The 144,179-nt window shown below is 45.2% G+C and overlaps 2 protein-coding genes and 1 pseudogene across 3 annotated transcripts; all 3 read right to left on the reverse strand.

Moving 5' to 3' along the window:
* Positions 1–384: 384 nt before the first annotated feature.
* On the reverse strand, positions 385–97,331 carry IRF2 (interferon regulatory factor 2). 2 transcript variants are annotated; one of them, XM_053584711.1, is made up of 9 exons: positions 97,131–97,331; positions 48,111–48,203; positions 36,905–37,004; positions 35,183–35,359; positions 34,787–34,833; positions 23,769–23,886; positions 11,943–12,107; positions 2,886–2,932; positions 385–1,708 (listed from the first exon to the last, which is right to left on the reverse strand). In XM_053584711.1, the coding sequence occupies exons 2-9, from the start codon at positions 48,195–48,197 to the stop codon at positions 1,400–1,402; spliced, it is 1,050 nt and encodes a 349-aa protein (XP_053440686.1). In that variant the 5' UTR covers positions 48,198–48,203; positions 97,131–97,331; the 3' UTR covers positions 385–1,399. The 2 variants fall into 2 exon arrangements, with proteins under 2 accessions (XP_053440686.1, XP_053440692.1); XM_053584717.1 differs by lacking the exon at positions 97,131–97,331 and adding an exon at positions 88,462–88,705.
* On the reverse strand, positions 31,205–34,773 carry LOC128581673 (high mobility group protein B1-like). The gene has a single exon (XM_053584803.1). It carries the CDS (start codon positions 32,769–32,771, stop codon positions 32,271–32,273), a length of 501 nt encoding a protein of 166 aa, XP_053440778.1. The 5' UTR covers positions 32,772–34,773; the 3' UTR covers positions 31,205–32,270.
* Positions 97,332–116,888: 19,557 nt separating the features above from the next.
* LOC128581661 (DCN1-like protein 5) lies at positions 116,889–117,659 on the reverse strand (annotated as a pseudogene).
* Between the last annotated feature and the right edge of the window lie 26,520 nt (positions 117,660–144,179).

Below are 144,179 nucleotides of genomic sequence, written 5' to 3' on the forward strand. Positions count from 1 at the left end.
GAACATACTAAAAAAGAAAAACAACAAAACCCCATCGTCACGCCAGACTTGAGTTCTCTGATCCTGAGTGAAGGTGACTTTACCCTAAGTCTTCATTTTCTCCACACAAAACAGAGACAGATACCCACTCTGGAGCACATGCTGCTGAGTGCCGAAGAAAACTCGTGTAAAACACTTAGCACTGGGCCTGGCCTGGGGTCAACACCAGGAGAGGCCGCCAGGAGAGACCGTCGCGTTTGCAGCCTCACACTAGGAACCTCCAAGGTGTCTTATGGTCAGCAAGAGAAAAATTGGGGCTCCAGGAAGAAAGAATACATTGCCAGTCCTGTCCCACAATCATGCTCTTTCAAAGTAGACAACAGACAAAGCCAGGAGTGATGCCCATTAAAAATTTAACTATATATCATATTCATTTATTATCAATCCACAGGATAATCTGATTGCTACATGAGCTCGTAAAAGCTTTTCTTCACCTTTACAAAATTAAAAAAAAAAAAAAACTTGTGCCACAAAGATGTAATAACAACTGCTGATAAACAAGAAAAGGAATCTTAAAATTATAAATTTGCTGTAGAAAAGATAAAAAACAATTATATCTTATTTAGAATTTTACCTTGAATAAAATATTCCCCACCCCCCTCCCAGTATAAAAAATAAAAAAGCTTGCTCTGGTTAGGATTAGGAGTACTTTTGTCTTCCAATCTGGGAATTTGCATAATATTTCCATGATCGTTTTCCTTTGTACCGCGTGGCATTCAAGCATGGCAGATTAGAAAGATTCTCTCTCTCTCTCTTTTTAAAGCAGTCTTAAAATGGGACATCTGTGGAGAAGTTCATTTTCTTCTTCTCCCTCTGGACGTAGAGCGGAGCCTCCGAGGGGAGGAAGCGGAGGAAGGGACAGGATGGGGTGGGTGGCAGGGCTGGGGGACAGGGCAGAGGGGGAGGCTGGCTGCACTGTGACAAAGAGCAAGATCAAGAGAAGGCTATCTGTAAGTGCTTAGAGATAAGGTGCGAAGCAGACTGCAGGCCACTAGGACCGCCCTATGTACATATTCACAAGAATAAAAAATTCCAGCTCGTTCACATTTTCTCATCCGCTCTGAGGCATCCACTCCATCATGCCGGCCTTGCCCGCAGGCAAATGCAGTGCCTCCACTGCCCATTTGGGTGTTGGTCCTTGAACTTGAGGGAGTAGCCCTGGAGGTCCAGCAGGCTCTAGGAACACACGTCCATCAGTGGCTGGAGTCCTGAGTTAAATGAGTGTTCTATTGTCAAGGCTTTTTTTCCCTTAGATTTATCTAAAATAGGTGTCGGAGAGAAACAAAATAAAAATAAAATACAAACAAACCACCAAACAAAGCCAAGAAACCCCCAACAACCACAGGGGAAGGTCAGAGGCTTAACAGCTCTTGACTCGGGCCTGGGTGATGTCCGATGTCTTCTTGATGACGCTGGCTCGGGTCTCCCGGTCTGGCCGACTGCTGCTGGGTGCTGGCGTCACGGGCGGAGGGATGGAGAGATCGGGGAAGGGGGGCCAGGAGCTGTTGTAAGGCAGTGGATAGCTCTCCTTTTTGATGGTGACCTGGAGGTCGGGCTTGTTGGACGTGACGAAGGTCACCATGCCTGGCAGTGGACAGGAGCTCTGCGTGCCAGTGTTGCTGAGGTACTGTTTGCCTTCGATGTTCCTCTTCCACCAGTGTGGCCGACCCTTTCAAAGAAAATAAGTAAGATATCAATGTCCCTTTCCCTCTACAGGATGGGCTTTGTGAAAACACACGCAATTTCTGTGTGCTGGTGTTTTCACAGAATTCTTTAAGAACTGTGGGATAAACAAAACTTGTAACTCTATCTTCCTCTGCTGGAAGCTTTGCCCAGATATTCACACCCTAAGTAACTGTTTCTCTTCCCTCTTTTAAAAAAAATCAATTCCCATTTGCTACTTCTAAGAAAACCGGCCCAGACTATTCCATGAAGGCAGCAGCTTGATTCTGCCCCACCATGGCAGGGCCATGGTGGCCCATCTGTCAGGGGGACTTGGTTCCTCACTGCTGGTCCACTCAGGTCTTGTGTCAACTTGTTGAAGAGGAAAGGAAGGGAGGAGCTTAGTGACAAACAGCGAGTGCCCCTTGACTGCATTCAAACAGAGGTGACTTAGGGCTTCAGGGTGCCCAGCAAGCGGCTGGCCTTGGGGCTGGCTTCATTCAAAGAAGGGGCTGGAGTCGTGACCTTGGAGACACAGGGTCTGGACACATGTGAGCACGTGGACCTATTGCCTTTCCTACACTTTCCTGGAAAGGGTTTAGGACACCGGGAAGCCACCGTTTCAAACCACATGAGCCTCTCTCCCTCTCTGCCTCTTCCTCCCTTTATCACACATCAAGAAGAGCCAGAGCAGGCAGTGACACTTCTCGCCAGCATCACAGCCTCTTCCTGCCACTGTGTGGGCCCCGCCAACAGAGGGAATGGGAAACAGGCCCATTCGGGATCAGGGCTGGACCTGACACCAGCCTCGGGGCCCAGACTTGAGGGCCAGGGGCTCCACGGGCAGGCGGGGAGACTTCCTGGTCACTGCTTCTGGCCGTGAGGGATGAACTACGCCTACTTGTAAATGAGGATGTTTATGGTGATAAAAACATAACATTTCCTGGCCTCAACTTCAATTCCCTTTTCCTGCCGTCTCAGCCGCTCTCCTGGTGGTGACATTTACCTCTCTTCCCATTCAGTTCCCAGCCCTGGATTTTATAACCCAAATATCCAAAGCATGGTAAATTGTAAGTGACATGTATTTTACAACACAACAAAACTCCAAAAGTGAAACTCAAAGGAAGCCAAGGCGCGTGACCCGCAGCAGCGAGCAGCATGGGTGAGGGTGGCAGCCAGCTTACCTCGGTGTTCTCCTCATCACTGGGCACACTGTCAGTTGTTTCACTTTCTGTTCAGAAAGAGAGAAACACAAGGCCATCAGTCCTGCCACTCGGGCGGTCCCGAGGCTGGGAGTGTGTTTACAAAAGGAGAAATAGGTAACTCAACGAACTCATCATGTTGCTTCCCGTGTAGGAGGGAGCGGCTCGAGCAGATGTTAACTCTAATCTCGGAGCTCCAGAGAAAGCCAGTCTGAGAGGTGATGGGAGGCTCACTCTGCAAGGGCCAGGCTGTGTCTACACCACCTGGCAGGAGGGGTGCTGGTCTCCGAGTGCCCCCGGCACCGCAGCTCTGTCCGCCATGCCCATTCTGGTCCCCTCCTCCAGGCCACACTGACCATTTCACTTACAGCACAAGGCAGACTGGACGTTCTCCAAGTTTTCCAGGATCATCCCAATTCTGCTCTGATCCCTCCTCCACCTCAGACCCCTTCAGTACTGACATCTTGGGTTTCTAGAGCTGCATCTTCCCCTGCGGTTACAGTGGGTGTGCTGATCTGGGCTACCCTATTTTCTTCACTCCATGGGGTTCACTCTGGGATCCACTGTTGAATGTGGGTGGGATCAGTGACTGCTTCTCACCCACAGGATATCACTGAAGTGATGGGCAATCTGCAGGACGTGTCCACAGTCACATTCCATGACACTGAAATTTGTCTTGTGAAATACTCTTTTGCTGGCCTTGCAGAAGGAAGCAGCTGTATGGGGAAGGCTCACGTGACAATGTACTAAGAGCTGGTTCCAGCCAACAGCCAGCAGGAAACTGAGGCTCTTGGTTCCACAACCTTCAAGGAGGTAGATTTTGCCCATGACCACGTGAGCTTGGAAATGGACCCTTCCTCACCTGAACCTCAGATGAGACAGCAGCCCTAGGCAGTTTCGGGTTCGTGAAACCCTGAGGCAGACAGAGGACAGAGCCATGCCTGGATTCCTGACCACACTAACTGTGAGATGTGTGTTTGGTGCCACTAAGATTGTGGTTACCCTGTTACACAGCAAGAAACAGATAACTCATCATCCTGATTTGGACTGTCAGCTATGAGACAAAGCAAGTTTCTCAACTGTACTGAGATATAGTTTTCTCATTTGTAAAATGAAAGAATTACCACCTTCCCAGGATGATCACGTGATAAGCAAGTGAGAGGGGGTGTACGGGAAAAGGCAGGGGGCAGGGCACACAGCACAATCAGCACATCACTGTCGTTTAATACTCTTATCTGCATGACAGGCCACATTAACAGAGCTGGAGTCAGTAGCTAGCAGTTACATACCACCAATACACATTTTAAAAAGATTTTTTTTTTTTTGCAGTTTTTGGCTGGGGCTGGGTTTGAATCCGCCACCTCCAGCATATGGGGCCGGTGTCCTACTCCTTTGAGCCACAGGCACTGCCCCCTAAAAAGATTTTTTTTAATATAAAAAGATAATAATTTCTTTTTTGAGATAGAGTCTTAATCTGTCACCCTGGGTAGAGTGCTGTGACATCATAGTTCACAGCAACCTCAAACTCCTGGGCTCAAGTGATCCTCCTGCCTCAGCCTCTTTAGTAGCTGGGACTACAGGCGCCTGACAAAATGCCCAGCTAGTTTTTCTGTTCTTAGTAGAGATGGGATCTTGCTCTTTCTCAGGCTGGTCTTGAACTCCTGAGTTCAAGCAATCCACCCATCTCAGCCTCCCAGAATGCTGGAATTATAGGCGTGAGTCACTGTGCCTGGCAAGAGATTATAATTTTATAACTCCTTCTGATCCTATGTTGGACAAAAACATTTCAATTATTTCATGTAAACTAAAATATATAATAAAATTATCAAGTAAATTCATATTTATGTTTTTTCTTTTAAAACTGCAGGATAGGGGCTCGGCGCCCACAGCACAGTGGTTATGGTGCCAGCCACATATACCGAGGCTGGCGGGTTTAAGCCCAGCCCAGGCCAGCTAAGCAACAATGACAACTGCAACAAAAAATAGCCAGGCATTGTGGCAGGTGCCCATAGTCCCAGCTACTTGGGAGGCTGAGGCAAGAGAATCGCTTAAGCCCAAGAGTTGGAGGTTGCTGAGAGCTGTGATGCCACAGCACTCTACCGAGGGCAACATAGTGAGACACTGTGTCAAAACAAACAAACAACAACAACAAACAAAGCTGTAGGATAGGCAGCCAACTGGGTTGCATAGTGGTTAGAGTATCTGCCCTGCACATCATGCGCAGCAAGTTAGAACCTCTCCTGGGCCTGGTTAACCAAAAAATCCCCAAACAACAACAACAACAAAAAAAAAACCTGTAGGATAATTACAAGGAATCCACCAACTTCTTTCCTCCCCAAAGGAGAAGTATTCGGGTGGCAGAAAAGCTGGATTAGAAAGGATTAAAATGAGAAAAAACTCACGGTGTGGTTTTTCAGTGTTCATAGCCATTGAGAAATGAAATCACAGAGGGGGACATTCTGAAACCTACAGAGCTCTAGAGGTCACTTAGTGGGCTCACTCATTTTACATTTACCTAAAGAGAAATGTACAGGGCGTCTTTTTAAAATTCTTTTTTTTTTTTTGAGACAGATTCTCCCTGGATAGAGTACTATGGTGTCATAGCTCACGCCAACCTCAAACTCTTGTGATCCTCCTGCTTCAGCCTCCTGAGTAGCTAGGACTACAAGCTCCCACCACAACACCCTGCTATTTTTAGAGACAGGCTCTTGCTCTTTCTCAGGCTGGTCTAGAACTCCTGAGCTCAGGCAATACAACCATCCTGGCCTCCCAGAGTGCTGGGATTACAGACGTGAACCACCGTGCCTGACTCTTTATAACTTGTAGGGGACATTCAGAGAGTGCCATGGCTGGTGCCGCCCCAGAGCCTTGTGTCCAGGTCGAGTTCAGCCCTGGCATGGGTCCTGACTCAGGAAGCCACTGCTGTGGTTTGCCCATCATGCAGAAGAGCTATTATGCTCTGGTGCCTTCCACGTACCTCACCCCTGCTAAGGGACTGGCCGCCAGCTTAAGATCCTAACCCTTTCCACCACCCAGAGGATTAGCACAGCCCAGGCTCCCTGTAAATTAAAAGCTGAAGAACTAATGAGCTGTCTGTGCCAGAGCTTCGTCCCTTCAACAGGAAAGCAAGGATGCTGGCTGCACTGGGCCCAGCTGGCGCCTTCCTGCATGCTCTCAGCCGCTATTCTCCATCAATGTCACACCGGCCTGGTGATGGCTGAAGGCTGACTCTGAGCAGCTAGAGGACAGCCATTCCTGGGCCTGTTTTCCACAGCGTCCCCGGGGTGGGAACAGCACATGCCCAGAGAAGGTCTCGGCCTCAGCAGGTGATGAGCTATGAAGACAAACTGGCAACACCAGGCATAAGAAATGTTTCCACACAGAACACACACGAGAAGCAACAGGAGCAAAACTCCCCCACCCTGTGCATGTGACCCTCATGCTGGCTCAGATCCTTAGGAGGCAGGAATCGGGACTGCCACTCCCAAGAAGAAAAATGAGGAACAGAGATGATGTTGAGAAACTTGCCAGAGTTGCCAATTGAGTCAGCACCGAGGAGAGAAAACAAAACTGCATTTCTGATGCCAGGGGCCTGTGCACTCAACACGGCACCTCGGCGGCTCTGCTGCTGCTCCGCTGCTGCCCTGGCCCCTGACAAAATTTCAAGATCCGCTTTCCACTTTTACGCTTGGCTTTCTGAGGCCAAGGTTTCTCTTCCTTCTCCATACACGTTCAGACTCCCTTCACTCCTAATTATCTTCCATAAATATCATTGCCTTCTGTTCCTTTCTCCTTCAAATAAAAACAAAGAAACCTGTCTTGGTGGTACAGTGGTTAGCATAAGCTGCCTTCTAAAGAAAAGCCATCCAGCTGGGTGTGGTGGCTCACACCTGTAATTCTAGCACTGTGGGAGGCCGAGGCGGGCAGATCACGTGAGTTCTGGAGTTCAAGAATGGCCTGAGCAAAAGTGAGACCCTGTCTCTAGTAAATGTACCAAAACAAAACAAAACAAAAACTAGCTGCGTGTGGTGGCAGGCACCTGTAGTCCCAGCTACTTTGGAGGCTGAAACAGAAGGATTGCTCAAACCCAGGAGTTTGAGGTTGCTGTGAACTGTGATGCCAAGGCACTCTACCCAGGGCCACAGAGTGAGACTCAGTTTTCAAAAAGAAAAGAAAGAAAGGAAAAAAGATCAACCAAGGATTTCTTCCTACCAAACATATCCTCCATGAGTTTTACTAGAAGACTTAGTGAAATCATCCAAACCAGAGTCCTCTTAATCTCAAAGCCCTTGTATCTTTGCTCCCTCAAATAAAACGTAAGCCTGATGTGGTTTCCATAAAAACCGGAAGTCTTCCCTGACAAGTGCTGGTCAGTAGGTGGTCCCCACTTTTTCCATTATGACCACCTTTTCCTTCCTGTTGTGCTCTCTTCTCAAATCTGTTCTCTATCCCCTCTCCCCCAGCCTCTCCCAAAATACTACAGTGGCTTTCTTGTACTAAATCATCAACCACCTAATAAAATCCTAGTGCCACACATCACACAAGAGGCCATTTCTGGGTAGACATGTAAAGATGAAATGGCTATTTGCTACAGCAGGGGTGTCCAACCCACTGCCTGAGGGCCACGAGCAGCCCAGTAGGCTGTGAATGTGGTCCAACATAAAATCATAAACTTACTGAAAACATTGAGTTTTTTAGTGATTTTTTGGGGTAGAATTTGATTGCACAGTTCTCCAGTGTCTATTTTACAGATTACAACGTTGTTTCAATGCCTTATAAAAGAAACACACATATGCCCTGGTAATGCACCTGCACATATGGCTTCAGTTTTACAAAGTGTGCGGTTCCTAGTGAGTTATCTTCCAAGCAGACAGTTGAATTGACATGACACCATCAGTTGCTCTGTGAGCTTGTGGTGACTTGGTGAGGCAGCAGCCTCCATCTCACCCTGCACTGGCAGCCGAGACATGGAAGGGCCCACACTTTGTTTTCTATTTCCCTATCAATTAATTTCCATAATAAAAGTAAAGATAGTCCCTTATCTAGTATTATTTTTTTTTTTTACCCCAGCATGGCTTCTATAACATCTCATGGAGACGTGGACAGAGGACTACTTTTTTTGTTGAGGCAAATAGTAAGGCTTAATTTATAGGGAATTTCTGCAGGTCTTCAAAGACTATAATTTGAAAAGGCAGGCATCAGATACAAAAACACGCTGCCAAAATTCAATGCACATGAAGGATTGTGTCATAAAGTCAAATAACAAAACTGAAAAAAAGTCTTCGCAACAAGAATTTTTTTTAAAAGTTTTCTAAACAGGTGAATGAAGATCTTGGAGGAGGCTGTGAATAGCTGGAGCAAAAGAATGTTGTAGAAACTGGGCAAACAGCTTTATGAGGAACATAAAGTGAAAAAGGTGAAAATGAAGCCTGACAATTAAGTTCAAGAACTAATCCTAGAAAAAGTGGTACAGACCTCATTGCTGAATATCACGAGAGTCACCCACACCAGCACCTAGTCCACCCTTCAAAGTATTCTGGAACTCTTTTTCTGCAATGGCCATCAAAGCTGTTGTTAGACAAAAGTCTGATAATTAAGTTAAAAAACTTGCAAGCAGTTATGTTGGCAGCACTATGCAAACAACTTGGTAAGGTTTCATAACTTTGGAATATCAGTGTCCCACAGCTGTGTGCGTGGTGACATGTGCAATCTTACTGAGTGGCGTTCATTATTGTTGCTTGTTTTTGCGTGCCATCCGAGGATAGCTCTGATGGCCATTCCAGAAAAAGAGTTCCAAAATTGCTTTGAAGGGTGGACTAGGCATTGGCATTGGTGTATAGCTTCCTAAGGGGAGAACTTTGAAGGTGACTGTAGTGATTTTCAGCAATGAGATATGTATCACTTTTTCCAAAAAATTAAGCTCGGTCTCTGTACAACCAAGAAAGCTGCCTTTCCCGGCAGAATGTTATAAAATTCCTGACTGAAAGACTTGCTTTAGTCACACCAGTCATAGACAAACTCCTTACATGTCTGCAAGCTCTAGGAAAGTAGCAGGGATGGCATACTTTGGCTCCATGCACTAGGCCTGCTCCCAAAACGTTCTGGAGAATTGAGACAACAAAAACAGTGGGAAGAAGTAAAGGCCAGGCTGAGAAGCCAGGCTCTACAGCAAAACTGCCTGCTGCTTGCCAACCTGACACTAAAATCTTTTTCAAGTCTATGCAAAAAATGTCTTGAAGAGGGTACTGAAACTTTCATTTCTCTCTGCACGAATGGCCATTCTCAAGATTCTTCTGCTAAAGTGAATGTCACTGCTGGAAGAATGGCAAGGAGAGGTCTTCCTAGAATCCCCAAGATTTCAGAAAAGTCTTATTCAATAGATGAACATGAGCGTCTATTCTAAAGCTCCAGCCCCTAAAAAAAAAGCACATGAAGTGACACACAGTCAGCCAGAATCACATAGGTATAAGCTAAGTGGCTTAGTGTTTCATGCTTCGGTTAACTCCACTGCAAACATAAAGCATAAACATTTTGCTCTGCCTCCTCCGGTGGGTCCTTGTGAAAACCAAATGAGTTCACTGGACATGGATGTGCCCTTCAGGGCAGAGCCTCACATAGCTGGCAGGGGGCAATCAGCCACAGGTGGGCTTTAGCTGTGCTACAAGTCCTCTGTCCCTGGACACCCTGATTCACCCCATCAGCCTTAAATTCTCCATCTTTAAAGAGGGGATAATGGCCAGGCATGGTGGCTCACACCTGTAGTCCCAGATACTCGGGAGGCTGAGGCAGGAGGATTGCTTGAGCCCACGTGTTTAAGGTTGCTGTGAGTTTTGACACCAAGGCACCCGACAGAGGGCAACAAAGTGAGACTCTGTCTCAAAATATATAAATAAATTAATTAATTAAAGAGGGGGGTACTGATGGTGCCCAGGCTGACAGAGTTACTCTCGTGATGACCCCCAGGGCACAAAAACCATGCAATAGATGGGACTTTCTGTTACTGGGGACTGGCAAAGATCAGAAAGTGATCAGCACATAGAAGAGTTCAAAGTGTGCTTGATGAGCAACCGAGAAGCTCCTCCTATTTGACGATCACAAACTTCCCGTGGCCGAGCTTGGCTCTCACCCTTCTTGCACTGCCAGGAGAAAAGCAAGTGAGGAACTTGTGTAAGTGCAATAAGCCAGTCACAAAAGGACAAATCCTGTGTGATCCCACTCACAGGAGAATAGCCAAATTCACAGAAACAGAAAGTAAGTAAGTAGTTGTCAGGAGCTGGGTGGAGGAGAAAAATGGAAAGTCAGTATGTAGGCTGGGTGCTGTGGTTCATACCTATGTGATCCCAGCACTCTGAGAGCCCGAGGCTCTCAGGAGTTCCAGACCAGCCTGAGCCAGAGTGAGACCCCGTATCTACTAAAAATAGAAAAATTAGGTAGGCCTGGTGCTGGGCGCCTATAGTCCCAGCACTCGGGAGGCTGAGGCAGGAGGGCCACTTGAGCCCAGGAGTTTGAGGTTGCTGTGAGCTATGGTGCTAGGGCACTCTATTCAGGGTGACAGAGTGAGACTCTGTCTCAAAAAATTAAAAAAAAAAAGAAAGTTAGCATTTATAAGTACAGAGTTTCAGTTTTGTGAGATGAAAAAGAACCTCTGGAGATCGATGCCGGTGATGGCTGCTCAAAGTGAATACACTTTAATGCCACCATCTGTAGCTTTAAAAATGGCGGCGCCTGTGGCTCAGTGAGTACGGCGCCAACCCCATATATCAAGGGTGGTGGGTTCAAACCCGGCCCCGGCCAAACTGCAATAAAAAAATAGCCGGGCGTCGTGGCGGGTGCCTGTAGTCCCAGCTACTCGGGAGGCTGAGGCAGGAGGGTCGCCTAAGCCCAGGAGCTGGAGGTTGCTGTGAGCTGTGATGCCACGTCATTCTACCGGGGGCGACAAAGTGAGACTCTGTCTCAAAAAAAAAAAAAAGCTCAAATGATAAATTTCAGGTTACACATATTTTACCATGATTTTTAAAAATTAATAAAAAAAAAAAGTTGGCATTTGGGAAACATGAGGTTAGGTAGACTGGCTGATACAAACAAGCAGTCATTCGAGCCAACCCTAATTCTCACGCTGGTTCTGGGCTAGTCGCGGGATGGCACTGTGTTTGGCAGTGTGTAAAGAACAACTGGGAAGAATCCCCAAAGCACTTGCCAGCGCTGTGGTTTCCTATGATAGCACCTCTGCTTCTTATTTTTAATATCTGCAAGAAATAACCCTGACTCAGAATTTATACTTCCTAGTTACGACTGAGTTCCCCAAAATTAAATGAGGATGATGAGCAAGACCATATAAAGCAAAGGTCAATGAAGAAATCAGCCATCGTTTCCCCCTGTGAGAGAGGACAGAACAACCACCTGAATCTACTTCTACTTCCTGCAACTCTGTCTGGCCCAATCCTTGCAGCACTCATGTTGCCAGTCCCCTGGGGAATTCGAAATAGGCTCAGTCCCCAGGCCCAATGTCATGCTGTGCTAAATAGAGAAAAGAAGGGGAAATGTGCAGTAGTGACCAGTGAAATTAGCAGAATGGCCGAACTGAGCAAAAAGCTCAGGGTTTAAAGGTTAAGTTCAAATCCTCATCAGCCACACTTACTGGCTGTGTGACTCTGAGAAAGCTCTTCCTTTCCAAACGTGAAGGTCCCTTAAGAGGTGACATCTAAGGTCCTAGCTGGCCTGGTCCAACTGAGATTCCATTCACACACCCTGCCACTTTTCTGATGACTTGTGCAAATAAACTAGATTCTGACGAGCCACTTCCCCAAAGAAAATCTTTTTATCTGTTAGCCACGCACACAAACGTGATGGGCGACTGGGTGAACACACGCTTGTGACTACATCATACAAGAAGATGTCAGTCAGGAAAGTTAAATGGAGAATAATTCCATCAGGAATAATCCCTAGGACAGAGGAGAGATTGTTGTGGGGTGATATGGGTGACCCCAGACCCCTGGACTATTCTCTGGTCAGACCTGAGCTTCCCTCCACCCCACTCACCTGCGTAGGAAGACACAGGGGAAATCTGCAAAGGGTAGAGCTCACTCATGCTGACCGGCTGCTCATCACTCTCAGTGGTCACCTCTACAACTTGGCAAATGTCCGGTGGGTTAGCGACAATCTCTGGATCTTCAATGTTGCTGTCAAGATGGGACGGTCCTACAACTTCAAAGAAAACAGAACCATCATGCAGCAAGGTCTTCACAAGGACGTCACAATTCTAGCACACACTTTCAAGAAAGCAAGCCTTCCCCAAACGAGCCAAGTCACCAAGACAGACTCCTGGCCACCACCTGTCCCCTGCCATCGGGACTGAAGAACAAGCCTGGCCTAATGTCTCCAGCCTGCCTGCCAATGGCACACACAGGTGGCTGCATCCCACCCAGCTGAGCAGAGCTCCTCACTTGCCCCGGCCACAACTGAGGCTGTCGGACCAGAGGCTGCACCCAGCCCCACCCTGGGACCACAGGTGGCAGTGCTGTGCCCCACCACCAATTTCTGCTCTCTGCTCCTGGTCTGAAGGAAGGCACTGTGCTTGTTTTCTGAATTCCATGGTCCAAAGAGACATTGTCAAACTTTAACAAGGAGAAAGACCACGAGCATCCTCCGTCCTGTCCCTTCTAGCTATGGGCTGCTCTGCTCACACTCCCAGCCTTCCTCCTGGAGTGGAGTCAGCTCCCAAGTTTCAGCAAACATTGGTCGCATCAACTCCCCGGAACACTGATGAGATGAATTCTGACCATTCTGGCTCTGAAAACTGTCTCAATTTTTTTATTCAACTTTTTACTTTGAGACAATTCATATACAGAGAGAAGAAGTAATACAGAGATTCCTTGTTCCCTTCTCCTCACCTTCTTCCAAAGGTGACACCTTGCAGAACTAGAATACAGTGTCACAATCGGGATCCTGACATGAATAACTGTCTGCCCATCTTGTTCAGACTGCTTCAGTTTTACTTAAACTCCATGGTGTATGCGTGTGTATGCGTGTGTGCGTGCACACGAGTGCCTGCAATTAGATCCACGAAATGTTATCACAGACGTAGTTCCATGTACCTAAGGAAACTACAAAATACTGAACAGTTTCCATCTCCACCAATCTCTCTTGTTACTCTTCCCTAACAATATCTACCTTCCTTCAATACCTCCCCCTTCCACTTCCTCATCCCTCACCCCTGGCAACCACGAGTATGGTCCCCATTTCTATAATTTTTGTCATTTCAAGGATGCTACAAAAGTGAACTCATACAGGAAACTTTCAGGATTGGCTTTTTCTTCCTTGGCATAACTCTTGGCAAAGTCACCCAAATAGTTGTGTGTATCTATAATTGGTTCCCTTTGATAACTGCTAAGGAGTAATCCATTATATAGATTTAATGTATGACTGTTTCAGCCACTGAAGGGCTCCTGGTTCCCTTTGATAACTGCTGAGGAGTATTCCATTATATAGATTTAATGTGTGACTGTTTCAGCCACTGAAGGGCTTCTGGCTGAGCCTAGTCTTTGGCTATTAGAAATAAGACTTCTGGCTTGGCACCCATAGCACAGTGGTTATAGGGCCAGCCACATGCACTGAGGCTAGCGGGTTCGAGCCTGGCCCAGGCCAGCTAAACAACAATGACAATTGCAACAGGAAGATGGCTGGGTGTTGTGGCGGGTGCCTGAAGTCCCAGTTACTTGGGAGGCTGAGGCAAGAGAATCGCTTGAGTACAAGAATTTGAGGTTGCTGTGAGCTGTGACGTCACGGCACTCTACCCAAGGCAACATACTAAGACTCTGTCTTCAAAAAAAAAAAAAGAAAGAAGACTTCTAGGAATGTTTGTGTTTCGACTTTGTTTAAATGTAAGTTTCTATTTCTCTGGGATGAAGTCCCAAGAGTGCAGTTGTAGAGTCATATAGTAATTTCATGTTTACTTTTACAAGAAATTGCCCAACTGCCTCTCGGAGTCACTGTACCATTTCACATCCCCACTAGCAACGTTTGAGGGCAATAATTTTTCTACATCTTTGTCAGCATTTGATGTTGCCACTGTTTTTTATTTTAGCCATTCTGATAGGTAAGTAATGACGTTTCATTATGGTTTCAATTTGAATGTCCCTAACGCCCTACCTCCATTTTAAACAGAACTGACTTTAAACAGCTGTAGGCAGCTGACTGAATATTAGCTCTGACAGATAAAGGGGAAGAAAATAGCATGGTAATGACAATGTTTTCCCAAGGTCCTCAAAGCACTCTGACACCATAACCAATGTTTTACTCACACTTGTATAAGTTAACATTTCAACCCATGAAAATGACAGGGAAAGGATCCTCATCCCATTACACACGAAGAAAGCCAGGCACAGAGAGGGAGGCTGACTTGTCCAAACTCACAGAACTTGGATTGAGCCCAGTGCTGATCCCTCATTCTCTCATCTACCTGCAAAATGCTCAGGTGAGGCAGGGACGGGGGACACGGTCCAGGGGCCTTGAGGAATCAGCCATCACCAACAGGTTCTTTGCTTTTTGTTGTTGTTTTCCTTTCCCTTCCCTTCTTTCCTGAGACAGGGTCTCACTCTGTCACCCTGAGTAGAGTATCCTGGCATCATCACAGCTCACAGCAACCTCAAACTCTTGGGATCAAGTGATCCTCCTGCCTCAGCCTCCCCAGTAGCTGGGATTACAGGTGCCAGTCACCAAGCCCAGCTAGTTTTTCTATTTGTAGTAGAGATGGGGTCTCGCTCTTGCTCAGGCTGGTCTCAAACTCCTGAGCAAAAGTGATCCTCCTGTCTCAGCCACCGAGAGTGCTGGGATTATAACTGTAAGCCACCATGCCTGGCCAAAGTATTTTTTGTTTATAAGTCAAGTTCCTGTTTTAATTAAGCTTTCTGTGGTGTGATGAGTGTACTACTCAGGAAAGATTTTAGAGGATAATGGGATTTTTTTTTTTTTGAGACCGAGTCTCACTTTGTTACCCTCATTAGAGTGCCGTGTTGTCATACCTCACAGCAACCTGAAACTCTTGGGTTTAAGCAATTCTCCTGCCTCAGCCTCCTGAGTAGTTGGGACTACAGGTGCCCGCCACAATGCCCAGCTGTTTTTAGAGATGAAGTCTCACTCTGGCTCAGGCTGGTCTCGAACCAGTGAGCTCAGGCAATCCACCCTCCTTGGTCCCGAGTGCTAGGATTACAGGTGTGAGCCATCAAGCCTGGCCCATGGATAATGGGAATTTAATAACGAAAAGGAGGGCCACAGAAGAAGCAGGGAAAGGAGATATAGGGACATGATAAAAAGACCAAAAGCCATAGTGTAAAGAATGGAAGGGAAATTGGATGCTGTTTAAGTTTTCCTGGCAGGGATAAAATTAAAGAAAAGACAGGCAGGCTACACATGGCAGGCAGACTCCCAAAGCCTCATTTCATCCTCAGGATCATCCTATTTGAGTATGAGGGCATCAATTATGCAGCTCGCTACACACACTGGCAATAACCTCTCTTGAGTCTCTTCTGCCTCTTCCCCTCCATAACATAAAGTGGCAAGAAAACACAATAATGTCCTGTCCTAGCCCAAGTCTTAAGAAGCAGTGGGTGGAAATCAAAACCACATGGGGGTGGGGGGTTTGAGGAGGGAGGGGCACCCAATCTTACAGGCCATGACAATAAAGGTCATTATACATTTCATTTAAATCAAGGCCACTGACAGGGCACAGTGGCTCATGCCTGTAATCCCAGCACCCTGGGAGGCTGAGGCAGGTGGATCCCTTGAGCTCAGGAATTGGAGACCAGCCTGAGCAAGAGCAAGGCCTCGTCTTTACTAAAAATAGAAAATCTATCTGCGCGTGGTGGCAGATGCCTGAAGTCCCAGCTACTTGGGAGGCTGAAGCAGGAGTATCGCTTGAGCTCAGGAGTTTGTGAGCTATGATGACACCACAGCACTCTACCAAGGGTGACTGAGACTCTGCCTCGAAAACAAAACAAAACAGATCAAGGCCACTTTCACTACTGATCTTTCAAAACTCATTTCTTTTTTGCAGTTTCTCCTAGCAGGGAGGCAGCGAGCTGTCCGGGGGCTGGGCCACATACAACAGCAGAGGTTCCGGCATCCTCCTCCAGGATCCATCCCTTTGTTCTGACCAGGAATTCTTTTCCTCCCTGCTTTTCCTCAGGGAGGCTCAGCTCGGTTGTCAGCTAACAAAGATGGCCTGCCCTGTTCCAGACATTGTCACCACACAGCAGATGCAGAGAAGAACACGGTGGTCTGAGCAAGGTCTGTGAGCACAGCAGTGGCCAGCACCCAACAGTCCAGACAGCCAGCTGAAGGCAGCAAAGAAGCAAAAAAGGGAAGAAAGAAAACAAACGGAACCATGTGATAAAAGCTGAGGAACAGTAGGCATCCAAGGGAGAGTAACACAAGGGAGGAGGGTGGAGGGTGGACAGGTATTCAGGGTGCCCTTTTCCCACCAGCCCAACACAGGCCAACTGCTCTGCTCCGAGCGCCTCTCATGCACTGTCCCTGCAAGGTCCCCTCTGCTCAGCCACAACTACAATGTGACTGGACCTTGCAACACTTCCTGGCCTTCTGCCTGGCGTAGCTGGGTAATTCTACAGACAGACCCTTACTGCAGTTTTTATTTGTGTGTGTCTCGTCTCCTCAAAGCAAAGTGCAATAGCCAAGTACCTGCCTTAGAACCTTCCAGGCCCACTCACCACACAGGCTCACGTTTGCACCCGAGAGGCATCTGCGGACTTCTGCTGAGTAAATGGACACAGGAAGGCACTCGGGCTCGAGGACTAGAGCCGGAGCCCTGCAGCAGTTTGTGACAATTTGCAAATACGGAATATGACAATTCGTGTGCTCTGGACAACCCAAGCCTTCTAGTCAGTGGACGCTTTTGGAGCCAGGCGGCGTGATAAAGACACTACAGGTTGAGGGTGTCAGGCACCGTGGGGTGGTGGTTGGGAAGGACAGCATTTGAGGGGTGATGGAAATGTTCTATCCTGAATATGGCAGCAGCTACACAGCTTATAGAACTGGGTACTACATGTACTATACTGGGGGCTTCTTCCACCACAGTTCACTTACTACATGTGACTGAGAAAAATTAATTAGCACCCTACTGAAATTCTTCCTTTTTGGGGAGGTTGAGACAGAGTCTCACTATGTCGCCCTTGGTAGAGTGCAGTGGCGTCACAAGTTCACGGCAACCTCAGACTCTTGGGCTTAAGCAATTCTTTCACCTCAGCCTCCCAAGTAGCTGGGACTACAGGCGCCAGCCATAATGCCCAGCTATTTTTTGGTTGTGGTTGTCATTGTTTGGCAGGCCCAGCCGGGTTTGAACCCGCAAGCTCTGGGGTATGTGGCCAGTGCCCTAGCTGCTGAGCTACAGGCACTGAGCCCTTACTGAAATTCTTAAGTATGTCCTGAATGCTGGTGACCAGGTTGGAAAACTCAGTTTTTGTTTCTGGGCTACAATCTGGGTACTTGGTAAATATGATGACATCATCTCCAAGACCAAATTTCTCCCTGAGGAGTATGCGGCGTTAAGCTTCGGTGAGGGAGGAGCTCTTTGCTCCATCCCAACGGCATTCAGGGCACTTTAGAAACTTCCTAAGACACCAGTCAAAGCACCCATGAGAGAAGCAGGGGAATCCCAGCCCCTGTCACTGGTCAGCTTCAATCCCTCTCTTTCCCTCTCTCCCCTCCCTCTCCTTTCTCCTTCTCTCTCTCCCTCCCCCTGTTCCCCCTGTGAACTGATTTCTGTAAACCACCAAGTGGCAGCAACACTGACCTCTGACAACTGAAAAGTCGCATGAATACCAAACTCACCTGCTCCAGCAGTAAGGACAGGAGCGGCACTAGTGACCAAACCTGACTAGCGCCCTGACCACTGGCCTTTGGCTCTCCCTAGCCCCTGGAAGATCTCACAAATCTATGAGGAACACAAGATCATGATGCCTGTTTTGTTTTCTATAGAGACGGAGTATAACTCTGTCACCCTGGTAGACTGCAGTGGCATCATAGCTCACAGCAACCTCAAACTCCTAGGCTCAAGCAATCCTCCTGCCTCAGCCTCTGAGTAGCTGGGACTACAGGTGTCACCATCATGCACGGCTAGTATTTCTATTTTTAGTGGAGATAGGGTCTTGTTCTTGTTCAGGCTGGTCTCAAATTCCTGAGCTCAAGCAATCTCCCGCCTCAGCCTCCCAGAGTGCTGGGACTACAGGCACCCTGCCTATGATCCCTGTTTTGGTCATGATGACCCAACAGCACTGAGAGAACTCACTAAGGAACTCAAGGTCTGGCAGCCACTAAGTGGCAGAATCAGGATTCAACGTCAGCCTTACCTGCCTGCAAAGTCCACCCTTTGTAATACGGTGTCCCTGACAGGAGGGATTAAGGAAGTCCCAGCCCAGCTCCTCCTGGCTCTCCAAGCCCCTCTCAGGATAAGAACTTTTGAATCTAACCTTACTGCATCTCTGGGCTCATAACCAACAACGACATTTCTTTTCAACAGTTCTTTACTGGGTGCCAAGGAAATTCTCCAATGGTTGGAAGCACTAGAGACCCACTAAGCTCCTCCAAGCTTATTAAAGTCAGCCCATCTGAAAAGAGTCCTCCACAGGAATGTAATTTCATCTGGACCTAGCTGCTGAGAATTACAACAATATTATTCATGGCTCGTTACTGATGAACCAGTTTGAGTCCTTAAAAGGTCATTCTTACTTTATTAACAATTTTTGACTAAATGTGGGCCCCCCTGAGAGCAGCCTCCTCCCTGGGCTCGGAGAAAGTGGTAAAAAGAGACTCTTACAAAGACCTTTGGTGAAGGGGTGGCTTGGTCCTGCAATTTTACAGGGGAAAACAGCTACAACCTAGAGGCCAGAGATATTGCTAAGGTCACCTGGGAAGCTGCAGAGTCAAGAATGAAACTTATTACCGGCGTATGTTAATAAAATCAGCCTGTTAGCAGGGGTCATAAAGAAAAAAATTTCCCCCGACTCCATCTGAACGAGTTTGAGTAAAACTGCTAATACCAGCCCCATGACATAGCACAGTGGGAGGCTATTTTTCTTACTTAAAAATATTTTGATACAACGTTGATAACATCATAACCATATTGTATCATTTTACCGCCTTCTGGCCCCAGAGTGATTTATTTGTAAAGCTGCTTTGATTTTCACAACTGTAAGGTGGGTAGGGTCAGCATTATCACTTCCATTTTACATGTAAATATATATATATTTGCATTTTATAAGTTATATATGTTTTTCCAGTTTCTGTACAAATCAAATCCCAGATCTAGGTCTAGAACGCAAGACTTTTAACTTCTCATCTTGTGATCATTCTTAGTAAAATGTGGTGTGGTTTGACTGAGGTGCTCCTGGCAGGCTGTAGGAGAGACAGGTACCTCCGGGGGTGGGGTGGAGGACCTGTCTTTGTGTGGGCCAGACAGCCCCAGCGGCAGGCTCTGCCCCCTTTCCAGGGCAACAGAAGGGCGGGAAGAACCAAGAGCATAGCTGGGGCAGCAGAGTCTCTTTACCCCCAGGAGAAAACGGCATATCAAAGGATGAGTCCCAGTAAAAACTCAGGAGAGAGTTAACCCGTTGTCTTGAGGGCCAACGATCCAGAGCAGAAACCCCAGTAGAGTTGGGCTGTCAGATCCCACCCACCACTGGAACCACCCACTGGCCCTTCCTTCCTGCGCTGCATCCTGTGGATGCAGCGAACTAATCCCACTACCAACCTCACTGTCCACCAATGGCCACGGGACGTTCCACTGTTCAGAATCCTTCAAATTCAACAGTGGGTATAAAAGCAGTGCGCAGGGCCCAGATCACCCCAGACCCCGGAGAAGATTACAGGGCTGGGGTCTTTCTCTTGGGGCCAAGGGTCACCCTGGCAGTAAAAAAAAAAACAAAACAAAACGAAACAAAACTCACTCAGTGTGGAGGATGAATGGGGAAGGGCAAGGCAAAAACCAAGCCCAGATGAGAGGGAAGGGAGCCCCTGAAGCAGAAGCCAGAAGTGGGAGGGGATGGACTTGAGAAATATGGCCAGGAACTGAGAGTCATCAGTCAGGTGAGGGCGGGAAAGGAGGGGAGGCGGAAAGTATACAGTCTCTCAAAAAGATGCCACCTTCCTTTCTCTCTATTTTTTATTTTTTGATACAGAGTCTCACTGTCATTGTAGGTAGAGTGCCACGGTGTCATCATAGCTCACAGCCACCTCAAACTCTTGGGCTTGACTGATCCCCTTGCCTCAGCCTCCCAAGTAGCTGGGACTATAGCCCAGTCTCCCAAGTAGCTGGGACCACGACACCCGGCTAGTTTTTCTATTGTTAGTAGCGATGGGGGTCTCATGCTTGCTCAAGCTGGACTCGAACTCCTGAGCTCAAGCAATCTGCCCACCTAGGCCTCCCAGAGTGCCAGGATCCATAGGTGTGAGCCACCACTCCTGGCCTCCAGCTTTAATAACTAAAAATTTCTTAGGGTTGAATAAACAACAGCGAAACTCCACTGCCTAGGTCTCCGGTTTGACTCCTGTGGCTGAGAAGTCGCCCACAGCCTCACCTTGGTAACCAGGTCCAATCTGCACGAGAAAAATAAAGTATGTTATGGGTTCTGGGTCTGGGTGCATTGTGACACCTTGGTTGGCACCTGGCATGGAGGTGCTGAGTTTTCTAGGGGTCCTGTAAAACCAGAGGCCTTATCTCTGGCCCCTGCTCCTAATAGGTACAGCCTTCCCAGGAGAAGGGACGGGTCACAGCTGACAAGACTGGAAGATCTCTTAAGATGGGGTGTCTACTCAATGAAGACCTGCCCACCCCAGAGTTACCTTTTTTTTTGAGACAGAATCTCACTATGTTGCCCTCACTATATGCCGTGGTGTCACAGCTCACAGCAACCTCAAACTCTTGGGCTTAAGCAATTCTCTTGCCTCAGCCTCCCTCCTCAGCTGGGACTACAGGTGCCCGCCACAACGCCCGGCTATTTTTGTTGTTGTTGTTGTTGTACTTGTCATTGTTGTTTGGTAGGCCTGGGCCGGGTTTGAACCCACCATCCCTGGTGCATGTGACCGGTGCCCTAGCTGCTGAGCTCCCAGAACTACTTTTTATCTTATAGGTAAAATTTCTCATCTTAAGCACTAGGAAAAGTGGCAGAAAAGAACATGAAACAAAGGAGATGGGAAATGGCAAAGACACAGTTCCAAAGTCCTGTGTCACCTTTGCCACACACAACAACCACCTGAAACCTCCATGGATTCTGGCACCAACCTTGAGTTAAAACTTTAAGGTACTCCTGGCCACCCTGAAGTCTGTCCCAGTGAGGTCAATCTGCGCTCATGAGCCTTCAGGACACACCCCATTGCTGCTCCAGTTTCTAGGTTTGGCTAAAAGAGCCGCTTAAGCTTGGCTTTAGATGAAGTCAGTCAAATTTGGAAGCAATTACCAAAATCAGAAAAGCTCAATAATATGCACTTTGGGCAGCCCAAATGAAGAAAAAAATCCCCAATATGTGAATTCCTAACTGCTGTGTGTCTGGTTGCTTGGAAGTAATGAACAGTGACCCTTGTCTCACCACGACCTTTGCTTCATTGAAGGGTGGGGTTGCCGTTGATGAAGAAACACAATGGGCTTATAAAGCATTGCCCAGGAAGTTGCACAGAACGTGGGCACCTGCAAACACTCTCCACTGGCCTGCAGAGAGTTTCAAGGCAGCCCAGCAAAAGCCCTGCTAACCTGGGCAAGAGGCCAGCTGAGCACTGTCAGGACAAGTCAACACATTGCTGGCTCTTTCCATTTCCTAAAGACAGAAGTTGCCACACACAACAAAAATTCAGCACTAAAGGAAAGTAAAAATAAAAATAGGCAGTTTTTCCCCCTCCCTCCCCTTAAAGTGGAAAGCAGGGATAGGTCTTTGAGGCACTAAGCCCATGTATCTGATTATACAGAAGAGATGGGACATGTCCTCGCTCAGCGACACTGCACTCCTGGGTATGCACAGCTCATTCACTTTTTTGTGAGTCTTACTCTATTGCCCAAGAGTGCCATAGCCTCAGCCTAGCTCACAGCAACCTAACTCCTGGGCTGAACCCATCCTCCTGCCTGAATCTCCCAAGTAGCTGGGACTACAGGTGCCCGCCACCACACCTGGCTAGTTTTTCTATTTTTAGTAGAGATGGGGGTCTTTTTTTTTTTTTGAGACAGAGTCTCACTTTGTTGCCCTTAGTAGAGTGCCATGGCTGTCACAGCTCACAGCAACCTCAAACTCTTGGGCTTAAGCAATTCTCTTGCCTCAGCCTCCTAAGTAGCTGGGACTACAGGTGCCCACCACATCACCCGGCTATTTTGTTGTTGTTGTTGCTGCAGTTTTTTAGCTGTCCTGGGCTGGGTTCGAACCCATCAGCCTCGGTGTATGTGGTTGGCATCCTACTCACTGAGCTACAGGCACCGCCGGGGTCTCACTCTTTCTCAGGCTGGTCTCGAACTCCTGAGCTCAAGCAATCCACCCATCTCGACCTCCCAGAGAGCTGGGATTACAGGCATGAGGCACCTTGTTCGATGGTCAGTTCAGTCTGGAAGTACATTCAGCTACCACGGAGAAGAGGAAATGTCGCACCTCTGAGACTCTCCCCCAGAGTCTAAATTTGGTTCCTTGCTTATTCTCTGCCATTTCTCCTCTTCTGTCCCCACAAATGGTAACGCTGCAGTCATCTGGGGGTTTCTTTGGTTGCCATGTGTCTCCTTCCATGAAAACAGGAATTGGGCCCCCTGACCTATTTCCTGCCTACAGTACTGAGTTTGGTATTTGGGAGGCCCTGTGGAATCAGAGGCAGTGTGTCTCTGTGCCTCAGATTCTTTGTCTGTAAAATGAGCACCACCACTGCGACAAGCCTGCCAGGGAGAAGCTGCCGGGAGGACTTGTGAGAACACTCTTCCCTCTCCTTGCTTCCCAAGTTTTTATTAAAAGAAAACAGACATTTTTTATTACAAACACTTTTGTCATGTCCATCACCCCAGGAAAGGATTAACAAACTGTGGCATATATATATACCATGGAGTATACACGAAGATACCATCCAGTCATAAGAAAAGATAGAGACTTGACATCTTTTATGTTTACCTGGATGGAAACGGACAACCCTCTTCTCAGTAAAGTATCACAAGAATGGAAAAGCAAGTATCCAATGTCCTCAATACTGATATGAAGCCAGTAGATGAACGAATACACGCCCACACAAGAGAAAAACACGATTCAATTCAAGCTGGGGGGAGAGAGGGCAGAGGAGAGGAGGTAGGGGGATGGGGGAGCTCCCACCTAATGGGCACAATGTAAGGGCACACGGCACACCTCCTGGCGCAGGACACAACTACAACAGGGACCTGCCCTAACAAATGCAAACACTGTAACCTAATCGTCTGTACCCTCTTATTTATTTGAAATTAAAAACACACACAAAAGAACACTTTTGTCCACCTGACCAAATAGTCAAAGTCTAAAAACGCTAACCATTAGCCATTAGGAAACAAATATTTTTTATTCAAAGGAATTTGTTCTGTAACGTTTACATTCAGTCAGAAGGCTACACCCAAGGATCTAGAAAGCCACGTGTGGCCCCAAGACTGCGGGTCCCCCACCCCTCGCTGACCCATCTAAGTTCCTTTTTTTGATCCATGAACGCTTTTATTTTTCAGCCCTGAAATCCAAGGGCCAAAACTTGCATCTGGAGATGGTTCCAAGACCTTCTCCCACTGCCCAGATTACTTGAAGATCCCATTTTACAAATCTTTAGACCCCCAGAGGGCTGCTCATATGTCTAAAAATAGGAGATGTCAAAATAGTTTACCTATGATGTTCACCGTACTATCCACTTCATTTTTTATGGCTGAATGCAGGACCGCAAACTCAGGAGAAAGATCACTTACTCCATTACCAAGCCCCAGAGAGGACTCAACTGGTTCTTGCTAGGAAGAAAAGAAAAAATAATTCAGAACACTTCCTTTTCCCTCTCTTAGTTGAAACCGTACCCTCTGTCCACTTTGTTTAATGCTAAGGTCATTCATGCTCAGGGGCCAAACACGTTGCCGACTTCTTTACATCGGCCTGCTGTTAAGAAGCAGGATTCTGTGGGCAGTGTGCACTGGTTATTCTGTTTCCCGCCAGGAGACAGTGCCAGTGTGTCTGGCTGGCCTCAGGAAATGCCCCCACTTGTAGACCATGGCTTTGGGGCCCAGCAGGGCTGCATGACCTTCTGTGTGACCGTCTGTGTTAACTATGGCACTGCACAGGGAGTGCCCCAAGGAATCAACACCTGGCCTTCTCACTAAGGCACACTCCTCTTTCACAATTACATCTTAGGAAAAGTTCAGCCTCCATGACTGGCCTGAGAACAGGAACCCAGTGGAGCCGTAGGTGAATTCTCCTCAGATCCAGTCCACCATGGACTTTGGCCTCTCCAGAGTCCTGCGCCCGGTGGCTGCCCAGTCACAGGGCTACCCTCGCAGCTGACGCCTGCCTCTCCCTGGCCCCAGTCCATTCGGGCCAGGCCACACTCACAGCTTCACGAGAACGCCCTGCAGGAGCCCACAAGTCTACGCGTTTGTACTAACAAGTAACGAGAACAGATCCCTTTTGTGGACTGACGCTCTGAATTCCTGCTTCATTCAGAGGCCCCCATGCCCTCTGACAGTGCCAGCCACCTCTGGGAAGGCCAGTCCTGAGGGACAGTGGCTTTCTGCATTTTGATGGGGAGCTTTTCCTCAGGGGGGCTTGCATCTGCTTCTAGGACAGCAAACACGTCAGGGCAGAGCCACTCCGGTCGCTTCCTAGGGAGCCTGCTGTGGAAGAAGCAGGCAGAGGGGCAGGGGGAACCGGCGCTGGGAACATGCCCAGTGTGGTGACTGTGACTGTGCTTTGCAGAGTCGGGAGCCGAGGCACTGCTCTAGGGCATGGTGAGCGTTCTCAACTACACATTTAGGCACTACCTAGAATAATTGATGACCTGATGACCCCCACCCCCAAATATCCTGGAGGAGTCACACAGGGAAAGAGGGAAATAACCCCCTCCCTTCAGAATCCTACCTGGGAAACTCCCATGGTAAAAACTACGGCTTCAGAAGCATCACTTCACGGCACAGCTCTTTTTCTTAAACACACACACACACACACACACACACACACACACACACACACACACACACACACACACAATGTAACCTACTCATCTGTACCCTCATATTAATCTGAAAAACAAACAAACAAAAAAAACAACCCAGTGCATGGCTTATCAGATGCACCCAAGGCCATACCTAAGGAGGCTCAGAACAGACCCACTGGGCAGGACTATGGCTCCTTTCTCCTTGAGCACCTTGCAAAAAAACTCACTTGCCAGTGACCTGAGAGTCACCAGTTTTTTTTCCTTAGTGATCAAACGTTTTTTTTTTTGAGACACTGTTAGCCTGAGTAGGGTGCCATGGCATCATTATAGCTCATAGCAACCTCAAACTCCTGGGCTCAAGCCATCCTGCCTCAGCTTCAGCTGGGACTACAGGTGCCCACCACCACACCTGGCTAGGTTTTCTGGGGTTTTTTTGTTTGTTTTTTAATGGTTGTAACATTTTTTTAAATTTTGTTGTAGTTTGGCTGGGGCTGGGTTCAAACCTACCACCCTGGTATATGGGGCCGGCCCCCTATTCACTGAGCCACAGGTGAGGTTTTCTGTTTTTAGTAGTGATGGGGTCTCGCTCTTCCTCAGGCTGGTCTCAAACTCCTGAGCTCAAAAGATCCAGCTGCCTTGGCCTCCCAGCGTGCTGGGATCACAGGCATGACCAAACTTCTGAAGCCACCTCTGGTCTTCCTAACTTCACCTGCACCCTGTTGGCACCTGGGGTCTGCCTTCCACTCATGTGGGAAATCTAGTTCCCAAGCAGGGTGGCAGGAGGCCAGCTTTGGGACCAGACAGGCTGGGGGTAAAGGTCGGTGCTCCTACTTCTCACGAGCTGTAGGACCTTCTGTAACCTCCATACACCTATCTGAGGGCAGCTCGAACAGCTATAAGCAGATGGCAATACTGGGACTCACGTCGTGAGGATAATGAGAAGATTAAATGAGATAAGCACTTACTTATTATTAAGTAAGTGCTCACTGTTACCAAAGGTCACTGATAAAAACTCTGCTGTCCCAAATCTGATGACCTTCCTCAAGCCCCTTGCCCTTGACCCCGTGCCTGACTGGCAGAGCCGCACTCTCCCTCTCTGCAGCTGGACCTGCTGATGCCAAGTCAGTCTCCACCTCTCCAATGGCAGCTTCTTCACTTGCCCCTTGTTGGTCCCCTCCCCAAAAGATGCCCCACCATTCATCATTCCATTTCTTCAATTCTCTCAAAAAAAAAAAGAAAGAAAAAAAAAGAAGACACAGGTATCCTAAGGAATTGCGGAAAGAACCACTCATTTTGTACGGGTTTTTTTCTGCTGCCTTGTGTTATTTTTAATCATTCTGCTTCTAGGTTTCTTAAAAAATTAAAGAGGCAGTCAGACTTAAAGATACCTAAACACCTAAATTAATTCTGATTTCTCGGTTGAAGACCTCAATGTGTTTCACATGATCTGCAGTTTAATTAGTGGCAAGTGATACTTTCGTCACTTTATACTTGAGAAAACTGTGACTCAGATACTAAATTAATTTTCCAAGATCACACTGCTTTTTGCCTGAGGGGACACAGCAGCTGAACTCAGTCTTGGATCATGCAACACGGTTCAATTCCAGAGGTCTTCTGCCTTAACAAACCCAGCACTAATGGAGGCTGAGACAGATTCTTCTGAACACTGAGCTCCTCTTGGCGTTTCTGACATGTACACTTCCCTAAAGGAATCTTGTATCCACCAATGGAGACTGAGACGGACTACTCTGAAAACGATTCACACCTCTCACATCTCTGTTTTATAAAACCTGTCATAGGCTGGGTCCTGTGGCTCATGCCAATAATCCTGGCACTGTGGAAGGTGGAGGCAGGTGGATTGCTTAAGCTCAGGAGTTCAAGACCAGCCTGAGCAAGACTGAGAACCCCCATCTCTACTAAAAATAGAAAAACTAGCTGCGTGTGGTGATGCATGCCTATAGTCCCAGCTACTCAGGAGGCTGAGGCAGGAGGATTACTTGAGCCCAGGAGTTTGAGGTTGCTGTGAGCTATGAGGGCCAGGGCACTCTACCCAGGGTGACTGAATGAGGATCTAAAAAATAATAATAATAATAAAATAAATAAAATAACCTTCCATTTCACTGGCACTATCCCTGCTGGAAGGACAGTACATCAGTGGTGTAGCCAAAAGGTAGCCAGTGCCTCCTGAAAGGTCTCCATGCAGGGTGCAGAACTAGCCCAGGGAGAAGGATCCGCCCTAAACCCAGCCTGAATTTTCCCAAATTATTGAACAGAGAGATATCTAAAGCTAACCTATATTAAAAAACTACTGACCCCAAATTAGAAAAGGGATGCACAGTTCTCTGTGCAACATGTACACAGAGACCCCACTAGACCTCACCTGTAGCCTCTCCTGTCCCCTCCGCCCTGTTCCTACCCTTGGCTCAAATGTTCCCCCCTGGCCCTGCCTGGTTCCAGCATGGCCTGCTCTGGCCAATCCTGAACCGGCCTCCTCCTCCAGTTCCCTTTCTCACTTCAGGTTGAGGCTCTTCTGAAAGTCAAGTAGCTCAGAGCTTTCTGGGTTTCTAATCCTCTCGCCTTGCTCCAAGGGTAAACCAAGAAGAGCCCCATTTGGGCCCTGGCTTCTGCATGGTTCATGAACTCTGCCAAATATTTACATTCAAGCACCTTTTCGGTAATTAGAGAACCCAGCGTTTGGTTTACCGTTCAAGGGATTTTAAGCAAAAGCAAACCGACCCGGGGGAGAGAGTTCAGGGGAGCCTTCTTCAGACCAGCAAAACCACACACCATTGCAGGGAACATTCACTGACATAACGACTGGTTGGAATTTGGTCTTTGGGGCTCAGAAATGTCAGCTACCATCCTCTGTTTACATCCGTCTGTCCTTACTGTCCTTTGCCTTGTCTATTCCCAGGGAGTGACCTGTTTCGTAATATTTTTTGAAACACATAAACGAGGTTGGACAATTAAGTTCTGGAACTCATCCTAACAAAAGTGCTATGTATCTCATTGCAAAATGTCACTATGGTCACTTTTTTTTTGAGACAGAGTCTCTGTCACCCTGGTTAGAGTGCTGTGGTGTCATCATAGCTTACAGCAGCCTCAAACTCTTGGGCTCAAGCGATCCTCCTGACCCAGCCTCCCAAATAGCTGGAACTACACGCACCTGCCCCCACACTTTGCTAGTTTTTCTATTTTTAGTAGAAAAAGGGGTAGTAGAGATGGGGTCTTGCTCTTGCTCAGGCTGGTCTCAAACTCCTGAGCTCTGGCAGTCCACCTGCCTCAGCCTCCCAGAATACTGGTATTATAGGCATGAGCCACCATGCCTGACCACTGTGGTCACCTTTGAAGTACTCCATTTTGACATCTGGTGACTGCATTGATACTCAGCAATGAGGTATGCAGCACTTTTTCTAGGATGAGTTGCAGAACCTAACTGTCATCAGACCTCATACAATGACAGCTCTGATAGCCATTCCACAAAGAGCTCCAAAAATACTCTGAAGTGTGCACCAGGCGCTGGCGTCAGCGCACACCTTCTGGTTATCCCTCGTGATGTTCAGCAATGTGGTATGTAGCACTTTTTCTAGGATGAGTTCGTTTACTTAATTGTCCAATGGTGTATTAACTGATGAAGTACAATCTACTACTGATCCCTTTTGTTTTTCTTGTTCTCACTTCCCTAGATAGTGGCTTAGTTCATGTAAAACGTGGCTCAATGATATATAGAATATATTCACAAAATGAATAACAAAGAATGTTGAGGCAGATTTTCTATACCAACTACTCGGCCAGTGGGCCTTGGGTCTTCCAGTCTCAGGGAAACTATCCTATTTGCTGGGGAGGCGGACAGGAACATATAGCATGGAGATAAATGATCTGAGTGACCCAAGAAAAATTCAGGCCCTTGGTCAGCATGTTCTAAACCTTGTTGGCCAATTGAAATTTCAACTCTACTTGAAGACTGGGGAAGGCTTGCTTCAATAACAAGTCTGCCAGTCTAGTTCCCTCACACAAGATAAATTTTCTCAGTAGAAGAAAAACCTACCAAGTCCATCCAGTTACATATTTGCATAGGACATATTAACTCAGAGTGTAGGTGTGTTTTGATATACAATAAAAAGTAATGTATTAACAGCTCAGTAAGGATAAAGGCCTTTGATTGTGTAAGTCCAGATTCCTTGGGAAGTTAGCTTTTTTTTTAAAATTGGAAACAGAGTCTCACTGTCGTCCTGGGTTTGAGTGCCATGGCGATATCATAGCTCACAGCAACCTCCAACTCCTGGGCTCAAGCGACCCTCTTGCCTCAGTTTTTTGTATTTTTAGTAGAGACAGGGTCTCGATCTTCCTCAGGCTGGTCTCAAACTCCTGCTGGGATCACAGGCATGAGCCACCGTGCCTAGGTGGGGAGCTAACTTTTAAAACACTCCATAGAAACATGTTCAATGGCTTGAACATCCATGAGCCATAGACCTTGGCAGGCCCCCTCATCCCTCAGTCATCTCCCATGTTCCCCTTACAGGCATAATGCAAGAAGATTTCAATTCAAAAGTTAGGTTGTGCACGTGTCTGATGAATCTCACCTGCTTCTGCTCAAGGTAATTTACAGGTACTAACCACACCGTCATTGCAGAAAGATTTCATAACAATATACACTTTGCTAAGATGGACCTTGACCCCATGAGGCTGCCTTTAGGGGGAACCTCTCACCTACTTCCCTGGGGCAAATATGAGCAAGCCTAACCACGGCTGTGCCTCCCACAACCCGCTCATGTTGCTAGGCACAGGAAGGCGCTACCAGCGCTGTCGTGACTGCAGAGATCCTGTACTTAAGAGAGCACCACATGTCATCAATTCTAAGATACATGTTTCCTCACACTTCCATATCCCTGAAACAAGATGTACCTCATAATCAATGAGGTGTCAGGTTTTCCTTCTGAGAGATACATAAAATAATGGTACATCTTATAATCACTGGTATCTTGACAGTCAATGGAATATGAGGGATAAATTTGAGCAAAGTGTGTTGAAAACTGAACACGTGGCCAGGCACAATGGCTCACATCTGTAATCCCAGCGCTCTGGGGGGCTGAGGCAGGTAGATTGCCTGAGCTCAGGTGTTCAAGACCAGCCTGAGCAAGAGCAAGACCCCCTCCCTACTAAAAATAGAAAAATTAACTGGGTATGGTGATTGGCAGCTGTAGTCCCAGCTACTCGGGAGGCTGAGGCAGGAGGATCACTTGACCCCAAGAGTTTGAGGTGGCTGTGAGTTGTAATGACACAGCACTCTACCCAGTGTGAAAAACTCTGTCTCAAAAAAGAAAAGAAAAAAAAAATTAAACATGTTACTCCCTTCGTATTTCTTCATTAACTGTGATTATGAAAGTAAGTCTTCATTCTAATGTAAAACCCCTCACTCCCACCCTACATATATTTATTTATACATCTATTTAGTCCACAAATGCATATACATCTATCTACTTACCAAATATATTAATTATCTATTCTGTGCCAGGCACTGAGCTAGATGCTATGAAAATAGTAGTAAATGACACAGTCATTCATCAGATTGTAGCTAATTCTTCAGAATCACATATTGGTGGGGATGCTATACTCTTCTGTCTAAATAGCACTAATCAAAATTTAGGCCTTAATCAGGCTCACACGTGCAATCCCAGCACTTTGGGAGGCCGAACTAGGAGGACTGCTTGATACCAGGAGTTTGAGGCCAGCTTGGGCAACAGAGCAAGACTTCATCTCTACAACAATAAAAGAATTAGCCAGGGCAGCGCCCATAGCTCAGTGGGTAGGGTGTGGGCCACATACACCCAGGCTGGCGGGTTCAAACCTGGCCCAGGCCAGCTAAAATAATAATGACAATTACAACAACAACAACAAAAGTAGCTGGGCATTGTGGTGGGCCCCAGATACTTGAGAGGCTGAGGATACTTGAGAGGCTGAGGATACTTGAGGATCACTCAAGCCCAGGGGTTCGAGGATACAGTGAGCTATAACTACAACACTGTACTCCTGCCTGGGCAATACAGCGAGACCCTGTTTCTTCAAAAAAGACCTAAACTGTGAGAAATGTGATATGGCTAACAATTCAGTTCTTCTTCTTAAAAATTTTAGGAGGAATGTATGGCAAACCTATAAATGAAAAAATATATACTTAAAAGACATATCCGAAAATCGCATATAAATCTTAGAAAGATCTTAATTCAAGTAAACAAACTATACAAAAATTGTAACATTTATCAGATAACTGGAAATCTGAATATTGCCTGGATATTTGATGATATTAAAGGAAGTACTCTTAATTTTGGGGGGCATGATAATACTACTGTGTTGTTTTTTTTTTTTTTGAGACAGAGCCTCAAGCTGTCGCCCTGGGTAGAGTGCTGTGGCATCACAGCTCACAGTAGCCTCCGACTCCTGGGCTCAAGCAATTCTCCTGCCTCCGCCTCCCAAGTAGCTGGGACTACAGGCGCCTGCCACAACCCCTGGCTATTTTCTGGTTGCAGCCGTCATTGTTGTTTGGCGAGCCCCAGCTGGATTCGAACCCACCAGCTCAGGTGTATGTGGCTGGTGCCTTAGCCGCTTGAGCCACAGGTGCCGAGCCAGGTTTTTTTCTTTTTTTTTTTTTAATAAAAAAATTGTATTTACTTAGAAGCATTCAGAATGTCAACGAAACAGCTGCAACTTTTTTTTGCAATTACAGAGTGGTATTCAGTTAACAGAACAATTACTTCGTATAAGCTGCATCAGAGACAACTGAAGATGAAAAAACTACCATCCCTATATAGAACTAATTTGTGCTGTGCACCAACAAGAACCTGCTTTAAATTTCCATGCCAATTTACAACCCCCACACTGTACCAGGTAAGGTTAGTGGCTACTGAAAATACCACCAGGACAGGGCTATCTAAAGACACATTCGGTAGTGAGTTAACTATACAAAAAAAGACACTGTACAGTTTAAAAACAAATCTTATACAGCCTTACATTTCAATTTTTTTCTTTAAAAGGAGTGAATTGTGTACAAGGGGGTTAAATGCTTTATAGACAAGAAAAAAACTGCACTAGAACCAACTTAATTCATCATTACCATCATCTTCTTCATCTTCCTCCTCTGCTTCATCCTATTCATCCTCCTCATCTTCCTCCTCTTCCTTCTTTTTCTTGCTTTTTTCAGCCTTGATGACTCCCTTTTTTCGCTGCATCAGGCTTTCCGATAGCTCGGTATGCAGCAATATCCTTTTCGTATTTTTCCTTCAGCTTTGCGGCCTTCTTTTCACAGGGCTGCTTGTCATCCGCAGCAGTGTTACTCCACATCTCCCCCAGCTTCTTTGCAACATCACCAATGGACAGGCCAGGATATTCTCCTTTGATTCTTGAGCGATACTCAGAACAGAACAAGAAAAAGGCTGAAGGAGGCCTCTTGGGTACATTGGGATCCTTGAACTTCTTTTTGGTTTCCCCTTTAGGAGGGATGTAGGTTTTCATTTCTCTTTCATAACGGGCCTTGTCTGCCTTTGCCGTATCTTCAGATTTTCCTTTCTCTTTAGCAGACATGGTCTTCCACCTCTCTGAGCACTTCTTAGAAAACTCTGAGAAGTTGACTGAAGCATCTGGGTGCTTCTTCATGTGCTCCTCCCGACAAGTTTGCACAAAGAATGCATAGGATGACATTTTGCCTCTCGGCTTCGTAGGATCTCCTTTGCCCACGTTTAGTTATTTTTCCTCAGCGAGGCACAGAGTCGCCCAGTGCCCGTCCGGCTCTCACTTGCCCCAGCGCTGTCTCTATGTACTACTGTGGAATTTTTAAAGAACACTTATCTTTTAAATATGAGTGTTTCCATAATGAATTATTATGGAAGAAATTATATGATGTTTGCGATTTGCTTCATACCACAAATGGTTTCTGTAAGTCAAAACTAGTTGAATATCTGAAATTTCATACCAGAAGTTGTGAAGTAGATAGATACTGAACTTGAGATGATGGTCTATGGGGTAGATTTCACTCATTTGTTTCCTTTCTATGTGCATAAAATTTTTCCACCAAAAAAACTTAAAACGAAATTAGGCCTTTAGTACTATGCCATATTTAAAATAAGTCAGAACCTAAAAATATTGAAAGTGAAACTAGAAGTATCACTGCTAAAATCCTCTGCTTAAAAATATTTATTTTCCACTGTGGAGATAAATATCTGAAACGCTAACAACTTTTTTAAGTTTTCCTTTATAATTTAACAACCTTCTCAAATCTAGTTTTCTATATGAAATCAATTCTTTTGTATTTTTCCCCATTTCAACTTATGGGCTTATTCTTCAATGTTGTGATGAAAAAACAGCATGCTTCTTTTTTTCTCTAACAGTTATTCTAAATCATAAACAAGCATACTTAGCGTCTTCAAAGTCAGTCCTAAATAACCAGGTAATCCTGGATGTATGTCACTCATCTCTCTGGATCCACAGTTTCCTCACTGCACAGAGGCCAGGGAGCTAGTGGTCTTTGGGCCTGGGTCTGTAGTGCTTGCTCTTTGCTCAGCAACTGAAGCTTGCCCTTGGTTTTGCCTGGGATATCTGGCTCTTCTCTTATTATGTAACAAGGGCTACACAGCCTATGCACAAAGATCCACAATCTGCAGGTAGTTCAGACAACACAGCCTACTGAGATGCTCTCTCACTCTCATACACAAACACACACACCCCCATGGAAAACCCCTTGGGAGGCATGTGAGATGGCTCTAGAGTGGAGCAGAAAGAAACTACTGAGGGCTACACTAACAGAGTACTTGAGTTGACCTCAGGGTCCTCCACCTAATGGCCCATAATGGAATAGATAGGAAATACAGTTAACAGATTTTTTTTTTGCAGTTTTTGGCTGGGGCTGGGTTTGAGCCCACCACTTCTGGTATATGGGGCCAGCACCCTACTCCTTTGAGCCACAGGTGCTGCCCTAGTTAACAGATTTTAATAGAAGTATATAATACTGGTCTATATATCAAAATTCATTCATTCATTTATTTATTTACTTACCTTATTTTTTTGAGACCAAGTCTCACTCTGTCATCCTGGGTAGAGTGCCATAACCTCATAGCTCACAGTAACTTCAAACTTTTGAACTCAAGCAATCTTCCTGCCTCAGGTTCCCTAATATAGGCACCTGCCACCACACTCGACTAGTTTTTCTATTTTTAGTAAAGACGGGGTCTCACTCTTGCTCAGGCTGGTCTCAAACTCCTGAGCCAAGGGATCCACCTGCCTTGGCCTCCCAGAGTGCTGGGATTACAGGCGTGAGCCACCTCACCTGGCCTTATTAAAACATATTTAATAGCCTGAAAATATACTTAATGGTATCAGACATAAGCTGGTTGCTAGAGCTTCCTTGGAACTGAGTGACCAGCTGGCAACAGTCGTGGTGACCAGATGGAGACTTCAGACTGCCAAGCTTTGTGTGAATTTATGACTTCATTCATAAATTTCTCAGGGAAACTGGATCAAGCAGGGGTTGTGTGCATCTATCTCTGCGAGCAGGTACATGTTGAAGAGGGGATCTTACGTACCGTACGATGTATGAGATTCAATGGCAATAGAAGAAAGATTTAAACAGTCTGCAGAGGTCACATTACTTGTCATAAAACAGAATTTGAGTCATGATGTGGTCACAACTTCGATATCCTCTCCCAACAACCAAAGATTACCTTGATGTGCTTAACTTTGTCTTCTTTTTCTGTCTTTGGTTTCTTTCCTGTGGCAGCAAAAATGTAGTTTTGGGTTAATTCATCAAGGACCTACGAGAAACACTCCTCCCTAAATTAAATTCTTTCTGAAACTCTCCAAGAAACTTTGGCTTTAATCTGCACATGATCAAAATTCCAAACTATCATTCAAATTATAGTCGAAATTCCAAATTATTATTTATGGTGCTTGGTAACTTGAAAGTCAGGTTTCTAAGCTGGGTCAGGGCAGAATTATTACCCACAATGTGAGCAAGGCATTCTACCTTTGACATGACTACAGATACAGAAATAAAGAAATCACAAAGGTACCGTACATATATTAAGTGACCGATTTCTTAGTCAGTAACTAATTTTTACCTTTCTTAGAAGGTCTCTCAGATAAGGGCAGCATACGGTATACTCTGAAGGCATTGTTTCCTTTCTTTATACTCTTATCCTTAACTTCTTCAATATCAGGCAAGGAGTTCATGGCACATCGGAAATTCGCCTTCCATGTTTTTGGATCAGGTTTATCTACTCCTGGTTGATGCTTTCCTAACAAAATAGCCAGGGGTTAAGAAAAAGAGTGGGGGAAATGAGATATAGATTTAAAAAATTGCTGGATAGTGGTATAGAGAAATCTTTTCATTCCTGGCTACACTTCAAGTAACCATCTGTTCTCGTTTGTTAGGACTGTTAGGAAGATTCTTGGAAGGCGGGAATTTTATTTTAAAAGCCTGAACATGGCCTGGCATGGTGGCTCACACCTGTAATCCCAGGACTCTGGGAGGCTGAGGTGGTGGATCTCTTGAGCTCAGGAGTTCAAGACCAACCTAAGCAAGAGTGAGACCCCCTGTCTCTACTAAAAATAGAAAAAACTAGCCAGGTGTGTGGCAGGCACCTGTAATCTCAGCTACTGGGTAGGCTGAGGCAAGAAGATGACGTGAACCCAAGAGTTTGAGGTTGCTGTGAGCTATGATGCCATGACACTCTAGCCAGGGTACACAGTAAGACTATGTCTCAAAAAAAACAAAACAAAACAAAACAATATATGTATACCATGGAAAATTATTCAGCTATTAAAAAAGATAGAGACTTCACATCTTTTGTATTAAGCTGGATGGAGCTGAAACACATTCTTCTTAGTAAAGTATCACAAGAATGAAAATGCAAGAATCCAAATGTACTCAATTCTAATATGAAACCAGCAGATGATCTAATACATGCCCACACAAGAGAATATCTCTAATCAATTCAAGGCGGGGGGAGGGAGAACAAGGGAGCAAGAAGAAGGGATGTGGGAGGGGGATGGGTGTGCTCCCACTTAATGGCACAATGTTAGGTATATGGCACACCGCTTGGGGCTGAACACAACTATTAGAGGGCCTTTACTTAACAAATGCAAACAATGTAACCTAATTCGCTGTACACTCAATAACCTGAAACAATAAATAAATAAATAAATAAATAAAGACAAAAGCTTGAACATACTTCAAGACAAACTGGGACAAACTGATCACCTGTTTCTATCAAACAGCTGGAGAGAAAATGACAGTGGTAGAAGAATGGGGCAATCTCTGCATAAGCCGAAGCCTGGAAGGCCAGCAAATAGAAGTGACTCTCAACCATTAAGTAAAAAGTTCATTTGAGGGCAGCGCCTATAGCTCAAAGGAGTAGGGCACTGGCCCCATATGCCAGAGATGGCGGGTTCAAACCCAGCTCCAGCCAAAATGAAAATAGCTCCCTGCCTACCTTTTGTATTAAGTAAATATACTCCTGACTACCGTATTGGGGGGAGATTTAGTCAACTTAAATTTACAGCTCAGGCACAAAATGAATTTATGTTCCCTTGGTAGCATCTGGTGAATTTATCAAAATGCCATTATTTATGAGAAATTTAAGGACTAAATTTCTGTGGGATGGGTGGAACACTGCTTGTCACTGGTGTAGTTTGCACTCTATGTGTCCTGGACATGCCTAGGGATAAGTCACAGGTTTTTCAGAGCTGCCTTCATGAGGCCTTGAGCCAGGATATTTTATGTGTGCAATAAAAGAGAATTAATAGTATCTGCCTCTAAAATGATGCAAGGAGTTTAATACCTGTGTGAATGGCCCAGTTTCTAAAGAGTGGTGCATCTTTTTCCACGTCCCATCCATGTCTAGCCGCATGCATCCAGGGGATCTGAAAAATCTTCTTTTCCTAGAAAAAAGAAAAAAGTAAATAAGACCTGCAGACATGGGTTTTGACCCCCCCCGCCCCATGGTGGAAGGTTCTTAAGCTCTAGTGCAGTCATTTTCAACCAGTGTACCACAAAAGTTTTTAAAGATCATTCCTTAAATTATTTTCAAAAGAAGTTCAAAGCACAGTAAATATACTTTTTTTTACTCTTTTTGGATTAACATAATTTAAGTGGGCTGTGGAAGTTTAACTATAGGTTCAAGCACGCCATGAGATTCAAAAGGTTGAAAAACACAGCTCTAGAGTGTAAGATTCCCCACTAAGCATCACTGACTTTTAAAATTAGACAGTGACAGGAAAATCTACTGTACATCAAACTGACTTCCTCACTGGGTCCCAATCTCGACAGTCTACCTCAAATGAGATTCACAGTCTCTCAAGGTCTGCTGGCAGAGAAGGGATGTATTCCAAGGTCAATGGTGACGATACAGGATGTACCAATGTGCTCCATTATCTACGCCTCCTCTCTTTTATAGGACCACAGATAAATGACATGCTAATGCTCATTCTTATCATTTCATCTCATCGTCTGGTAAATAGAAACTCCAGCTGTCGTAGGTAAATTAAACATTAGGCAACTTTTCAAAATAAGACTGCTTTATGCTAAAGTGAAGTCGGGTCTATCAGAGGCTGTCATTACAAGGACCCCAATGCCTACACCTGCTTGGGAATCCAACAGAAATAGAAGGCTTCTGTTTAACATTCTCATCTCTGTGGTCTGTAGTTTGGCAGGAGATGTCAGGATGAATAACAAAAGTGTACAGATCATGACAAGACTCATTTTCTGGAGAAAAGCCCCTGCATAGAACCCTTTTATCAGAATGACTGTCTCTCTAACAAAGAGGAAACTCAAAATTGCTTGCATCGACCTTGGCAAACACACATCAGAAATTAATACTTTAGAAAGAAAGTCAAGGCTAGGTATGGTGGCTCACACCTGTAATCTCAGCACTCTGGGAGGCCAAGGAAGGAGGGATTGCCCGAGCTCAGAAGTTTGAGACCAGCCTGAGCAAGAGGGAGATCCCATCTCTACTAAAAATAGAAAAACTAGCAGGGTGTGGTGGTGGGCTCTGTCGTTGCAGCTATTGGGGAGGCTGAGGCAGGAGGATCACTTGAGCCCAACAGTTTGAGGTTGCTGGGAGCTATGAGGCAATGGCACTCTACCCAGGGTGACAGAGTGAGATTCTGTCTCAAAAAAAATAATAAAAATAACAAAATAAAGGAGAAGAAGAAAAATAAATGAAGTCTCATTCATAGTAAAACTATATGAAACTGGTTCACCTAAGTCTTGTGATGGCTCCCGCAGCTCCCAGGGCCCTGGGCCACTGGATATTTGTGCATAACCATCTGGGGCTCAGCTTTCTTTCTTGCAACAACCTAATGAGCTAAATATATGCCATGATTTCCATTTTATAGCTGAGGAAACTGAGGAAGAGAATTAAACGATTTAGCCAAGGAATGTATGGTAATAAGCGCCTAAGTTCAAAACCGAGGTCACGTGATCCTGTATTTGATGACACCACAACCCAACGCACAGTCTCCCAGCTTTTAAGGTTAGAAGATCCCCTGTCCTATTTCCAAGTCTGTAGAAATTAAAGCTCAGGAAACTGTATTAAAAAAAATCTCCCAAGATAGTTCAGGGAATTGCTAGGTCTGGGGACACCTGAACTCTATGCTGGGAAAGGAAAGGAATTGTCAGCTGAGACCTCCCACCACCTCCATCTCACATAAATGAAAAACAGAAAGGGTCCCAGCTGTGCCTGACGTCACTCTGTGCCTCCCACAGAACCAATTACAAAGCCAGAACTAAGACTATTTCAGAACATTGGAGAGTTTCCCAAAAAACTGTTAAAAAGGGAAATTCCACCGTATTTTGAAAAGTCACTTAATAACAAACTGAAATAAAAGAGACTTTTTCATAAACTCCTGACTGTTCATTCTGTGCCATCTGCAGAGAGCAGGGTTTTACCTTAGCCAGTTTCAAAGGGACAAGGGATCAGAAAAGGTCTGAGTGAAATTTTATTTTTAATGTAGATGAAAATCAGAGAGCAAAATCACTTAGTGTAATGTTTTTGATGTTCACATGAAAATGAATAAAAATGAAAAACTGATTTCGGTGAGAGAACTTTTTCCAAAGTGCACACTCGGAATCTGAAGCTTTATGCTTAAAGGTACAGACCTCAACGAATTTGCTGCTGTACGTTTTTTCTAGGTCAAAGAAGTTCTGAGGTGACACAATCTGAAATCTCTCTCGCAAGACCCAAAATTGGTACAGATAAAGTATAGCTACTTCTAAGCATTTGGACGTGTATCCCCACACAAACCAAGTCTCACAGAAACTATGCAAAAACCATGAAACCACAAAAGCAATGACCAAATTTAGCAATAAGTACTATAGGTCTTCTTGAAATAAGCAAAGGGCCTGAGCAGATCTTTCTGCATAAAATGATACACAAATAGAAATGCTGGTGAGGACGTGGGGACCCTGGGATCCTCACGTATTGCTGGTGGGAAGGCGAAATGGTGCTGCCACTGTGAAAAACAGTTCGGCTGTTCCCCAAATACTGAAATGCAGAATTACCTGACGATCCAGCAATTTCCCTTGGGCATGTATACCCAAAGAATTGCAAACAAATATTCCAACAGAAACTTATATGCAAATGCTCAGAGCAGCCCTACCAAATGTCCAATGGCTGAGGAACAAATAAACAAAATGTGATACACGATTGCAATGGAACAGTTACCCAGACACAGAAAGGCATGAAATGCTGAGACTTGCTACCACACGGACCATGCCACGTGAAAGAAGCCAGACCCCAAAGGATAAATACTCCACAATTACTTTTACATGAAATATCCAGAGAAGGCAAATCCATAGAAAGCAGATGAGTGCTTGCCATGAGCTGGAGGATACAGAAATGGGCACAGTGTGTCCTTTCGGAGGGATAAAAAAGTTCTGGAACTAAGCAGTGGTGATGGCTGCACAACACTGCAATACATATAATGTCACTGCATTGTGCACTTTAAAATGGTTAAAATAGTCAATTTTTATTTTTATTTTTTTTACAGGAAGAATTTCCTGGACTCAAGGGATCCTCCTGCCTCAGCTTCCCCGGCAGCTGGGGCTACAGGTGCCCACCACCACACTCAGCTAGCTTTTCTATGCTAGCTGAGATGGGGTCTCACTCTTGCTTAGGCTGGTCTTAAACTACTGAGCTCACGGGATCCTCCTGCCTCAGCCTCCCAGAGTGCTGGGATTATAGGAGTGAGCCACCGCGCCTGACTTTTTTTCTTTTTTTTTAAGATATTTGTGATATGTTTTTTAGGCCTTTCTTTTTTCCTCCTTGCCATGTGAAAAACTAGTTAAAAGTTACATGTTGTATTTTTAAAATGTAGGAGGCGGAGGTGAGTGGATCACTTGAGCTCAGGAGTTCAGGACCAGCTGAGCAAGAGCGAGACCCCCATCTCTACTAAAACCAGAAAAATTAGCTGGGCCTGGTGATGGCCTGTAGTCCCAGTTACTGGGGAGACTGAGGCAGGAGGTTCACTTGAGCCCAAGAGTTTGAGGTTGCTGTGAGCTATGATGCCATGGCACTCTACCCAGGTGACAGAGTGAGACTCAGTCTAAAAAACAAAACAAAACAAAAAACCCACAACATAATGAAAGGTAAAAGAAGGTAAGAAGGTCAGATTCATTTTAAAACCAGAAGAGGTTCTGATCAGTGAACATTCTGGTCCTAGAACGCTGTGTTCTATGGGACAGAGTTGGCCAAGTGTCCCTGCAGACCCCGTGACATCAGCACATGCCAGGTGGTTTGGAATCTGAGTGACCTGTCCTACACACTCGGTGGCCGCACACTGGAAGACTCCACGTCCCAGGGCCCCCTCATGTACATATGCATAGAATTCTGCCCTTCTGCTCAAGTTCAGAAAAGCACTTAAGGTTATCTTGATGACACAGAGCAAACACTGCTTGGCCTCATGGAAACTAGTTCTGTTATCTCCTTTTGCCTCTGCAGGGAGTTGCTTTAAAATAACACACACACCCAGGGTTTATAAGATGTTCCAATTCATTTTCTATTTTTGTTTGGATTCCTCACGCCGGTCAGAGGTAGCCTGATGTTTACACAGACACAAGCCTGCTTTCAAAGGGGTAAACAAATGGGAAAGGTCTGAACTATCTGACTACCCCTGTGCCACGGTGCCTGGGTAAGACAGACCTACAACAGGAAACAGGGACGCTGACAACCAGAGTGGGAATCTCGAAGAACCACAAAAGAAACCGGGAACCTATGCTGCCTCCTTCCTTCCCTGTTCCCAGGTAACAGCCACAAGCCCCTGCACAAATCCACTGGTCCCTTTGACAAGCCAGTGGCAAAGAAAAGGGTTACCTCACAGCCAGGAGAGACTCAGAGCCACAAACATCCCAAAAACCCGTGGACCTTCTTTGGATTCTGATTTTAACAAATTAACTATAAAAAGATATCTGAGGGGATACTCAAAGGCATTTTGTCTATGAACAGGGCAGGGATGACATTCAAAAATTATTATGGCTGGGTGCAGTGCCTCATTCCTGTAGTGTGAGGGAGAGCCTATAATCCTGGGAGGCTAAGGCCAAGAGTTCAAAACCAGCCTGAGCAACATCTCTACTAAAAATAAAAAAATTAGCTGGGCATGGTGGCAGGCGCCTATAGTCCCAGCTACTCGCGAGGCTGAGGTAGGAGGATCACTTGAGCCCCAGAGTTTGAGGTTGCTGTGAGCTAGGCTTAGGCCACAGCACTCTACCCAGGTGACAGAATGACACTATCTGGAAAAAGAATAAATAAATAGGTAAATAAATAAAATTTTAAAAATAAAATCTATCGCTATAGTATTGTCGATAGGTGAGAAATTATCCTTATGCCTTACAAATGTTCACAGTCAGGGAGCTGCTTTAAAATCCCACACACATACTCAAAGATAAAGTTAAACATATGAGGCATACGGGAATTTTCGAGTCACTAGGCTAATCAAACATGCTATGTACATTTGCAAATATGCACAATAAAGAGTACAGGGCCCTAGCCAAGGCCTGTTCTGCAGCTGGTCATAATGCAGCTTTGCCAAACTTTCTCTCTGTCCCATCAGGGGAATCCAAAGGACTCGCTCCGTTACTGCTGTGGTTGGAATATTGGTCCCCTCCAAAACTCATGTTGAAATTTAAGCACCAGTGTAGCAGTACTAAACACAGTGGCCTTTGAGAGGTGACTGGGTCATAAGGTCAATGGATTCATCCATTCATGAAAAAAATGGGTTAATGAATTAATAGGCTATCATGAGAGTAGGGTGAGTAGCTTTATTTTATTTTATTTTTTTTGAGACAGAGCCTCAAGCTGTCGCCCTGGGTAGAGTGCGATGGCATCACACCCCACAGCAACCTCAAACTCCTGGGCTCAAGTGATTCTCTTGCCTTGGCCTCCCAAGTAGCTGGGACCACAGGCACCTGCCACAGCATCCAGCCATTTTTTGGATGTAGCTGTCATTGTTGTTTGGCAGGCCTGGGCTGGATTCGAACCTGCCAGCTCTCGTGTATGTAGCTGGCGCCTTAGCCGCTTGAGCTACAAGTGCCAAGCCATAGGGTGAGTAGCTTTATAAAAACAAGAGGAGACTTGAGCTGGCACACTCACCCACCTTGCCCTGGGATGCCCTGACCTTGAAGTCTCATAACATTTAGCCTATGTAACTATAAGAAATGAATTCCTTGGGCAGCGCCTGTGGCTCAGTGAGTAGGGCGCCGGCCCCATATGCCGAGGGTGGCGGGTTCAAACCCAGCCCCGGCCAAACTGCAACAAAAAAATAGCCGGGCATTGTGGCGGGCGCCTGTAGTCCCAGCTGCTCGGGAGGCTGAGGCAAGAGAATCATGTAAGCCCAAGAATTAGAGGTTGCTGTGAGCCGTGTGATGCCACAGCACTCTACTCGAGGGCGGTACAGTGAGACTCTGTCTCTACAAAAAAAGAAATGAATTCCTTGACTTTATAAATGACCCAGTTCTAGGTTCTCAGTTATAAGTAACAGGGAAGAGGTTAAGAAAACAGGAGATGGAAACAAACTTAAGATGTTGATTAACCACCTCTTTGCTTCTTATTTATTTTATTTTATTTTTTAAATTTTTTCAGACCGTCTCACTCTGTAGCCTTACGTAAAGTACCATGATGTCACAGCTCACAGCTCTTGGGCTCAAGCAATCCTCCTACCTCAGCCTCCCTAGGAGCTGGGACTACAGGCACCCACCACCTTGCCTGGCTAGTTTTTCTATTTTTATTATTATTGTTTTTTAAATTTTTATTTATTTATTTTTTGAGATAGAGTCTCACTTTGTCACCCTCGGTAGAGTGCCATGACATCACAGCTCACAGCAACCTCAAACTCTTGGGCTTAAGTGATTCTCTTGCCTCAGCTCCAAATAGCTGGGACTATAGGCACCCGCCACAATGCCCGGCTTTTTGTTCTTGTTGTTGTTGCAGTTGTGATTGCTGTTTTAGCTGGCCGGGGACGGGTTCGAACCCGCCACCCTCGGTATATGGGGCTGGTGCTCTACCCACTGGGCCACAGATGCTGCCCAAGTTTTTCCTTTTTTAGTAGAGACAGGGTCTCGCTCTTTCTCAAGCTCTTTCTCCAAAGCTTAAGCAATCTACTCGCCTCGGTTTTCTAGAGTGCTAACATTATAGGCATGAGCCATTGCACCCAGTCATTAAAAAAATTTTTTAAATTTGATCTTCTTCTATTTATTTTATGCTCATCTCTCTCTCTTTTTATTTTTGAGACAGAGTCTCACTCTGTCACCCTGGTTAGAGTGCCATGGTGTCATACCTCACAGCAACCTCAAACTATTGGGCTCAAGTGATCCTCCCTCCTTGGCCTCCCAGAGTGCTGCAATTACAGGCATGAGCCACCATGCCTGGCTCACCTTTTGCTTCTTACTAGGATGTACTGGGTTGGGTGGATTCTCCATCTGAGAGACACATGAAAATTTCCAAGCTGATGTTCATGAGTCTGATTATTTTACTAGTGCAAAACGCAGCCAACCATGTTGGGCTCCTCTGCAAGTGCACAGCGTTTGTCCATCCATATATTTTCAGGACAATCCTTCCAGAGCAGTGCCTCCTACCTACTGGGCACTATCCCTGTCACTGAGTGTCCAGAACGATGCAGACAACCTTGGTGCCAGCCACGGATGCCAACACCTAAGCCATGACTGAGCCACAAAGCCATGGACAGTGTCTTTTCTAAGAGTTACAACAGTCTCCAGTGGGCAAAGACATTTTGGAATGACCTCAAACTACCTGAAATACAGATAGGGAGTCTCCTGGGCAGAATGCTTGTGAATGGAGAGGACGTAGCATTAGCCTCTCCAGCTCGGTATTTATGCAGACAGATGAATGGCAACAAGCCTCAGTTATCGGAAACCTAGAAAAAGTCTGCCCTGGGGGAGTGCAGGTATGAAGAGGCCTGCAGTGACAGTGATAGCACTGTCCATGTGCACAGAAAGGGCCACGTGCCCACTCTGGCTAGGCCCTGGTGGGATGCCTGCTGATAGGGCCCCAAGCATGGTGCAGCCCACGGCTTCTGAGCCAGTGGCATGCAGAGAGGCGCTGTGAGGCAGCCACGGGCACACTTTCCTTCCTCAGCCTGGCTCGTGCCCAGCTCTAGCAGATGATCCCAGGAAGGTGGCAGAAGGGTCTCCCCTCCCCTCTTTCTGCTTTAGGACAACTCTCAAGCCGATGAGTGAAGCTGGGCAGGTCCAGGCCACCGGAATGGGGCACAAAGAGAAACCCATTTGCCTTCTGGTCCTCCACCAGAAAATTATGGGCAAAGTGGATGGAAGACAAGGCATCCCGAGAGAGAGAGTGATAGTCAGGAAACGCCCTTAGAGGTATCTTACTTTCTGAGGGCTGTCGTGATGGATTACATGAACCGGCCAGCTTATATCAACAGAAATTTATTCTATCTCAGTTCCGTAGGCCAGAAATCCGAAATCAAGGTGTCAGCAGAGCCATGCTCCTTCCAAAGGCTCAGAGGGAGAATCCTTTGCTTCTGGTGACTCCTCGCGTCCCCTAGGTTTGTGGCTACATGGCTCCCATCTCTGCTTCTGGCTTCTCCTCAGTGTGTGTCTCCTCTTCTGTCCCTTATAAAGACACTTCGCAACGGATTTAAAGCCCTTACAGATAAGCCAGGATGATCTCATCTTGAGATCCTTAATTGCATCTGCAAAAACCCTTCGTCCAAATAACACTCACAGGTTCTAGGGGGCCGGATGGGGACACACCTCCTTAGGGGCCAGAGTTCCATCTACTACAGAGGACAGCTACCTGCGGCATCCCAAGTGCCTCTGCAATACAGGTGTCACGATGACATCGCACATTCTTCCCTGTGTCAAGCCACCCCAAAGTGGTGGATGTGTTTAGAAAAAAGAAAAAGCAAAAACAGACAACTTATTTCTCTTCAGAATCAGCCAGCATATCCTTTCATCTCCCACTCTAAACCAAAACAGGTAATGTTATCTTGTTCTTCAAAACAGAAGCCCACTTAACCTCTCTGTGCCTCAGTTTCCTGATCTGTAAAAAGGAAAATAATAACCGTACCTACTCCATAGCGGTAATTACGTGAGTAATGCACGTAACCTGTGCAGAGGCCTATCTGGCACAGAGTAAGCTTCTCTTTCTTTGTTTCTTTTTGAGACAGGTCTCAGTTTGTCGCCCTTGGTAGAGTGCCATGGTATCAGCTCACAGCAATCTCAAACTTTCAGGCTTAAGTGATTCTCTTGCCTCAGCCTCCCAAGTGGCTGGTACTACAGGTGCCCGCCGCAACACCTGGCTATTTTTAGAGATGGTGTCTCACTCTGGCTCAGGTTGGTCTCAATCTGTGAGCTCAGGCAATCCACCCACCTCAGCCTCCCAGAGTGCTGGGATTACAGGTGTGAGCCACCGCACCTGGCTACCTTTTATTATCCTAAGTCTCTTCAACGCTTCCCTGACAGCTCCATAGGTGTCCCTACTACCAAGTCAGGCAAAGAAGCAACCCAATTTCCTGTTTGGTTCTTGAGAAGAGGATAATTACATGTCTAAATCCAAAACACTACAGATATAGCAAGCCAAGGAAAATATACTGTTTGCCACAAGACCTTAAGCTGTGTGACAAGTCCCGTGAAATAGGCACATGGATTACTGAAGTTATTTCTATTTGAAATAGCACATACATTCAAATCAGTAACATTAAATGAAAAATAAATAGATGGGAAAAGAAACAACAAGTACTAAGATTTGAGAGACCTCTGAAAAGATAACATAAAGCCCAAGGTGGAAAAGATAACATTAGTAAAAAGAAAATAAAACAATAGACTGAAGTGGCTGGGCACGGTAATCCCAGCACTCTGGGAGGCTGAGGCCAGAGGATCCTTTCAACTCAGGAGTTCGAGACCTTCCTGAGCAGGAACCAGACCCTGTCTCTACTAAAAAAAAAAAAACGAAAAAACTAGCCGGGCATGATGGCGGGGGCCTATAGTCCCAGCTACACGAGAGGCTGGTTCAGGAGAGGTTGCTGTGAGTTACAATGATGCCACAGCACTCTAATGTGGGTGACAGAGTGACACTGTCTCAAAAACAAAAAATGGTGCAACTCCCTATTGTCTTATTAGAAGCAGGCACAGTCCGCAATCTGGCTCTCAGCTCGTGCACCTGGCAAAAAGATAAAGCCTGGCCAGCTGAATTATTCACTGTGTCCTTAAGATTAAAAAAGAAAAGGGGGTGCCCGTAGCAAAGTGGTTACGGCGTTAGCCACATACACCGAGGGCAGCAGGTTCGAACTGGGCCCTGGCCAGCTAAACAACAATGACAACTGCAACAAAAAATGGCCGGGTGTTGTGGCGGGTGCCTGTAGTACCAGCTACTTGGGAGGCCGAGGCAAGCTTACCCCAAGAGTTTGAGCTGTGAGCTGTGACGCCACAGCACCCTACCAAGAGTGACATAGTGAGACTCTGTCTCAAGCAAAAAAAGGGGGGCAAGGGGTGGGGAAGAAGAAAAACACATTTGATCAGAAGAATTACAATTCTTCCTAGAAGGAGGAAAGAAATTTCTCCTTTGGGCCTCCTCAAAGAAGGCATGATGAATTATATTTTGTTGTGTTTCTAGTTTCATATTTCTCGAAGTCTTTTTTTCTTTAAATTTTACAGGTGTTATCTCTGATTCACCACTCACAGCTAGGACCAATTAAATTGAGAGGTTTGAGTTTAACAAAGTTACAAGAGTCTTTATGTACATGTGTGTGGTGGTGTCGGAATAATGATAAACTACTTTTTTAAGGCACTCAAAGGGGAAAATAAAATGTCTTTTAAAAGACAAAAACAATGGCGGGGCGCAGTGGCTCACACCTGTAATCCTTTGGGAGGCTGAGCCAGGAGGATCCCTTGAGCTCAGGAGTTCAAGAGCCTCATCCCGTGTCTATTAAAATAGAAAAACTAGCCAGGTGTGATGGTCAGTGGCTGCAGTCCCAGCTACTCAGGAGGCTGAGGCAGGAGGACTGCTTGAGCCCAGTAGTATGAGGTTGCTGTGAGCTAGGCTAAGGCCGTGGCACTCTATCCAGGGTGACAGAGTGACCCTCTGCCTCAAAATACTAAAAAATAAAATAGAAAGACAAAAACAAGTTTCCTTTAAGTAAGAAACCCTGAAAAGAAAAGCAATGAGCTCCTCTACCCTCCATTCCCAATATAGTAACACCCTGGAGTCTCTACATCCTCTAATTCTAGAAAGCCTGGGGGGTGAGAGGGAGAGAAAGGAATAACCCAGAGAAGGAAGAGGGTAAGAAGCCCTGAAGAAAAACACCAAAGGGAGCTTCCCGTAAAGAGTTACCAAAATACCCAAAAGGAAGCGGGCACTGGTTACCCAAGTCCGAGGCTTCAGTCTAAGAGGATGATAAAAACTCTTTCATATGATCATTTTTGGTTGGCTGGTTTTTCTAAGGAATGACCATCAGATTGCGCGCACAGCAGGATAATTTTACTTTCCGGCAGTCCACAGCAGGGTCAACACTCACCTTGTTAAGCCACCTCAGCCCCGGTATTGTGTTGGAGTTGATCTGCTCCTCTAGCCAAGGCCTCATGCGCATCCTTTCCACCGGCATGGTGCCCTGTGCAGACAGAAATGCAACATTAGGCTGGCTGCCGTGTCTGCCCTGCGGACCTCCCCATCCCTCAGGCTGGGGCTGAGGCCTAGAGCCACCTGCCCCTGCTCACACATCCGGCTTGGCCAAGGAGCTGGGGTGGGGAGGGAGGCAGGTCTGGATGGCCCATCCAGGAGCCAGCTCCTGGCTGGCTGGGTCCTATGGACACAGGAGGCCCACAGCGTACATCCAGCTAGCTGGAGGGCCGAGACACCTCCCAGTGACCTTATCCCTTCTGTCCTGGCTGTGCTCACTACAGACTCCCCCGTAGCAGGCATTCTGAAGACCAGCATGTCACAACATCTTTGGGTATGACCCTTCCAAGAGCCCAGGTGGACAGATCAAAGCAGCCACTGTGGCAGAGTTATGCTCCCTGTTCCTTCTTTGGGTGTCTAGATTACATAAACACTCGGAATCCCCAATACCTTCAAATTTAAAGCACCAAAGCTGGGGATGTCCAACCTGTGGCCCAGTGGCCACCTGTTGATTTTGTGCCGATTTTTTTGGCTTATCTGGGGTGTTGGATATTTTGAAAATTATGCAGACTGTTTTTTACTATCATTGGTGTTTGTACTGTACAGGCCAGGACAACTCTTCTTCTTCCAATGTACAGCAGAAGGGGCAAAAGGTTGGATACCCCTGCTCTAAAGGAGTCAAAGTGGTTCCCCTAAGGTCCTCTACCAAGGAGCCTTTCCTTCTCGACTTACTCTGTCTATGCCGGAGCACACCAGCATCTTGCTTGGGCTTCACTTGTACTTTTCCCCTAATGCCCCTGTCCCCACTGGCCTGACATCATCTCTTTTTTCTCTACTTACTTTCCCTTTGAAAAGCATGTCATGGTCTGACCACCCACCCTCCTCCAGCACCATCAGGCCTCCCCAGCTCCTCCTTCCAGGTTCCTTTCTAAGATGGTCTTTCCTTTGTCCACCAAAACGGATCCAGAGATGACTCAATAACAAAGTATTCTCCTGGCCAGCCGAGGTGGCTCACGCCTGTAATCCCAGCACTCTGGGAGGCTGAGGCAGGTGGAATGCCTGAGCTCAGGAGATCCAGACCACTCTAAGCAAGAGTAGAGACCCTATCTCTACTAAAAATAAAACAACTGTCTGGGTGTGGTGGTGGGAGCCTGTAGTTCCAGCTACTCAGGAGGCTGAGGCAGAAGGATCGCTTGAGCCCCAGAGTTTGAGGTTGCTGAGAGCTGTGACACCAAGGCACTCTATCCAAGACAACAGAGTAAGTGAGACTCTGTCTCAAAAAAATAAATAAAATAAAATAAAATGAAATATTTTGCTGTTTGGCATAGATTTCTCATGACTGTCAAGGGTGAGTATACATCCCCACTTCTTGAAAAAAGGCAAAAGAAGAATTCTGTTACATTGAGCAGAGCACCAGAAACTGATCATTTAGTGGGACACTAAAAACATAGTATTTCTAGAGATTAAAAGACTGGGATGGCAGGCAAAGAGAGTTAGATAACTGAGCATTGAAAAGAAAAGATGCTTACTTAGTATATATTTTCCAGCCTCTGTTACAAGTCAAGGTGACATACTGGTCTACCTTCTGAGAGGCAGGTCTGCCGCGGGCATTAACACCCAGGCCCTGGGAAATCTGAAACAACTGGAGAAGGCAGGTAACCATGTGGAGGAGGCACACAGGTGCCATTTTTGCCTAAGAGAACCAAAATCCACAGAAATCAGGACACGTGTGTCCTAGTCCTGACTGCCATTGCTGATGCATGTCCTTGGGCCAGTCTTTCCATCTTTCTGGCCTGCATTTTGATCATCTCGAAAAATGAGACATTTCAAAAAGATCGTCTCTGAGGTTATCTGTGATTGTCTGAATCCTTTTGTGCCATAAAGGCTCATAATCTGATTTATCTTTTTGTACGCTGCTATTCTTGTACATTGGGTTGTTTTTTAAAAGTAAAATGGTTAAGATGTTATGGTTCTATACACCTAAAATATGAACAACCTCTACTTCAGAGGAAGTTAAAAGAATGGAAGCACTTACCAGAAGCCTGACAAAAGGCACTTTGTATTAATAAAATCACCCATCATCATACCTTTGAGACTTGGGGTTGGGACCAGCTTCAAAATCATGGCATCTGGCTGTAAAACAGCTCAGCACATGGTGGATATTTAGAATATCACTGGTGCAGGGCTGTTACATAAAGGCATGTGAGCTACTGAGCATGAGTCATTTCGGCACATAAAATGAATGGTGCCCCCAAAGTCAACAATGCCATGCCCCGGACCAGTGCTGTTAACAGTGAGGTGGAAAGGCAGGTGGCTCACACCTGTAATCCCCGCACTCTGGGAGGAGGAGGCAGGCGGACTTCCTGAGCTCAGGAGTTGGAGACTAGTCTGAGCAAGAGAGAGACCCCATCTCTACTAAAGGTAGAAAAAATAGCCAGGTGTGGTGGTGAGCACCTGTAATCCCAGCTGCTTGGGAGGCTGAGGCAAGAGGAAGGCTTGAACCCAAGAGACTGAGGTTGCTGTGAGCTGTGATGCCACAGGACTCTGCCCAGGGTGACAGTAAGACTCTCTTTCTCAGGAAAAAAAAAGTGATATTGAATTTTCACCTGAATAACTGAGGTTTGGTTCTTAGGATAGCAATAGCAATGACTAACTATTTACTGAGCATGTACTATATGCCAGGCATTAAAATTAAGATTTCCTTGCCAGGCGCAGTGCCATGCACCTTTAGTCCCACCCACTTAGGAGGCAGAGGCTGGAAGATCGCTCAAGCCCAGGAGTTCAAGGCTGTAGTGTGCTGTGATCAGGTCTGTGCTATGAATAGCAACTACACTTCAGCCTGGGCAACAAACACCCTGTCTTCTTTGTTTTTTGTAGAGACAGAGTCTCACTTTACTGCCTTCAGTAGAGTGCCATGATGTCACAGGACTCACAGCAACCTCTAGCTCTTGGTCTTCTGCGATTCTCCTGCCTCAGCCTCCCGAGCAGCTGGGACTATAGGCGCCCGCCACAACGCCCGGCTATTTTTTGGTTGCAGTTCAGCCGGGGCTGGGTTTGAACCCGCCACCCTCGGTATATGGGGCCGGCTCCCTACTCACTGAGCCACAGGCACTACCCCACCCTGTCTTCTTAAAAATAAACCAACAAACCAATATTTTGTATGAGTTTTGTTACCTAACTCTCACAATCCCAGGGAATAGGGACTTTATCATCCTTTATTACAGATGAGGGGACCAGGTGGGGAACTGCTAAAAGGCAACCTATAGTAAGTGGGGAGTCAAGACTCTCACTCGGGTGAGTCTGACATGGAGAACCCAGTTCCTCACCCTTGCCCTATGCTTTCACCTGACTTCAGAAAGCAGGGTCTAGTAACCGTTTTACTAGCTGATACTTTCTCAGCTCCTCTCTGGCTTGTACACAACTGACATAGTCATCTTCCTAAAATATCACCCTCATCCTGTTAATTCTCTATTCTAGAGGCTTCTAAAGGCCCTGCTGGATTTAACATAATAAAGTCCTTGGCTGAGAGGTGGGTGGTGTTGCTGGTAATGGCATGATAGGTAATTCAGACCTAACTCCTTGGTGAGTAACTAAGAAACATGGACAAAATTTATTTTTGTAAATCCATTTAAAGGCATCCAAGAGGCTGGGCACAGTGGCTCATGCCTTTAATCCCAGCACTCTGAGAAGTCGAAGTGGGTGGATGCCTTGAGCGCAGGAGTTTGAGACCATTTGGGCAAGAATGACATCCTGTCTCTACCAAAAATAGAAAAACTAGCCAGGCATGGTGGCAGGCGCCTATAGTCCCAGCTACTCGGGAGACTGAGGCAGGAGGATGGCTTGAGCTCAGGAGTTGGGGGTTGCTGTGAGCTATGAGGATGCCATGGCACTCTAACCAGCAACAGAAAAGACTGTCTCAAAAACAGAAACAAACACAAAAACAAAAAACTACCAGAGAGCTAACAAGGTAGTAAAACCTTAGGAGGAGACAGCATCTGGGAGACAAAGAAATCCAGGAAGGGGACCCGACGTCTGGCCCCGCAGACGAGGCTGTGGGGTTGAGCAGCTGAGCAGACTTTCAACTTATTCAGGTGACTAGAGAAACAAAAACAGAAGATCAGGGCCCAGATAGGAAGAGGTTCCTGGAAACACCCCTTTCCCCAAGCTTTGTAAGTAACACGTGCATAACTAAATGAAAATAGAGTATTATCAAAAACTCAAACTCAGCTTTGAATCATCTCAATCCCCGATCAAATTAAAATGACCCATTTGGCAGTTTACCTAACAAAGGATGTGAAAGATCTCTATAAAAAGAACTATGAAACTCTGAGAAAAGAAACAGCTGAAGATGTTAACAAATGAAAAAACATACCATGCTCATGGCTGGGAAGAATCAACATTATTAAAATGTCTGTACTACCCAAAGCAATATACAATTTTAATGCAATCCCTATTAAAGCTCTGCTGTCATACTTTAAAGATCTTGAAAAAATAATACTTCATTTTATATGGAACCAGAAAAAACCTCAAATAGCCAAGACATTACTCAGAAATAAAAACAAAGCAGGAGGAATCATGCTACCAGACCTCAGACTATACTATAAGTCGATAGTGATCAAAACAGCATTGTACTGGCACAAAAACAGAGAGGTAGATGTCTGGAACAGAATACAGAACCAAGAGATGAACCCAGCTACTTACCATTATTTGTTCTTTGACAAGCCAATTAAAAACATTCAGTGGGGAAAAGATTCCCTATTTAACAAATGGTGCTGGGTGAACTGGCTGGCAACCTGTAGAAGACTGAAACTGGACCCACACCTTTCACCATTAACTAAGATAAACTCCCACTGGATTAAAGATTTAAACTTAAGACATGAAACTATAAACATACTAGAAGAAAGTGCAGGGAAAACACTTGAAGAAATCAGCCTGGGCAAATATTTTATGAGGAGGACCCCCAGGGCAATTGAAGCAGCATCAAAAATACACTACTGGGACCTGATCAAAGTAAAAAGTTTCTGCACAGCCAAGAACATAGTAAGTAAAGCAAGCAGACAGCCCTCAGAATGGGAGAAGATATTTGCAGGTTATGTCTCCAACAAAGGTTTAATAAATAACCAGAATCCACAGAGAACTCAAATGTTATTAGCAAGAAAAGAACAAGGGATCCCATCGCAGGCCGGGCAAGGGACTTGAAGAGAAACTTCTCTGAAGAAGACAGGCACACAACCTATAGACATATGAAAAAATGCTCATCATCCTTAATCATCAGAGAAATGCAAATCAAAACTACTTTGAGATATCATCTAACTCCAGTAAGATTAGCCCACATCACAAAATCCCAAGACCAGAGATGCTGGCATGAATGTGGAGAAAATGGAACACTTCTACACTGCTGGAGGGAATGCAAACTAATACGTTCCTTTTGGAAAGATGTTTGGAGAACATTTAGGGATCTAAAAATAGACCTACCATCCAATCCTACAATTCCTCTACCAGAAGACCAAAAATCACATTACAACAAAGATGTATGTACCAGAATGTTTATTGCAGCCCAAGTCATAATTGCTAAGTCATGGAAGAAGCCCAAGTGCCCATCAACCTATGAATGGATTAATAAATTGTGGTATATATACACCAAGAAATATTATGCAGCCTTAAAAAATGGAGCTGGAACATATTCTTCTTAGCAAAGTATCTCAAGAATGGAAGAAAAAGTATACAATGTACTCAGCCCTACTATGAAACCAATTTATAGCTTTCCCAATTATAACTGGAGAATATGGGGAAAGGGGAGAGGGTGGGGAGGGGAGAGGATGGATGGAGGGAGGGTAATTGGTGGGACCACACCTACAGTGCATCTTACAAGGGTACATGTGAAATTTACTAAATGTAGAATATAAATGTCTTAACACAATAACTAAGAAAATGCCGTGAAGGCTATGTTAACTAGTTTGATGAAAATATTTCAAATTGTATATAAAACCAGCACACTGTACCCCATGATTGCATTAATGTACACAGCTATGATTTAATAAAAAAAGATAATAATAAAAATAAAAAAAAAAAACAAATTAAAATGATCTGGAACTGCCAGAAGTAAATGTAAATAAATACCTATATCTTGAGAAAAGTAACATTATCCTAGAGTTCATGGTATCTCTGGACCTTTTCATATACAACCACCAGCATTCAATAAATACAGCTAGGAATATGAAGATCACAAGTGACAAAATAGAAAACCAAGAGAAATAATGGGCCATAGAAACAGACCCATAGGGTCTTACACAGATATAATGGATATACAGAAACCAAATGTTTTCAGATGCAGTTTTTTATTTTCCTTTTACAGATGCAGTCTTTAAAAAAATCTATGCCTAATATGTTAAAGAAAATGAAAGACATTATGGAATGTTTTGTCAGGAAACTAAAAATTTGTAAAATAATTTTTTATTTTTTGCAGTTTTTGAGCCGGGGCTGGGTTTGAACCTGCCACCTCTGGCATATGGGGCCGGCGCCCTACTCCTTTGAGCCACAGGTGCCGCCCAAAATAAATTTTATTTATTTTTATTGTATATATGTTAAAAATTTTATTGTTATATGGTTATTTTTATACCTTTGTCTTTTAACTTCTATACCTGCATTTAAAAAGATTTATGCACAACTGTTAAGGCATTATAATATTTTCTACTTGTCCATACAATTACCTCTATCAGCAACCTTTTTATGTTGCTACTTAACAGTATTGCCTTTAGTATTCCTTCTAAGGCAGATTTAGTGATTAAATAAACTCTCTTGGTATTACTCCCCTCCCCACAAGGAAAAATCTTTATCTCTCTTTAATTTCTAAAGAACAGATTTTCTTTCTTTTTTTTTTTTTTTTTTTTGTAGAGACAGAGTCTCACTGTACCGCCCTCGGGTAGAGTGCCGTGGCATCACACGGCTCACAGCAACCTCTAACTCCTGGGCTTACGCCATTCTCTTGCCTCAGCCTCCCGAGAAGCTGGGACTACAGGCACCCGCCACAACGCCCGGCTATAAGAACAGATTTTCTATAAAACAAATTTTAGAAGTGAGGGGCAAATCATTAATATTAAGAATGCAATGAATGGGTTTTACAGTGATTTAGACACCACTGAAAAAAATTAGTAAATGAAGCAGAACAGAAAATAAATTCCCAGAATGAAGCAATGAGAGCCAAAAAAGGTGGAAAAATGAAAAAAAAAAAAAGAACTAAAACACCTGGAAAAAAAAAATCTAAAATATGGGTAATCTGGAGTTCTGCAAAGACAAGAGAAAGAGTGGGATGGGAGAGGCACTGTTTGAAGAGACAATGACCAGTCATCTTTCAACCACAGATTTAAGAATCACCACAAACCCCAAATGGACAAATGCAAATAAAACCCATCTAGGCGCACCGTGGTACAGCAGCTGAGAACAAAAACCCGGAAAAAAAAAAAAATCATAAAACTGGGCAGCGCCTGTGGCTCAAAGGAGTAGGATGCCAGCCCCATATGCCAGAGGTTCAAACCCAGCCACGCCAAAAACTGCAAAAAACAAAAAAATCATAAAACTGCCAGGAGGGGCAAAGGGTGAGTCAGAAAGGAACCAGACTTATTATCTTTGAAAAAAAAAAAAAAAGGGGGCGGCACCTGTGGCTCAGAGGAGTAGGGTGCAGGCCCCATATACCGGAGGTGGTGGGTTCAAACCCAGCCCAGGCCAAAAACTGCAAAAAAAAAACCCACAGAACCCATAAGCCTTAGAAACAATGGAAGGCAGAAGACAACAGAAAGGTATCTTTAATGTACTGAAAAGAAAATAACTGCCATCTTAAAATTTTATATCCAGAGGATATTGACTTTATTATTTACTTATTTATTTATTTAGCAACAGAGTCTCACTCTGTCACCCTGGATAGAGTGCGTGTGTGTGCTCACAGCAACCTCAAACTCCTGGGTTCAAGTGATCCTCCTGCCTCAGCCTCCCGAGTACCTGTAGTACTGAGATGGGGGTCTCATTCTTGCTCAGGCTGGTCTTGAACTCCTGAGCTAAAGCGATCTACCTGCCTCTGCCTCCTAGAGTGCAGGAATTAGAGGCGTGAGCCACAGTGCCCAGCCTTTTTATTTATTTATTTATTTGACACAGAGTGTCACTCTGTCACCCTGGGTAGAGTGCTGTCTCACTGTAGCTCACAGCAACCTCCCACTCCTGGGCTCAAGCGATCCTCCTGCCTTAGCCTCTGAGGGTTCTGGGATCACAGGTATGAGCCACCACACCTGGGCCAGAGGACACTGTCTTTAAAGATATAATAAAGGCATTTTCACTCAGAGACAAATTTAGAGAATTTTTCACCTGTACAGCTACAGTTGAGTAGCTCAGAGCTGCAGGATCCCAGGAGATGGGTCAAGCTTGCCAAGACAGAAGGCCAAGGAGCAGGCTCTCGAGGCTGAGGACACGGCATGTCTGAGTGTCTCTGGAGCTGACCTCAGCAGTGCCCTGCCCTGTTTCTTTTGCAGCTGCATCCTTTTTTTTAGCGCCCAGGAAAGCTCTTGTAACCTAACACCTCCCCCTGCACAGCCACGTGTCCTCCCCTCTTCTCCACCTACAGAAATTCTACCCTCCCAACCAAAAACTCCTCAACTCTACCTTCATCCTTTAAGGGTCACTCTCACAGTGCTAACCACTAGATACTCTTGTCCCTTGGTGTATGCTGTCTCTGGATCAAGTCACCCAGGGTACCAATAAACATTTAATTATTTATTTTTTCGAGACTGAGTCGCTGTGGGTAGAGTGCCATGGCCTCAACCTAGCTCACAGCAACATCAAATTCCTGGGCTCAAGCAATCCTCCTGCCTCAGCCTCCAGAGTCGCTAGGATTACAGGTGTGAGCCCCCATGTCCAGCCAACAAATGTTTATTCATTAAACACATCTAATTTGCCAGGTGCAGTGGCTGGTGCTTATAATCCCTGTACTTTGAGAGGCTAGGGAAGGAGGCTCGCTTGAAGCCAGGAATTTGGGACTAGCCTGACTAACACAAAAGACCTTGTTTCTACAAAAATTTAAATTTAAAAATTAAAACCCTCCACATATTATGACAAGGAACAGAGTCACAGATTTACAAGACATGACTGCTGCCCTCAAGGAACGAGTGAGTGAACTGAGGGCAGGAGACATCAATCACACAAAGCTCACTAATAATACTATAATTACAATAATAAAAGACGAGGCAAGAAAGATCAGAAGGCAGCATATGATGAATTGCCGACAAAATTAAGTAGCTCGTGCAGAATATATAAATCATTATTAAATGGGTCTGTAAAGGAACGGCCTAATGGATGGCAGGCACTGTCCTGGCAGAGGGAAGGAAGCAGGCAGGCCAGAGGAAGATGCGTTTGCGGGTATGGGCAGAGCCACGGGCTCCCAAAGGTGAGGCTCTGTAAGGTGCCACCATCATGTCAGAAGCAAACCCTGGGTGTTTCCCATTCTATCCTCTAATCCTCACGATGGCCCTACTAAGTGAAATACCATTAGTCCCACTTGAGAGATGAAGAAATACACAGCCAGAAAGGTAACCTGCTCCCCAAATAACACTGATAAATAAGAACGAAAAGGAAATGCCCAGTCACCCACTCCTCTAGACAGGAAGCCAGGATTTGAACCCAGGTCTTCCTGGAGAGTCTCAACTGCCCAGCTGGTGTCTGTGCCTCTTTACACAGGGGACTGAAGACTTCTGAGTGGCTAAATGCACAGGGGAAGCAGGACGGACAGTCCCCTCAGAGCAGTGACTTCCAACCCGGGTGCCGTGGGGCACTGGTGTGCCGTGAGAGGGTCTTAGGTGTCCTACAAAAATTTTTAAAGATCATTCTTTAAATTATTTTCGAAAACCGTTCACAGCACATTAAGTATAGTCTTTTTTTCTGTTAACATAATTTAAGTGTGCCACTGAAGCTTAACTATAGGTTCAAGTGTGCTGTGAAATAAAAACTGCTGAAAAACACTGCTTTATAGGAATACAATAGCACCTTTTTTTTTTTTTTGAGACAGAGTCTCACTCACTCTGTCAATCTGGGTAGAGTGCCATGGTGTCGCAGCCCATAGCAACCTCAAACTCTTGGGCTCAAGGGATCCCCCTGCCACAGCCTCTATAGTAGCTGGGACTACAGGCACCCGCCACCACATCTGGCTAGTTTTTTTTTTTTTTTTTTTAATAGAGATGAGGTCTTTTCTCTTGCTCAGGCTAGTCTTGAACTCCAGAGCTCAAGCAATCCACCCGCCTCAGCCTCCTGGAGTGCTGGGATTATAAGTGTGAGCCACTGGGCCCAGTCTATAATAGCACATTTTAGAAGTCATTTTTCCTGGGTGCACAATAGTCCTTCCCCAAGTGCAAGTTCCTGTTACAAGTGCCTCATACTGACTTTTGTGTGCCTTGTCAGCAAAAATAGAGTTTCCATGCAAGATTATGCATGCTGACAGAACACTGGAGTTGGAAATTGAAAGCCATCACCCTCATTCCAGAGCTCACCAGGACCAGATGCTGAGCAAGTGCCTTTCCTGTGTTACTTCATCCAATCTTCCAACAAGCTACAGGAGTGCAGGTCCTTATTTCCATTTTACACTCAGGGCAGTGAAGCTATTCACTAGCCACCGGAACTACCACGTGGCAAAGCTGAAACTCAACCCCATATCTCCATGACGGCAAAGACTATGCCAGTGACCTCCAGAGCAGTGTTTTTCAAGCCTCTGATAACAACCCATCAGAGGGTCATGGAATCAGTTTATTGGATTGAGATCAGCATTACTGGATGAAGATCAGCACTTTTAATTTAATTTTAATGAACTAGGCCAGGCGTGGTGGCTCACACCTGCAATCCCAGCACTCTGGGAGATTGAGGTGGGTGGATTGCTTGAGCTCAGGAGTTTGAGACCAGCCTAAGCAAGAACGAGACCTCATCTCTACTAAAAATAGAAAAACTAGCTGGGCATAGTGGCAGGTGCCTGAGGTCCCAGCTACTCAGGAGGCTGAGGCAGAAGGATCACTTGAGCCCAAGAGTTTAAAGTTTTTGTGAGCTAGGCTGATGCCATGGCACTCTATTCTGGGTAATAGAGTGAGACTCTGTCTCAAAAAAATAAAAATATCTTTTTTGAGAATTAATTATCTTTATCTTCTTTTTTTTTATTTTTGGGGATTCATTGAGGATACAAAGAATTAGGTTACACTGATTACATTTGTTAGTAAGTCCCTCTTACACTTGTGTCCGGCCCCCATGAGGCTGTGACCCCCATCCCCCTCTCTGCTGCCCTCTCCCTCAATTCTCCTACACCACCCCTTGTATTAGCCCATCTACTGCCTTCATATTAGAATTGAGTACCTTGGATTCTTGCCTAACCATTCTTGTGATGCTTTACTAAGAAGAATGTGCTCCACCTCCATCCAGGTTAATACAAAAGATGTAAAGTCTCCTTTTTTTTTTTTTTTTTTTTTGTAGAGATAGAGTCTCACTTTATGGCCCTTGGTAGGGTGCCGTGGCGTCACATGGCTCACAGCAACCTCTAACTCTTGGGCTTACGCGATTCTCTTGCCTCAGCCTCCCGAGCAGCTGGGACTACAGGCGCCCGCCACAACGCCCGGCTATTTTTCAGTTGCAATTTGGCCGGGGCTAGGTCCAAACCCGCCACCCTCGGCATATGGGGCCGGCGCCCTACTCACCGAGCCACAGGCGCCGCCCAAGTCTCCATTTCTTTTAATGGCTGAAAATTATTCTATGGCATACATATAGCACAGTTTGTTAATCTATTCCTGGGTTGGTGGGCATTTAGGCTGTTTCCACACTTTGGCGATTGTAAATTGTGCTGCAGTAAACAGTCTAGTGCACGTGTCCTTATGATAAAATTATTTTTTTCTTCTGGGTAGATGCCTAGTAATGGGATTGCAGGATCAAATGGGAGGTCTTATTTGAATTCTTTGAGAACTCTCCACACTTCCTTCCAAAAAGGTTGTATGAGTTTGCTACAAGGCCATAGTGATCAAAACAGCATGGTATTGGCACAAAAATAGAGACATTGACATTTGGAACCGAATAGAAAACCATGAGATGAAACTAACATCTTACAGCCACCTGATCTTTGATAAACCAAACAAGAACATACACTGGGGAAAAGAATTTCTATTCAATAAATGGTGTTGGGAGAACTAGGTGACCACATATAAAAGACTGAAAATGGACCCACAGCTCTCACCACTTATAAAAATTGATTCAGGATGGATAAAAGATTTAAACCTACGGCACGAAACAATAAAAATCCTTCAAGCAAGTGTGGGGAAAACACGTGAAGGTATCAGCCTGGGGAAAGAGTTTATGAAGAAGACTTCGGTGGCAATTGCAACAACAAAAATAAACAAATGTGACTTAGTTAAAACTGAAAAGCTTCTGTACAGCTAAGGAAACAATAACCAAAACAAATAGACAACCTTCAGAATGGGAAAAGATATTTGTGTATTATGAATCAGACAAAACCTTAATAACTAGGATTTACAGAGAACTCAAATTAATCAACAAAAAAAGACCCAATAATCCCCTACATCACTGGGCAAGAGACAATAGAACCTTCTCTAAAGAAGACAGACAAATAGCTAACAAACATACGAAAAAATGCTCATTGTCCCTAATCATCAGAGAAATGCAAATCAAAATTACCGTGAGATATCACCTAACCCCAGGGAGAATGGCCCACATCACAATGAGCTGCAGATGCTGGCGTGGATGTGGAGAGAAGGGAACACTTTTACACTGCTAGTGAGTGTAAAACAAAAAAAAGACAATTTAAATGAACTACTGTATAGAGTGGAAAATATGAGAGAGTGTCCCAAGTAAAGTGAGCACTGTTTCATGAAATGTGTGTTTCAATTTTATATCATAACAATAACATACCATAAAGGTAATCAAAAGGGTATAAGAAGCCTGGCATTAGGCTGCAGCACTGCCTCCGCGGGTGTGCACGGGCGTGAGGGTGGCGCGCAGAGGAAGAAAGGAAAAGCAGCAGATAAAGGGAGAACAGGAAGAAAACCCTAAGAACTGAACTAACTGCGGGGAAGTACAAATAAAATGTACAAAGGGAGTGTCACAGCATGTGCTCAGCATGAAAATATCCCGTTCATAGCTAAGGTAATATGACCCTGTACATTAGGGACGGGGGCTGAGACCCTTCTCTTGTGGCCAGTTTAACCCTTCCCTGCCTGCAGCACTGGAATCACTCAGGCTGTGGGGACACCCAGGAGGAAGAAGTCAACACTTGCCAGCCAGGAAATCAGAGAGATGTTTAACATTTGGCTGGCGTGCCAGCCACGGAATAAAGCAAGCTGCTGAGTGTACATACTGTGTTTTAAAAAATTTTGTTGAAATTCAGCAAAGTTGATAAGAAATGCAAATCAATTGCACAACCCCCATTATAGAATTGATATAATCCTTATTTCATGCATTTATTGTTTTACCGTATTGAACTTAAAAAAGCTGGGAGTGGCGGCTCATGTTAGAATCATAGCACTTTGGGAGGCCAGGAGTTCAAGATCAGCTTGGGCAACACAGTGAGACCCTGTCTCTACAAAAAATAATAAATATTAGCCAGGCGAGGCTGAGGCAAGAGGATCACTTGAGCCCAGAAATTTGAAGTTTCAATGACTGCACCACTGCACTCCAGCCTGGGAGACAGAGCAAGACCTTCACGCTAAAAAAAAAAAAAAAAAAAACCGAATGGGAGTCTCCAGCCTGCTTTTCCTCACAAGGTTTTAAGCAATTCAACCATGAATTGCTGCTATGTGGATTTTTCGGGACCAGGGATGTGTCAAAATTGCTACCCCAAATACATCATAACCCACAGTTACACTTTTCTGTTTTAGCCATGCCAGTATCCCCAAAATGCCCACACAAAACAAAACAAAAATGCCTTAGCCCCTACCCTGATGAAAATCTTCAGGGCTTAGGAACTAGGAATCTTTTTTTTATTTTCCTAGAGTAATTCTTATGTTCAGCTGAGTGTGGGGGTCACTGCCATTCAGTACCTGCTAGACTAATGGACTTCCAGATCCCAGATGTTTAATTAAGCATCTTCAACTGAGTCACAGGAAGACAGGAGGCCGATGGTGAACAGATTTCATCATTAATGCATATGAGATTAAAAATATAAAGTGCCTTTAATTACCACAAAATAAATTCTCATGCCGTAAATTATTTGGATTGCAGATTTGTATACTTGCCATTCTATCTATGATTTTTTTCATTTTTTTTTTGAGACAAAGCCTCACTCTGTCACCCTAGGTAGAGTGCAGTGGCTCATCATAGCTCACAGCAACCTCAAATTCCTGGGCTCAAGTGATCCTCCTGCCTCAGCCTCCCAAGTAGCTGGGACTACAGGCATCCACCATGATGCCCAGCTAATTTTTCTATTTTTAGTAGCAACAGGGTCTCATTCTTGCTCAGACTGGTCTTAAACTCCTGTCCTGAGCTCAAGAGATCCTCCCACCTCAGTCTACCAGAGTACTGAGATTATAGGCCTGAGTAACCCTGGCCAGGTGGTTTTTTAAATTAGGTGTGTTTTCTCCATCTTTCTGGAAGATATTACCACAGCTCCTTTGCAAAAAATTATCCTATCTCATACCACAAACAAGTCTAGTACCTAAAACAGTGGGATTCAGCCTCTGATGACAGCATGTGCTGCATCATCACACCATAAGTGACTTAGGGCCTCCACCTGTGTGGTCAAAAGATCTATCACTGGTTCTCAGATTTGCAGAGGACCCGGTGGTTACTCTCTAGAAAACAATGCTTCAGGCAGCCCAACCAGAAAAGGAGCTCTTCATCTAGAAAGTCTTAGACACATAAGTACCACATTATGTCTCTCACATAATGAGAGCTCACGTGAGGTGCAAGAACCCCAGTGAGAAAGCAGCGACCTTCAGTCCACTCCCCCGGCCTCGGCTCATTCCCTGCTCTCCCACCTGCTGCCACTTCAGCACGACAGGGTGCAGCCTCCTTCTACAGTCTCCTCCACCCCCCACCCCTTCCTCCCGCTGCAGCCAGGCTCAGGAGCTTCTCCTCTGTCACCTGTGCTGCTGCAGCGTCCTTGTCCTGGCCAATCTCCCTTCAATCCATTTCCATACTTGGCAATCTCAGAAACAAATCTGGGCTGCCAGGTCAGGCCTGGTGGTGGCTCGTGCCTATAATCCTAGCACTCTGGGAGTCTGAGGCGGATGGATTGCCTGAGCTCAGGAGTTTAAGACCAGCCTGAGCAAGAGCAAGACCCTGTCTCTACTAAAAATCGAAAAACAAGTTAGGCATGGTGGCGGGCACCTGTAGCCCCAGCTACTTGAGAAGCTGAGGCAGGAGGATCACTTGAGCCGTTGCTGTGAGCTATGATGAAACCACAGCACTCTGGCCAGCCGGACAGAGTGAGACTCTGTTTTAAAAAAAAAGAAAAAGAAAAAGAAACCCCCGAGAACCAGAGGGCCTTTTTCCTTTGCCTCACTCGAGTGTATTTGCCAGTGGTTTCACTTTAGTTTCTGCTTCCACCATTCGGCAAGGTCACCCAGGTCCCTTGCGGGGGGGGGGGGGGGTCTTCTGAAGGCACAGGAGGAGGAACAGGTGCCCAGCCCGTCCTATTACTGATTAACGTGAAGAGCTATTTCAGGAGCACAAGTAAGTCAGGTGGAAGGCTTAGTTACTTTCCTGTGAGCATTTACTTAAGGTGCTGAAAGCCACTAAAATACTAAGCGTTTTAAATATTTGCCATGTCCACCTTGTGTTCTCCCGGCGTCTGTGAACAGCACACACTAGGCTGGGTACGAGGCCGGTTTTGCTTCCCACCCTAACACTGATCTCACGGTCAGTATCTGCTCCAACCTACTCCAATCTCTCGGCACCCTGTCTGCTCTTGACCAGTCAACACCAAGTCACTTCTCTCCTGGACTTCAGGGGACGCTGTAAATCTACCGTTCCGAGAAAGCCTTCTCCGACCAGTGTAGATTCAACTATGACTGCCACCACCAACAGCAGGAACGTGTGGGTACTGATGCTGACCAATCTTGTCTGACTCTTAGCTCATTAGCTTGACTTCTTAATGAGCGATTAGGACCTCCACAGGGCCCTCATTGGTCACAGGGGAGGATGGCAGCCATGATATAGGACCCAGGGTGGCACTCAAGGTCTGACAGCCATCCTGATTCTATAGAGTGGGGGCTCTGCCCAGGAAGATCTCAATGTTGCCCATGTCATGTCACCCACGTCCATCACAAGTGGGCAGGGAGGGAGCCTGTGGTGAGAACAGCTTCTTTGTCACCATACCTTATATGAGAAAAAGATGGGGGGGACATTAGACCTGAAATGGGAAATCAGACTGCCATTCCCCTAAAAACTCAGAAATCCCCTAGTCTCTACCACCCTCTCCACTCCTGTAGAGGCTGTTCAGGTTTTTATAGCAGAGGAAGGGTCTCCCTTGGGTACCAGTCACCACTTCACAGGGTGTCAGAACCCAAGATCCTATGCCTCCCTTTTCTCCTCTAAAAATCCAGGAACTTCCTCAGGGTTGTGATAAGAACAAAGTTAAGATGTGTGACAGACCTGATTAATAATTGACACTTAATAAGTAATAGTTCCTGCAGACACAAATGTTGTCTGTCACCCAGGCTAGAGTGCAGTGGCATCATAGCTCACAGCAACCTCAAACTCCTGGGCTCAAGTGATTGTCCTGCCTCAGCTTCCTGAGTAGTGGGACCATAGGTGCCCACCACAACATCCAGCTAATTTTTCTATTTTTAGTAGAGAAGGGGTCTAACTCTTGCTCTTGCTCCGGCTGAGCTCGAACTCCTGAGCTTAGGCAATCCACCCACCTCTGCCTCCCAGAGTGCTGGGATTACAGGTGTGAGCCATAGTGCCTGGCCTAGGGAGTGTTATTTATAACAGCAAAATTGACCTGAATATCAGACAATGGGAAGATGCTCAAAGAAAACATGCTAGGATCAAATAATGGTCCCCTCTTATATGGACAAAGAGATGATTCATGTCCCTGGTGGGATAAGGCGAGACATTGTGAGATTTCAACGTGCTGCTCAGAATGGCACACAACTTAAAACTTGTGAGTTGTTTATTTCTGGAATGTTCCTTTTCATATTTTCAGACCACAAGTAACTATAACTGCTACAGCAGAAGCCACAGACAGGAGCTGGGCGCGGTGGCTCACATCTGTAATCCCAGCACTCTGGGGGGCCGAGTCGGGTGGAATGCTTGAGCTCAGGAGTTCGAGACCAGTCTGAGCAAGAGAGAGATCCAAGAATCAGTTGAGCCCAAGAGTTTGAGGTTGCTGCAAGCTATGATGACACCGCAGCACTCTACCCAGGGTGACAGAGTGAGACTGTTTCAAAAAAAAAAAAAAAATGCAAATGAGGGTGCACTACTGCATAAGAAGTTATTAAATTTGTCTGAGAATGTTCAGAACATTAAGTGAAAAAAAGGGGGGGGACTGGGAGGAGACTATTTAACCACCAAGACAATAAAGGGCCGTACACAGACTTCCAGTCTGCTGTGCTGTGGTGGCCTCCCCACCACCAGTGGCCTGGTGCTAACCCACTGCTGTCTAGTCCCACAGCACAGATGACAGCCAGAGCCCCCGGGCCCCATCTACCCATCTGCAGCCAGCTCATGCCCAGGCACTAGTCTGCAAACAACATGCTCCAAGAGATAGTTGCTTGGCCTGGGAGTGAGCCTCTGGGGGCCTCGGGGGACATATCCCTCCACAGGGGCAGTGCTGTACAGAAGGCAAAGATGTTTCCGGAACATTCTGGTGTCATCACAAGAAGTGCTATCCTGTGCTCACTCTAAGTCCTGACTTTTCCAAGACAGTCTTGGGCTCTAATTTTAGATCCTAAAATAAGAACAATATGGCAACAGAGAACATTCTCAAAACAACTGAGAGAGTTTTGCTCTACTCCTCCTCCCTCTTACCCCTCCTTTCTGAATGATTTAGTCCAGTGTTTTTCAACCTCTCTGATCTCATGGTACACATGAACCTATAGTTAAACTTCTATGGCAGCTTAAATTACGTTGATCAAAAAAAATTAAAAAACATATATACTTACAGTGCTTTGGACTTCTTTAGAAAATAAGGATCTTTAAAAATTTTCGCAGTACACCTAAGACTCTCACGGCACACCAGTGGAAATCACTGATTTAGTCCAAAGCCCATCAGGAGGAACTGAGCAAAGTGCACAGATGTTTACTTGGAACCTGTGAATGTGATGTTCTATGGAAATAGGGTCTTCACAGATAGGAACATGTTAACATGAGGTCCTATGGATTAGGTTATGCCCTAAATCCAACATGACTAATGTCCTCTAAGAAGGAAACTGGGACTCAGCCACACACAGAGGGGAGAGACACAGACAAAGGCCAGGCGCGGTGGCTCACACCTGTAATCCCAGCACTCTGGGAGGTCAAGGTAAGTGGATCCCTTGGGCTCAGGAGTTCGAAACCAGCCTGAGCAAAGCGAGACCCTTTCTCCACTAAAAACAGAAAAACTAGCCAGGCGTTGTGGCATGTGCCTGCAGTCCTAGCTACTCAGGAAGCTGAGCTAGGAGGATCCCTTAACCCCAAGAGTTTGAGGTTGCTATCATGCCATGGCACTCTAGCCAGTGTGTCAGAGTGAGTCTCTCTCTCTCTCAAAAAATAATAATAATAATAAAATTAATTAATTAAAAAGTGTGTGCATGTATCAGTACATGCGTAACTGATACATATATTCTACAACTCCATCCTCTCAGAGGCCCTGGGGACAGTGTGCACTGACAGCTGTGAAGGCAGACAGCACCCAGATCTTAGCTTCTGAATGCCATTCTCCATTCTCCACTGGAAGGAATCAGAGCTTCTCGGAGAAATGCCTTATTTTGGAGCTGGGGCAAGGGAAGCAAAAGATACGCCTAAATCAGAAAAATTAGTCATTTACTCTGGGCCAGAAAGTAAGGAGGTGCTCAAAAGATGACAAGGACACACAAAAAGGAGACAGCAGCCAACCTGCAGGGACTCCCACCGGCCACACAGGAGAGAGACAATGGGAAAGTCAGATTCAAGACAGAAATGTGTCTCTATCCTTGGACAAAACATTGGTCCAGGGAGAAGAACACCAACAAGAAAATGCAGAAAGAACAATGGGATTAGAAGACCAATCTTGGTTGTTATCAGAGTATTAATTATTGGTCCAGAAACATCACCCGTGGGTGAGACGCGGATGAGAAATGGGGTACCTACATAGCCTCAAAGTACCTCCCACAGAGTATCTTGTATTGCAAAGGGAAAAAGAGTAGCTTTACAGTGGAAAAGGCTGACAGGTACCTCTTTAATCAAACAGATCAAATGAACATCGTCATTAAAGGGACAAATCAAAGTCATACACCACCTGTGAAGGTGCAAGGAAACGGTGCCCCACACCTGTGATTGTCTTTCAAAAAATGCACAACCTGAATCTAATCATGAGGAAACATCCAACAAACCCAAACAGAAAGATATTTTCTGAGATAAAGGGCTTGTAACTGTCACGAACATCAAATGCATGGCAGCAGGGGACTGCCTGAGGATGCAGGACTCCTAAACACGGTGTCTGGCCCTGCCTCAGAGTGTTCCGCTTCAACGACCCGATTGAGACATTCTTCTAGCAAACCTGAATGATGTCTGTGGATTAGCTGGGTGTCAGTTTCCTGATTCCAATGACCATTCTGTGGTCACATCCAATCCTCTCGTGGGAAAAGACACACTCAAGTATTCTAGAATAATAGCACATTGGTGTTGGCACAGCACTCTCCAAGGGTGCAGGAAAAAATTCTTTGTACTATTCTTTTTTTCTTTTTGAGACAGAGTCTCAATCTGTCACACTGGGTAGAATGCTGTGGTGTCATCATAGCTCACAGCAACCTCCAACTCCTGGGCTCAAGTGATCCTCCTGCCTCAGCCTCCCCAGTAGCAGGGACTACAGGTGCCCATCACCAGGCCCAGCTCATTTTTCTGGTTTTAGTAGAGATGGGATTTCACTCTTGCTCAGGCTGGTCTTGAACTCCTACGCTCAGGTGATTCTCTCTCAGCCTCCCAGAGTGCTAAGATTATAGGAGTGAGCCACCGTGCCTGACCCCATCATTTCTGCGAACACAACAAACTCTAGAAAGCCCCCTGTGTGGTGCTAAGATTAAACAGCTAAGAGTCTACTCTTGATCCATGCACCTGCCGGTCTGAATAAGCACGTGCCTCATTCACTTTATCATCCATGAGGGGTGGCTGAAGGAGGAGCCTCTGAGGGATGACCTACTCACTCAGGTTGTAGAGAAAAGGAAAATAAGATAAATAAAGACCTATCCTGAAAATTTTATTAGAGAAGGCTCTCACATACAGGCACCGAAGATATATTTCCTGTCAAACTTCTATACTAATTCAATAAAGTTGTTTAAATTTTAAAACACAAACTTGAGGCCACGCCTGTAATCCCGGCACTCTGGGAGGCCAAGGTGGGTGGATTGCTTGAGTTTGGGAGTTCGAGACCAGCCTGAGCATCAGCAAGACCCTGTCTCTACTAAAAGCAGAAAAACTGCCCAGGTGTGGTGGCAGTCCCCCGTAGTCTCAGCTACTCGGGAGGCTAAGACAGGAGGATCGCTTTTGAGTCCAGGAGTTTGAGGTTGCTGTGAGGTATAATGATGCCACGGCACTCTAGGCTGAGGGAGAGTGAGACTCTGTCTCAAAAACAAATAATTAAAAAAGAGTTTAAAGGCGGCGCCTGTGGCTCAGTGAGTAGGGCGCCGGCCCCATATGCCGAGGGTGGTGGGTTCAAACCCAGCCCCGGCCAAACTGCAACAAAAAAATAACCGGGCGTTGTGGCGGGCGCCTGTAGTCCCAGCTGCTCGGGAGGCTGAGGCAAGAGAATTGCGTAAGCCCAAGAGTTAGAGGTTGCTGTGAGCAGTGTGACGCCACGGCACTCTAACCGAGGGCGGTACAGTGAGACTCTGTCTCTACAAAAAAAAAAAAAAAAAAAAAAAAAAAAAAAAAAAGAGTTTAAAAAGGGTTTTTTAAATAGAAACTTGGTTTCCAACTCACACTGTCTCCCCTCAGAGGCTAAGGTGGCAACAAAGGAAAAGCCCCAGAGCACCATCCCCAGGCAGCCAGGGATTGCACATTTTGGACATCTGTCCTGCAGAGGACCCCAGGCCACCAGTTCTCTGCAGGACGTTCCAGAGCAGCCACCAGGTCTCCCTGACAACAAGTCCCACTCCCTCCCACAGACTTTCAAGCCCTTGGCTCACTAAAGACCCACCACGAGTAAGGGCTTTGCTTTTGGTTTACAACATTTTCTCCACTCACGGGGGTCAGTTCTGCTTCCCCTGACCTGGCTGAAAAACTGCGGTCACTACTTTGGCCTCAGGGTACTGAGTAAAGGACATATTTACAGCTGTCCCAGAGAAAAGCTACACCATAGTGAGGACAGAAAATGACATGGGTGGGGGAAGAGTCATTCCTTCCTTCAACACGGACTGAATCAAGCAGACATTATGCCTCTTTGCAGAGCAACCCCAGTCCCAGGTCTGCCCCGCAGCCAGAACATGCTTCTAAAAGCACAAACAGGATTTGTCCTATCTGCTTAGAGCTGGCGGAGGTCACAGTGCAGGTTCCAGCTTCCTCTCCCTTTGCTGTCCTTATTCCCCAAGCCTCATGCCCTGGGTCTGCTTCAAGACTCACCACTGACAATCCCTCAGACTCAAGAGCATCCCCTGTGATGGGTTAACCTTACTCATTTTTACATTTTGCTTCAAAATCACTACCTCAGCAAGCCTTCTTTATCTTTCTGGGCCAGGCGAGGCCCCCACATCTGGGGACAAGAATCTCCCTGAGGACCAAAACCAATTCTGCTTTGTTCTTCACTCTGTTCCCAGGGCCCAGGGCAGTGCAAAGCCTGATGCTCAATACGCGTTTGATAAATAAACAATGAACTTAATCAATATGCCAGGCATCAATATGCCAGGGATAAGCGAAGGGGAACAGCAAAGCTTGCAGCCTAGAAAGAGAAGGGCTGCACACAAGCAAGCACAATAAGGAAAATGATGGGCAGACACAGAAAGACATGTATGTAAATGTTGGCTGGACAAGGTGGTTCACGCCTGTAATCTTAACACTCTGGGAGGCCAAGGCAGGTGGATCACCTAAGCTCAGGAGTTTGAGATCAACCTGAGCAAAGTGAGACTCCATTTCTACTAAAAATAGAAAACTAGCCTGGCGTGGTAGTCGCAGCTACTCATGAGGCTGAGGCAGGAAGACTGCTTGAGCCCAGGAGTTTGAGATTGCTGTGAGCTATGTCATCATGGCACTCTACTCTGGGAAACAGAGCAAGACTCTGTCTCAACCCCACCCCCAAACCAAAACATAAAAAAGAAAAGAGAGAAGTGTATATAAATGTTGTGGGGAATCCTCTCTAGGAAGGCAATGGTGTATACATTTTTAACTATTTCTTATAAATGGATACTTTAAATTTTTTAGCTTTAAAAGGTATAATTTAGAATCATGATTATTTCAAAGCTTTATATATGGAATTTACCAAGAACTAACAGGTGCTCAGCATGGTGACCGTATAATTTACTGGCCAATATGGAACATTTTGAATGAAGTCTCATTAATAGTTTAAAAGGGCTTGAATTTTAGAAAGATAATAAGAAAATATGGTGCATGTGTTAGTAATATATATCTAGGGCAAAACCCTTAATCCAGCACAGTAATATTTCTGCAGCAAAACATGAACATTCACAGTGGATAAATAAAAGCTATGAATAGCCTCATGTCAATTCAGGGCAGACTTTACTGCCAAATGAGTCATGGTAATAACTTTCAGTTTCAGAGCTTTTTGAATTGTAAAGTAAGAGATTTTGGACCTATAGTTGATTTCAAGTTATCTCCATCTTTGACATATATTAACATTATCATGCTATACAGGAAAATAAGGGTCATTTTCCTTAAAGTGTCCTTATATTATAAATTAATATGGCACATACTATATTAATTTAGCGAATAACAGCACTTTTTAGTGTTTTTTGTTTTGGGAGGTTTTTCTGGAGAGTATCACTCTATACCCCTCCTCCTCTGCTAAAGTACAGTGCTATCATCACAGCTCACTACAACCTCCAACTCTTGGGCTCTAGCAATCGTCCTGCCTCAGCCTCCCAAACAGCTGAGACTACAGGTGCCTACCACCAAGCCTGGCTAGTTCTTCTATTTTTAATAGAGACGGGGTTATCACTCTTGCTCAGGCTAGTCTGAAATGGAAAAGTTTAATGCAATTGCTTCTGCCTATTAGAAAGTGGAAAACATTTCTTTTGAATAGTTTTATAAAATTTTAAATCTTAAGCAGCCATTTAAAATTATTTCCTTTCAATCAAACTTACCTAGCTATATGTGTAAGTGTCTCACTTTGCCATCCTACTACATAAAGTACTTGTTTATAAAAGAAGAAAAGCTTTAAAGTAAAATTCAACATTTCTTTAAAATATTCTCCCTAAACTTCCTTTACAGTGGCTTTTACAATGCCATTGTTCTTTCTTGGATAACATTTTAAATATTTGATTTAAAAATTAAATTCATTATAAAGAATACTTTATGTATATCAATTTAAATGGAGTTTGATACCTATTTATTACTGCATTTCACTATGACCTAGGCCCACATCCTCCAATGAAACAGGTACATAGTACACTATTTCATTTAATATGAGCCCTACTGCTCTACGGAACCCACAGTGTGGAACAAAAAGACTAAATATTATAGTGACACAAATGCAAAGTTCCATGAGGAACTATCTGGAAAGTTTGTCTCTTCTATTTCTTTTATTATTTAATTTTGAATAAAGGGCAAATACGTCATTGCCATGTGAGAAATACAATACACACCGAACCTTACGGGTTTTACAGAACTTGGGTAGAAATTGGATTCAGAGATCCAGGAACACAGACTTCCCCCCTGGAGGTGTGAAGAAAGAAAACAGACTAAGGCTAAAGAGGGCCAAGGGGAAGAGGCCCCAGAGATCTTGGTACCATAAGGGCCAAGAAACTTAAGCTAATTTTTACATTTACAGGCACTAAACTGAATTGTTTATAAATACACACAGAACCTCCATAGCTGACCACCTCCTTAAGTTGACTTAATTTTCATAGACTGGACATGTACCACATGTACCTATTAGTACAGCAGGCCTAGTTCCTTATGTTGACCACCTCCATGTGTTGGCCAGTTTGACCTCCCAAGGGGGAGGCTATACTATACATGCAAAAATCCAAACAATGCCCTCCTGATTCTTCCATAGACAATCGTGGGAGGCGGATGATAGCAAAGTCCATTTATTGAGCACCCATGAGGCACCTGGCATTAAACTCTGTGCATGAGCTCCTTTAACCCTCACAATAGCCCAATGAGGTGGGAGTTGTGGCTTATTCCACACCACAGCTGATTCTTAGTCACTGAGCTCTGTTATCATGAGAACCAGGTGCCCAAGAATGTGCTTCAGGACAGGTGCAGTGGCCCACACCTGTAATCCCAGTACTCTAGGACACTGAGGCAGGAGGATCCCTTGGGCTCAGGAGTTCAAGACCAGTCTGAGCAAGAAGGAGATTCCCCACCTCCACTAAAAATAGAAAAACTAGCAGGGGATGGTGGCAGGCGCCGGTAGTCCCAGCTACTCCAGAGGCTGAAGCAAGAGAATTGCTTGAGTTCAGGAGTATAAGGTTGCTGTGAGCTATGACGCCACAGCACTCTGCTCAGGGCAACAGAGCGAGACTCTGTCTCAAAACAAAACAAAGCAAAACAAGACAAATAAACACGGGCTTCAACCTTTGGGGGTCGTCTTCGTAATAGAAAAACCCCCGGGAAATAGCTTTACTCAGACACCATACTTGTTCTGATGGATGTTTCCTTGTGTCAGGAACATGAATGGTCAAATCCCCCTACACCACAGATCAGAAAGAAAACAGAAAGCCAGAGTGTTCACTGTGGCATTTCCCAACACTTTCTGCTTGGCTTGGTCTTTGTTAAGAGACAAAAATACCAATCGACCACAAACAAGGGTGCAACAAGAAGATAAGTGAGCTGTCTGGGACTTTTCCTAAAAGAGGAAGCCTTTGACCCTATATAACCCTAAAGCTACAGTAATGAAAACAAATACATTTTTTGTAGTCCTTCACACCAAACCCAGCAGCAAAGATAAGTGTAAGTTTAAAATCTGAAATCCTTAAACAAACTCTATAAAACCTGGGCACCTCCATCTGGCATTTGACATCCCTCCTCGGGTGATAAAGAAAACCAAGCCAGGCCCCCCGAACATGCAATCTGAACACATACACACACACACAACCTTTAATGATCATTACATCTGTTGCAGATACAAATGTAATATTCCTTTTTGTAAAAAAACAAGTTGAGAAAGCTGTGTGAAGTTGCACAGATAAATTACTTTCCAGATACATCTAAATTATGAATATCTTAAGAGTATTTTTTAATCCATCGCTTTTCCAAAAAACATTTTTTTGAGATAGAGTCCACGCTCTATAGCCCTGGGTAGAGTGCTGAGGTATCATAGCTCACAGCAACCTCAAACTCCTGAGCTCAACCGATCCTACCACCTCAGCCCCCCAGAATGCTGGGATTACAGGCATAAACAACCACACCCAACAATCACTTTTTAAAAAGAGTCCTTTTTCCCTAGAAAAATTTCTATTAGACAATTAGGGCCTAAAATGGTGGACTGACTTTTTTAAGTATTTTATACATTTAAAAATCATGCTGTGATAGCCGGGCATTGTGGTGGGCATCTGTAGCTCCAGCTACTTGGGAGGAAGAGGTAAGAGAATCGCTTAAGCCCAAGAGTTTGAGGTTGCTGTGAGCTGTGACGTCACAGCACTCTACTGAGGGTGACAAAGTGAGACTGTCTCAAAAAATAAAAAAATAAAAAATATATTTTTTACTTTTTATACCCTTGCATATGTTGGGTCTCAGTTCCCAGCACCCAGGGGTCCTCAAACTTTTTAAACAGGGGGCCAGTTCACTGTCCCTCAGACCGTTGGAGGGCTGGTTCAAAAAAAAAAAAAACCAACTATGAACAAATTCCTATGCACACCGTACATATCTTATTTTGAAGTAAAAAAACAAAACGGGAACAAATACAATCATACCACCTCATGTGGCCTGTGGGCCATAGTTTGAGGACCCCTGCGACACGTCAGCCTCTGCAATTCAACAAAGCAAGAATCATGGACAGATTTCGAAGCATATGGATCTGAGCTCATAGTGCATCTTCAAACCGTTTTTCCATATGGAAAATGGGAAAAGAGGGGATCTTATTTTTCCTAGTCAGTATGTCCTGAGCCACTGCCTTTGCAGCACAGAAGTGACCTCTAAAAGGCAAAACGTCTCCCACCAGTAAACAGTCCTCTTAAGATCCCATCTCCCTTTCCATGAAAAGGGTGGTGTCCTGGGATAGTCCCTCTCAGCCTGCAGTTTGCAGGCCAGAAAAGGACCTCTCCGCCCCTAAGTTCGACAGGAAAGAACCGGCACAGGGATAAAGTCCAATAAGGTGGGGCAGAGTGGGTAGGTGAGATGCAGGCTGATTGGAGGGAGAAAGGCCTGGCAGGAAACAGGAGGGACATGCAACCTCTGAGCTGCTGGAGTCACCCTGAGCTGCTGAAGTCATCTGGTCACTTTCCAATTCCTTTTTACATACCACAGACCTGCAAAAGGTGTGCTTGGCCCCACCAGGAACACAGAAAGGACAGCAGGGCAATGTGTCCAGTACTTACTTTCGTGTTTGCAAAGTGAAATCGGGGTTATCTTGCTGGGAGTAGGACTAAGAGAACCTGTTTGCATAAAGCAACAAAATTGTTTGCTGCTATTTGATTTTAAATGGATGACTTGGAGTCTGCCTTGAAAACCAACGCTTTCCCAAAAGACAGTTGCCTGAAAATAATTTGTTTGGGGAGTAGCTGAGTTTGAAGAGTGTTCTTTTTTCCTCTGGATAAGAAGAAATGACCTTGTCCTTCCACATCCCCAGGCTCACTCTGACTAGCTCCTTCCTGCTGTCACTTTCTCTTTGAATATTTCCATTGATTGGTCCCCTAGGGCCTAGGGCCAGGATGCTCTTTTTTGTTGTTGTTGTTTCCTTCTTTTTTTTTTTTTTTTTGAGACTCACTCTGTTGCCCTGAGTAGAGTGTCATGGCATCATAGTTCATAGCAGCCTCAAACTCCTGGGCTCAAGCAATCTTCCTGTCTCAGCTTTCCAAGTAGCTGGAACTACAGGTGCCCAACACGACACCAGGCTAGTTTTTCTATTTTTAGTAGAGACAGGGTCTGGCTCTTGTTCAGGCTGGTCTTGAACTCCTGAGCTCAAGGGATCCTCCTACCTCGACCTCCCAGAGTGCTTACAAGCGTAAGCCACTTGCCCAGTTAGGACTGTCCTAATAAAGCTGCCTGTGGTTGTTATAGAGCCATCCAGTTCTACTTCATGTTCAAATCAGGTGAAGGTACAATACATAAACCGTAAACTTACGAGCTACAGTCTTTGCTGGTTTGTTTCTAATTCCTGATTACCAATGAATCCCAGCTGGAAAAGAGAGCCAGCACTAATTGCTACCCACTCTAAGTACAGGAATACCCTCGAGGCAAGAAGACATATCCCCCTGCAAGTTCTAAAATTGTCTTCAGATTATTTGGGATACTTATTGCCTTTAGACAATTTCCAAATGGTAGCCAGAAACTGGGTTTAGTGTCCTTGGTACTGTCACCATTTGCCCCTCCAGGACCACAATGGTTTCCCTCCCTTCTCTTGGTGAAGCCTAATATGGAGAGAGAGGTCAGGTTTGATGTCCAGAACACCTGGATTCGAACTCAGGAAGCTCCTGACCATAACGTCCTCATCTGGAAACAGAGATCTGAATAGCAACTTGGCAGAACTTCCATGAGAAGAAACAGACAAAGGGCAGTTTACATTCTGAAGAAAATGATGACACAGATCGCACAGTCTCCCCAAGGAAATTTCAAGGCTGGACATGGTGACTTGTAGCAGCCCGTATAGCCTATGGCTGAGGGATTGAGAGTTATAAGAAATACCTGTGTAGCTCAATAACGAAACACCTTGGTGAAAGGGCATGGAGAGGGACTTAGCTCTCCTAACAAGCATGAGCGCTCTCAAGATGAGAGCAGTGGTGAATTGCACAGTTTCTACACCTGTGCTGTTGAGCGGAGAAGGCAGTTGGGAGCATGCGCATTCTACCACGAACCCGCTTACTCTATCTCCTCTCCTGCCTGCAGAACCAGCACGGTGTCCCTCTGCTGAATATTACCAAGCTCTACTAAAGACTAAGATCTATCTTTCTAAGAAGACTGCTTTACTCTCTCTAAGACTTTCTCTCCCTCTCTCTCTCCCCGGCTAAAGAGATAGCCCTCAGGCACCCAAGAGAAATTGTTCCTGAGCAAGGTAGCTTAGCGGTCTGCATCCGGAACCTAGTTAAGTGGGGCTGAGACCCGGCCAGGCCCGGGCCCTGACAAGTGGTGTCAGGAGTGGGATAGTGAATGTCACTGACAACAGTGGCTCACACCTGTTATCCCAGCACTCTGGGAGGCTGAGGTGGGTGAGTCGCTTGAGCCTAAGAGTTTGAGGTTGCTGTGAGCTATAATAGCACATCACTCTAGCCTGGGTGATGGAGTGAGACTATCTCAAAAAGGAGAAAAACGATTTCAAATAGCAGAGGCAGAGGCAGTGCTCCCCCTAACTGCAGGCACCTAAGCCAATTATCCTGCAAGGAGAAAGAAGGTATCCAGGGTTCATCTCTGGAACGGAAATATATTCCCCATCCTGTACGGTGCTGGCCAAACATTGCATCCTCTTGCTGAAAACCCTTCAGTGTCTCCGCAATGCCCACTGAATAAAGTCCAGGCTCCCAGCCAACATAATTCATCCCACCCCTCCTTCCCAACCTCCTCTCGAGACCACAGGTTCCTTCCACCGGATGCTACAACCAGAGCTCACAGCTTCATGTTCTTGTACAAAGATGTGAGTGGGCATCCGCCTCACTCATTTTGAGCCTCCCTGAGTGTCAGGCACAGTAGTGCGTGGTAATAATATACAGTGACTATTTATTTATGAGAAACTAGATGAATCCCTCTTAGGAACCCATGGGGGGCCGGGAGTGGGAGGACAGGCAGAGGCTATTACCTACATACATATCGAGATAGATAATCTTCTAAACACGTGATACGTGAGGGAAACAAGATTACAGCAAAAAGCATGCAGCCTGAAAAAGGATAATTTTATTATTTGGATGACATTTTTCTGGGTTAATAAACTTACATCAATGCTTCATTCCAAAAAATACTTAAAGCAGCCGAGCAGGTGAAAATCACTCTGTGCCAACCAGCATATGAAGCTTGGGGGATACAGGGATGAAGGTGAGGTGGTGCTCCAAGACCTTAAATGTACACCACAATGATGGAAGTAGGCCCACCAACCTTCAAGCAAGACGTGACACCCTGAAGGTGACATCAGAGAAGCAAATGGAAGGTCAAACTTGTGAGGTGATTCTCCCACTGCGTCAGGCACAGATGGTTCTTGCCCATTCTCAGTGACGGACCTGCCCCCATTGTACTCTTCACCTCCCAGACCCAGGACTCTGGACTTTACAGAGATGAATTTTCTGGAGGGCATGTTGGGGGCATTTCACTGTATTGCATAAAAGCCCAGAAGAGACAGAGGACTCTGGGAGGCTTTCAAGAAGAGGAGACAGCTCTCTGAACCAGGCCTGGAAGGTTAAGGGGTACTCAGGTAAAAAGGAAGGAAGAACTTTCTGAAGGAAGTAAGAATGCCAACCAGGGCACGCTCGTGGGAGGACTCGGGCAGCACGTTGGAACCAACAGAAACTCGGAGAAGCCGTCCCACTGGAGAGGTGGGGTGTGGGGTGCAGAAACTGCTGGAAGGTTTCACTGAGGCTGCTAGTTCTGAGACAGCTGTGTGTCCTCACACCTTAGCAAGGGTCCTTCTGGACCAAGTAGGGAAAAGGCCCACAGGACATGCACCTATATGGCTGACATGGTCCCCACCTCCTCTCTGGTCCTTCTTCCCTCCTGGAAAGCTCTGTGTGGGAGCCCTATGGGTGGCTGTGTGTCAGCATAGGAAACAGCTAATGGGGGACCTGAATTCAACCAACACGTACCAAATACTGAGCACCCACAGGTCTTTGTGAAGAATTCCTGTGAAGAATGTTTTGTGACGCTCCAAAAATCTATGATCACAGTAGAGAAAGTGATAAATAAAGCACAGAAATATCGAAGGCCAGCTGGGCACAGGGCCTCACACCTGTAATCCCAGCACTCTGGGAAGCCGAGGTTGGTGAATCCCTGGAACTCAGAAGTTTGAGACCACTAGGAGCAAAAGCAAGATCCTGCTTCTGCTGAAAATAAGAAAACTAGCCAGGTATGGTGGTGGGTGCCTGTAGTCCCAGCTACTCAGGAGGCTGAGGCAGGAGGATCACTTGAACCCAAGAGTTTGAGGTTGCTGTGAGCTATGATGCCATAGCACACTACCCAGGGTGACACAGTGAGACTCTGTCTCAAAAAAAAAAAAAAGAGAGAGAGAGAGAAAAGGAATATTGAGGTCCTTGGAATAAGATGTTCCAACCTCATCCCTCCAGTAAGGGAAGGGTCCAACAAACATCCCATGAATGCCATTACTGCTGCAGTTGACCCAGCTGTGGGAGACTCCGTGTCTGATGGTGGCATTTCCCCCTCAGTTACACCATAGGGAAGCAAATGGGAGACGCCCTCTGTGGCCTTCCATGGTGTCACTCTAGCACATTAGGACCAGCACATTCTGCTGGGCAGAGGTGTTCTGTCCTAAAAACGTCTGCCCTGCTAAGGCCCTGGGTGCCCTGCCGCTCTCTTTGGCTCTCTAACTTGAGGTTTTTATCCAAATTAGAGAAAACTGTTTCCGTCCCCTCCTCCCTTGAGCACTGTATACCGACTTACTCATCACCATCACTTCACTTTCTTTATAAAACGAATGAAAACAAAACAGAGCACAAAAAATATTCTCAAAACTATGCATCACTTCCTCTTAGAAACGTACATAAAAGCACCTTGAAGACAGACCTGGTTATCATCAAAAGCCTGATCCGGTCCCTCCTGCGATGCCCACCATGGTGTTGGATGACAAACCATTCACCCTTAGAGCACCTCTTCAGTGCTGCAGGTGTGTGGCTGTGACACACCCAGCTAGTCATGAGCTAGACTTTTCTGAGATGTAAAGGGAGAAATATTCCAGATTCTTGATAGCCTTCCAAAAAATTAAAAAAAAAAAATAGGCTGGCTTTATCTTCAGAACAAAACCTCCCCTTACTGGGAAACACAGGAACAAATGCCCCGAGTGAGAAACCACCGGCCACCAGGAGCTCCCCAGTTCGTGCACTTGTTCCAGCCACACTGGAGAGCTCTTCACGCACCAGGAGTGGAAGAAACTATTAACCTGTCCTGTCTCTGCTCTTATTGTTCTTTCAGTGACAAGTTACCTGCTTTCCCAGGGCTAGCAGGTGACACTGCCACTTCCCTTCTGGTGGGGCAGAAGTTGGTGGTGACGCTGACCCTGGCATCTTTGGCCAAAGGCTCAGCTCCCTCCTCCTGCCTCCCTGAGCCCTCGCTGTGCTTCTATTAAGCCCATCTTTCATTGTTCCTATCATTACAGTTGCTCATTCACCTGAGGACTCTAACTAAATGATGAGCTCTCTGGGAACACGGATCAGAATTTCAGCTCTACATCACAGTACGGTGCTCTATACACAGCTGTTCCAAAGTGTGTATGAAGGCCAAGGCAGGAGGATCCCTGGAGCTCAGGAGTTCAAGAGCAGCTTGAGCAAGAGCAAGACTCCGTCTCTACTAAAAACAGAAAAACTAGCTGAGCATGGTGGCAGCGCCTGTAGTCCCAGCTACTCGGGAAGCTGAGGCAGGAGGATCACTGGAGCCCAGGAGTCTGAGATTGCTGTGAGCTCTGACACCACCACAGAACTCTACCCATGGTGACACAGTAAGACTGTCTCAAAAAAAAAAAAAAAAAGCATTTATTGAAGGAATTTATTCCTCCAAGAGTTTTATTTAAAATATTTGCTGGCAGGAATGAGTCTTTAATTTCACCATTATCACTTTTGTTTTCATCATGCTTACAGCTAATTTTAAGGATTTGTTTAAACCTCTGCCCCAAGTCTACAAGGAATAAAGGTTTTTGCAACTCCTCTTTCTACTCTGCCTTAAGAAGACAAGAGGTACCTTCTTCCAATTATTTATAACTCGCTTAGATTCCACATAGTACCCTTGAAAGTTATTTTATTCAATAAAGTCCAACTATTCAGAAGAATTGTGTGAAATGAAAAGTATGGGCAGAACATAAAAGCAAACCAACAATATCTGCTACCATACAACGATGATATTTCACCAAATTCCTTCATCTACTACCCTGTTTTCCCGAAAATAAGACATCCTCCGAAAATAAGACCGGCTTACAGGCAAGATAAGATGTCCCCTGAAAATAAGACCTAGCGCATCTTTGGGAGCACACCTTAAAATAAGACACTGTCTTATTTTCAGGAAAACAGGGTAAAGCTCCTCTAAGAACAAACTAATGGTTTCTCATCCTGTCAATAATTCATATTATTACAGCAATAATTTTTTTTTACAGCAATAAATTTTTGTCGTCCACTCAAGTAGTAGTATTGAGCCATTGCTGAATGGATTATGTTTAACTTCTTAAGCCTCCAAATATCACTCTGAGGCTGCTTTTACTCATATTTACCCTGAAATGACACAGAAATATGAACCTGAGGGGCTTCTTTAGCTCCAAATAGAGAGAGCAGGGCAGCTGGTATAATTAACTCACTCCATATTCAAGCACTGCTGTTGTACATTTTCTCTTGCCAGAAATTTTAGGATCCAAAAGACAACAGAAAAATTAATTATTTACTACACAGTGCAATAAAAAACACTAAGTACTTAATTTGGCCACAGGACCCTGGGCAGGTCCCATGATTTCTCCAGCTGTAAAAAATGAAGGAGCAGATTATAATAGCTATGAAAACTCCCGTTTCTTGCAACGTATGAGAAGGTTGGGTACCTTTTATCTCATTTCCCATGTCCCATTTCTACTCTGCTTTACTTCATTTGCTCCAGCATAACTTAATTCTTCACAACACGTCAAATTTTTTAAATGGCTTTTCATTACATGCTACACATACCGTAATGGAGGAGGATCTTGGTCAGTTTTTTCAGACCACACTGGTGTGTCATTTTCAAAACAACAAAAAGAGTAACTTGATCCTGTAGCTCAGCAACAACACAAAAAATTCAAAAATAAGCAAAGAGGCCAAGCACGGTGGCTTACGCCTATGATCCCAGCACTCTGGGAGGCTGAGGTGGTGAATCCCTGGAACTCAGGAGTTCAAAACCAGTGGGAGCAACAGCGGGACCCCGTCTCTACTTAAAATAGAAAAACCAGCTGGGCATGGTGGCAGTGCCTATAGTTCCAGCTACTTGGGAGGCTGAGGCAGGAGAATCGCTTGAGCCCAGGAGTTTGAGGTTGCTGTGAGCTATGATGTCACAGCACTTTAGCCTGGGCAATAGAGTAATACTCTGTCACAAACAAACAAACAAACAAACAGAAACAAAAAAACCAAGAACGACCCAACATGCATTTAGGAATTCACTGCTCACTATTTCTTTTGATCCTCTTGTGCACAACTGTTATTCTTTAATTCTAGGCAACAGAAGTATTCAGTACGGCCCAGCATGTACATGCATGTGTGCCCTCCAGCACACACACACACACACACACAAAATGACACATTTTCAAGATTTAATAAAGGCCAGCTTCCCCATCATGGCGATGTCCTCTCAAGCCCCGTGAGGAGAAGGCCTATCCTCATCCTGCCAGAGCGAGGCTCTCCCAGCACAGCCTGCAGTCAGGGGCTGAGGGCTGGAGTGTGTGTGGCGGGGCTGCTGGGTATGGGGTCTATCCCAAGGGAAAGTGGAGCAGCAAGGCAGACGACCGTCAGGATTTAGCCACCTCAGTTTTCCTGAATGACAAAGGTCACCAAACAGCTCCACCTACCAAACAGAACACGGAAGAATTGTGAAAAAACACAGGACACGTTGTTTTATGGCCATTTTACAATCGACCAAGAATCTGTTTTCAACAAATAAAATGTATACACTTGGCAAAAGAGCTGTCGCTTTAGCACTGCAAGTTTCCTACAATCTGAGATAACCCTATGTGGCCCAGGGAAGAACTCCAAGAGGGATTCACAGAGAACTAAAATCTCTTCTAGAACCATCATCACAGCTGCCTCTGCTTGATTCTGTTTCCTCTATCTGGATAAATTAGGCTCCTAACTGTAAAGAAACGCAGACCATCTCCCAAGCTAGCCGCCTCAAATCCAAGTCCATCACTGTGCTTCCCTGTGAGGCTTACCTGCACTTACAGCTGGCACTGAACACACACCCATTCAGTAAATGACTGAGTGGGTGAATGATCACAATAGTCATTCGCTTCAGTTGAGTGCCCTTCTCTACCCAAATTGCAACCTGACTTTCACTTAAAACAAAGAAAATGTCATAATACATTAAAAAGCACCGGTAAGGGAAGCAAATTCTCTATTCCAATAATATATATATATATATTTTTTGAGACAGAATCTGTCACTCTGTCACCCCAGGTAGATGCCGTGGCATGGTAGCTCACAGCAACCTCAGCCTCCTTGGCTCAAGTGATCCTCCTGCCTCAGCCTCCCCAAGCACTGGGATTACAAGTGTGAGCCACCGCAGACAATACTTTAAATTCCACCCAAAGTGGAAAGCGCAGTTCTGGAGTTTCCACTTTCATCTAAGGGAGACCAGAAAGAGGAACCTCATGGGAGGTCTGTAAGTGACCACCCCACAGCCTGAGGTGCGTCCTCGGGGGGCAACAGCCTCCAGTCTTCCTTCCTACCCTGAGACCTTAACTTTAGTGGTCAGCTAAACAGAGTCCGGGAGTTAAGTTTTCCCATATGAACAAAAATCCCAATATCCCAAGAGAAAGTCAATAAGGATTTACCTTCAGGATTTTTATTTTAAAGTGGGATTATACTTTTCTGTTCTTCTGTCAGTTGCAAATCCCCAAACCTACTAGAATTCACTCAAAACTAATCTGCAGTGTTTTCATTGGAAGAAAGGCAATCAGGAGAGCTCTGACCCACCGAACAGCTGGGAATTCGGTTGCTGGAAGGTTTGGTTTAGTCTTTATTTTTCTAGCTGCTGGCCCTGTGCTAACATGATTCTGTGAAGGTCACGTTTAATCTTGCAGAGAAAAGCTACCTAAGCAGTTCTTAGGTAGGCTTCAGTAAAAATAAATTGCCTTGGCTCTGTGGATAAATCTGCTGCTTCAACCCAACACTTACAGTTGGAGGGAACAAATGAAGGCAACTGTAAACTACTATTTGATTTCAAAAGAATTTCACTGCAGGGCATTAATAGCAAAGTTACTGTTAATAAGGAACCCATGGAGAAAGTAGCAGCTCCCAACCGTCTGTCTCCAGTTTACCACCAAATATAGCTTATTTACATGCACAAGAAGGCATTAGTACCATCGTGGGAATTTACATGTCAAAGGAATGGACTGCTAAGATGTTTTTTTAAGGTCTGGGTATACAAAGGAGGAAAATTAAATTGTTTTTCACCTTATGGGTGTTGAAGCCTAATACAAAGTGACAAATCCCAATGCTTATGTACTCAATTCACATACCCTTAGGTTCCTAACACAACACAGATCCTCCTTAGCTGAAAGTCAGCCTCTGCTTTGCAGATAAAAATCAAATCAACAAATACTTATCTCGTTCTTAACAGGTATCAAGTACTGGTGGGAATTAGTTCTCAAAGAACTTACTCATTAGGTGATATAAATGGGAAAATCCAAGTCATCAAAGATTTTCACAACAGTTTAAAAGTTTTTTTTGTTTTTTTGTTTGTTTGTTTTTTGAAATAGTCTCACTCTACTGCCCCGGGGTAGAGGGCCGTGATGTCATAGCTCACAGCAACCTCAAACTCTTGGGCTCAACCAGTCTTCTTGCTTCAGCCTCCCAAGTAGCTGGGACTATAGGTGCACGCCAAAATGCCCAGCTAGTTTTTCTATATTTGAAATAGAGACAGGGTCTCACTCTTGATCAGACTGGTCTCAAACTCCTGAGCTCAAGGGATCCTCCTGGCCCAGCCATCCAGAGTGCTGTGATTATAGGAATGAGCCACTGTGACTAGCTGACTAGAAAAAATTAATCAAGATGTACATAGCTGCAGGCACGGTGCCTGCCCATTTAGCACCTATAGTCCCAGCTACTTGGGAGGCTGAAGCAAGAAGATTGCTTGAGCTCAAGAGTTTGAGGTTGCCATGAGCTATGACGCCATGGCACTCTACCCGGGGCGGTAGTGAGACTCTGTCTCAAAAAAAAAAAAAGTGATGCTTGGCTAGCTAAGTATCATCATTGGAGTGGCACATACAGGCTGCTGCTTCAGTGGAAATTCGGAGCATTTTATTGTTTTAGGCTAAAGAGTTCAGGAATAGTTTGTGGGAAAGGCGCAAGGAAAGATCAGGAATAGTTTGTGGGAAAGATCCATGCGGTTAAGACCAAAACAACCACTCTTAACTTGGCGTTCCTCCAGTCCTTTTAAGGTGGTCTCTGTGTGAAATCTTGCCCCTGTATTTCTCTTCACAGCGCTACCAGCTACATGTCCACTGAGCACGAGAACCATGGCTAGGCCAACATAAGAAGGGCCACAGGTGTAAAAGACATGGTAGACATTGAAGACTCAGCGGGAAAAAAGAACATTAAATATCTCATTCATAGTTTTACATTAATGATGTAAAAATGGGTTATTGATATTTATTACAATGAATTATACCAGCTTCTTTTTACTTTTCTAAGTGGCTACTGGAAAATTAAAAAACATACGCGTCTCACACTGTATCTGTGTTGGACAACATTATTCTCATAAATACGTTCTTTTTGGCTGTGCTTTGGCACTCAGCCTCTGAACTCCCACCAGTTACTCTCAACCCTAGTTTCATAACAGTCTAAAATGTCTTCGAATTCATAAATTAAGGAGCAAAACTGGTCTAATTTTTTTCAAGTAAAAATTAAGGATCTGGAGTCTTCTTCAGTTGTGAAAAGTGAGAAGTCCCACTCTGATTAAGTCACACAATCATTCTTCAACAGGGGACCCATAGGGGTGTTGTGGGGAGTGGGGGCTTCCCTGGATTCCTCAAAGCTCCTGTAAAATGTCTTCATCTTCTGAGACACAGGCATGCATATGATAAGAAGACAGAGAATGTATATGATATAAAGAATGCATGCAAGATCAAGGTAGAGAACGCACAGGATATAAACATAGCGAATGTTTGCTTTCAGCTCCCCTATAAACATTTTACTTTTCATATACCATAAGAATTAGACTGTAGCCATCTGTCTAAGTTAAATGCTCTTCACTAAAAGATAATAAAACTTCTTATCTCAAGAGGGCCAAATAGTTACAGCCTGGCTAGGTCCCCAGTTTAAGTTCCCAAGGTGCCTGGAAGACCCATCTGCTTATTCATTTATTTCAAAAGAGATGAAGGCCAGACTTTGGGGACAACCCTAGGCAATAAAAGTCTTATGTTCTAAAAAGTTAGGATAGAACTCTGGCTCCCTTCCATCTCATCTTCGAGGAGCCAAGATTTTTGTCTGTTTGTGTTTGTTCTCTCACTCTCTCCTTGAGGGACGGGAGAGGGACAGCTGCTCTACAGAGTGTAACCCACTCCCCCGTTCCATTAGTTTTCTGCTTCTCCTGAGGGACCAACCCTGCAATGTCACTGTTGTAAACATCAGTAAGGAACTCTTTTCTCCTACCCTGCTTTCCGTTTCTGCGGTATTCCTGTTTATAAAACATGCAACTGTGAAGTGGGGGAATATCTCAGACCCTCCACAGTTCTTGACAAAATAGCACGTCCCAACCTCCCCCAACACCAGGCTAAGTGTCTTCAAGTAGCAACAGCTGCCATGGAATGATGGGGTTCCTTCTAGCACTGTCACAAAAAAAGTTTCCAGGATTAAAACAAACAAACAAAAAAGGCAAACACCCACAATGCCACTCATCAAAATGATACGTTTCTTCCAGAATTCTTTTTTAATGCTGCAGACACAGATATATACACACACATTTTTATAATATAATTAGGAGCACAATTTAATATCCATTTTCCCCATCTAACCAATATAGATATTTTCGCATCATTAAATGGTACTCCGACACATAAGCTACCTATGCTCTATCTGGATGTGTCATAATTCATGTGTCCTGACTTTTCTTTTTTTTTTTTGAGACAGAGTCTCACTCTGTCATCCTGGGTAGAGTGCTATGGCGTCATAGCTCACAACGATCTCAAACCCTTGGGCTCAAGTGATCCTCCTGCCTCAGCCTCTAGAGTAGCTGGAACTACAGGTGCCCAACACAACACGTGGCTAGTTTTCTATTTTTAGTAGAGAGGGTCTTGCTTTTGCTCAGGTTGGTCTCTAACTCCTGAGCTCAAGGGATCCACCCACCTTAGCCTCCCAGAGTGCTGGGATTACAGACCTGAGCTACCACCCAGGCCTGTATATTTAGGTTGTTTCCAAGTTTTCACATAACAAAAGCTAATTCAATAAACATCCTTGTACATACATTTTTGTTCCCATCTCTGCTTCTTCACCTAACCAAGTTTCAAGAAGCAGAATTACTGGAACAGAGAATTTAACATTTTTAAGACGGTAAGTATATGACACCAAGTTAAGAAAGTTTATTTAAATGTACAATCCCAGTTACAGTCACTGTGGAATACTGAGTATAAATCAGTGACCTACAGTACCGAGTGAGGACATTCATGCACCAGCCTTAGCTGTGCCATCTGTTTCTTTCTTCAGGAAAAACACAGTATTGGCCTGTTCTATTTTTCCGATTGATTGCATATTTCTCCCCTACAATCTAAATATCCCAATTACACTGATTTGATCTTTACAAATTTTAAGAATGAATTAAATTATCACATGGATTATGTGCATCGATTATGTATTAATTTTTAAAAATTAAAATTATACATTCCACAAAGGGCTAATATCCAGAATCTATAAAGAACTCCACCAAATTGACAAGAAGAATACCAAACAACCCCATTAAAAAAATGGGCAAGACACGAACTGAAGTTTTTCAAAAGAAGACAGACAAATGGCCAAGAAACATGAAAAAAATGCTTAACATTATTAATCATCAGGGAAATACAAATTAAAACCACAATGAAATACCACCATATCTCTGTCAGAATGACTGTTGTTAAGAAGTCAAAAAGTACTTGGGGCACCAGGGCTCAGACCTGGAATCCCAGCACTCTGGGAGGCCGAGACAAGAGGACTCTTGTTTCAGCTCAGGAGTTCAAGACCAGCTGAGTAAGAATGAGACCCAGTCTCTACTAAAAGTAGGAAAAATAGCCGTGGTGGTGGGTATCTGTAAAACAACTACTCAGGAGACTGAGGCAGGAGGATGGCTTGAGCTCAGGAGTTTGAGGTTGCTGTGAGTTATGACAGGACACTCTACCAAGAGCAACAGAGTAAAACTCCGACTCAAAAAAAAGAAGTCAAAAAGCAAGAGATGGTGACATGGATACAGAGAGAAGGAAACACTTATAAACTGTTGGCAGGACTGAAAATCAGTACAATCGCCATGGAAAACAGTATGAAAATTACTCAGAGAAAAGCAGACCTGCCAGTTGATCTAGCAATCCACTACGGGTATTTTACCCAAAGGGAAAGCTGTCATTTTATCAAAAGGACAGCTGCACTCAAATTGTGCAGGTCACAATCACAAAGATGTGGAATCAACATAAGTGCCCATTAATTCCTGAGCGGATTAACAAAATGTGGTATATGTATAGCCACAAGGAACAAATTAATGTATTTTGTAGCAAACTGGATGGAACTGGAGATCATTGTCCCAAATCAAGTATCAGAGGAATAGAAAAACCCACACAACATGTTTGTTTTGGGGACTAATCGATGGGCATGCACAGGTACAGAGAAAGGTGAAAGTCACCAGAAATTTAGAAGGGAAAAGGACAGAAGAGTGCAGTGACTCACCAGGCCTGTAATCCCAGCACTCTGCGAAGCCAAGATGGGTGAATCCCCTGAGATCAGGAGTTTAATACCAGCATCAACAAGAGTGAGATCTTGTCTCTTGTAAAAATAGAAAAACTAGCCATATGTTGTGGTGGTCACCTGTAGTTCCAGCTACTTGGGAGGCTGAGGCAAAAGGATCACTCGAGTCCAGGAATTTGAGGTTGCTGTGAGTGAGGCTCAGGCGATGGCACTGTATCCGGGGCACAGATTGAGACTCTGCCTCAAAAAAAAAGGAGTGGGGATAAAAACCTACTAAAAAAGGAAGGATAAAAACCTACCTAACAGGTACAATGAACACTTTTCAGGTGATGGGCACACTGACAGCCCTGATCTAAGCAATATAAAAGCACTACCCACGTAACAAAAAACATTTGTTCCCCCTTAATATTTTGAAATTAAAAGAAAAAAAGCTGCATGCATTAAAAAAAGGGGGTGGGGTGGGGGAGAAGAATCGAATGGAAATATCCTTGCCACTCATTTGATATTTTATCAATTTGTTTGCTTTTAATTAACCTTAAGAATACCACAAAGGTAAGCTTGGCTGGACTTTTTGAGTTAAAATCCATATTTGGAAAGAAATAAATGTTCGACATCCTGCCAAAGGTATTTAGAAATCTATTTCTTGCAAGATTGAAGTTGAAAGTCCAAAGTAACTGCAGTTTATCCAACAATACAGTTTACTCAAATTATTGCTTCAAACGTTTCCTTTTATATGACATTCATTCAAGTAGAAAAGGCCTCATTTAAAGGCTCGTAAAGTGACTTTTCTTCTATATAGTATTTTGGTGTATGTAATGTTCAAAAATTGTAGTACCCTGGAAAACATTACAAAGGATTTTCATTTTAAACAACAACGTAAAAATTTTTTTAATTAAAGAAAAAAAAAGACATCCCCAAGGAAGACCAGCATGACAGAAGAGAGAACAGCCTATTGCTGATAAATTTTATCAACATGTGTCTTCCTCTGGGAGCTTATGGTTGCCCCCAAAGGCAATTTTTTTTTCCTCAGATATCAGACAGAGTCTCACTCTGTAGCCCTGGGTAGAGTGCCCTGGCATCATCATAGCTAACAGTAACCTCAAACTCCTGGGTTCAGGCAATCCTCTTGCCTCAGCCTCTTGAATAGCTGGGACTACCAGCGCCCACCACAATGCCCAGCTAATATTTCTATTTTTTTTAGTAAAAACAGTGTCCCATTCTTGCTCAAGATGGTCTAGAATTCCTGAACTCAAGCAATCCAGCCATCTTGGGACTCCCAGAGTGCTAGGATTACAAGCATGAGCCACCATGCCTGGCCTGGCTAGTTTTTCTACTGTTAGTAGAGACCAGGTCTCAGTCATGCTCAGGCTGGTCTTGAACTCCTGAGCTCAAGGGATCCACCTGCCTTGGCCTCCCAGAGTGCTGGGATACAGGCATGTGCCATCATGCCGGGCCTCCAAAGGCAATTTAAGATTGAATTTGGGACCTCATCAGTGGGTGTCAAGTCCTCATTTCTGCATCAGTAGGCAGTTTCATCATTTTGCAAATATCATAGAGTGTACTTACACAAAGCTAGATAACACAGCCTACTGCACACCCAGACTAGGGAGTACATCTGTTGTCCCTACAAATCTGTCCAGCATGTTACTATTCTGAATTGTATAGAAAAGGGATAGTAAAGATAAAGTATTATGATCTTATGGGACCATCATCACATATGTCAACCAAAAATGTCATGACACAGCACACGACTGTACCTCTAAGGTGACTACAACCATGCCCAAGTGACAACTGCTCACAATTTCGTGTCTCCTTATACAAAGTCAGCTGAAGCCTAGCAGTTTTCCCCTGGGACTTTATTATTCCCAGGATAAAAAGGTCTAACCCAGGCAGGGGGTGTGGCTCAGGCCTATAATCCTAGCACTCTGGGAGGCTCAGGCAGGTGGATTGCCTGAGCTCACAGGTTGGCGCCCACCCTGAGCCAGAGCGGTATCTCCTCTCTAAAAAAAAAAAAAATAGCCGGGTTGGGGGCGAGGGGCGTGCCTGTAGTCCCACCTACTTGGGAGGCTGAGGCAAGAGAATCACTTGAGCCCAAGAGTCCAAGGTTGTATGAGATATGACTCCAAAACATATCTCTAAGGGTGACAAAGTGAGACCCTGTCTCTAAATAAATAAATAAATAAATAAATATAACATGGCCGATATTACTTGAAATAAAGCAATTTGCTTGCAATTTCTCCTCACTCAGAACGTCAACCACATAAAATGGGAAATTCGGTAGGATTCTAAGCATGTTGGGCCAAGAAGGCATAGTCTACCTACAAAGTATTCCTTTGGATCTTCTGACCCTTTTGACATCATAAACTCAGTAAGAACAAATTAAACTGTAAACTCATCCTTCCCTTGATCATATTAGGTATTCAAGTATCAAATGCTAGGTATATTAAATAGATAGTAACAGATTACATACACCTGGTGAGTAGTCAACTCTCAAAAATATTTATTAAATGAAAATTGGGCAGGCTTTTATGATACAGAAATATAATTAAGATATTTTGTTGAACTAAGTTGGTCTTGCTCTCAAGATAAAAATACTTCTTAAAAATCTATCATCAGAAAAAAACCTCATAGCCTTCTGCTTTTCACACAGTAACATGTTTGCTCAAATCTAGTTCTTTCTTGCTTATCAGAGCTGAATAGTGAACTAATAAAAGAGAGTATGAGCTGAAACAGAAACAAAACAAAGCAAAACAAACAAACCCAAACAACAACAACAAAAAGCCCATAACTCTCTGACTTTCCTATACAAAGAAACAAGCCCATAAAACAAGCCCAAAGTCCCTCTTGCCTTTTCAAAGCGGAAAGTTCAACACGACCAAAACACAAACACCATTTTTGTATGACAAGCAGGTCATCTTGGGCAGAGCAAACAGAGGGTGACCACAGGCCTCCTGTTGAAAGCACTGTTTAAAATGGGGAAGCAGCCTCCATCTTTTGCCTTCCTGCACAGCAAGGCCTCTGAGCCTAGGAAAAGATCAAAGACTTGGCCCTGGGAGGAGCTACCCATTCAGTGGCTCTCTGCCTTTGCTCTGGCCCACCCACCCCCTTGAGGAGACTGGGGGCCAGGGGCCAGCACAGAGTGTGACTAGGAAACTCACTGTGGGGCAGCAGGGGCCAGCACAAGAAGGGTGGCAGACAATTTCCAAAGGGTCCTACTCTTTGTGATTTTGATAACACACCTAGGTGGTGTCCCCTAAGGATGACCAGAACTTACCTAGCCACATTTTAAGATGTGGAAAACTCAGATCCCAAAGGGGGAAGTGACTGCAGAGCCTGAAGTCAATTGGCTCCAGGCACCTAAGTTCCTGCACCTTCCACTGCAGTGTCTTGTACGTAGCTGGGTGTCAACAAATATTTAGTAAGTAAGGAAAATAGTGGCACGATGTTTATGTGCATTTAAGAAAATAATTGCGTGCCTTACTATACTTAACAAAATTAATTACCCATTTAAAATAATTTTGTGCGGTCCCTCCCAGCTGAACTCAGAGTTATTGATGAAGGGTCCTAGGCTAGCATTGGTACCTTGGGAAGCCTAACAGGATTGAGTTTATCTCACAGAGTGGCCCAAGCCAAGAACACACCAAGTGTCTCTACTTTTGGCTGGAATGAAACCTACTAGATTTGATATTAGTTTTCTTAGGCCAATCAGAATTCTGACTAGAGGTCATAGGCACTTCTGAAGAATAAAAATGGGCACGTGAAATCTTCCCAAATGAACACAATTTGTTTCAGAGACAGACTGTCAAAAGATGGAGTTTATGAAGCAGGAAATCATTTTTAAGGGATCCTTGAAGGTAAATATCACAGACCACAACAGGCTGCTGCCTGCTCTGAGTCCAGAGGGAGCCAGATGAAGTCCCCAGGTCAGGCCCAGTATCAGACTCCTGGGAGCTGTGTCTCTAGGCTGTGTGTGTCCCTTGGTATATAATAAATATTGGCTTAAGGTTTAAGCCAATAAACCTTAGCCGGGTGCAGTAGATCACTCCTGTAATCCTAGCACCATGGGAGGCCAAAGCAGTTGGATCCCTTGAGCTCAGGAGTTCAAGACCTGAGCAATAGAGAGACCCCCGGTCTCTACTAAAAACAGAAAAACTAGCTGGGCGTGGTGGCAGGTGGCTATAGTCCCAGCTACTTGGGAGGCTGAGGCAGGGTGATCATTTGAGCCCAGGAGTTTGAGGTTGCTGCGAGCAAGGCTAAGGCCATGGCACCCTACAAATTATTTTTCATTCTTGGTTGATAAAGATGTAATCAAACCCCCTCACCCCCTTTTCCACCAGCCACCCCACCCACCGTGCATTAAACTGGCATCATGCACCAATTATTGACCACACTCAGGCCAACAGTGGAGCACCAATGGGGCAGACCAGGGTAGAAGTCTTGACCTCCTCCTCCTACGTAGGAAGAACACTATGTCCTATACAGATGAATTTTATTAATAATAAACGACATTTCAGAATAATTTATTTTATTTTTATATATTATTTTATATATTATACATACATACTACCAATTATATTTACTTCACATATGTTTCCACATAGTATTTCCATATATAGTGGTGGGCACACAGTAGGCATTCAATAAATGCATGTGAACCAAGTCCCTTTTAAAGATGGTAAAACAAAATACTGAAATTAGCTAAGGGCACACCTGTTAATAACAGATAATTATGAATTGAAGAATCCAACACAATAGTGAAGAAAATTCAGTCTAAAGCACAGCGAGGCTGGGGAGATTTTCTAGGCTGATATAAAGAGGGAAAACATGCTGGTCCGATCACTGTTATTTCTATATCGTTTGGTCTCCATGGATACCACCTAACTTTCCTTCTGACAGGAAAAATTTCACTGACAATATTAGATTTCGCTGCTAAGTATTTTCTCAATACTTTACATAAAAGTTATTCCATGTTTAATAATTACTCAGAAGTAATATCCCTTCTTGCTGGAAATCCTATCAGAAAAAGACAGGGGTTAATCCAATTGTGATTCCCTTACTTTGTTATGTTAGTAATAATCTGATAGAATCTTGAAAGCTAATGCCTTGCACATTTGTAGATTGCTATAATTTATGTTCTTTCATACACAGCATCTCAATTGCTCACAAATGCAACCCTATGAGACAGACAACAGTTAAGGGTTATTAACTTCCATAGAGTTAACCCCAAAGGTAACTACTTTATTTAATTTTTGTTTATTGTCAGTTCACTAAATAGAACACAACCCTGAGCATAAAGAGAGTTTCTTGTCAGCTGAACACACACAGCCCAGTGCTGATGTCTAATACGTGGCCAATGTTCTACAAATAACTCCTTTGTCTGCCTTAAGCCCCTTTTGGTATAAGGTAGGTAAGGGAACCATGATCCAGAAACCCATTTATAGTCCAGTGTTAGTGGAAATGCTCTAAAAATAATACTTCATACTGGATAGTGTTAAGAATAAAAATACAACCCCATGTGATGGCTCATACTTGTAATCCTACCACTCTGAGAGACCAAGGCAGGTGGATTGCCTGAGCCTAGGAGTTGAGACCACCCTGAGCAAAAGTGAGACTCTATCTCTACTAAAAATAGAAAAAACTAACCCGACATTGTGGTGGGCACCTGCAGTCCCAGCTACTCCGGAGGCTGACTCAGGAGGATCACTTGAACCCAGGAGTTTGAAGTTGCTGTGAGCAATGAAGCGATAGTACTCTACTCAGGATGACAGAGTGAGACTCAGTCTCAAAATAAATAAATAAATAACATTTTAAGAAAGGTTTATTCTGTGCCAAATTTTAGGATTAAAAAAAGGATTTAAAAAAAAAAAAAGGCATAGGGTGCCAGCCCCATATACCAGGTGGCAGGTTCAACCCCAACCTGGGACAAAACTGCAAAAAAAAAAAAAAGGATAAAAATACATCGTTGATAACATAAGAAAATTAATGCGCATTAGAATTTTAGAATTTGAAACATCCACCACAGTTTCCAATTTTCCTCTACTTCATTTAAACATCATATAGCTCTGGTATATTGAATATTTGTTTAATAAAATATTTCAGAAAATGAGATCAGAGAAAAGTGAGACTGTGTTCATAACCTGTCATTACTTTATGGCAACCATTTGTTTGTCATAATTTGTATCCAACCTGTCTATAAGTCCTTTTTTCAGTTGTGATGACATTATTTTACAGGTACGTCTGATACACATGGAATTATCTTTAACTTTTGCAGGTCAAAAGGAAAAAATAAAACTCACTGAGAATGAAATATGTAAACATTTAATTTTAAGAAAGCAGTTACAGATTATAACAGAATAAAACTCTTGGATCCAAGAGACCAAAATCTAACTTCTTACGCAACAGACTAAGTTACAAATTCTAATCATTCACTAATTAAAGTGAAATTCCGGACTTTGCCACATCAAATCAATAGATGCTCCAGGTTGCCCAGAGAGATGCCAGTTTTAAAGTCCTATATAGTCCATCAGCTGAAGTTTCCTTAGAAAAGGCAAGTTCGTCCAGGATATTCTAGGATTCTATTTTTGTCCCCTTCTCCCCCAAAAGAAGAACAAAGAAGGGTTGGGAAAATCAGCGAATCTTGAATCTGGATGCTAAGGAAGTTAAACACACTCATCCTCAAAGCCTGGAAAGGAAGCCTGTGTCTGTTTGGTATTAAGACCATCCGCCACCTCAGTCTCCCCCAGCCCTCTGTCTGCACCTGCCCTTAAGCACCAAAAAGAGCCGGCTGCTGAGTTCCAGCCTTACTTGCAGTCGAGCTGAACACCAGTAAGTGAGCGCAGGCTTGATAGCAACCTTGGTGATTCCTGAAAATCCACAACAGGAAATCTAACTGTCCTCCACCCCTCCTGGCCATTCATCAAAAGCAGACCGAGTCACTGCCACAGAGGCCAGTGGCAGAAGATAAATGTCAGCACCCATTCTCTTCATTTAGAAAGACTGCGATTTCTTCCATACCCAAGGAGAGGGAGCTGCTAGAGGGAGGAGAGACCTAAGAGGGAGGTAATACGTCCCCAAGTTTCTACGGGGTTAGGACCGAGTAAAAGCCTGCCGCTAATGTGTGGCCACTTTGACTACCAGCCCCAGGGGTCGTATTTACAGCCGGTCACCAGGCGTCCTGCCTACACCGACTGACTCGGGCGTCGCGCCTCGTTCCCTCCCCCAGCCCAAGCACCTGGGGCAGAGGTAGTCGCAAGTGAGTCCTGGGCAAGGGGATGAGTTTCATCGGAAACCCTCCCAACTTGGCAGGGCTCCCCGAGCTCTCTCGGGCGCCGGCCCCCCGGCCGAGCCATTGGGAGCGGGCGGGCGCCGCGATTGGCCGCGGCCGGCTTCACTCGGTGGGCGAGCCCGGCCGGCGGGGCGGAAAGGAAGTGGCGGCCGCGGCTTTGCAGCAACCATGTTCCGCCAGCCGGCGAATGTCACCCGGCGCCCAGAGCCGGGTCGGAGGGCACGGGGCGGGCATTCCGCGTCCCCACCCCGGCGCAGCCCGCGCCCCCGGATCCCAAGGGGACGCCGGCCCCCAAGCCTGCCCGCCGGGCGCCGCTCTGTCCCCGGAGGCTCCCCGCCCCCACCTCGCCCGCTCCGTAGCCGAGGCGGGTCAGGCCCAGCGCGCGCGGCCGGCCAGGGGCGCCTGCGGGGACCCGGGGACGCACGGCGCTAGGCCGCGATCTGGGCAGATGACCCCCCCCACCCCGGCCGCGCCGCCCTACCCGCCCGAGCCCCTCTCGCGCCTGGACAAGTGCAGTGACAAAGCCCCAGGGCCAGACCGGGCGCTGGCCGGCGGGAAGTAGGACGCGGCGTCCCTTCCGAGTGGCGGCGGCGGCCCAGCCCCCAGGAAGCGGGGCGCGTCGGCCAGGCCCGGCGCCCTGCAGCCTCGCAGCCCGCCCTCTGGCCCGGCCGCTGGCCCTGTCCATCCGCTACCCTACCGAGAGCTTGGCGGGCGGGCGGGCCTGGGGACCGCCGCCGGGCGCCCCATCAAGTTTCCTGCGCCGCGGCGGGAGGCGCCCCTCTGGGCCAGGGTGCTGCCGGCTCAGGCTGGAGGCTGCTTGCCGAGCCAGCGCCGCCGGGCACCGGGCAGGACCCGCTCCCCTCTTTAGGATCTGCTGGTGGCGGCGGCTGTACACACGCGCGTGCAAACACGCGAAAATGGGTTTTAAATGAGGCCCGACTCCAACGACCTGCACCCCCACACACAACACCTGGGGCGCAGAACCACACTGAGCAGCTCTGTGTCCATGGAGCCACCTCTCCGCATCTTCGAATCCAAAAGTGAAATTAAACCCCCACCAACCTCCTCCTCCTCCTTCTCTACCTCCTCCTCCTCCTCGCAGCCTCAGCAGCCCCTGTAGCAGCAGCAGCAGAACCTGCTTCCCCTAAAATCAGATGATCCATAACTGCGCCGACTGTTCCTCCAAAATCAGGATGAATATTTACAAACCCCGGCATTTCCCATCTGCAAAAAGACTGTGTCAAAAGCACCGGGACACGCATGCACACACAGAACCGCCGCCACCACCACCCCGGTCCCCATAAACATGCCCTCAAGGAAACACACACGCACAAGCACAAGTATTATTTAGGAAAAAATATGTTACCTCTCGCAGTGTGCTTTTTTCACGGTACCAATAGAATCCCGCAAGGTCTAAGTGCGGCAAGGGTGTGTGAACTGGAAATGAAAGCCCGTCAGTTGAATAATCGCAGGAGCAAAACTAAAAGTTACTCCCCGGCTCGCCTGAGAACAGTCCAGATCGAAAGCAAAACAAGGAGAGGAAACTGCGAAGCGCCGAAGATGGAAATCCCCCCACCCCCCGCCCTCCTCCGGCCGCGCTCCCTCCCGCCCTCCCCCGCCGCCCTCCTCCCTCCGCCCTTCCTCCCCTGTGTTTGTTTCAAGCTTGTGCAACCGGGAGGCGGAGGCGGAGGGAGGGCGCCGGCAGCCCGGCCGGGAGGTGCGGAAGTTCGCCGCAGCCGCTCATTGGTCGGCAGCGCCGCTTTCATCATTTCTCGGAAAAAGTCAATTTCATTTTCACTTCCCCACGTTGCGGCAGCTGGAGCAACAAGCGGCAGCTCGTGAGTGTGTGCCTGGCGTGCAGGAGCTGGGCCGAGCGCACGTCCAATGGGGGGCCCCAGGTTCTGGGGGGCGCGGCTCAGGCCACGAGCCGGTGGCGGTAGGGGACGAGAGTTGGTGTCCGCCTGACGACGCTCTCATCTTAAGGGCTACCTGAAGGTTGCGACGACGTAGGTACCAGGACGGTGTCCGGTCCAGTTAGCAGGGCGAATGAAAGCGGTGTTTCCAGAATGAATAAAAACTCATTTTGCAACGCTGCCCGCTTGGAAGGAGTGAGAGGAACAACCATCCTACCGAAAAGATGGCACTATTTGGATCTTATCAGTGGATGAGGGCTGTGGCCTTTCCCTAACACCACCTGGCACTCGGTTTAAGAATCAGCAAGATAAGAAAGGCCTACCCCCTACTAAGACACAGCCCCAAGACTAGTTATTGCCTCTCTGCAGAGTGGAATGGGCAAGGATGCGAGATGGTCCTGGAAAGAGGCTTTATACTGTAGCACTTCCAGCCAAGTTCAGATTTGGCCTCCTTAACTTACAAGCTGGACAGCAGTTTACTAATGTTCAAATGAAACCCGAGGCCTTGGTTTCCAACGCGGCAGTTAAGCTGGGATAAACCAGAGAACACATAAGGTACAGCACCGTGACAGGGGCGTCAGCTCACACTACACCTGCCTTGGGACTGGCCGCTTCTGGACTCTTGCCTTAGGAGTAGAGATTCCCGTTTAGTTTAACTTGTTTCTTCCCCACATGCACCTTCATCCGTCTTCTCCCAAACTTTATGCAACAGAGAAAGTCCCTTCCTGGGAGACGTAACTGTTTGTATGTAAACACTTGCCTTAAAAATAACTCCAACACCCGCTGTTTTCCACAGAAGTGTTGAATTCCGTGGACTGGAGGAAGAAAAGTATCCAAATATACATGAGAAGTAAGGAAATAGCTGCGGGTTTAGGATTCTGTTTGGTGGCTGTGATCTCAGAATACACACAGCGTGTGATGTAGATCTCACACACACGTTAGTCTTTATCCCCTCTGTTATAATAATATGACATAGTCACTCACTTCCTCATGTGCTGAAGCAAGCAATTGGGAGTCACTAGACGCAAACTATAGGACCCAACTTAAAAACTACCCAATCATTTTTTCTGTACCAAAACAATTCTCTTACTGAGAAAAATGGAGAAGGAGATTGCAACACGTGTCACTTTGAAAGTCTCTGGAATTGCATCTGTGGACTCTGCTCTCACTCTGGCAGCCTCCACATGCAGGCCCCAGGAAGGAAAGCAATTAGGACTAGTCCGACCAGCTAGTGCTGCCTGACTGTGTCTGTGAAAGGTAGCTGCCTCCTATGATGGAATTTCAAGAGAGCCAGACAGGGCAGGACCCACAATTCCCTACCCTGCATCTTCATTTGCCATGCATGAGGCTGGTACTGCAAACTCACTTGCTGGGTAGACAGCTTCGATGCTTATGCCTGATATCCGAAGAAAAATGTTTCTGGAAAGGGCACTGCCCTAATTAAGATTCAAGAGGGAGAAAGAAGTGTGTTGTTTCCTTTATTCTTTGTTTTAATTTTTTAGTCATTCATCCAGTCTTGTCTCCTACTGACCTACTGATACTTCTGAACATCTCTGGGTGTGGCCATCCCCAGGACACTGTCTGCTAACTGCTCCCTGTCTCCTGCCTTGGACTTTCCCAGGTCAGCAGCCGCACTGTTGCCCAAGTTCAGTAAAAATTAACTCCAGGTACAGCACAATTCCAATCCTAACTGCCCCCCAAAGCCTCTGTGTGGCCTTCAGGATAAAGGCCGTATTATTTGACAAGACACATAAAGTCTATTGTGATCTGGCAGCAAATGGCTTTTCCAACCTCATGTCCTGCCACTCTACCCTCCCCTGCCAAACCAGCTTCTATTCCTTTTTGTAAAGCGACAGAGCCATCCTCTTGTCCATTGTTTTGTCCCTAGCTTGGTGACCAGCACAAAAGCACTGAAATATTTGTGAATTGATAATGACTTCTCTTTTCTTTAGGTTCTCATATAATATTTTAACTTTGTTCTATCCCCTCCCCCAATATAAGAATAAGGATTATTTTGTGGTAAAAAATCTATTTTAACTTGATCGGGGCCTTTGTTTTATGTCTCAATAGCTTTTAAATATAAATGTAACTAATAAATTATTATACAGGATTTGGAAAACGCAGGAAAGTTGAAAGAAGAAAATGAGCCCCTCTGATATCTCACGGGTGGGGAATATACCTGTGGATATTTAATGTATCCTAGTAATTTTTCTGAAGAGCCATTTCTCATCCTCATCTACTCCATCCCTCTGTGAGAATGCTGACTGTGAGGCCCGCTCTCGGCAATGCCCATGTGACAGCCTTCTGTCCTATTCTTGTTCTTGGCTGGCTCCTTTTCTGCTGCCGGCCCCCTAAATTACGGTGTTTCCAGGCATTCTAGCCTCAACCCTCTTATTTTCTCATTCAGTATGCTTTCTCTTTGTGTGCTCTCATCCACGCCCAGAGCATCAAATATCACTATTTGGTGATGATTCCCAAATCTGCAACTTCTGGTAGCTACAGACACATTAACTCTTAGACTCTCCTCAGGTGCAAAGAAATGTACACATCCAAACCTAAACTCACAACATCCTTCCCACAACTTTGTACTGGTCACTTCATTGGCTGGCCAGGAACCTGCTCTCTGGTATCACAGGTCTCACCCCTTTCCTGAGCGCCCAGAGCTTCTTGAAATATGGGTATTGCTTCCAATTCTTCAGGCCCCTAAATTCATAAACATAGAATGAATTTCTCTCCATTCTTTTGCTCTCAATTGCATGTCATTGCAAACCAAAAATCTAAATATGAGCCATGTCAACAGAAAAAACAAACTCTATAAACTATTTTAAAGAGGGGGCCTGGCATCTTGGCTCATACCTGTAATCTTAGCATTTTGGGAGGCCAAGTCAGGTGGATTGCTTGACCTTAGGAGTTAAGCCTGAGCAAAAGCAAGACCCTATCTCTAAAAATAGCTGGGCATGGTGGCAAATGCCTATAGTCCCAGCTACTCAGGAGGCTGAGACAGGAGGATCGCTTGAGCCTAAGAGTTTGAGGTTGCTGTGAGCTATGATGTACCCAGGGTGACAAAGCAAGACTCAGTCTCAAAAAAAAAGAGAATTTTTTTTTTTTTTAAAAAAGGTTTATTCTGGGGTGGTGCCTGTGGCTCAGCTGGTAGGACGCTGGCACCATGTACCAAGGGTGGTGGGTTCAAACCCAGCCCCAGCCGAACTGCAACGAGAAAATAGCTGGGCATTTTGGTGGGCACCTGTAGTCCCAGCTACTCGGGAGGCTGAGGCAAAGGACTGTAGTCCCAGCTACTCGGGAGGCTGAGGCAAAGGAATCGCCTAAGCCCAGGAGTTGGAGGTTGCTGTGAGCTGTGACACCACATCAAGGGTAATGAAGTAAGACTCTGTCTCCAAAAAAAATAAAAATAATAAAATAAAAAGGGTTTATTCTGTGCCAAATTTGAGGACTTTCACCTGGAGCTTTGCCCAAGAGGCCTTGAGCAAAGGGACTCGCTTATAGTTATATTCATTTCAGGGAGACAGAAATTACAGGTAAGTCAAAAATCTGTATATGGAAGATACATATTGGTTTGGCCTGGAAAGGTGGGACCTCTCAAAGCCTGGGCTTACAGACTGTAGATGGGTTTAAAGAGGCTTTGATTTGTAATTGGTTGAAGAATGAAGCTTTGTCTAAAGGCTTAAAATGTTTTAAGTTAAGATCAGAAAGTCTGATCAGAGACAAGCCTTTTGTCATATACCCAGACTCAAGTGGTCTGTTAGGTATACGAGGTTGGACAATTAATTTCAAGAACTTTTCCTAGAAAAAGTGCTATATACGTTATTGCTGAATATCACTACAGTCACCAGATGACCAAGAGGAGTACTTCAAAGATGACCGTAGTGATATTCAGCAATGAGGTATGTAGCACTTTTCCTAGGACAAACTTAACTGTCAGATCTAGTATAAGAAATCCAGTAAAGGGCGGCGCCTGTGGCTCAGGGAGTAGGGCGCCGGTCCCATATGCCGGAGGTGGTGGGTTCAAACCCAGCCCCGGCCAAAAAAAAAAAAAAAAGAAATCCAGTAAAGTATTGTAAAACTCCAGTTTGAAGCCGAGAATTAGGGTTATATTCAGGTTTTTGCTATATACATAATATTAATAACTATTGATTAAACACGTTTATCTTTGTAAGTATACAGAATCAAATAGATAGAACATCTTAATTTTTTTCACACCAGGTTCTGGGTTCATTAGATGTTTATGTGCCCCACCTCAACTCCATGTTCTCAGGTGGAACCATATTAGCACCTGGGGGATTCAGCCCCTTTCCCAAGTTGATAGTTTGTCAGTATTGGGCAAATACCTGACTTAGATGTTTCTTATATTTTTATTACTACTTTGTGTAAGGATATTAGGTGAACAGAAGAAAACAGAATAGCGGGCGGTTCCTGTGGCTGAAAGGAGTAGAGCACGGGCCCCATATGCCAGAGGTGGCAGGTTCAAATCCAGCCCCAGCCAAAAAACTGCAAAAAAGAAAAGAAAATAGAATAGCACATAAAAACTAGTTTTCTCTTTGTTCATTATGGAAAAAATTATCAAGTACATTTGTTTTTTCTCTCTATAATTAACATTATTTTTAACTTTTTGATACTTAATACTCTAAATGAGAACAACGAAATAGATGAAAACCAACAGTATTTTCAGGGCAACGATAAGTCCAGTGATTTTGATCTCTTGATAAACTTTAGTCAGTAGAAAAATTTTAGCTATTGCATATGGCTCAATAAAATATGACTATATTGGGTGGCGCCTGTGGCTCAGTCGGTAAGGCGCCGGCCCCATATACCAAGGGTGGCGGGTTCAAACCCGGCCCCAGCCAAACTGCAACCAAAAAATAGCCGGGCGTTGTGGCGGGCGCCTGTAGTCCCAGCTACTCGGGAGGCTGAGGCAGGAGAATCGCCTAAGCCCAGGAGTTAGAGGTTGCTGTGAGCTGTGTGAGGCCACGGCACTCTACCAAGGACCATAAAGTGAGACTCTGTCTCTACAAAAAAATGACTATATTATATACAGAGTGGACATAAAGTTCATGTGCAATTTAAAATAGTTTAACATAGTAAACTATACGTGTATATACATACACACGTGTATATACATACATGCACGTTATTTATCTATGTATATGCTACTCATTCTGTTTCTCTGAAGAACCCTAATCTGACCTACCTATCTATACACTATTGGTTCTATTTCTTTGGAGAACTATTTATCTGTCTATCTATCTATCTAGAATCCTTCATTCTACTTCTCTAGAGAACTCTACTATTATACACATACATACACATACGCACAGAAGGAGAGAGAAAGCAATTTACTATACGAATTGGCTTACATGATTATGGAGACCAGAAAGTCCCACTATTTTCCTTTACAAGAGAGAGAACTAGGAAAGCCAGTGGTGTCATTCAGTCTGAGTCTGAAGGCCTGAGCCCGGTGAGCTGATGATGGAAGTCCTGGTCCAAGTTTGAAGGCCCAGGGCAAGAGAAGATGGATGCTCTAGTTCAGGCAAAGAAAGGGAACTCACCTTTTCTTTGCCTTTATACAGGTGTGTTTCTGTGTGTGTGGTTTTCTTGGTATTCTATTCCTATACTTAGTGAGTAGGCTGAGTGTGGTGGCTTGTGCCTGGAATCCCAGCACTCTCAGAGGCTGAGATGGGAGAATCGCCTGAGTTTAGGAGTCTGAGACTAGCCTGAACAAGAGCAAGACCCTGTCTCTATTAAAAATAGAAAAACTAGCTGGATGTTGTGGCAGGCACCTGTAGTCCCAGCTACTCAGAAGGCTGAAATAGAAGGATCACTTGAGCCTAGGAGTCTTGAGGTTCCTATGAGCTATAATGCCAGGGCATTCTAGCCAGGGTGACAGAGTGAGATTCTGTCTCAAAAAAACAAAAACCAGACTGAATGATGCTCACCCACACTGGTGAGGGCACAACTTCTTTATTCAGTGTACCAACCCCAATACCAACCTTGTCCTGAAAGACTGTCACAAACACACCCAGAAAACATTTCACCAGTTATATGGGCATCTCTTAGCCCACTCAAGTTGACACACAAAATTAACCCTTATATATGAGTATGTGTTTGTGTGTATATATTCTGTTACAGAGTCATTAAGGAAACATCTATTTAAAAACAAAACAAAACAGAATCTCACTTTGTTGCCCAGGCTAGAATGCCTTGGTGTCATAGCTCACAGCAACCTCAAACTTTTGGGCTCAAGTAATCCTCCTGCCTTAGCTTCCCAAACAGCTGGGACTACAGGCACCCACCATTACAGTGCCTGGCTATTTTTTCTATTTTTAGTAGAGATGGGGTCTCACTCCTGCTCAGGCTGGTCTCTAACTCTTGAACTCAAGGGATCCTCCTGCTTCTGTCTCCCAGAGTACTGGGATTACAGGTGTGAGCCACAGCACCTGGGCTCCTTTACTTATTTTTAATGATCTTACCTGACCCATTTTAAATAGAATGACCCATTTTTCTGACAGCATTGAGATTCTGACCAAGTATTCTCAGCGTTCACCACCAAAGAAAGAAAAAAAGCATATGGCACGAACAGTCACTGCCTGTAAAGCATGTGTCAGACACTCTGTTAGATCCTTAAACACCGATCACCCCAGCGGTCATTCCCTTTGAGGTTGGGGGTCTGTCTCCCAGTGTAGTCTTTATCATCTCTGCCTAGTTTGCTTCCTGGTATCTCAGCTTCTACCTTTGTTTCTTAATAGTTCCTTCTGTTCAGATACACCAGAGTGTTACTAAAATATCACGTCACTTCCCTGCCTAAAGCTCTTTGCACATTTCCTGTAGCAATTAGAATAAAATTCACACTCCTCTCAATGGCCTACAAAACCCCTCTCTGCATATCATCTGGCTCATGACTCCCCAACCCTTTCATTTCCTCTGGGACTCTTCCCTGCTCACCAAGCTTAACACAGGGGTCTACACACACTAGTGTCCACAGGCAGAATTCTAACCTATTGCCTGTTTTGGGACAGTTCCTAAACCAATAATGCTTTTTATATTTTTTTAAATGGTTGGAAAAAAATCAAAAGAACACACTGGGTCTATGGCTCATTCCTGTAATCCCAGAACTCTGGGAGTCTGAGGCAGGTGGATTGGTTGAGCTCAGGGGTTCAAGACCAGCCTCAGCAACAGCAAGACTCTGTCTCTATTAAAAATAGAAAAACTAGCCAGATATTGTGGTGTCACTTGTAGTCCCAACTATTCAGGAGGCCGAGGCAGGAGGATTGCTTGAAACCAGGAGTTTGAAGTTGCAATGAGCTAGGCTGAGTGAGACTCTGTCAGAGTGAGACTCTGTCAAAGAAAGGAAGGAAGGAAGGAAAGAAAGGAAACCACTGTGACAATCCCCATGATTTTGTGAGAATATCAAGAGTATGTAATTAAGTTAGTATGTTCTTAAATGTATATAAAGAGAATTTAATTTAGTATATCTTTAAATGTATTATTTCATTTAAAAAAATACATATGATTAACCAGTGTGATGTAAATGTTCCTAATTCTATATGAAATCAGCACATTGTACCCCATAAATGCATTAATGTGTACATGATCAATGTGTTTACGATTTAATAAAAAAAAAAATTTACCCCCCAAAAAATACATGGGAGAAAAAGCTATCTATGAGACTTTAAGGGATGTTGCTTAGAACATAAATGCACTCTGTGAGATGCAGGGGACTGTGTGTCCAAGGCAGAAGTCAGAGACAGATTCTGAAGAGGAAATCTGCAGGGGTGACAGACCAAGGCTGCTACGCGGAACTGAAACACGCCAAGACCTCCAGTGTAAGAGGAACACTTCCATTTCTCTGACAGCTTTAATTTAGAAATAAATTTGGCAAAGGGGCTCACTGTGGAAACGGTTTTAGTATTACTGAGTGCAGCAAACACCCAGGGGACCATTCTGATAGAGGCTGCAGAGGGAACTTGTAAAATGGAGTTTAGGAGAGAATGAGGCCATCGTTGGGCTCAGGTGGTTTTAGTAGAATCCAGTCTCTCTGATAAGGTACATGCGAGGGTCCTGGGGTACCCGGGCCCTGGGGTCGGAGACGTGGGTCCTGGTGAATGCTCTTGACACTTTCTAGTCGTGCTGGGTGGCTCACAAGGAGCCAGTTCTGTCCTCTGTGAAATTAGGACAATATGCTCTACCTTCCTGGGTTCTGTGAAGAGAAGGAAAGCAGCCCTAACAGGCTGGCTCAGCCACCGAGGCAGGCGGATTGGGGAAGGAAATCAAAACCAAGAAAGACCAATGAGGTTGGTTCCCTGAGTGTGCTTCCCTGACATATGCGCATTGACTCAGAACAGCCAGAGACCTGGAAGTGCTTACGTGGTGTGGACAGAAAAAGAGAAACTCCTTTCAATCAGTGGAAAAGGAGCAGGGGTCTTGGTATAACAGAGAGAGTCGGGGGAAACTGGTTTTGTTCCCTCCTGAACCTCCTGATCAACACAAAGCAATGAGACTTTGGGGTGTTGGGGAGGAAATGAGCACATCTGCCTGTGGGAGGAGTGTGGGTCACTGTGGCCAGAGGACAGACCAGCAGACCACATCTCACAGCAACCTCCAGCTCCTGGGCTTAGGTGATTCTCCTGCCTCAGCCTCCCAAGCAGCTGGGATGACAGGCACCCGTCACAATGCCTGGCTAGTTTTTGTTAGAGTTGTCATTGCTATCCAGCAGGCCCAGGCTGGGTTCGAACCCGCCGCCCTTGGTGTATGTGGCTGGCACCGTAACCACTGTGGCTGCTGAGCCTGCACCTGTATTTTTAGATGACAAGAAATTATTCTACCAATTTTAGATGACAAGAAATTATTCTACCAATGAGAGATGGATCCTAAGTACAGGAATAACTTAATCTGGCTGTGCACCTGGGGGCTCGCGGGTCTGAGAGAGTTCATGACAGGGCACTCTCACCAATGTGCTTAGGCAAATGAGGTTCAGATACTGTGTCTCCCTCATCCCTTGAGGTGGCCTTGTGTAGCCCAATACATTTATCCAAACATGCTATGTACAACTGATTTCTCTTTAGTCTGACTGCACCCCAGGACCCATTTTTGTTTTGTTTTATTTTGTTTTGAGACAGAGTTTCACTCTGTTACTCTGGGTAGAGCGCTGTGGCATCAGCCTAACTCACAGCAACTTGAAACTCCTGGGCTTAAGCAATCATCTTGCTTCAGCCTCCCGAGTAGCTAGGACTACAGGCACCTGCCACCATGCCTGGCTAGTTTTTCTATTTTTAGCAGAGACAGGGTTTCTAAGGCTCAAGGGATTCTCCTGGCTTAGCCTTCGGAGTAGCTGAGACTACAGGCACCAGCCACAATGCAGAGCTTCACTTCTGGTTCTCAGTTCCGGCCTCTCGGAACCTTGGTTTCCTCATCTGCAAAGTGGTGAAGGCCTTTTTGTCACCCGTTTTCTTCACAAGATTACTGAGAGGATCAAAGATATAACATAATGTGGCAAGGCCACATGAAAGTAAGGAAAACATGCAGAGAATTTGCAACAAAAATAATTAGGTATTCACTTTCATTCATTTAAATGCAGCTTTTGCTCCTTTCTTGAATTTAATTAAATCAAGAGAAATGTCAGGTGTAGGATTCTTCTTTTTGCAGTTTTTGGCCGATGCTGTGTTTGGACTCACCACCTGTGGTATATGGGGCCGGCGCCCTACTCCTTTGAGCCACAGACACTTAAGGACTTTTTAGTTTTTGCTGGGCAAGAGAAACATGCCCTCGAGTGCCTTGAGGGATATAGTTAATTTGGTTTTTCTGTGCTAGAGGATAAAAGCCTTATCAGGAATTGTTATGACTTTTTACCCTTTCAGCCATTTTGATGCTAATGTATAAAAGTTTGGCAAGGACGAATATTCTAAATGTATATGACTTTATTTAATGAGCATCTTCATCAATAGCTATGTTTCATCACATGACCAGCCTTTTCAAAAGCAAGAGGAGGTGGATGGCAAGCAAACCCTTGTCGTTTGGAGAAGAAAATTTGGAGACCTAAATAAGTAAGTTTAATTAGAGATCTCACAGGGAATGATTGTGGGATGCAGGCAGATTTTCCCCTGCCTTACCACAGGAGGGCTTTGTCCTGGTGTGTAACATTTCAAAGGCCCTAGTTCTTGGGAGCCATTTTTCCCCACTGCTTTAGCAGCTGTTAAGGTGTCGGGATTTTATCTGAAACAGAAGATGTTCTCCAGCTTCTGTACTAACCTGCAGCTCTTCGACCATTCTATGCCAGAGGCTGAACTTTGTGCATGGTCCCCAGAGCTGCTACAGGCCAAAAGCAAAATATTTGTCATTTTCAAGAATCAGTGAAGGCACATCTATTAGCGGGATTTTAAATATTTCTCCAATTAAGCTAGACCTACAGAGTCAGTTTTTTCTTCGTTGTTTTTGTTTGTTTGTTTTTTCTTTCAGACAGTCTCTCACTCTGTAGTCCTGGGATAGAGTGTCATGGTGTCATACCTCATAGCAACCTCAAACTCTTGGGCTTGAGCAATCCTCTTGGCTCAGCCTTCTGAGTAGCTGGGACTATAGGTACCTGCCACAACACCCAGCTAGTTTTCCTATTTTTAGTAGAGATGGGGTCTTACTCTTGCTCAGGCTGGTCTTGAACTCCTGAGCTCTAGCAATCCATCGACCTCAGCCTCCCAGAATGCTGGGATTACAGGTGTGAGCCACCATGCCCAGTGTAGAGCCAATGTTGAATGTGACAGGAAGGGGACAGGGAGTTAGCAGAGTTGCTCTTAGGAAAACTCATCTGGGGACTCTGGGACGCTGAGGTGGGTGGATTGCTAGAGCTCAGGAGTTCAAGACCAGCCTAAGCGAGAGTGAGACCCCATCTCTACTAGCTGGCATTGTGGCAGGCACCTTTAGTCCAGCTACTTGGGAGTCTGAGGCAACAGGATCGCCTGAGCCGAAGACTTTGAGGTTGCTGTGAGCTATGATGACACCATGGTACTCTAGCCGAGGCAACAGAGTGAGACTGTCTGAAGTTAAAAAAAAAAAGGAAAGCTCGTCAGACATGACAAGGGCAGCCTGCAGCCCTCTTTGTGAATAAGGAAACACCTGCATTCGGGAGGAGTACAAAGTTCTCCTTGCAGGGATGTCCAACCTTCATGCATGTCTGGACGGCTGCAGATTATCTGAGGACTGTTTTGCTTATCTGTGGTGTCAGTTACTTTTTTTTTCTTCTGAGACAGAGTCTCACTCTATTACCCTAGGTAGAGTGCCATGGCATCATAGCAGCTCACAGCAACCTCAAACTCCTAGGCTCAAGCCATCCTCCTGCCTCAGCCTCCCAAGAACCTGGGACTACAGATGCCCGCCACAAAGCCCAGCTAGTTTTACTATATATAGTAGAGGCGGGGGTCTCACTCTTGCTCAGGCTGGTCTTGAACTCCTGAGCTCAAGCAATCCACCTGCCTTGGCCTCCCAGAGTGCTAGGAAGGTGTAGGATATCTTGAAAAATATGCACAGACCTTTTCTGGTGATCAACTGGTGTGTCTTTAATGTGTTGCCCAAGACGACTCTTCTTCTGATGTGCAGCAGAAAAAAAAAAAGGTTGGACACTCCTACAGGACAGAGGAAAGTCTGTGGATTTTGGGGGGGGGTGTTAATGTAGCACTAGAAAATGCCTAGTGCTCCTGAGTAATGTAACCAGTCAGTAGGCAAAAAATGTTAGTTGAAGGAATGAGTTAAACACCATAACAGGGTGGCGCCTGTGGCTCAGTGAGTAGGGCACGAGCTCCATATACCAAGGGTGGTGGGTTCAAACCCAGCTCCCGCCGAACTGGAACCAAAAAATAGCCAGGCGTTGTGGCGGGAACCTGTAGTCCCAGCTGCTCGGGAGGCTGAGGCAAGAGAATCACGTAAGCCCAGGAGTTGGAGGTTGCTGTGAGCTGTGTGACGCCACGGCACTCTACCCGAGGGCAAAAAAGTGAGACTCTGTCTCTACAAAAAAATAAAAACAACAACAACACGGTAATATCCATAACATTTTAGCTTTAAAGAGCATTTTCTTTACAAAACTCCATCAGGCTGAGTCGAAGCTGTTCTTTACAATCCTAAAAATACACCTTGTAAGGTTGTTAGCACACCTTCCCCCTCGTGGATAGACGGACCACTGGCAGGTAAGGTCACCTGCACAAACCTGGCTTGGCACTCAGTGGCAGACGTCTCAGCAGGCTTCCCGAAGGTCAGTGATTTTCAACTCATGTTCTGGGGCAACCTGACGGGCCATGAGAGGATTTTAGGTGTGTCTCAAACATTTTTTAACATCATTAATTAAATTATTTTCAAAAGATGCTCAAAGCACAGTAAGTATATATACCTTTTACTCCTTTTTTTACTCCTTTTTTAATCCACATAATTTAACTACAGGTTCCAGTGTACCATGAGATAAAAAAGGTTGAAAACCGCTGCCTTAGCTGGACATGGTGGCTCACACCTGTGACCCCAAGGAGGCCGAGATCTGTGGAATGCTTGAGCTCAGGAGTTCAAGACCAGCCTGAGTAAGAGTGAGACTCTGTCTCTACTAAAAATAGAAAAACTATCCAGGTGTTGTGAGGGCACAGCTCTGTAGTCCCAGCTACTCAAAAGGCTGAGGCAGGTGGATCACTTGAGCCAAGGAGTTTGAGATTGCTGTGAGCTATGAAAATTATGCCATGACGCTCTCCCCAGGGCAACAGAGTAAGAGGAAGGAAGGAAGGAAGGAAGGAAGGAAGGAGGGAGGGAGGGAGGGAGGGAGGGAGGGAAGGAAGGAAGGAAGGAAGGAAGGAAGGAAGGAAGGAAGGAAGGAAGGAAGGAAGGAAACCCCCCCCCCAAAAAAAAAAAACCCTGCCTTAGATCTTGTGACCTTTTCTATCCATGAATTTTGGGTTAAGCTATTTTCGTAATGGCTAAGCTATTACCTTTTCTTCCTTCAAAAATACTCAGCACTACAGACCACACTGTAGTTAGCCACACTCCGAATCCTTGCACCAAATGTCCATAACGCTAAGTGTCAAAAGGTGGCATTTAGTTGTGTTCTGAAGGAATATTTGGGTAGTGACTATAAATTCTACAGAAATCTATAGAAAAAAGAAGCAGTGAAAGTGACTGTCATTGTCTTCTATTGCATATTCCAATCTATCTGTCTGGTTTTTATTTCTGTCAGAAACGGAATAGGAAAAAAATTATCAAGATCTTGTTTATGCTACTTATTATCACGTACAGATCCCTGTAATTTTTCTCCTTCCAAACATGACTCAGGAGGCAAGGTGGCAATTTCCACAGAACCAAGACGTCCTTGGCTGAAGGGACCTCTGGGGTCCAGGACACCAGGCTACACAAGAGGGTTTGATGTGGCAGCTGACCCTCTTACCTCTCCTCGTCCTAAGCCTGAAGTCCTTAGAAGAAGAGAGCCTGGGATCTGTCATGTTGTTATTTCCACAGGTGACAAGTTGTGTGCCTGGCAAAGCCAGCTGTCATGTGGGTGTCAGGTAGCATCTGTGGGTGTTTTTGTGCTGAGCAGGTTCGAGACAAGGTAGTACCTAAGGCTACAGAATTTCCCAGAGTTGGACACCAGGGCCAAGAGCAAATGTCCTAACCCAGAGGAGTTCATGGAGAGTGTGCATCTCACTACATTTGTCCAAGACCTTTAGGGACTTTCATGATAAAGCCGTTTTATAGCCGGGCACAGTGGCTCATGCCTGTAATCCCAGCACTTTGGGAAGCCAAGGCCAGAGGATCCCTTGAACCCAGGAATTCAAGACCAGCCCAAGCAATATTAAGACCCTTGTCTCTACTAAAAATAGAAAAACTAGCCCGGTGTGGTGGTAGGTGCCTATAGTCCCAGCTATGCAGGAGGCGGAGGCAAGAGCATTGCTTGAGCCCAAGAGTTTGAGGTGACTATGAGCTATGACGACGCCACAGCACTCTACCCAGGGTGACAGAGTGAGACTCTGTCTTAAAGAAAAAAGGTATGAGGAGGGAACGTTCTTCCATCTAGTACTTCCCTCTTTGGAACCTAACCAGATAGTGTCACCAAGATCACACACAGGTCACAGTGTCCTTTGGGGCTACAGAGCCAGGAGTCTCTCTGGACAACTCCTGCTTAAAGATGTCGCTGGAAAGAATGGTTGGTCCAACTCGTAACCACTCACCTTTCTTCCTCTCTGCATCTGACATCTCTCAGCTTCCTTCCAGTGAGATCACTGGTGTTAGGGCGGTGCAAGGGGAACCTAGCCACACGGCCTATGTCTCTTTCTTCAGAGTTTTCTTTTGAACTCTTTCCTCCTAACTTCTCTAAACGGGAGGTGCCTAAGATCCTCCTGTTTAACTCTCCCTCAGAGGACAAGATGCTGCCCGCGTCATCCTGGTAGATTCCCCTTCAGGTCACTCCTGTGGACACAGCCTGTGGGCCAGTCCTCAAGCACTGTCCCCGGGTGGCACTGAGATACTACATGTGAGATTTCCTATTCAGGAATTCCGAGCTCATTCCCAAACTACCCCACTGGAAGGAGCCCAGACCGGCTCACTTGTTAAAGTGACAAAGGAAGTGCCTGCAGCTGGCAGGGCTGAGCTGTTTCTGAAGCTCAGAGCAGCTATGACTCATCCTCCTGCCGTCCGTTACCTTCCCACCCCTGTCACCAGACCAGTACTCCTCTCGCTCTGACTCCTACAAACCCACTTATTTTCAAATTTGCTCAATAACCATGACATTCAAGCCCAACCTGTTCCGTGCACAGGATGCTGAGCAAACACAGGGTGAGAATCAAGAGTCCACAGACACAGTAATGACCACAAGCAAGGATTGTTTTCTTGGACTTTGGGTGGCGAGAAATAACCGCTAATAAGAGACAACAGCAAGTTCTAGGACATGTGCCATCCTGCCCAATTGAGTTAAGAGAATGCAGTCATTCTAACCGGTGATGTTCAGGAAGCCACACAACATTTTAATTGAATGCACAGGCTGCTGCATGATTAGGAACAAAACACTTTGGTGCCCAGGCCGGATTGAGCTGGTAACGATGAGCTGAAGTGGCTTCCTGCCATGAAGCAGGGATGCCCCAGCTTATTCTCCCCCTGACACTTCCAGGCCTTGTTGAAAAGTCACCAAAGGAAACTAAAGAAAACACTTTTGAGAGAAGGTTCAGATTTTTCCTGAATAGCTCCAACTGCCAACGTGATCTCAAAATGCAACAGCCACATAAGAAAAGGATTGCTTGTGGCTGGATTTAGAGAAACATTTTGGAAGAAAGGACAAGAAAGCAGAGTTTGCTGAAAAGTCCCTGAACCAAGTGGCAGGTAGCACCAACTCCTTCCAGCATATACCATTAGTTTAATGGGGTTTCCAGCCACACAGCCATTTCTTACAGTTCATATCCTAAGCCTACCTGTATCCTACCAGAGTCCAGTGAATCCAGAAGCTTCCAATCCTTTGGAAAGGGGAAATTTTCTTTTTCTTTTTCTTTTCTTTTTTTTTTTGAAACAGAGTCTCACTCTGTCACCCTGGATAGAGTGCTGTGGCATCATCATAACTCATAGCAACCTAAAACAGTCCTCCAGCCTCAGTGTCCTGAGTAGCTGAGACTACACATGCCCACCATAGTGCCTGCTAATTTTTCTATTTTCAGTAAAGACAGGGTCTTGCTGTTGTTCAGGCTGGTCTCGAACTCCTGAGCTCAAGCAATGCACCCACCCTAGCCTCCCAAAATGCTGGGATAACAGGTGTGAGCCACTGTATGAGTTTTGACAAATGTGTCAAAACTAACCACCCCCATAATCATAATAGACAACATTTCTGTCCCCCAAAACGTTCCTTTATCACCTTTTACTGTCCCCTCCTTCCCTTGTTCCTGACCTTGGCAATCACTAACCTAATTTTTCTTTCTGTAGTTTTTCCTTTTAGAGAAAATACAGTGTAAATGGAGGCATGCAGCATGTATAAACTTTGGTTTCAGCTACTATCATTCAGCATAAAACTTTTGTTTTCATCCGTGTTGTGGGGGGTAGCAATAGTTCAGTACTTTTTATGGCTGAGTAATATTTCTTTGCATGGATGTATCACTATTTCTGCATTCACCAGATGAAGGACATTTGAGTTATTTCCAGTTTGAGGATGATGTGAATAAAGGTACTAGAAACAGGTGTTTACATGAACATGTTTTATTTTCTCTTGGGTAAATAAATACACGGGAGCAAGATATAGATTGTATAAAAAAATGTGTGTTTGCTTAATTTTATAAGAATCTGTCACACTTTTCCAAGTGGCTACATAATTTTGCATACCAACCAGCAGGGAAAGAGGTTCCAGGTGCCCTCCATCCTTCCCAACACTTAGTATTGATAGCCTTTTTAATTTTGGCTATGCTGACAGGCATGCAGTGGCATCTTATTATGGTCTGATATGTTACTGATACTTTCTCCTGCATCTTTACGTTCCCTGAGTGACTCCTTTAATTCCTTAAGCTCCATTCCACCTTTTCTAATTTCATCATGCCTTTCATTCATTCCTTGTGTCAATTTTTGGATTTCCTTTTGGTAGTTTCCCACTTTCCCTTCAATTCCCTTCATGATTTTTGCCAACCATACTCTAAATTCCATTTCTGTCATTTCCATAATTTCTTTATATGTGGGATCTTCTAGTACCCGCCTCGTGATCCGTTGAGGGGTAGGGGGGTAATCTGTTTTGGTTTTTCATGTTGTCAGAATTTTTTTGTTGGTTCCTTCTCACGTGTGTTTTCTTCTCGTTCACTTCCTTCCCCCACTTTCTCCTCTTGCTTCTTCTTTCTCTTTAGTTTTCCTTGTCTCTGAGCTTGGGTATTGGAGAGGCCCGTTCTTCAGCACCTGGAATCCCCCAGTCTCACTGTGCCCCTGGAACAATGCTTCCAGGTGGGACAGTCCAGCCAGAGGGGGCTGGAATCCTCCCACCAAGAGCAGCTGGTGAGATGTCTCTAGTCCTTTTTTTTTTTTTTTTTTTAGATGGAATCTCACTCTTTTGCCCTAGGCTGGAGTGCTGTGATGTCATAGCTCACAGCAATTCCTGGGCTCAAGCCATCTTCCTGCCTCAGCCTCCCAAGTACCTGGGCCTACAGGCACCCAGCACCACAGAGCCAGGCTAGTTTTCCTATTTTAGTAGAGATGGGGTCTTACTCTTGCTCAGGCTGGTCTCAAACTACTGTTTGTGTTCTCCAGATGACCCATGCTGTTGAACATCTGTTTCGTGTATACTCACATGAACACTCTGTCTTTGTCACTTAAGTATCTATTCAAATCTTTGGCTCGTTTTTAATTGGGTAGTTTATTTTCATTGACATTGGGGGGGTTCTATATTCTATATCCAAGTCCTTGATCAGATATGTGCTTTGCAAATATTTTCTCCAAATCTCTTGCTTAACTTTTTATTTTCTTAACAGTGTCTTTTTTTTTTGCAGTTTTTGGTCGGGCTGGGTTTGAACCCACCACCTCCGGCATATGGGGCCAGTGCCCTACTCCTTTGAGGCACAGGTGTCACCAACAGTGTCTTTTGAAGAATAGAAGTTCTTAATTCTGATTAGGGCATTCTATTTTTTTCTTTCTTTTATGATTTATGCTTTTTCTGCCTTGTGTAAGAAATCTTTTTATTTTTTATTTTTTGCAGTTTTTGGCCAGGGCTGGGTTTGAACCACCACCTCCGGCATATGGGCCTGGCGTCCTACTCCTTTGAGCCACAGGTGCCGCCCCTTATGTAAGAAATCTTTGCCTAAGCCAAGGTCACCAAAATATTCTCCTGCATTGATTTCTGGATGTTTCGTAGTATGAGTTCTTACATTTATGTAGTTCTACAATCTATTTTGAGTTAACTGGCATATGGCACAAGGTAAAGACCAGGGTTCATTCTTTTGGCCATGAATACACAATTGTTTGAACACCATTTTTTATTAAAAAGATCATCCTTTCCCCAAGTAATGATGTTGGTATGTTTACCAAAATCTTTATTCTGTTCCATTTATCTATAGTATCATTACCTCTTTTTCTGCCAGTAAGATATTACCTTAAATACTGTATGTGGCTTGATAATAAAATTTGAATCAGGTAGTACAACTTTAAGAACATTTCAGCTATATTAGTTTTTTACATTTAATATAAATGGTAAAATCAGTGTGTTGATTTCTGACAAAAAGGTTGCTGAGATTTTGATTGGAATTGCAATGAACATATTCCTCAGTTTGGAGAGAATTGATATTTTAACAATATTGAGCTTCCTAACCCTTAAACATGCTCTAAGCCTTTGTTAATTCCAGCAACATTTTATAGTTTTCTATGTATATCACACTTTTTTTGTTAAATTTATTCCCAAGTATTTCATTTCTATGATATTATAAATGATTTCTTATTACAATTGCTTATAGTAAAATTGTAACCTGCAATTTTTTTTTTTTAGATGGAGTCTCACTCTTTTGCCCTAGGCTAGAGTGCTGTGCTATCACAGTTCACAGCAACCTCAAACTTCTGGGCTAGAGCCATCCTCCTGCCTCAGCCTCCTGAGTAGCTGGGACTACAGGCACCCACCACCACAAAGCCTGGCCAGTTTTTCTATGTTTAGTAGAGATGGGGCCTCACTCTTGCTCAGGCTGGTCTCAAACTCCTGAACTCCAGGCATCCTCCTGCCTCAGCCTCCCAGAGTGCTGAACCACCACCTGGTTGCAAATAGTATTATAGGGCTTTGCACAGGACATCTATTTGGTACATTCTTAATTTGAAAATAATAAACTTGAAAGTATTGCTTTATGGCCAATGTTTTGTTTTTTTGTTTTTGTTTTTTTCTTTGAAACAGCATGCCTAAACATTACATTTCATATGGAAATAAAAGAATCAAATGTGTTTTTTTTTTTAAGTATTAATTCTTTTTTATTTTGTTTCACTTTAAGGCCTTTGTCACAAATCTGAATCTTTATTGTTCTGAAATAAATGTTTTAACTAGAAACAAAAACTTCAATATTCAGTCAGGAAAAGGTATGTCTCAATGCCCATCACATGTAACAAGAAAACCTTAAAAAAAAAAAAAAGGAAAAAAAAGTACTATGATAAGTCTTTCATATGAATGAAAATGTACCCTTTGGATTTTTCCCCCTCATCTCATTAGCTTTATACACATGAGAATCAAAAGGTTTGCATTTTATTCACAATAGTTCTTGCTATGATGTTTGACGGACTTTTTGCCACTCAACAAATTCATCAAGAGGAACAGTTACTCACTCAACAAATTCATCAAGAAGAACAGTTACTAAGATCGGCGTGGACTGTTCTGTTAAATTCTAATGCATTGTACCGCTGATCTTTGTTCATAACATGATACTTCAATTGCTCCAAGTACTGACAAAATACTGAAACAGAGGCCATGTCCTCCCAAGCAGAAGAGCTAACATAGATTTAGCAGTGTCAATATCAAGGCTTCACTGATCTTTATCCCTTGCAAAATCAAAGGCATATCTGTAGCTATTCTTAAATGATGAAATATCATTCAACTGTGAGCGCAAAAAGTCAAATCTTTTCTGTACAGTCACACTGTAATGAAGTCATTTCCTTTAACTGGTCTTCCTTCGTAAAAAAAAAAAAAAAAAAAAAAAAAAAACCCATGCTTTCAGCCTCCAATTTCCACGCTAAAACTAACATAATAATATTTTCAGGTTCAACACCAATGTCTTCACAAAATTTTTCCATTCCTTCTGGCCCTACAACTTCATCAGGACCTGCATACTCATAAAACCAAGCCAGGCACTTCTTGCTTGAAAAATGTTCCTCTCCACTTACTAGTCTAGCAGGGGGTTGGGATCGGCAATAGCTGGAGATTTTACACTTTTGGAGGCCTCCGTCTTCCGCTACTGCTGCTGCCACCCCAAGAGATTTTCTCTTCTTCTTCCCTGGCATCTTCTGCCCTTCTCGGCAGGGTGGGCAGGGGAGCCGGGGAAGAGGGTCGTTGTCCGCTGGACGCCCCTCAGCACCAGCACCCAGTTCCCAGAGACAGCAGCGAGCGGAGGAGCCGAGTCTCCAGCCTGCACCCGCTCAGCCCAGCCGCTGCCTGTTCCCAGGTCCCCTCCTGTCTTTCTTTGCCCAGGACAGGGGTGGCTCTTCACTGGTGGACACTGCAATTTGCGTGGACAGTGCTGCAGCTCCACCAGCCAGAGCGAGAAAGGGTTCAGCCTCACCCGGATGCGAATCAAAAGTATTAATTCTTTATGATAAATACATCTAAAGCTATGTACACAGAAGAACAAGAACTAATTCAATTTAAATCATCATTTTTCCCCCCCTTTGGAAAAGAGAGCCCAGAACAGTGACACTTTCATAATTCCATCCCAAACAATTTGGCCAAAAATGCCTATTTTATAATCTTAGGTCAAGGTGACCACTGTTCCCCACTGAAGTCCATCCACCTAAAACTGAAGGACATTCCAAAGAATGCTAATAGAAATTCCATAATCTCCTCTATGTGGGATCAAAAAAGAACGCTGCGTGAATCCACCGTGCCCGAGCTCTGGCTCTCCCTCCTACTTATCGCTCCTAACAACAGTGCAAAGCAGAAATTGAGAAGCAAAAACATAGCTCAAAATACAGCAGCCAACTGTCTATTTTTTCACAATCTGCCCACACCTTAAATAAACACAAAACAGTATCACCCGCTGTATTCAGACACCACGGGAAACAGAAAGACCAAAAGAAAAACCTCAAACATCCGGCCTTCATCTTTCTTCTGCATGAAATCTACTTTTCTTCGCAACTCTGTCTCCTCACAAGAAGGCAAAATCAGGCGTGATGTCGAAGCATAACCAGGTTCACACTATCTTTTTCAGAACTCCTATTTTTCTGAAATAGGATAATCACACAACCAACATGTCTTAAAAATCGCCAGTTATCAGAAGGAACCAAGACTGCAAATTCCGGTTGGACAGGAGAAATTGCGACAATGTGCAAGTGCAAGGTGTGTACAGGCTCCCCGTGAGCGTGCGTTCCTTTGGATCTTTTAATAAAATCATTTGACTGTAAATGGCAGTACTTACAGTGAGATGGCACCAGGACATCATGAAGCTTTGTTACAATCTAACATCTCTTGTGCAGTGACAAAAGAATTCCAGTGAGTGGAACAGCAGCAGAGAGCACTTTGTCTCTGCTGTCCCAGCAGAAAGCAAATGCGTGGGACGTCTGATCTGCAACCAACTAGCCCTGTACTTCAAACATCAGCATGGGGCAAACCAAAGGGTTTGATGTCAGTCTGTTTTCTGGGCTGAATGTATGGAAATATTTTCATTGCTTTGAAACAAGAGGAACCAGAACTCAAGTATGTCCAACTCTCTGTAGGGACCAACCAGCGTGGCAGCATCACTTCAGCCTTTAGCCTCTTCAGCCCAACTTCCTAGACTTTTAAATCCAATGCTTTTACTCTTGTCCTACTTCAATGATTTTTGCAAACTTCCCCACTTTGATACTGAGTAATGAAGATAATGATAATAACAGCGGCCACCCCGTAATATACACTCACTATGGGCCAGGCCGCTTGCTAAACCCACTCTATTCATCGACTCCTCACCATCAGATCAACCCAGATGAGGAAACTGAAGCTCAAGGAGAAATATTTATTTCCAAGTACCATGGGCATGAAGAGTAATTACCCAGTGTCTCAGTGATGGTCAAATATCTTTGTACCTGCCTTGTAGAAGGGAGGAGAGGTCAGCAGGGTGCAGTGGCTCACACCTGTCATCCCAGCACTCTGGGAGGCCCACATGGTGGATTGCTTGAGGTCATGAGTTGGAGACCAGCCTGAGCAAGAGTAAGACCCCATCTCTACTAAAAATAGAAAAACTAGCCAGGGATGGTGGTGGGCTCCTATAGTTCCAGCTACTCAGGAGGCTGAGGCAGGAGGATCTCTTGAGCCTTCTTGTGTACTCTTGTGCCCAAGTTAGAGGTTGCTGTGACCTATGATGATGCTACAGCACTCTACCAATGGTGACAAAGTGACACTCCGTCTCAAAAAAAAAAAAGATGATGAAGAAGAAGAATGAATGCTAGAAAATTAAGTGGTAGTGGGTGGTGCCTGTGGCTCAAAGGAGTAGGGCACTGGCCCCATATACCGGAGGTGGTGGGTTCAAACCCAGCCCCAGCCAAAAACTGCAAAAAAAAGAAAGAAAGAAAGAAAGAAAAAGAAAAGAAAATTAAGTGGTAGAATCAGTCAAAAACTAGCACTTCGGTGGATTAGATTCTTCTTTATGGAAGAAAGAAAGGAGAGAGAACAGCAAAGGGGTTCTGTGCAGGAAGGGGAGAGAGGGCGATTTCTGCATTTACAAGTGACAATGCTGTTTGTTTCTTTCTGCCCATTGGCAGCACCCTGGAGGGACATGAGTGAATCTGTGCCACTCTCAGCCAGGTGAACGGAGAGCGGGCGGCAATCTGTAAACCCAGGTGAAAAACAATCAGGCACTTACGTGCTAGGCAGCTGTAGTTTAAAAATGTTTTAAATAAGCAACTAAACCAACCAATAAATCCAACTCCCTGCATGAGACTGAGGATGAGGAAGAATAAAAGAGGGGGAGAAACAAGGAAGAAGTATTTCTGATGTGAAGGTCAAGCGTCCTCCAGAATGGTTCCAGAACCCGTGAGCCTGAGTTCAACTCACTGTTTTCATTCATTTATCTTTTTCCTCTGTTGTGTTTAAATACCTTTTCCCGAATTTGCTTTATAGACATGAATGAAGGTCTTACTGGTGGCAAAGGGGAGAACAATGGGCAAGGCAGGTGGCAGGCAGGCCACAGCAGGTGTGGCCTTCCCTGCACCGGCAGATTGGCCAGACTAGGAACCGGAGGAACCTGCTCGCCAGCCCCAGAGATCAGCAAACAATTGGCTTTTCCTCAGCCGTTAAGCCTGCAAACATACTAAGAGCTTTTCCGGGTGACTTGTCAACGGATTTGGTAAACAATTTGCAGTCGGAGAATGTGTCTGTGCTTCGGAGCTGAGTGCTTGAATCTTTAGGACTGAAAGGAACGTAAGATCATAAAGGCAGCAGCAAGGAGAGGTCTTCAACAGGACAGCTGTCATTACTGAGGAGCCACTAGTCCCCAGCATTGAGGACTGAGATTCCAGAAGGTTTAGTAATGATGTTCAAGGATGAAGGTTTAACTATAACGTAGCTCACAGCAACCTCAAACTCTCGGGCTCAAGCAATTGTCCTGCCTCCATGTCCTGAGTAGCTGGACAACAGGTCCCCACTACGGCACCCGGCTAGTTTTTCTAGCAGAAGTTGGCTGATTTTACACAAGTAAAGCAAGCCTAAGAGTCAGATCCTAAACTTGTGGTTCTTGAATGGATTATTTTTTTAACTGTAAGGGGGTTTTGAAAGGCCCAGGTCTACTTGCTCCCCAGCCAACCATTCAGTTATTGAGACAAGGAGGATTGCCAAAGAAGAAGGGAACTTTTCTTAATAGGAAAGACATCTTCTTTAGAGAAGTTGCCTCAAATCTGATTCTCCTGCTACCAGAAATTACATTCATTTTAAAGAAGAGAAATTGACAAAGGAGTAGGAACATTTTGGCAGTTTGTGTGTAAGGGGCAGGTTACAGAGGGATGGTGAGTCTTGGCCTCAGCAAGTCTGCCCAGGGGCTTTTTGGAATCCCTCTGGAAAATCCAGTTTTGGGGAAACCATTCAAAAGGTCCAGTAACCAGTTAAGCAAGAGGATTATAAAAAAATGTAGGAGTCATTGACATTTGTCCATAGAGCCAGTTACAGTGGGCTAGGCTGGCCTCTGCTTGCTCTATTCAGAAGCGAAGGAGCATCAGTGTGAACCTAGGTGGAGGGGGGCATCTGTGTAGAAAAGAATATACAATGAGTCTTCAAGGTATTGAAGTTAAAAATTAAAACTATGAGCTAGTTCTTCATTAAGATTTAAGTTCAACATCTACATCTTATTATTTTATTTATTAGTAAAGTACATTATCAACAATCGGGCACGTAGCTCACACCTATAATCAGCACTTCAGGAGGTCAGGAGGTCAAAAGGTCAAGGCAGGAAGATCACTTGAGCTCAGGAGTTCAAGAACAGCCTGAGCAAGAGCAAGACCCTGTCTCTACTAAAAATAGAAAAACTAGCTGGGCATTGTGGCGGGTGCCTATAGTCCTAGCTACTTGGAAGGCTGGGGCAGGAGGATTGCTGGAGCCCAGGACTCTGAGGTTGCTGGGAGCTGTGATGCCATGACACTGGGGCGACAGAGTAAGACTCTATCTCAAAAAAAAAGAAAAAAAATCACGTTTACTATCTGAGAAAGTCTGTCAATCAGAAATTAAAATACTGAATTAAAAAAGAAACCCTAATATGAAAAATAGAAAAAAGAATTAAAAAGAAACCTAAATTAAAAGGAAACTCTCATGTGAAAAATAGAAAAATGCACTTTAAAATTTTGCTTAAGTATGCTAACAGGCTTTCCTCCAATATTGCCATTTCATTTATAAGTGTATTCTATACTGATTTCATTTTAAGTATATCTAAGTGAAATTTAGATATTTAAGTATATCTAAGCCTTCCCAAATACTTAGATAACTTTTAAAACTCATATAAAATAAATATATATGTAAAGCAATACATTAGGTTGTTGAAATATTTCAATATTGGTTTTTCAAACTTAAAAAATATCTTATTCCTTTTAAAATATTATAAATGTAAGCAACTTTAAAACATTTTAAATTGGAATCGTGAGACTCACTGGTTAGATTCTTCAATAGGCAAGTTGCCTTTTTTTCTTTTTTTTTTTTTGAGGCAGAGTCTCACTATGTCGCCCTCGGTAAAGTGCCATGGCATCACAGTTCACTCTTGGGCTTAAGCGATTCTCTTGCCTCAGCCTCCCAAGTAGCTGGAACTACAGGCGCCCACCGCAACATCCGGCTATTTTTGCAGTTGTCGTCGTTTAACAGGCCCGGCCCAGGCTCGAACCTGCCAACCTTGGTGTATGTGGCCAGTGCCCTACTCACTGAGCTACAGGCGATGAGCCAGGGCAAGCTGTCTTTGACACAACAAGTGTGTTCAATTCCAAATAAACACAGACTATTCTGAAATATAACAATAATAGAAATACTGTGGGTTTGATTTATGTGTTAATCCAAATCTCTCTGGTGTTGAAAGACACTGTTTTGCCAGAAACTGTTTTGCAGCTCAAAAGCTACTTAATAGGCCATTAGGACCACAGTACCGATTCTTATCTGTGATGCTGGTGGCACACATGAGACTAATTTAGAGCCACCATTCCAACAAATCTATGCCCTGCAATGGTGTGGTCCAGTGCCCCACACCTCTGGGTTTTTGATTACTTTTCCCCCTCGATCCTCACTGAGATTTCAGTTAACTTCCTTTTCTGGGCCAGGCATGGTGGCTCACTCCGGTAATCCCAGCCCTCTGGGAGGCCGAGGCAGGTGCATTGCTTGAGCTCAGGAGTTTGGGGCCTGAGTGTACTCTGTCTCAAAAAACAAAACAAACTACGACTTCCTTTTCTGCTCCAGTGAGGTTTTTTTTTTCTTTAATTTGCTTGTGTATCAGTGCCAACTAAATGATAATACTATTTCTTATTACCGGACTTTGTTTTTGAGACAGAGTCTCACTCTGTTGACCTGGGTAGAGTGCTATGGTGTCCTAGCTCACAGCAACCTCAAACTCTTGGGCTTATGCAATCGTTCCGCCTCAGTCTCCTGAGTAGCTGGGACTACAGGTCCCCGCCACAGCACCTGGCTATTGTTTCTTGCAGAAATTGGCTGATTTAACATAAGTAAAGCAAGCCTAAAAGCCAGATCCTAAACTTTTGATTCTTTGATGGATTATTCTTTTTAAATGCATCACCAATATTTTTGATAGTAGTGTTAAGAAAAATTATCCAGGCTCGGTGCCCGTAGCTCAGTGATTAGGGCACCAACCACATACACCAGGACTGGCAGGTTTGAACCTGGCCTGGGCCTGCTAAACAACAGTGACAACAATAAGAACAAAAAATAGCCAGGCGTCATGGCAGGTACCTGTAGTCCCAGCTACTTGGGAGGTTGAGGCAAGAGAATCGCTTAAGCCCAAGAGTTTGAGGTTGCTGTGAGTTGTGACATCATAGCTCTCTACCGAGGGTGACATAGTAAGACTCTGTCTCAAAAAAAAAAAAAAAAAAAGAAAGAAAGAAAGAAAAGAAAAGAAAAAAAATTATCCAGGGGCCAGGTGAGGTGACTTACACCTATAATCCCAGCACTCTGGGAGGCTGAGGCGGGAGAATCCCTTCAGCTCAGGAGTTCAAGACCAGCCTGAGCAAGGGCAAAACTCCATCTCTACTAAAATAGAAAAAACTAGCTGGGCATGGTGGTGGGCACCTGCAGTCCCGGCTACTTGGCAGGCTCAGGCAAGAGGATCACTTGAGCCCAAGAGATTGAGGTTGCTGTGAACTATGATGCTACAACACTCTACCCAGGTGACAGAGTGAGAGACTGTGTCTCAAAAACAAAAACCCCACATGTCTGGTACAACAAGCAATGCATATATAAATAATGCACCCCATTCCCCAATAACCAGGGTCAACAGCAACCTTTCAAACACTCTCCCTGCAGACATTCAAACATAAAGGAACCCTGTGGGCAGAGGTGAGTTTTTCTAATTATTCCATGGAATCACAAAATGCACCTTATTCAATAATATTTATTTTATAGCTGCTCATGTCTGATCAATCCAAGACATGTTTGGGAGAGGAAGAGAGTTGTTAATAATTTTGCCAGGACCACAGGTATGTTTGTTTCTCTGGTTAGGGAGGAGGGGTGTGGCTTGGGCAGATTCCTGGGGGAGGAGATATTAGGTCCATTCTGTGTCCTGTAGGTACACACCAGTGTGCCCAAGAAAATGGCTACTTCCTGCCCTGCTGTGAGGCCTCTGCTGGCCTCACAGGCCCTCGGGGCCTGCTGATCTATTCTGATCTTGTTGGTGATTCACTAAGGCTTATCTGGAGTGACCTAAGATCTCTATGCTGGCTGATGGCATTCTCAGCATGGCCATGTCCCCATCCTGGGGCATGTGAGAATGGCTGAGACTCTGGTGTGCTACACACAGGCCCTGGATACCAGTGATCCCACCGTATCCTTATCTGTCACCCACTGTCACCATTTTGGATGTGGTGCTGAGCTGAAGGCTGGAGTTCCCTGCAACTTCCCTTTCCCCTGCCCAGAATGTGGACACCCAAGGCTCCAGCTCTGACCTGTTCCTCAGCCTCTCTTCCTGCTCAAGAGCTGGTCCTGCACAAGGGGGAAGCACCAGGCACAGAGTTTATCCTCCTCCATCTGTCCCTTCCCTCCCCCGTGAAGCCCTTCAGTCTACCCCCGAGTCCTAGCACCCTCTCTGTCTAAGGATTGGCCATCATTGAAGGATAGGGGATTTCTCTACCTGTATGGAAAAATGATCTGGGTCTATGATCTGGGTCATCTAATTTGGTTCTTGACCTACTAATAAACAGAGAAAACTGTCCCACTAGAAATCTGACTTTCAGCTGACTGACTGCCTTGCTATAGACAGAGGTGCAAATGATTTGATGGTCAGCATTGAGTGGCAATGTCATGGCTACACTGGGGACCTACTGGTCCCCTGAAGTGCTCTGGTCCATTCTGTCAAATGGCAGGGAGCCATGAGTAGTGACTGCACAGAAATGGTGGCAAAGCCGGGTGGGGAGGGTTGTCCCGACCTGCCTTGCTCTTTGGCTGTTGTCTGGGTGACTTATCGCCCCTGAGTTCACAAGGAAAGAAAGAAAGAAAAGCAAGAAAGGGACTCCCACCACTCACATAACTACTGCTGTCCCAGCCCATCAAAGCCGGCATCTGAAACACTTGCTGGAAAGTATGTTGAGTGTTCCGTTCATAGAAACAGCAGCAGAGAGAAGCGTGAACGCAGGGCTGGCTGCCTCTGGCCTCCCACTCCCTTGCTTCTCTCAGCAGCCAAGAGTCAGGTCCTATATCTCCCCCAATTCCCCTTCTTCTGCCTGCTCTTTACAGAGGCAAGTCCTGTCCTCAGAGCTCCCAGTTAGTGCCCCGGCTCGCTCACTCAAGGTGGAGACAGCAGGTGGGGCCCAGGCAGGGGAGGGAACGGGCACAGGGCCAGGAAGCAGGCAGACTGGGCCCCGAATCCCAGATCAGCACACCTGTGTCCCATAGCAACTTCCCAATTCTGAGTTTCAGTTTTCTCATTTGTAAAATGGGAATAATATCATCTACTTAATGGGCTGCAGGGAGAATTAATAAGCTCATGGATATATAATCAATATTCTGTTGGAAAGGCCTGTCCTTGTGTGAACAGTCCAACCACACTTCATTTTCTTTTTTAGAGACAGAGTCTCACTCTGTCACCATGGGTAAGCTCATAACAACCTCAAACTCCTGGGCTCAAGTGATCCTCCTGCCTCAGCCTCCCAAGTAGCTGGGACTAGAGGCACCGGCCACCACACCTAGCTAGTTTTTCTATTTTTAGTAGATGTGGGGTCTCACTCTTGCTTAGGCTGGTTTCAAACTCCTGAGCTCAAGGGATCTACCTGCCTCGGCCTTCAAGAGTGCTGAGATTATAGGCATGAACCACCACACCCAGCCTCTAACCATATTTCAAATGGTGTGGCTATCTACGGGTGCCACTGAGACACAGCTTTCCTTGTTGATTTTTTCCAGGTCACTGGCTGTATAGTTTCAGAAAAAGAATTTCAAATAACTCCTCTGGGAACAATTTATATTATATAACTAATTTCAGATGTTAGATAGAGTTCGTTAATGTGAGAAACAACAAATGTGTCCAACTGCACGGAGCTTGGGACCATAAGCTCAAAAGCCAACGAATAGCCTCTCCTAATATCCTGACCCTGAGTGAGCCATCCAACTTCCTGGACGTTAGTGTCATTATTTGCAAACAGAAGAAGGGACCATATGCTTTCTGAGGTCATTAGCTATACATGCTTTGATTTATTTTTTTGAGACAGAGTCTCACTTTGTCGCCCTCAGTAGAGTACTGTGGTGTCACAGCTCACAGCAAACTCCAGCTCTTGGGCTTAGGCATTTCCCTTGCCTCAGCCTCCCGGAGTAGCTGGGACTATAGGTATCCCCACAACTGCCCTATTTTTGTTGCAGTTTGGCTGGGGCCAGGTTCAAACCTGCCACCCTTGGTGTATGGGGCCAGTGCACTACTCACTGAGCCACAGGCGCTGCCCCATGCTTTGATTTCTAATGACATCTAAGAATAAAACTGGCTGCTTTTTTTTTTGCCTCATGTTCTCTGTTGGCAGTTTGAGACTTTCAAATCCTTTTCTTCTTCTTCTTCTTCTCTTTTTTTTTTTTTTTTTTTTGAGACAGTCTCACTCTGTCACCCTCCATAGAGTGCCATGGCCTTAGCCTTGTTCATAGCAACCTCCACCCCCCGGGCTAAAGCAATCCTCCTGTCTCAGCCTCCCCAGTAGTTGGGACTACAGGTGCCCACCACCACACCCAGCTAGTTTTTCTATTTTTAGTAGAAGCAGGGTCTCACTCTTGCTCAAGCTGGTCTCAACTCCTGAGGTCAAGGGATCCTCCTGCCTCAGCTTCCCAGAGTGCTAGGATTACAGGCATGAGCTGCCTCGCCCAGTCTGAGTCCTTTTCTTGACTGAATATAGGATGCTCAGTCTCAGATCCCACAGTCCTTCCCTCCCCCACCTCCCCCAGCTTCTCTTATCAGTTCACACATATGAGGAGGATGTGCTCAGGAGAGCAGGGCTCATTCAGCTGAAAGATTAGCCAGTGGCCCCCAGTGCCGCAAGCCCCTAGCCATTTTCCTTCCACTGAAAAGAAGCCATTCATGCTGTTCTTGCTTCGCGCTATGGAGACGACATCTGAAAGCTGTCCCACACAGAGCCTTCCTGGCTCTTCTGACAAACCCATTCAAGACATTCTTTTAAACAGTAACCAGATCCTTGATTCATTAAAGATCCACACAGCAGTGTTCCAGCCAGTGTATTCCTGTCACCGGCCGGCATCTGTCAGTCTCAGAGTAGGGTCCCATGTGGCAAGACCACACGTTGGCTGGAGAACTCCAGCCCAGCTTCAAAGCTAAGAAGAGCTGAAATCATGGGCCAGATAGGTTTCTTAAGTAGCCTGATGGTAAAAGGCAAATTGCAACAATGAAAATAACTTTAATCACTCCAGGGATGCATTTCCAGGGCACTATAGAAAAAAAGAGAGACTATAAATCTTGCTACTCAAAGTGAGGCCTAAGAATCAGTTGCTTTGGCCATCATCTGTGAGTCTTCCAGAAATGTAGACTCTTAGGCCCCACCCCAGAACTCCCAAATGGAAACCTGCACTTTAACAGGAATTGCAGGAGATTCCCACGTACATTAACATTCAAACAACATGGACCCAAGATACGTTGAAAAAAAAAAAACAAGAGGAACTCTTTGTGGAAAGGTCAAGGATTATGTTGCCAGCTCTTGAAGTAAAACACTCTCTCCAGGGAAGGTACTGTTCTTTTTTTTTTTTTTTTTTTTAAGGTACTGTTCTTATGGATGAGTTTAGATTTGCTTGAGTCCTTTTTCAATTTAATTTTTACAAAATATTTTCCAGAGACAGGGTCTTGCTCTGTTGCTCAGGCCGAAGTGCAGAGGTTAGTCACTGGTACAGTCCCACTACTGATCGGCATCGGAGTTTTGGGGTTCTTTTCTTACTTGTTTGTTTTTTGAGACAGAGTCTCTGAAGCCCTGGGTCTTAGCTCACAACAACCTCAAACTCCTGGGCTCAAGTGATCCTCCTGCCTCAACCTCCTGAGTAGCTGGGACTATAGGCACTCTCCACTACGTCCAGCTAGCTTTTCTGTTTTTAGTAGAGATGGGGGTCTCACTATTGCTCAGGCTGGTCTTGAACTCCTGGGTTCAAGGGATCTTCCTGCTTGGCCTCCCAGAGTGCTGGGATTATAGGCGTGAGCCACTGTGCCTCGCTGAGCATGGGAGTTCTGACCTGTTATGTTGCTGACTTGGGCTTACCTGACCCCATCAGGCAAGCTGGCGGTCTCCAGCTCCCAGGAGGTCACCATAATTATGCTGACCTCAGTGCAGAGACCTGATCTTCACAGTACGCCGAAGCCCAGAACTTCTGGCTCAAGTCAAGTCATCCTCCTACCTCAGCCTCCCAGGCAGTTGGGTCTGCAGGTATGTGACACCCACCAGTCCCAGACTCTTACTGTGCAACAGAGACAAGTGTACAAAGACCTTTCCTCTTCTTGCCTTTTGGTGGTGACACTCAGAGCTGCTGCCATGAGAAAGCTTAATGCTGGCAAAGGGGGGACAGGACGGCTCCTTAGGCAGAAAAGAATAAACCACAAGCTTGGGAAGGGGGAAAGGGAAAAGACGAGAAATTTTGACAGGGTAGCTTCCGGGATGAGTGGGATTTAATGGCATTTTGCTGAGGTGGGTTATGACTTTGCCCTCCGCTTTTGGAGTTGGTTTTATGTTTCCTTCGGATACAGCATCACACAGAGATGGGTCATAAAGTGAGGAGGGAAAGTCCCAGAATTCCTGAAGACCCAGAATTGTAATGTTTCTACAATTCACTTATGTTCCCACTGTTTGCCTGGCACAGGGCTAGGAAAATATAAAGCTGTGAAATCATCAAATGTTATTTTAGAACTAAAGATACATTAGAAGTCGAGACTCCAATAATCCCACATTACAGATGCATGTCCTGTGGTCTAGAGCTGTGGTTTTTCAACCAGCGTGCCATGAGAGCACCTTAGGTGTGCCACGGAAAGTTTTCAAGATCGTTCATTAAATTACCTTCAAAAGATGTTTGAAGCACGGTAAGTATATTCTTTTTTTAACTCTCTTTTATTGATCAATATAAGTGTGACGTAAAGTTTAACAATAGGCTCAAGTGTGGTGTGAGATAAAAAAGGTTAAAAAACACTGTTTTAAAGATACATTAGATGTCAAAAATCTCACATTACAAACTTGGTAAACGGTCTGTGAAGCTAGTGAATGATGCCCCATGATCATATCAATGTACACAGCTATGATTTAATAAAAAAAAAATAAAAAATAAAAAAATCTCACATTACAGATGAGCATCCTATCCTTTAGGCTAGAGACTCAGAGTACTTGCCCAAATGAAGAAGGAAGGGGAGGGAGAAGGGGGAGGAGAAGGAGGAGCAGCTTGGGTCAGACTCCGAGCTGAGTCTGCCCTCAACATACTTAGCACAAACTAAAATAATTCCCCGTCAAAACCTGACACACAGGACTCTTGCTCTCAAGTTTAAAACATCAGGCACATCAGTCCTTGTGCACAGCTTGCAAGGAATTACCTGGAAATACCCTAGTCCTGTGGAAACTCCCAGGTGACATGCTGTATGTTGCAAATACATGAAGTGGTTTTCAAGAGCAGGCAGCTAAACTGAAGTGAAGAAGCCCAGTCTGGAAAATTCCTCCCCAGCAAGGATGACCAAGAGCCTAGCGGCTGGCACTGACCTCCCAGCCTCTCCCCCTTGTGGAGACTGCCCTGGGCTTCTGTGACCTGAAATGAAGGCCACAGATTCCAGTGACATCTTTCTCTGTAGCACTCAGGTCTCAGAAAAGTGTTTTATGGTCAGGTGGCTCACACCTGTAATCCCAGCACTCTGGGAGGCTGAGGCAGGTGGTTCCCTTGGGCTCAGGAGTTTGAGACCAGCCTAAGCAAGAGTGAGACCCCGTTTCTACTAAAAATAGAAAAATTAGATAGCCTGGTGGTGGGCACCTATAGTTCCAGCTACTCTGGGAGGCTGAGGCAAGAAGATCTCTGGAGCCAGGAGTTTGAGGTTGCTGTGAGCTAGGCTGAGGACATGGCACTCTACCCAGGTGACAGAGTGAGACTCTGTCTCAAAAAAAAAAAGAAAGAAATTTAGACTCCCAAGGCCACTTGCAAACACTCATTTATGCCAAATATAGACAGTTCCCCACATGTTTATAGCAAAAAGTGGAGAAGCAAAAAAAAACCCAACATTTTTGCCAGCCTGTTTCGATGTGCCAGATGTTGAAAGGTGAGGGTCTGTTCTGCAAATAGCCACGACTTCCTGAGAGCATACAACCCCGGGCACCTGTGCCTGGAGCGCCTCATTTTCGCTTGTGGCTTTCTGTGAATGGTGAGAGAACGGATTTTAGCATTGGGTGGACTTGAGTTTATGTTCTGAGTCCCTTGCTGAGTCATTTTGTGGTGTGGAGCATGTTTTTTTTTTTTTTTTTGAGACTGAGTCTCACTTTGTCTCCCTGGGTAGAGTGCTGTGGCATCATAGTTCTCAGCAACCTCAAACTCCTGGGCTCAAGCGATCCTCCGGCCTCAGCCTCCTCAGTAACTGGGACTACAGGCACCACCACAACATCTGGCTAGTTTTTCTATTTTTAGTAGAGACGAGGTCTCACTCTTGCTCAGGCTGGTCTTGAAGTCCTGAGCTCAAGGGATGCGCCTACCTTAACCTCCCAGAGTGCTGGGATTACTGGAGCCATGGGTTGGAGCTGTAGGGCATATTATTTAACCCATCTAGGCCTCAGTTACCTCATCTGTGAAATGGGCTGACAACGACACATTCCTCAGAGGGTTCCTACAAGGATCACATGAGAACACTCATGGAAAGTGCCAGGAGAGCATCTGGTCAGGTTGCCTTTGGGGCAGTCATCTTTGCCAGCAGGAGCTTGTACACAGTTGGTGGTCCGAGAATATTTGGAGAACCTCCTGCCTTGGCCTCTGACCCTCCTCAAAGGCAAGAGATTCTCCAAATATTCTAGCGTGGCTAGCCTCCTCACTCAGTCTGTCCCCATCCCCGTGGTGTGCTGGGCACTGTTCGAGTGACTGCAGGTGCCTCGAGGGACAAAACAGAAAGACCCCTGCCTGCCAGTCGGGGCCAGCATTCCAATTTACACAGACAATGCTCCTGTCTCTCAGAAATAATTCCAGAGGGTGGACTGCAGGAAGGAAAGAAGAAGAAAGGGAGGGAAAGGAAAATAAAAGAAGGATAGCAAGAAGGGGGGAGGGGCAGAAGCAGCAGCCCACACCGCAGGCCAGAGGGATCTGTCTTGGGTGCCTCAGGACGTTACCATGGTTACTGGCCCTGATGGCCACCCCTGACGTTGAAAGCCCATTTCTGTTATTTTTGCCACGTTCTTATCCCACAGCTCTGAGCCTCCATGTGGGTTGACTAACATCCACCAGTGAACATCTAGTTCTATGGAAATGACCCAGAAATGCTCAACATTTGGATTTTCTTGAAAAGATTGGGCATATCTACAAAAAATTCAAACCTCTTATGCAAAGGACAATGGGATGTCATTGGGCCCTGTGGGGAGTTGCATCAGAAAGCAAGCCTTGCACATGGGAGGACAGGGGAGTTGGGAACTTTACCGTCCGGTGAGGTTTGTAATGGCTGTTGTTAGGACAGGCTCAGGCGGGGTGGGGCGGGGCCCCACCACCAGATGCCCACCTTGGCCTTGAGTCCGTGGGCAATGGGCATTGTGTGACTTCGCATCACAAAGGTTGTCTTTCTCCCTTTGCTGTTTTCCTGGGGGCCAATTCTCCGGGCCTCCACCCATACTAGGCACAGGGTATTGAGAGGACACCTGCCTAATTTCTCCCAGTATGTAAATTGGACACCTGGGATTCTGGTGGGGGATGGAGAGGCCCTTCCCCTTCCAAGCTGGGCCCTTCACGTGGGTAGGGCCCAGGCTGTTCTAGATGAATCCTGCAGCCACCATGCCTGGCCTCCATTTTGGCATGGATGTTGAAAAAGAAAAGTGCCCTTTTTCATTGATTTCGGCCAAGGCAATTAAGAATTTTTTATGACGCCTGTTCAACAGAACAAGAAGGGAAAGGGAAACAAAATTCAAAAGCTTAGATAGGACTGAGCCTACAAAGCATAGGTTTCTCTGAGAAGCATCTAAATTCTCCTCACAGGCTGACTTGCGCTCAGGGCACGGGCTCCAGGCTGCTAGAAACCAGGCTACACTCTTTCCCTTTTTAAGCAAATCCAGCTGGCACCAAATGGACCTCTTGTCCTTTCAGAATCTGCCTGGAAAATTGGAGGAATGGGAGTAGGGGAGGTTCCAGGCCATCCTTGCTGCTTTGGGGCAAGGCTGTACTTTGGTCTCCCTTTGCCCCATTCTGTCCCCTGGATGAAGACAGTGGCCCACCTTTCCTCCTGGGGGTAGCACCTAGGCTACGGCCTCACCACACTTGGAATGATTGGCTGAAAAAAGAATAGACAGGTAGATGTGTTGTGCCCAAGTCGCAGGATCCCCCACAAAAATCACCTGGAGACCAAGTCTGATGCAAAAGCAAGAAGTTGTTTATTTACAAGCTCGAGCTTGGGCCCCCTGGTCCTGGCACAGCAGGAGAGCAGAGAAGCCCTGATCTCAAAAAGGAGGGAGGTTTTAAGGGTACAGAAAAGAAAAAAGGGAGGGGGTGTGAGGTGAGCCACTGAGGCGAGCTGATGTGGGGGAGCTAGGGGACCGAGCACTTGTCCTTGGCTGTCTGGAGAGTGTTTGTTATCGCTCAGAGCAGATGTTGTGTAAGAGCGTGGATCATGGGGCAAGGACGGGGGTCGGGGGAGGGAGCAGGTTGCCTAATGCCTTTGGTATGCAGCTACAAAATGAAGGCTGAGGGACAAGATGAAGTTAGTTTTAACAAAATTGAGTTAACTTGGTTCTTACATTCCCCCCTTTTCTTGTGCCAGAAGATCCAATCGTGGGTCTAGTTTCTTTGACAGGTAGGCGACCGGCCGGGTCCAGGGACCAAGCGATTGAGCAAGCACCCCTTTTGCTATGCCTTTGTGCTCATCTACACACAGATGAAAGGGCCTGGTAATATCTGGGAGTCCTAGGCCTGGGGCAGAAAGCAAAGCTCATTTCAGCGCCTGGAAGGCTCTTTCTTGTTCTGCACTCCACTGGAAAGGCAAGCCATCCCAGGTTGCTTCATAGAGGGGCTTTGCTATTTCCGCGAACCCCAGAATCCACAGACGGCAGAACCTGGCTGACCTAAGGAACTCCCGCACTCCTCGCTGTGTGGTGGTGGTTGGGGGCGGGTGGCGATTTTCAGAACTGTTTCTTTTCTTGCCTGGGACAGCCACCGCTGCCCATCCTTAAGGACGTACCCCAGATAACTCACAGTTTGTTGACAAATCAGCCTTCTTGGCAGAGGCTAAGTACCCCAGAGCTCCTAATGCAGTCAGCAAGTCCTGGGTGCCTTGGTGGCATTCTGCTTCTGTCTCGGCTACAATCAGAATGTCATCTACATACTGTAAAAGAGTCAGGTGAGGGTGCTGCTGCCCGTGCTCACTCAGGTCCTCGTGTCGGGCTTCATCAAAGATGGTGGGGGAGTTCTTGAACCCTTGTGGCAGCTGGGTCCAGGTAAGTTGACCATGGATCCCCTGCTCTTCATCGTTTCACTCAAAGGCGAACATTGCCTGGCTCTGGGGGGCTAGCGGGAGGCTGAAGAAGGCATTTTTTTTTTTTTTTGTAGAGACAGAGTCTTACTGTACCGCCCTCCGGTAGAGTGCCGTGGCGTCACACAGCTCACAGCAACCTCTAACTTTTGGGCTTACGCGATTCTCTTGCCTCAGCCTCCTGAGCAGCTGGGACTACAGGCGCCCGCCACAACACCCGGCTATGAAGAAGGCATCTTTTAAGTCAAGAACAGTGTACCATACTCGATCAGGGGTGAGAACACTTAATAGTGTATAAGGGTTTGCGACGGTGGGGTGGATATCTAGTACCTGCTTGTTGACCTCTCTTAGGACCTGGACTGGTCTATAATCATTAGTCAGTGGCTTTTTTACAGGCAACAGGGGAGTGTTCCATGCAGATTGACACGGCACTAGTATCCCGCTCTTAAAAAGCCTCCGGTTGTGAGGCATGATGCCCCGTCGGGCTTCTTGAGACATGGGATACTGCCGTACTCGTACGGGTTCAGCCATTGGCTTGAGCTCTATGATGACTGGTGGTCAGTGGGCAGCTAGCCCCACTCCTCCAGTCTCAGCCCAGGCAAGCGGGTAGGTTTTCAGCCATACAGTGACATCTGCCAGCTGATGGCTCTTAGGCTGCTGCTGGTGCAGTCTGTACTCATCTTCAAGTGGTAAGGTGAGTATTTGTATGGGGCTCCCATACTGGTCTGTGACAAGGGGTCCTTTGTCTTTGAAGACAATATGAGCCCCTACCTTGGTTAGGAGGTCTCGCTCAAGGAGGGGGTAGGGGCAGTCTGGGATGACCATGAACGCGTGGGATACCCGGCCCACGCCTAAGTCCACAATTCTTCGGGTAGTCCATGAATATTGTTTGATGGACCCATGATTTCCTGGCATCCACAGGGCTGTGGTCCTGTGTCAGGACTGAATGCTGGGCTCCGGTATCTACCAGGAAATTAACTGGGGTCCCCTCCACTCTGAGAGTTACCTGGGGCTTGGGTAGGGGTGGCAAGCCCTGACCCCCCTACTCTTTGAGCCTGCTCAGTTCCAAGACTGGCACTGGGGGGGGGGCGTGGGGGTCTGGGAGGTGGTTTCTTGGGGCACTCACGGGCCCAGTGTCCATGTCCCTTACAATAGGTGCACTGGTCCTTCTGGAGGCGGAGCCTTTCCCCTCCTGGGGAGCCCTCCTTACCTCCTGCTGCCAGTCAGCACAGCTGCCTATTTCTTTTGTCCGAGGTCGCAGCTGTGGAGGCCAGGAGGATCCTGGCTAATTCCTGGGTCTGTCTTTTAGCTGCTTTCGTTTGCTTTTCTTCGGGGGTTTCACGGTTGTTGTAGACTCTTTCAGCAACTTCTAGGAGGTCCTGCAAAGACTTCTCGCCCAGTCTATCTATTCTCTGCAGCTTGCGCTTAATGTCTGGAGCTGATTGATTAACAAAGAACATGAAAACTGCTGCTCTATTCTCCTCAGCTTCAGGATCTAGGGGTGTGTGCATGCGGAATGCCTCCATAATTCTTTCTAAGAAAGCTGCTGTGGGTTCTGTCTTTTCCTGCTGTACATTACCTACCTTGGCCAAATTAGTTGGCTTTCTAGCCGCTTTATGGAGACCCCTCATTAGAGTCTGGCGGTAGACTTGTACTCTTACCTGACCTGTTCCCGTATTAAAGTCCCAATCGGGGCAAGTAAGAGGAAAAGCAGCATCGATGAGAGCCTGGTTGGTGGTGGGGCTTCTATCTGCGTCCTCGACAGCCTTCCTGGCCTCAGCCAAGATGCGGTTCCATTCCTCAGTGGTGAAGAGAACCTGTAACAGTTGGTGACAATCATCCCAGGTAGGCTGGTGGGTAAAAAGAATTGAGTCTAAGAAGTCAATCAAGGCAGTAGGTTTTTCAGAGAACTTAGGGTTCTGCATTTTCCAGTTATAGAGATGACTTGTGGCGAAGGGCCAATAGTGGTGCGGCTGATCCAGGGGGTCCGCTCCATCAGGGGGGCCCACTGTGCGGAGAGCCATCACTGTAGAGTCTGCCATCAGATCGCGGAGGGCTCTATGGCGGGTGTGAGGTGGGCTCCTGTGGCTACCCTCTGGACGTGGGGCTGGAGTGGCCTCGCTGCCTGGCTGACTCCGAGGAACAGGTGCACCCCCTAGGTGAGGGTTGACAGGGAGGGGGGAATAGCACTTCTGGATCAATTCCTCCTTGGAGGACCGGGGGAGCGGGTTCAGGGGACTTCTCCTTTTTCTCCTTCAAGGCTAGGAGTTTAGCTACTTCCTTGCCTTCCTTTAGCTAGGTTTTAACCACGATGGCAGGTCCTCCACGAGGTCCTGCCAAGCAGTTATATATGGGATCTGGTTGATAGACTATATCTTTGATAGACGGTCCCAGATTGATAGACTATATCTTTGACCTGAAAGATAATGGGGAGATGAAAAGTGCCCTCTGGTGGCCATCCGACGTGATACGCAGGCCATTCATTCCTGCAAAAAACCCACAAGTTTACCTCTGGACACATTAAAGCCATACTCTCCGGCTTTGTCTTTGAAGTCCTGGAAATGAGTCAAAGTTAGGGAGAGGGGTGTCATCTGCGTCTGTCCCATGTTCCCTCCAAATATAATAAAACACAGACAAAACAAATAACCCACAAGATTCCTCCAGAAGACAGAAGCCTGCCCTTGTGGGTTCTCAGGCAAAACTGAAAATGAGACAACGGCGTAACCCTGTCTGGCGGTCACGACCGGCCTTGTCTCTCAACCAGAAGGATTGCCTCTCCGTGGTCTTCTTGACCAGGGACTGAGGATTCCATGTCTCAGTCCCCCATTCATGGGGCATCCCCACTTCTACTCTGCCAGGGATTCCACGTCCTGACTACAGATTCAACAAACAGAACCAACACGGAACAGGACAAGACAAATGCCAGCACACACACACTCACCTCTGGAGCAGGTACTTAGGGATTTGGGGGGGTTATCCCGGACGAGCCCCGAAATGTTGTGCCCGAGTCACAGGATCCCCCACAAAAATCACCTGGAGACCAAGTCTGATGCAAAAGCAAGAGGTTGTCTATTTACAAGCTGGAGCTCGGGCCCCTGGTCCTGGTGCAGCAGGAGAGCAGAGAAGCCCTGATCTCGAAAAGGAGGGAGGTTTTAAGGGTTCAGAAAAGAAAAAAGGGAGGGGGTGTGAGGTGAGCCGCTGAGGCGAGCTGATGGAGGGAAGCTAGGGGACCAAGCACTTGTTCTTGGCTGTCTGGAGAGTGTTTGTTATCGCTCGGAGCAGATGTTGTGTAAGAGCGTGGATCATGGGGCAAGGATGGGGGTTGGGGGAGGGAGCAGGTTGCCTAATGCCTTTGGTATGCAGCTACAAAATGAAGGCTGAGGGACAAGATAAAGTTAGTTTTAACAAAATCGAGTTAACTTGGTTCTTACAGATGGATGGATGGTTAGAGGACTAGATGGATCGAGACATGGATGGATGGATGGATAGAAAGATAGATGAGTGGATAGAGGGATAGATGGACTAAATATGGATGAGTGGATAAGTGGATAGATAGATGGATGGATGAGTGAATAGAAGGATGGATGGATTGATACACATACAGGAGAAATACCCTGTTTCCCCGAAAATAAGACAGCGTCTTATATTAAGGTGTGCTCCCAAAGATATGCTAGGTCTTATTTTCAGGGAACGTCTTATCTTTCCTGTGAGTAGGTCTTATTTTCAGAGGATGTCTTATTTTCAGGGAAACAGGGTAGTAGCTGTTTGAATCCTTATAATAATAACTTAGTAGAGCCTGAAATATTCATGGTGTAATGGCTATAAGCCGGCTGCTCTTGGAAAATCCTAGAAAGTAACATTTTTTTCCTTTTCGTTTTTTTTCTTTTAGACAGAGTCTCACTCTGCTGCCCTGGGTAGAATGCTGTGGCATCATAGCTCCCAGCAACCTCAAACTCCTGGGCTCAAGTGATCCTCTTGCCTCAGCCTCCCAGGTAGCTGAGACAAGGCACCTGCCACTACACCCAGATAGCTTTTTTATTTTCAGTAGACATGGGGGTCTCACTCTTGCTCGGGCTGGTCTTGAACTCCTGAGCTTAAGGGATCTACCTGCCTTGGCCTCCCAGAGTACTGGGATGACAGGTGTGAGCCACTGGGCCAGGATGAAATTCACTTTTTAATATTCCAGAGAAGCTCTTTGCTCTGCTTTAGAAACAGATATTCTGTTCAGCTTCTTGATGACAAGAGAGGTACAGAAGTACCGATTTAATCCGAATTATATGCTAGCAGTTTTGTAAATATTCACTAAATGTTACCCTGGGCTCATTCATTATAAGATGTAAGAGCTGCCTGGTGTATCTTCTTCAACCACCTGTGTAGCGGCTAAGGCTGAATTGGAATACAGTGCTTTTAATTCCCATTTCTATTTTGGTTATAAGTTCCAGTTCTGTTCCACCATTCCAACTGGGTCAGTTCTGGACCTAATTAAATATGTTCGGCTCAACGCATAAACGGTCTATTCTTCTTTCTGAAAATCTCAGCTCCATCCTCAAAACAGTCAGGAAACTGTAGTTTTTGAGAGAACCCTTCTCTGGCTCTTTGATCTAAGTAGTTGGCTTTGCTATTCTGTAAGCGATCACCCCTCTCAACTTCTTCATAGTCATTATACAATTATGCAAAATTCTCCCTCATATTTCCAGTTTTTATAGCTATTCAGGATTTTGATATACTTTTTATTAGTAGTGTGTTATATTCCTACACTGTATAATCTGTCTTTTGAGTATTGTGTATATTCCATTTGCTTACTATTTTGAAAATCTATTTAAAACAACTTTTTGATTTATGTCTATAATGAAACAAAACATATTCTGACTCCTTTCATATCATAACTTCCTAATTCTTAATTCACCCCTTGTTAGGAGTTGAGTGCTATTTCTGTGGGTAAGGACGAGTGGATGGTATGTTTCTTAGCTCTTGCAGATATCATGAGATCTTCTTGTTGCTTGCTCTCATGGGTAACAACATTGACTTGCTGTAGAATTCCTGAGTCATACTTACTATGTTTCAAAATCCCAGACATTGTTCCATTGCCTTCTGGTAATGACTGAATTACAGATAGGCAACAAAATTCTGGAGCCATTCTGCATTTTTTTCTCTATAAGCAACTTTAAAAATGATTATTTATTTTTGGAAATTCAAGAATTTCTGAAGGAAATAACTTTCCTTGATAAAGGGTGGGTATTTTAAGGTGCAAACTTAGGCATTGGTCATACAAAGACACTGTCTTTATATTTATGACTGTTGTTATTCAGTTGCTCTGGTTTCTTCTTAGGAAATACCAGTGTGTGAATGTACAGTTTACGCCAGACCAATATGGGGTTAAACTACCCAGGTCCACTTGTACATGGATTTATTACTTTTTTTTTAGACTTTCTTTTTTTTTTTACTTACTTTGTCACCCTGGGTAGAGTGTCATGGTGTCATAGCTCACAGAAACCTCAAACTCCTGGGGCTCAGGGGATCCTCTTGCCTCAGCCTTCCGAGTAGCTGTGACTACAGGTACCCACCACCACACCAGGCTAGTTTTTCTATTTTTTTTTTGCAGCTTTTGGCCGGGGTTGGGTTTGAACTCGCCACCTCTGGCATATGGGGCCGGCGCCCTATTCCGATGAGCCACAGGTGCTGCCCTAGTTTTTCTATTTTTAGTAGAGACAAGGTCTCGCTCTTGCTCAGGCTGGCCTCAAACTCCTGAGCTCAGGCGATACACCTGGCTCAGCCTTCCAGAGTGTTAGGATTATAGGCGTGAGCCACCTCGCCCAACCTCCAGATTCTCCTTGTGCCACATACCAGGCACACAGGTCTGTCTTCAGTTCTTTAGACACTGCAGAGCTCATGCCCACCTCAGAGCAACATGATTCCTTTCCCAGGAATGCACATCGCTTGTCCTTTCCCCAGTTGGCTGGGATTAAATTCTACCCCCTTCCAGTAGCCTTCCCCAACTACTTATCTGAGTAGGTATCCCCTTCCGTTCCCCAAATCCTCCTCTTGCTTGTTGCCTTAATGGCAACTATCACTCTGAATTTTTTTATTTATAATGGCACCGTCTGCCAACCCTGCCAATGTGTCGACTGTTTTGAAAGTGGCACCATGCCTACTTCACTATCTGCGTGTTCTCCACTCTGGCCTCCTGCATGGCTCATAATGGGTTCTTAATAAATATTTGTTGAAAGCATTAGTTCATCTCATATTACTCAATTTTCATCTCTGCTTATTCTTTTTTGTTTATTTCTGTGTAATAAGGGCTATATCTTTTTATATCCTGTCCAGGATGGCAATTTCTTGAATCTCCTGGACCCTGATTACTTTTAGGTATGATTCTCCTAAATCACCAAGATGAAATCTCTTTCCTATTTTCTGAGGCATTTTAAAATTGTCTCCCCCATAGGGTTTCTATCCCTTTTTTTATTCTCCCCCCTCCCTTTATTTTGAGACAGAGTCTCACTGTGTCACTGTCTAGAGTGCAATGGCATCACAGCTCACAGCAACCTCAAATTCCTGGGCTTGATTGATCCTCCTGCCTCAGCCACCAAAGTAGCTGGGACTGCTTTTTTCTATTTTTAGTAGAGATGGGTCTCACATTTTTCTCAGGCTGGTCTGGAACTTTTGAGCTCAAGGCATCCACTCACCTCTGCCACTCATGGTGCTGGGATTACAGGCGTGAGCCACCTGACCCTAAATATGTGTTTTAAAATGTTGTTAATATATAAAATATGTATTTAATATGTTAATGTACATGTAATACAGAATATTTTTAATAGGTATTTTATCTGTAATTGGAGTTATAAAGCTTGTCTTTATTACCAAAAGACAGGGAGGATTTAAAAAATACACTATGTAACGATTACATACAATAAATATATATTTTATGTATTTAAAAATATTCAAATATTTTAAAATATATAAATAGGTACTATAACATATATTAAATGTATTTTTATTATATTTACACAGCGTATATTAAATATATATTGGCTATGTGTAAAACATTTTAAAATATATTTAAAATTCCGTTGCTGAGATAAATACACGTTTTGTCCATCGTGTGTACACGCACACGTATGTATGTGCGTTTCTTCATTTACTGTACTTACTTTTGAGACAATGATCTAGGGACCAAAACCACCACCCGACTGACTTTAAGTCAGCACAAATCCCCGCCGGTGGTTGTCGAGCCCCGCCCGTGTGTTGGGAACGGCGCGCCCCCGTGTGGCCGCTCACGGGCGACGCCTGCGATCGAGTCCCAGGCGCGGCTCGGCGACCGGAGGCGCGTCCCGGGGGCCGTGGGTTCCCTGCCTTTACGCCGCAGCCTGTTCCCTCCGCAGAGGGTTCGTGATCAGTTCGCAGGGGGAAGATCGCTGCCGGTGGTGACTGTTACAGGGGCTGGAGTCCAGGGGCGGGCGGGGCACCGGGGTGACCGCCAGGCCCTGGCTGTCTCGAGACTGGCACAGTCGCCGCCCCCTCTACCGCTCAGAGTCGGTACTCATGCAGCCAGAGGTTTCCAGAACGACCCCTCCCGAGGGCCCTTTCCAGTTCTGAGCGTTTGGTGGCGCAGGGACTTCATACCTTGCTTGTGCCATTTGTTCTGGGGCTGGTGTGGGGAACGCTCAAACTCGGCCCTGAGGACCGGGCCGGCCTCACCGGCTGCCGCGTCCTCCGCACTGGGGGCTGGTGGGCGGCAGCTTTTACCCGCGGGAGACATAATCCTTAAAATGTGACTAGCAGGCCAGGCCGGTGGCTCACGCCTGTAATCCCAGCACTCTGGGAGCCGAGGTGGGTGGATCTCCTGAGCAAGGCCAGTCTGAGCAAGAGTGAGACCCCATGTCTACTAAAAAATAGAAAAACTAGCCGGGCGTGGTGGCTGCTCCTGTAGCTTCTTGGGAAGCTGAGGCAGGAAAATCACTTGAGTCCAAGAGTTTGAGGTGGTTGTGAGCTATGATGCCAGACGCTCAACCTTAGGGCAGCAGAGTGGACTGTCGTAAAAAAAAAAAAAAAAAAAAAGTGACCAGCAAATTCTTTCTACTAAAGAAATTGAATAAACCCTGAATACCTTCTGAAACAGAAAGCACTAGGCCCAGATGGATTCATTGGTGAATTCTAACATGTAAGAAATAAATTATGCCAGTTCTCTACAGTCTCCTTCTATAGGATACAAGCAGAGGGAACACTTCCCTACTCATCTTATGAGGCTGAGGTTGTCACAGTACCAAAACCAGCCAAAGGCATTATAAGAAAAGAAAACTAACAGACCAATATCACTCATAAACATAGATGAAGAAATACTTAATAAAATATTAGCAAATCAAATTCAACAATGAATACCATTACCGATTGAGATTTATCCCAGGTATGTAAAACTTGTTCAATGTTTGAAAATCAATTAAAGTAATCCATCATATCTGTAGGCTAAAGAAGAAAAATGACTTGTTCATATGAATAGAGGCAGAAAAAGCATTTGACGAAATCTAATACCCATTCATGATAAAAGCTCTCAGAAAAGTAGGAGCAAAGGAGAATTTTCTCGAATTGACAAATAATAGCTACATAAAATCTAAAGCTAAGCTCATACTAAATGGTGACAAACTTGAAGCTTTTCCACTAAGATCAGGAACAAGGCAAGATGTCATTTCAACACTATACCGGAAGTCCTCACAATAAGAGGCAATAAGATAAGAGAAGGAAGTAACAGGTGTACAGATTGGGAAGGAAGAATGAAATTGCCTTTGTTTAAAGATAATGTGATTATGTAGAAAATCTAAAAGAATCATCAACAACAAAAGACTTCTGGAATTTTTAAGCAATTATAGCAAAGCTGAGAGATACCAGGTTTATATACAATTGTTTTCCTACATACAGAGCATTTGAATTTGAAATTAGAAACACAATACCATTTACATTAGCACCCCCCCAATGAATTATCGAGATGTAAATCTAACAAAATATGTACAAGATCTTACATGAGGAAAACCAGGAAACTGATGAATGAAATCAAAGAAGTATTAAATAAATGCTACAGGCCTCAAGAATTTCACATAAGGGATTATAGACCTGAACCATTCAAAGCAAATAAACATAAGGAAATAAACAATGGAGGGTAAGAGGAGAGACAAAATAATGTTGAAATATGGAAAAGCATTAATATGGGAGATGTTATCTACTGTGGACTCTGTTTTGGGGGCTTTGTTTTTGTGATTTTTGTGAGACAGGGTTTCACTCTGTTGCCCAGGCGTGAGTGCCATGGCATCATAGCTCACAGCAACCTCAAACTACTGGGCTCAAGCGATCCTCCTGCATCAGCCTCCTGAGTAGCTGGGACTACAGGTGTCTAACACAATGCCTAGCTAATTTTTCTATTTTTAGTAGAGATGGGGTCTTGCTTGCTTTGGGTTAGGCTGGTCTCGAACTCCTGAACTTGCTGAATCCTCCTACCTCAGCCTCCCCAAGTGTTGGGATTATCCTTCACCATTTGACACTCAGCTTTTTCTTCTTCAAAATGAAGAGCTTATCTATGCAATCTCCTCCATGTTCACAATGACCATAATTCTGTGCTTCTAGTTCCTTTTGTCAAAGCAATTCTTCCCATCCAGCAGCAACCAGATGTGGCAATTTTTTGTCAAGGCCTTTTCAGTTTTCATGATACTACACTTTCCATCACATTTTACATTTTAAATGTGAACTCAAACATATTCCCCTGATTCATCCTTTTCTCCAGTTTTCTTAAAAAAACACTGAGAGTAGCTTTAAATGAGTTTCTACATTTCAACTCTTTTGTAATTATTAAATAATCCATCTTATTCCCTCTGCATACATGATGATTTCTGTTTTATCCAGCAAAGACATAAAGAAGGAACATTAGGTCATTTGTAGGGGAGAATTTGAGCCAGAATTGCTCATTCTTGACGGCTATGCTGAGATCACTTCCCTAGTTCTATTTTGAAGATAAAGTTCCTTTGTTACCTTGGATCATGGTTTGAATTAGGTTAA

The sequence above is a fragment of the Nycticebus coucang genome, chromosome 1 (assembly GCF_027406575.1).
Source record: "Nycticebus coucang isolate mNycCou1 chromosome 1, mNycCou1.pri, whole genome shotgun sequence".
NCBI classification, from domain to species: domain Eukaryota; kingdom Metazoa; phylum Chordata; class Mammalia; order Primates; family Lorisidae; genus Nycticebus; species Nycticebus coucang.

Coding starts and splice junctions, on each gene's coding strand:
- IRF2 (XM_053584711.1), bottom strand. CDS start 48,197: ATGCCGGTGGAAAGGATGCGCATGAGGCCTTGGCTAGAGGAGCAGATC. Junction 35,360..36,904: donor AAACTGGGCCATTCACACAG/GTATTAAACTCC, acceptor CTATTTTGTTAG/GAAAGCATCAACCAGGAGTA. Junction 12,108..23,768: donor TAGTACGGTGAACATCATAG/GTAAACTATTTT, acceptor TTTTCTTTGAAG/TTGTAGGACCGTCCCATCTT.
- LOC128581673 (XM_053584803.1), bottom strand. CDS start 32,771: ATGTCATCCTATGCATTCTTTGTGCAAACTTGTCGGGAGGAGCACATG.